The 144,179-nt window shown below is 43.9% G+C and overlaps 3 protein-coding genes across 5 annotated transcripts; 2 read left to right on the top strand and 1 right to left on the bottom strand.

Moving 5' to 3' along the window:
* Window positions 1–19,116: 19,116 nt before the first annotated feature.
* PROK2 (prokineticin 2) lies at window positions 19,117–37,912 on the top strand. Of its 2 annotated transcripts, XM_079934882.1 has the most exons (7): window positions 19,117–19,372; window positions 22,812–22,937; window positions 30,033–30,095; window positions 31,589–31,817; window positions 33,083–33,173; window positions 36,085–36,214; window positions 37,803–37,912. In XM_079934882.1, exons 1-4 carry the CDS (start codon window positions 19,277–19,279, stop codon window positions 31,691–31,693), a joined length of 390 nt encoding a protein of 129 aa, XP_079791008.1. In that variant the 5' UTR covers window positions 19,117–19,276; the 3' UTR covers window positions 31,694–31,817; window positions 33,083–33,173; window positions 36,085–36,214; window positions 37,803–37,912. The 2 variants fall into 2 exon arrangements, with proteins under 2 accessions (XP_079791008.1, XP_079791007.1); XM_079934881.1 differs by lacking the exon at window positions 30,033–30,095.
* Window positions 37,913–42,503: 4,591 nt separating this feature from the next.
* Window positions 42,504–45,274, bottom strand: GPR27 (G protein-coupled receptor 27). The gene has a single exon (XM_079933015.1). The coding sequence runs from the start codon at window positions 45,136–45,138 to the stop codon at window positions 44,005–44,007; it is 1,134 nt and encodes a 377-aa protein (XP_079789141.1). The 5' UTR covers window positions 45,139–45,274; the 3' UTR covers window positions 42,504–44,004.
* A 24,846-nt stretch (window positions 45,275–70,120) lies between these two features.
* EIF4E3 (eukaryotic translation initiation factor 4E family member 3) lies at window positions 70,121–109,385 on the top strand. 2 transcript variants are annotated; one of them, XM_079933016.1, is made up of 7 exons: window positions 70,121–70,308; window positions 85,420–85,492; window positions 94,675–94,769; window positions 96,383–96,443; window positions 99,053–99,119; window positions 102,844–102,999; window positions 107,389–109,385. In XM_079933016.1, exons 1-7 carry the CDS (start codon window positions 70,136–70,138, stop codon window positions 107,433–107,435), a joined length of 672 nt encoding a protein of 223 aa, XP_079789142.1. In that variant the 5' UTR covers window positions 70,121–70,135; the 3' UTR covers window positions 107,436–109,385. The 2 variants fall into 2 exon arrangements, with proteins under 2 accessions (XP_079789142.1, XP_079789143.1); XM_079933017.1 differs by lacking the exons at window positions 70,121–70,308; window positions 85,420–85,492 and adding an exon at window positions 89,128–89,477.
* Window positions 109,386–144,179: the final 34,794 nt, after the last annotated feature.

The raw sequence follows: 144,179 nt of genomic DNA, 5'->3' as shown, positions 1-144,179 counted from the left end.
GGACCCACCCCTGGTCCTTCCACTTTCTAGAGTACATAAAATCTTTCTCTTTGCTTAAGCCAGCATGAATGGGGTTTCATTAGTACTTGCAACTTAAAGCTTCCTGAGGAATTCAGAAGTCAAGTTCTGTAGAACCTGGAACAGAATAAGGACCCAGAGATGCTTGTGAAATGAAGCGGAAGAAGAGCCCGTGTTTGTTTAGGGATCTGTACATCACTGGCAGAACTACAAAACACAAGCTAGGAAGTGGTTAACAAAAAAATCAGGGTGTGTATTTGGGGAGGGACACACAGGCCCTTGGTTTATTAGTATTTTTTAATGTACATTATATATTTTATACTTTTATGTTTAGATTCTATGTTTCCATTTTTCTGAAGTTAAGAAACTTGCACAAAGCCACAGGGCTTACAAGTGGGGTTGTATTACTCCTTAGCTCACAGGGTTGGGAGGATTAAATGAGACAAAGCAAGTAAGGCTTTAGAATCACGCATGACACATGAGAAGCGCTCGAGATGTTAGATGTTGGTCTAATAATAACTGTTTGGGGATGTTGGGAGGATTATAGAAGGTAATACATACTAAACACTTAGCACAATTTCTGGCATCTAGTAAGTGCTTATTTTAATATTTGCTATTATCACTTTTATCAGAGCTGGTTCATATCTTTTCCTGACAGACATATCTTCCATAGAAGTGGGTCATCCATGGTATTTGTGGGCTGTGTATCTTCCTCCTACCATCAGGCTCTCGTAGCTTAAGACATTTTGCTCAAAAAGGATATGGGTAGAGATATTGGTACGTTTTTTTGAATTCTTATCCAGATTTATGTTTCAAACATCTTCACAGCAGTGTAGAAAAATTTTAATTTGTGTCTGTATCATACAATGCAGTAGTCACTAGCCACGTGTGGCTATTTAAGTTAAATTGAAATTTCATTCCTCAGTTGCACCAGCCACATTTCAAGTGCACTGTAAGCATATGTGACTGGTCGTCCTGTCCTGGACTGCATGGATATGGAATATTTCCATCACTGGGGAAAGCTCTATTGGACTGCACAGTGCTGTATCGGGAGTGATTAAAACCAGAACTGGAAAAGCCCCAAACCCTCCATTTGCAGAACTGGGAGGGGAGGCATTTTGGGGGGAAGGCTTCCTGGCTGTCTCCCAAAAGAGGTCACAAGTTGACCTCACCTTGATTCAGTGATGATCGTCCAAGGTCTCCCTGAACCTTGCAGACTCAGAGCCTGACCTATACGCACCTCCAGAGAGGGAGCAGGGCACTTGTGATAACCAGGTCTCCTTGGTGTGGGTCATGAAGTTAGAAGGCCAATCTGTTGATGTAGGATATAAACCCTCAGTGCCCAAGGACCAGCGCTCAGGCCCTCTGGCTCCCAGAGCCTCTCCTCCCCTGTTTAAGCAGAGGGCTGCAGGGATCCAGAGTGAGCAGGGCAGTGGCTTGTGTGGTCTGAATGTGCTCTTTGCCAAGCTTAAGGGAGACCTGCCTGTCACTGGAGACAGGCAGGCACATTCTGTGGCCAGGCGCCCTCAGGAGTGATGATGGTCAACATTGCTGAACTGAACTCTGGGCTGTTCCTTTTCTTTTTTCCTTCCTTCCTTCCTTCCTTCCTTCCTCCCTCCCTCCCTCCCTTTCTTTCTTTCTTTTTTCTTTTAACACCTTGTTTTGAAATAATTTTAGACTCAGAAGACATTGCAAAAATAATGCAAAGGGTTCCCTACTACCCTTCACCCACTTCCCCCAACAATAGCGTCTTAAATAATCAGAGTCCATTGTCAAGACCAGGACACTGAGGCTGGCATATTACCCTTTTCTTCTGATAATAGCAAATGTTTTATTGGATCCTTACAGTGCATCAGGCATATTGTTTATTTCTCGTAACCACGCTCTACTGCAAGTATTATTATTATTAGCTTCATTTTATTGATAAGAGGACTGAAGCTCTGAGAACTTCACTATCTTTCCCAAGGCTAGTCAGGTCGGAAATGGTAGAGCTGGGACTGGACTTCATCAAGTCTGACTGCAGAGCAAACACTCTTTAAATACAAATCAATGTTGAAAGACTTCAGCAAGCAGGCCTCAAAGGTCAGACCGGAAGCCTTTTTACCTTTCACAGCCTGCATCTCTGAGTCGATTCAGTATCTGTTAAATCTGCCCTGCCTCAGGAGGGGAAAAGGGGAGCTGTTGACTAGAGCCCCCAAATTTTGACAGCACATTACTAAACCCAAAGTTTTCCCCAACTTTTAATAAATGTATAATGATATTTAATAAAAGTAAATAGTAGCATTCAAAATATAAAGTGTACTGCAGGGAGTTGTACATGTCAGACTCTGACTTAACAAGGTCATCAGTTGATATACCATGACTCATTATAATTGGGACATACATTCAAAAGTTAAAAGAAAACAAAACAGTAGAGGCCTAACACTAGAGGAAAACAGAAAAATTACAAACACATTTAGTAAATAGGTAGATAAAAATACAGAAGGATATGCAGTGGTAATAGCTGACATTTGCAAAGACTCATATATGCCAGGCACTGTGCTAGGCACATAGATATTTAGATAAGTCACTTCCTGTTTTTCTTACTCTATGACATTAGCATCATTATCATTTTTGTAATATAATAGCTAACAAACAAAGATTGGGGACGTACTGTATGCCACGCAATCTGCTAAACACTTTACATGGTCTCACTTCATACTTTCAGTTCTTCTTATTATTACCTACCAGTCATTTCCTACCTATTAGGTAGGTATAAGGATGCTTATAGCTTACATTTATTGAACTCTTACAGTGATGCAGTTGATGGATCACATGTACTCCTTATTTCATTTAATTCTCATAGCAAGTCTCTGAGGAGGGAGCCATCATTATCCCCATTTTACAGATGAGGAAGCTGAGGCTCAGAGCCATGAAGTAAAAGAGAGCAGGTGAAGGAGCCCTACATTCAGATGTAGATGTGTCTCTCAAGTGGTCAGGGGCTACACGCCACATGCTTTCAGATTTTAGAAGAGACAGTTAAATGTTGACTGCCGTCCTTTGCAAGGGAGACCATGCACAGCTTTGACCCTGAAGAGTGAATAAGTAGCAAGACAGGAGAGGGACCACCCTGCGGGAGTGAAGGCGGAAGCAGGGATGCTGAGGGATGCTCCTGGCTTGTGTGACTCCAGGAAAGAAACCTGCTTGCTTAGAATTCAAAGGTGAGACTACTGAACAGGAAGGCTGGGTTCAAATCACAGGGAATCTTCCATGCTTTTCAGAGGAGTGTGGACTTAAAGAGATGAGCTCTTCGTTTCGGAAACAGTTTAGGGCTTTGAATGTGGTAGTGGTGAAACTGTGGCTCCACAAAGAACCATCTGGTAGCAACATGCAGTGGTTGCTGGTTCTCACTGCACTTTTCTCCCTGTAGGCATATAGCAGGGTCTCTGGTGAATAAAATTCCCTCTGCTTTCCCTTCACAGTTCCCACTGCCCTCTCTGCATATAAAAGAAAGGAAATCAGGAAGAATTTCATCTGACAGGATTCTGATCAAAACTTGACTATTCCACTAGAAAAAAAAAAATTGAAATCTACTCTTTTACACTAACAGTGTATCGGAGATCAATGTACAAATCAGACTGGCCATTAATTAATTTAAATAACAGCTGGAAGCACTTGGTGCTGGGATAAAATTTGGGGTTTTTCATCAGCTTTGAGGACTGTGAGCCCCTCAGACAAGGCGGGGTTCTGGAGCCCCACCCACTGTACAAGGAAAACACTTTGAAGCACCCATAACTCATCTGACCACACTCCCTGTCTGCTCCTCCCTCCATCTCCACCTGTTATGAGGGCGGTCTGTTAAACAGCCCAACCCAGGAGAAAATGGGGGGGAGATTGCTGTAATGAGATCATAAAGGCGCCATTACTATGGATCATTGGCTATGGCTTGGAAATACTTTCGTTATGGTGAATTGCATCTATCAACTCAAAAACATTTTAGAAGTAAACAAATGAGTTACCAATTTACCACCTAGGATTCTCCAGGTGAGAGTTTATCCCACCAAAACTAATTTTCCAACAAACACCCTCCCCCCACCAGCCTATGCTATCCTTTTTGCAAATTCATGGACCAAATGTTGATGATACTTATGTATACATTTAGCAAAACCAAACTCTGCCAAAGTGGGTGAAAGGCAAATGACACCAGTGGATAGAGAACCAGGGTGCTTTAACATGAATGCACAATTTGCTGGCCATCTCTCTTACTGTAGGAACGATAGTACCAACGACTGCCATGACTCAACATACAGGGCAGGAATATCTACAACATAGTCTCCTGTATTTGGAAAATATGTTTATAACTGGTTTGTAGATGGGTACCCATACCTCATGTGTAGTCAAAAACCAAAATAAAACAAAACAAAGCACCCTGAACTAGGAAGCAAGAGAAGCATGCCCTACTCCTAGCTCTGTCTCCTTTTTCCTCTGAGATGAAATCTTTTGGATTCTCAGTTTTCTCGTCTGTAAAGCAAGTTAGATGAATCAGAGTATCTGAACATTCCTTGTATTTGATTGATGAGCTCATCTAAGACTGTCTACATATTCAAAACACTTATTCTAAAGTTAGTGGATTTTTTGTTAAGGCTGGCATGTGGTCAAGATAGGGGACTTAGATTTGCCTAAAATTTTGTCTCTGATATGTGGAAAAAGGGCTCTATCCCCACATGTTTTAGAAATGCTCTGTTGCACCATGTTGGGCTGGTGTCTTCTTGCAAGACTTCTCAGGGCCTTTAATGTGTTGATATGAATTGTGGATCCTTAAGAAGTGTCCAAAATCATTTGATCATAAAGCTCTGTATTTTTCTAAGAAGGAACACTCACAGGCAAATGCTGTGTTAGAGCCCTGAGCCTCCAACCTTAAGCTCACTCTGCTGATCTTTCTGCCTAAAAATACAAGCAGGATGCCTTTGATAGGCTACCTGTGAGACCAGAGGTACCAGTCTTGTCTTAGAACTCTGACAAATGAAACTGCAGAGAAGAAATGTTGATTGCCTCTTTCCTTTATAAAAAAAAATAATAATAGCTCTTCTGAATCTGTTTTTTAGGGAACTCTCTGGAAAAATTCCCCCTAAACACAAAGTCCAGAATTGTACCTATTTTCTGCCATTTTGTTTTTAAGTCTTGATCTCTTAGTTGAGAAAGAAGAAGTCTTAAGACGAGTTTGAGGAAAATTCATAGCATAGTGATTGCTTCTTCTGGTTATTGGTACCTAAATTTTTTATGGCAATATTTAAGTAAAGCACATAAATGGGAAGGGAAGCTATAATATTGAAGTTTTGGGCATCAAACCAACTTGGGTTGAAACCCAGCTCTACTACTTAGAAGTTACTGTGATTCTGTGTAACATAATTATTGTCTCCTAATCTCACTTCCCTTGTCTGTAAAATGGGGATTGTGATAGCTGCCCCATAGGGTAACTGCGGCTATTATAGAAGATGTATTGAGAATTACTGAGTGCCATCCATATGCAAAGCATAGAGAGAGCTGGCTTTACGTTTAGGAATGAAGACTCTGTTAAACTGGTTTTTGCCTAACATTCCTCTACCTAAGATTGGTTCAGGATGGCAGAGTAGAAGGACGTGTGCTCCCTCTTGCAAGAGCACCGGAATCACAACTAACTGCTGAACAATCATCGACAGGAAGACACTGGAACTCACCAGAAAAGAAACTCCACATCCAAAGACAAAGGAGAAGCCACAATGAGATTGTAGGAGGGGCGCAATCACAATAAAATCAAATCCTGTAACTGCTAGGTGGGTGACTCACAAACTGGAGAACACCTATACCACAGAAGTCCACCCACTGGAGTGAAGGTTCTGAGCTCCACGTCAGGCTTCCCAACCTGGGGGTCCGGCAACGGGAGGAGGAATTCCCAGAGAATCAGGCTTTGAAGGCTAGTGGGATTTGACTGCAGGACTTCGACAGGACTGGGGGAAACAGAGACTCCACTCTTGGGGGGCACACACAAAGTAGTGTGTGCATCAGGACCTGGGGGGAGGAGCAGTGACCCCATAGGAGACTGAACCAGACCTACCTGCTGGTGTTGGAGGGTCTCCTGCAGAGGCAGGGAGTGGCTGTGGCTCACCGCGGGGATAGGGACACTGGCAGCAGAAGTTCTGGGAAGTACTCCTTGGCGTGAGCCCCCCTGGAGTCCACCATTAGCCCCACCAAGATCCTCTAGGGCCCAGTGCTGGGTCACCTCAGGCCAAATAACCAACAGGGAGAGAACCCAGCCCCACCCATCAGCAGAAAACTGGATTAAAGTTTTACTGCGCTCTGCCCACCAGAGCAACACCCAGCTCTACCCACCACCAGTCCCTCCCATCAGGGAGCTTGCACAAGCCTCTTAGATAGCCTCATCTAGCAGAGGACAGACAGCAGAAATAAGAAGAACTACAGTCCTTCACCCTGTGGAATGAAAACCACATTCACAGAAAGATAGACAAAATGAAAAGGCAGAGGACTATGTACCAGATGAAGGAACAAGATAAAACCCCAGGAAAGCAATGAAATGAAGTGGAGATAGGCAACCTTCCAGAAAAAGAATTCAGAATAAGGGTAGTGAAGATGATCCAGGACCCTGGAAAAAAGAATGGAGGCAAAGATCAAGAATATGCAAGAAATGTTTCACAAAGACCTAGAAAAATTAAAGAACAAACACCTAGAAGAATTAAAGAACAAACTAACAGAGATGAACAATCCCATAACTGAAATGAAAAATACACTAGATGGAATCAATAGCAGAATAACTGAGGCAGAAGAACGGATAAATAACCTGGAAGACAGAATGGTAGAAATCACTGCCACAGAACAGAGTAAAGAAAAAAGAATGAAAAGAAATGAAGGCAGCCTAAGAGACTTCTGGGACAACATTAAATGCAACAACATTCACATTATCGAAGTCCCAGAAGGAGAAGAGAGAGAGAAAGGACCCCAAAAAATATTTGAAGAGATTATAGTTGAAAACTTCCCTAATATGGGAAAGGAAATAGCCACCCAAGTCCAGGAAGCACAGAGAGTCCGAGGCAGGATAAACCCAAGGAGAAACATTCCGAAACACATAGTAATCAAATTGACAAAAATTAAAGACAAAGAAAAATTATTAAAAGCAACAAGGGAAAAATAACAAAAAACACACAAGGGAACTCCCATAAGGTTAACAGCTGATTTCTCAGCAGAAACTCTACAAGCCAGAAGGGAGTGGCATGATATATTTAAAGCAATGAAAGGGCAGAATCTACAACAAAGATTACTCTACACAGCAAGGATCTCATTCAGATTTGATGGAAAAATCAAAAGCTTTGAAGACAAGCAAAAGCTAAGAGAATCCAGCACCACCAAACCAGCTCTACAACAAATGCTAAAGGAACTTCTCTAAGTGGGAAACACAAGAGAAGAAAAGGACCTACAAATAAAACCCCAAAACAGTTAAGAAAATGGTAATAGGAACATACGTATCGATAATTACCTTACATGTGAATGGATTAAATGTCCAACCAAAAGACACAGGCTTGCTGAATGGATACAAAAATAAGACCCATATATATGCTGTCTACAAGAGGCCCACTTCAGACCTAGGGGCACATACAGACTGAAAGTGAGGAGATGGAAAAAGATATTCCATGCAAATGGAAATCAAAAGAAAGCTGGAGTAGCAATATTCATATCAGATAAAATAGACTTTAAAATAAAGAATACTACAAGAGACAAGGAAGGACACTACATAATGATCAAGAGATCAGTTCAAGAATAAGATGTAACAATTATAAATATATATGCAGCCAACATAGGTGTACCTCAATACATAATGCAAAAGCTAACAGCTATAAAAGAGGAAATCAGCAGTAACACAATAATAGTGGGGGACATCTCACTTACACCAGTGGACAGATCATCCAGACAGAAAATTAATAAGGAAATACAAGCTTTAAATGACACAATAAATAGATAGATTTAATTGATATTTATAGGACATTCCATCCAAACCCAGCAGATTACACTTTCTTTTCAAGTGCACACAGAACATTCTCCAGGATAGATCACATCTTGGGTCACAAATCAATTTTGTGACCCTCGGTAAATTTAAGAAAATTGGAATCATATCAAGGATCTTTTCTGACCACAATGTTATGAGATTAGAAATAAATTACAGGGGAAAAAATGTAAAAAACACAAACACATGGAGGCTAAACAATATGTCACTAAATAACCAAGAGATCACTGAAGAAATCAAAGAGGAAATCAAAAAATATCTAGAGACAAATGACAACAAAAACACAATGATCCAAAACCTATGGGATGCAGCAAAAGCAGTTCTAAGAGGGAAGTTTATAGCTATACAAGCCTACCTCAAGAAACAAGAAAAATCTCAAATAAACAATGTAACCTTACACCTAAAGGAACTAGAGAACGAAGAACAAACAAAATGCAAAGTTAGTAGAAGGAAAGAAATCATAAAGCTCAGAGCAGAAATAAATGAAACAGAAACAAAGAAAACAATAGCAAAGATCAATAAAACTAAAAGCTGGTTCTTTGAGAAGATAAATGAAATTGATAAACCTTTAGCCAGACTCATCAAGAAAAAGAGGGAGAGGACTCAAATCAATAAAATTAGAAATGAAAAAGGAGAAGTTACAATGGACACCGCAGAAATACAAAGCATCCTAAGAGACTACTACCAGCAACTCTATGCCAATAAAATGGACAACCTGGAAGAAATGGACAAATTCTTAGAAAGGTATAACCTTCCAAGACTGAACCAGGAAGAAAGAGAAAATATGAACAGACCAATGACAGGCACTGAAACTGAAACTGTGATTAAAAATCTTCCAACAAACAAAAGTCCAGGACCAGATGGCTTCACAGGTGAATTCTGTCAAACATTTAGAGAGGAGCTAACACCCATCCTTCTCAAAACTGTCAAAAAATTGCAGAGGAAGGAACACTCCCAAACTCATTCTATGAGGTCACCATCACCCTGATACCAAAACCAGACAAAGATACTACAAAAAAAGAAAATTACAGACCAATATCACTGATGAATATAGATGCAAAAATCCTCAATAAAATACTAGGAAACAGAATCCAACAGCACATTAAAAGGATCATACACCATGATCAAGTGGAATTTATCCCAGGGATGCAAGCGTTCTTCAATATACACAAATCAATTGATGTGAAACACCATATTAACAAACTGAAGAATAAATACCATATGATCATCTCAATAGATACAGAAAAATCTTTTGACAACATTCAACGCCCATTTATGATAAAAACTCTCTAGAAAGTGGGCCTAGAGGGAACCTACCTCAACATAATAAAGGCCATATATGACAAACCCCCAGCAAACATCATTCTCAATGGTGAAAAAATGAAAGCATTTCCTCTAAGATCAGGAACAAGACAAGGGTGTCCGCTCTCGCCACTATTATTCGACATAGTTTTGGAAGTCCTGGCCACGGCAATAAGAGAAGAAAAAGAAATAAAAGGAATACAAATTGGAAAAGAAGAAGTAAAACTGTCACTGTTTGCAGATGACATGATACTATACATAGATAATCCTAAAGATGCTACCAGAAAACTACTAGAGCTAATCAATGAATTTGGCAAAGTTGCAGGATATAAAATTAATGCACAGAAATCTCTGGCATTCTTATACACTAACAATGAAAGATCAGAAAGAGAAATTAAGGAAACAATTGCATTCACCACTGCAAGAAAAGAATAAAATACCCAGGAAGAAACCTACCTAAGGAGGTAAAAGACCTGTACTCAGAAAACTATAAGACACTGATGAAAGAAATCAAAGATGACACAAACAGATGGAGAGATATACCATGTTCTTGGATTGGAAGAATCAGTATTGTGAAAATGACTACACTACCCAAAGAAATCTACAAATTCAGTGCAATCCCTATCAAATTACCAATGCCATTTTTTACAGAATGAGAACAAAAAATCTTAAAATTTGTATGCAGACATAAAAGACCCTGAATAGCCAAACACTCTTGAGGGAAAGTGGAGCTGGAGGAATCAGACTCCCCGACTTCAGACTATTCTACAAAACTACAGTAATCAAGACAATATGGTACTCACAGAAAAACAGAAATATAGATCAATGGAACAGGTTAGAAAGCCCAGAGATAAACCCACACACCTGTCAGCAACTAATCTATGACAAAGGAGAAAAGGATATACAATGGAGAAAAGACAGTCTCTTTAATAAGTGGTGCTGGGAGAACTGGACAGTTACATGTAAAAGAATGAAATTAGAATACTCCCTAACACCATACACAAAAATAAACTCAAAATGGATTAAAGACCTAAATGTAAGACGAGACACTATAAAACTCTTAGAGGAAAGCATAGGAAGAACACTCTTTGATATAAGTCACAGCAAGATCTTTTTTGACCCACCTTCTAGTGAAATGGAAATAAAAACAAAAATAAATAAATGGGACCTAATGAAAGTTAAAAGGTTCTGCCTAGCAAAGGAAACTATAAACAAGACAAAAAGACAACCCTCAGAATGGGAGAAAATATTTGCAAACGAATCAACAGACAAAGGATTAATCTCCAAAATATATAGACAGCTCATGCAGCTCAATATTAAAAAAACAAACAACCTAATCAAATAATGGCCAGAAGACCTAAATAGACATTTCTCCAAAGAAGACATACAGGTGGCCAAGAAGCACATGAAAAGCTGCTCAACATCACTAATTATTAGAGAAATGCAAATCAAAACTACAATGAGGTATCACCTCACGCCAGCTAGAATGGACATCATCAGAAAATCTACAAACAGCAAATGCTGGAGAGGGTGTGGAGAAAAGGGAACCCTCTTGCACTGTTGGTGGGAATGTACATTGATACAGCCACTATGGAGGACAGTATGGAGGTTCCTTAAAAAACTCAAAATATAATTACCATATGATCCAGCAATCCCACTACTGGGCATATACCCAGAGAAAACCATAATTCAAAAAGACATAGGCACCCCAATGTTCATTGCAGCACTATTTACAATAGCCAGGTTATGGAAGCAGCTTAAGTGACCATCAACAGACGAATAGATAAAGAAGATGTGGTACATGTATACAGTGGAATATTACTAAGCCATAAAAAGGATTGAAACTGAGTCATTCAGTTTGGATGGACCTAGAGACTGTCCTACAGAGTGAAGTAAGTCAGAAAGAGAAAGACAAATATTGTACATTAATGCATATATGTGGAATCTACGAAAATGGTACAGATGAACCAGTTTTCAAGGCAGAAATAGAGACACAGATGTAGAGAACAAACCTATGGACACCAAGGAGGGAAGGGGGGTTATAAATTAGGAGATTGGGATTGACATGTATACACCAATATGTATAAAATAGATAAGTAATAAGAAACTGCTGTATAAAAACTAAAATTCAAAAAAAATTCCTCTACCCAGATGCCTTATTATTTCACATCCTTTCTGTCAGAAGAAAAATAAATATGATTCACATTTAGGGCAGAAAAAATAAATTGCTAAATGAAATTTAGTGTGGGATAATGAATAAATGTTGATCTAGAATAATAAAGAAGTAATGACCTAGCCCTGTCTTTTATCTTTAAAAAAACTCTTTACTATATGAGACTTTCTCTTTCACTCTGGAAAGTTACCAAATACGCTACAGATGTGCGTAACGATCCCTCCCTTTTGATGAAATACATGATATATAAGCTTTAGCCTTAGACCCCTCTTCAAGCTAAAAACGAATTTTAAAGACATTCAGCATTATAATGAATAAAACCTCAATCTTTTAGAAGCAAATGATCATCCTGACCCCTCATATTATTTCAAATGTATTTTATACTAATTGTTTTAAGAAAACTCTTTCTCCTGGATTAATATTTCAACTATTTAAAAATAGGTAAACTTTATTGTCCATTATCACTTGAATAGACCAAATAATTTTAGTGCCTCCGTAGACAACTGGCTTTCAAATTGAAGCATAGTGATTTAAAAATAAAGAGAAATCATCAGCATTGAAATAGATTAAAATAGATGTCTACTTAGAATTGTAAAAGCAATTCCATTTTTCTTATGTCACATTTAAAGCATGGTTATTATTTTTAAAAGATATTTCAGACGGATATTATGGGTTTATTAACAAGAAAAGCCACCGTGTAATAGAACAATGATAAAGGATGAAGGGTGAAAAAACAAGCAGAATACCTATTTTACTTTTTTTGAATGCATCTCAATGAAAATCATTTACACAAAGAAAAATGGGGCCGAGCTATTAAATTATCAGGCCCACCTATTATGCTGTGATAATTAGAAGTCATACGAAGATGATACACAAAAAAAGTAAGTTGTCAAGCAAGTTGGAATCACTTTTAAAAGTAGAACTTCACGTACAAGAGTAATGAAAGTGCTCTTCGTTTATATACGTGAGAAAAGGTTTCAGGCTCCCAGTTCAAGATGGCAGACCAAACACACATTTATTGCCCTTCTACCTCAAATTCTACCGACAAATATATATTGAGCACCTACTTCGTAACAGGCAACTAAGATGAAATTACATCTAACAAGGTGAACATGGTAGGTGTCCATCAGGAAGGTAGCACTTGGGGAAAATTCCCAAACTCAGGAAGCAGATGAATTAAACTGAAAAAGCAGAGAGATCATCAAAAGTACAGCCCATAACAAGCCCAGGAAAATATGGTGGTAATGAATTTGCCCTAAAATAAAAGAAAAAGAAATAAATTTGCCCTGAGGATCAGTAGAGAAACTCCAGACTCCTCTTCTTTATCACCTAAAGCAGGAGTCAGCAGAATCTATAAAGGACCAGATAATAAATGTTTTTAGCTTTGTGGGCCATACAATCTTCCTCTCAAAAGCACTCCACTCTTCCCTTGTAGTCTAAAAGCAGTCACAGACAACACAAAATTGTGGTGTAGCTGTGTTCCAATAAAACGTTATTTACAAAAACAGGTAGTAGATCACAGTTTGCCAACCCCTGGCTATATTGTATGAAGTGGACAAATAAAAAATAATTTCAAGGGAATATATCTGGCCAGAATTTTATCTCCAGCCCAGCCTCTTCTCTGCACCCCAGGCCTGTCTGGCTGCCCTTCCCCACATCCAGGTAATTTCCTGCACCCCAGCGTACCTGTTGTTGATCAGGTATTCAAGATGAATCCTGGTGATGAATCTTGACCTTTCCTTTTCCACTGTTTATCTCGATCAATAGTAGGCTCTGCCTGTTCACTGCTTGAGTGAATCAGTTCACTTCTCTCCCTCTTTACTGCCAGTAACAGTAGCAGAAGCCCCTTGGACCACTGCAGTAGCCTCCCATCAGACGCATCTTCATCCACCCATCCATCCATCTGTCCATCCATCTACCCGCCCACCCACCCATCCATCCATCCAATCTCTTCTCCACATTTTCAGTAATTTGTTCACCAAATGTTTATCGAGTGCCTGCCATGTGCCAGCCACTCTTCCAGGCACTGGACTTAAATTGGTGAACAAAAGATATTTTTTTTAAATCCCCAATTTTGTGGAGCTTCTATTCCGGTAATGTGTGAGGCGGGTGGAGCAAGACAGTAAATATAATATCTAAGTAAATAACAGCACCAGAAGGTGCTAAGTGCTAGAGGAGAAAGCAAAATGTGAAAAGGAGTAGAGTGGGGACATCTGGAGAGCTGGGGCAGTTGCACGTTTATCAGGGTGGTTGGGAGAAGCCTCTGAGGTCAGGGTGCAAGGAGGGAGGGATTCAGTCATGTTCCTATCCGTGCGGGGAAGAGCAGTCCTGACAAAGAGAGGTTTCAGAGCAAAGTTCGCAGTGTGGGGGCCTGCCTGTGTGTTTTGGAGCCTCCAGGAGGCTGGTATGGCTGGAGTGGAAGAGCTGAGGCAGCTGGAGGGATGATAGGGTGTAGAGGGCAAGGGTGAAAGGGTGAGGCCAGGGGGCCAGTAAGGAGACGATGCTAGTCATCCAGGCTGGAGATGATGATGGCTCCAAACAAGAAGGGTGGCCCTGGGCTTCCCTGGTGGCGCAGTGGTTGAGAGTCCGCCTGCCGATGCAGGGGACACGGGTTCGTGCCCCGGTCCGGGAAGATCCCACATGTCGCAGAGCGGCTGGGCCTGTGAGCCATGGCCGCTGAGCCTGCGTGTCAGGAGAGGCCACAACAGTGAGAGGCCCGCGTACCGCCAAAAAGAAAAAAGGAAGAAGGGTGGCCCTGACAAAAGGAAAAGTGGTCGGATTCCAGATGGATTGGACAGGGGTTGTGGGAGAAAGAGAAGGTCAACGGTGGCCCCAAGGTCATCCTCAGAAGGTTGGAGTTGCCTTCACCCAAAGAGCTTCGGGGTAGGGGCACGAGGAGTTTGGTACTGGAAAAGAGTCTCCTTTCCAAAAGCTACTTGCGTCATGCCTGGTCCATCCTTAGGTTTTCTCTCTTCCCCAGCCATATTCAGACTAAGATCCTCAGTGTGGCCTACAAAAGGCTGTGTATTGGGTCCCTACCACTGCTCTGGCTTCACATTTGTACCAGACTTCCCTTTAGACTCGTTCTTTGGGCAACACTGGCCTCTCTTCAGCTCCTTGAACACGGATGCTCTTTCCAGTCTCCAGTAAGCAATTCCCCAGCCTGGAATGATGCCAGCCACCGCGCATTCCCGCTGCCCGTGTTTATCTCAGTTAAATCCTGTTCAAGCTTCAGATCTCAGCTTTGACACCATTAGCTTAAGGAAACCTCCAGGTCTCCCCATATGCTCTCTCCTAGTGCTCTACATGTTTCCTGTAATTACATAATTGTATGATTATTTGATTCATGTCCTTCTTCCCACTAGACTATAAAATCCCAGGGCGCTGGATTCACATGCTTTGCTCACCACCGTACCTCCAGTGCCTTACACAATATCTGCGTATCGTAAGTACTCAGTAGATGCCTGTTGAATAAATGAATTTCAGTTTACCACCCGCCTAAAAGAAAATAGTTTTTACGTTTACTTTTTTTCAGAGTCTTTGTATAATTCTAGCATAGGGAATACTGAACTGGAAAAAACACAAAGGAAATAATACATTATCATTTATAATAATTACTAGTATCCTTCAAAGTTCATTATGCTTATTACCAAGTCCAAAGTTGTACTGCTCGCCGCACAACAGGTCAGTAAATCAAGAGATGCGTTGTTAGGGCAAGGAATAGTGACTTTATTCAGAAAGCCAGCACACCGGGAACATGGTGGACTTGTATCCCGAAGAACCCTCTTGCCTGAGTTAGAATTCAGGCTTCTTTTATACTAAAAGGGGAGGGAGTAAAGTCAAACATTTCCTGGTCCCGGTCAGCCTCTGGGAGGGGATGTGTTAATTTCTTCCTCCCTGCAGTCATTCCTGGGTGGGCCTGGTCAGGATGTTCCCTGAGAGCTAAACAAAGGTATTTCAGCTTACTGCTTATTACCTGGAAGGCAGGGTTCCCAGATATGGGCCGTCATGGATAATTGAAGCTTATAGGCAACATCCCTTTAGTGATTAACTTGTCATAGAATTCAAAGGTTCTTCCCTATTACGTGCTCATTAAGGAGTCCAAGCCATGAAGGATTCCTTTCCTGTAAAATATGGTGCTGCCCACCAGACTTCTGGTTCTCCTCAGAAACCAGAGTGTATTACAGACTTGCATTGTCTGTCACCTTGAAGACAGACTAAGTCCTTGGACTTCTCCTTGTCCATTAAAACGTGAGCAGAAGTGATAGGTGTCAATTCCAGGCAGAGGCATTTGAGAGCTGGTGTGCAACCCTCCAGCTCCATGCACCTGGATTAGTTTCCTGTGGCTGCCATGAGAACTTACCACCACTGGGGGGCTTAAAACAACAAAAACTTAATCTCTCATGGTTTGGGAGGCTAAAAGTCCAAAATCAAGGTGTCGACAAGGCCGTGCTTCTTCTGCTTCTTCAGAAGGCTCTAGGGAAGAAGCTTTCCTTGCCTCTTCCACGTTCTGGTGGCTGTTGGCAATCCCTGGGGCTCCTTGCCTTGTAGATGCATCGCTCCAGTCTCTGCCTCCATCTTCACTTGGCCTTCTGTTTGTGTATCTTTGTGTCCAAGTATTCCTCTTGTTTCTCTTATAAAGACACCAGTCATTGGATTTAGGCCCACCCTAATTCGGTAGGACCTCGTCTTAAATTGATTACATCTGCAAAGACCCTACTTCCAAATAGGGTCATATTTACAGGTACCGTGGAGTAAGAACTTGAAAACAGCTTTCGGTGGGGACATAATTTAACCCATGACACCACCCTACGCTGGCAATCATGAAGCACATCTTGAGATGGAGGCTTGGTCAGCCTGAGTCCCAGAGTGACTGTAACCAGAGGTTTGTATCTCCTAGTTTGCCTCATTTCAGTCACATGTCCCCCGAGTAGAGTGGCAGGCTGAATCAACTGCCCCAGGTAAAGCATGTATCCTTCTAGCTTTTTGATGAGTAAATTTAATTGACTCATGTAAATTAAATGTGTCCACACTGTATATCTCTTTCTTGTAACCCGTCTCCAGACTGTCGTCCATAGGATATACTCTCAGTGGTCACCAGTTCCCGAGGGCCTGCCAAATGCCTGTGTGCCAAGAGGAGTGTGTGCTAAATTAGACGCAAGGATCCTTAGCCCAGCGAGTGTATCATCTAGTCTGGGGCGAGATAGAAAAGACTATCAGTGTTGGCTGACATTATCAGAGGACACCCAAGGAAGAGACTTAGTAAGAGGCAGTGCTTAACAGGGCTCCCGGTATGTTTTAAGTACTGTGCTAAGCACTTTAAGGTATTATCATCTTTAAACCCCATGGAGGTTGTATACCTTGAGGTTGGTATTTTTTTATCCATTTTATAACTAAGAAAACAGAGGCTTTAAAAGAGTTAAGCAACTTGTCCACTCGTCACTGAGAATTCCAGTCCAGGTCAGTCTGATTCACAGACCTGGCATCTGTGGACTTTCCTGTACTGCCCCTTCAATTCAGCTGAGCCTTGATGGTCTGCTAGAACACGGGAGGCTACACTCCGAACTACACACAGTTGGCTTCTCCTTCTATAGTTATCCCACGGCTGCATTGACATGTGGTACAATTAACAGTAAGGAAGAGAACAGAATAGTTAAACTACTCATCAATTTCTAGTTCGGTAATGGCCTTCCTAGCTGATATTTATGAACTAATTAAACTCAGCCTTTCATCTTTCTAAGATGGAACTACCTTTCAGACTTCGATTTTCTAACTTGGCCATGGATGCAAAGATCTGTCCTATCAGAGGCCTTCATTTCTCCTCTAAAGCATTAAAACAATTAAAAGAAACAGCAGGATCAAAAGAATCAATATGAAACCAAACCAACCCTATTGTTAAGTGTTTCCAACCTTGTTTCAAAACAGCCTTATGAGGATTGTTTTCCACACAGCAGTGTATGAAGACATCTACTTTTGAAAACTGATTTTCCCATGAATACGTATCTGGTTTTCTATGCTTGGAGAAGCAGGGAATACCCAAGCTGGCGTTCAGTAGTAACAAATATGAAATAGACCATTAAAAAAAAGTTGTAGGAATGTTAAAATCCTTGTTGACTGGTTTTTACGTTTACCCGGCAGCATTCCAATGCTAGCGTTGGCATGGAGACTGGAAAAGGAAACTTTCCACCAATCTGTCACTTGCTACTGTTCCCACTTATTTTACCGTGGATCCAATTTTAACAATTTTTTAAAACATAAAAAAAAAGTTTGATGCTTTTTTGCTTTCTCTTTCAAGACGTTTCTCAAGCATAAAAACACGCATGAAAAACCTTTCTAAAATCAGTCAAAGATCTAGTTTTCCAAATACTCAGCTGTTTTCATTAGGATAATTGCCTGGTTTTTTTTGTTTTGTTTTTCCACGTTTAGTCTGAATGCTTTGCCATGGGGGAGCCCCACAGTCTGAAAGTAACTTTGTCCCCACTCTCCTCACTGCATTTATTACAGAGGCTGGAAGACGCATCTGCTTTTCAACAGTTTGTGGTCCTTTTGAGACCAGGGAAAGCTGAGGTTTCAGGAAGAAAGTTGGGCTTCCCAAAACTTCGGTGGCAGCAAGTTTGGTATGGTCACACCTAGGATTTCTTGAAATCAATTTCGTTGAGGAAGAACAGTCTGAGATTCTTGGAGCTAGGCTCGAGGTCACAGGTGGAAGGCAAATCTGTCACTGGTCCTCTCGTAGGTGGCCTAGAACCCAGTAGGCACTCAAGTCATGTTGACACAAATGAACGAATCCCAGTACCGCCGTATCGCATCTTACAAAGACTGAAGGGTGATTATCTTGAGCTAGGAAGTAAAAGAGAGAGCTGCCTACCCAGAGCTTAAGGGGCCTCAGGCTGGCATCCGAAGCCTGGCGATCTCATTCCGCTTTGGCATCATTCTGAATTGCTCTGCCTGAAGCTGGCGCGATGTTAAAGAGAGAAAATGCATGCGAGGAAAATCAGAGAGCAGAGGGTCGGGAACAGATGTGAGCAGAAAGGAACAGCATTTGAAATGAAAGAAAGAAATTGGACTCCCACAGCTGGAAGCACAGACGCCCTCAGTGTCGTCAGGGATGTGGGATAATTTTGCCCTCCCTTTGTTCTCCCCCCCCCCCCCCACCCCCGTCTTCCAAGTTCCCAGGGCGTTTGTTTGATGTCTTTTTCTGTTCGATTATTGGACCCTAAGGACGGACCCAGGGTCAGTAGGTGACATACAAAAATGAACGAATTGAGCGGTTCTTATCACCTCCCTTGCTCCCCCCCCTGTGTCCACAGCGCCTAGCACGTAGTAGGCGCTCCTTAAACATCTGGAGAGCAAATGAGCTGCAAGTTTGCGGCGCTGAGCACGTGGGACTGGGGAAACCAGGACAGCAGAGGAGGGTGTCCCCGACCACAAAAGCCATGCGGGCGCGTGCGGAAGGCTGCGGCGGGCGCTGCCTGCGTGGCGCCCGGGGCGGGGGCGCGGGGGCCCGCGGCAGCACGTGCGCGGTGAGGACGCGGGCCGGGCCGGGCCGGGCCGGGTGGGCGCGGGAGGTGTGCCCGCGCCGTGGCCCCCGCGCGTGCGGCTGCCCGGGTGGCGGTGTGAGTCACTGCGGAGCTTGTGTTTATAGCCGCCGGCAGGCTCGCGTGAGACGCCGGCCCGCCAGCCAGCCGCTCCGCGATCCAACCCGCGCGCCCCCAACGGCCCCCCAACCGCCGCCCAGGCCCGAGGGCGCCATGAGTAGCCCGCGCTGCGCCCCGCTGCTGCTCCTGCTGCTGCTGCCGCCGCTGCTGCTCAAGCCCCCCGCGGGGGACGCCGCCGTCATCACCGGGGTAAGCGGCCCCCGGTGCACCTGTCCGCCCGGGTCGCGCGCGCCCTAGAGGCACCGGGTGGGGGGCGGGGTGGCGACCGCAACGGGGAGGCGGGGGCCACCGGGAGGGTCATCCCGGGTGGGGACTCCTGCTCCAGTCGCCCTTTGGCGCACTTGGAAAAGTGCCCTGCTCCCAAAGCCGCGGACGGCCGGGACATCGGGCGCTCCCTGTAAGAAAAAGTGACCACAGTCTCACCTCATCACCTTCATCACCACCTTCTCCCGCTTGCTTCCCCCTCTCTCCTCGTGTTTGGTCTGTTTTTCTCTTAAGCTGAAAGAAGTTTCCTTTCGCGGTTTTCTCAAGCACTTTCCCCAGACGTTCCAGCCTCTATCCTTAAAATTTTAGTGTCCTGAAATGCAGAGGGGCAAGACCAGTACCCCCAAATCCCGGGAGCCTGAATTCTGTAGTCAAGGAGTTTGCTCCCCGAGGCATCCTCCGCAAAAACCCTTGGAAATAACTTGGTCTGAGGACATACGTGCACTTTGAAAAGCAATGTGGACGCTGCCTTCTGGGTTCCAGGTTTTTTGGTTTGTTTGTTTTTGTTTTTCCAGCGTCCCGAGGTTCTCCCTGTAGAAGTTTTCCACTTCCAGTTATTGGTAAAGCACCTCCAGCGCTCTGGCTTAATTCTGGAGTAGGTTGCCATGTAGATGTTGCAGTTTAGAGAGATGTCTTCATCATTTGTACAAGCAGGAACTAGTTCAGGTCTCTTCTGCGTCCACCAACAGTTTTCTTTGTGTGGATCCGAAGGATGAGTTTACAGCACAAGATAAAAATGTCTAGTCTACGTCAACAATGCAAAATCGCTACGATTTCCTGATTGTTAAATGCTTTACTCTTCTAAGTCTTAACTTATTTTACACCTCCATTAAATTATTTCAGATAGCTAAGTGCACACAATAGGGTTTAAATAAAACTTCTGTGTTTGAAATGATGATACGTAGATAATGAAATAACATTTAAATTTAAGGGAAATGTCATCGTCTTGAGAAAATTAAGCTCTATTGTCTCCATGTTGGTTAATAGGCTTATAGCACATTGAAAGTCCTCATACTAGAACAGTATGTGGTTACAGCCAATAGATATTTGGGTGACAGCCAAGAGATGCTTAATTATAAGCATTGTGATATTTGTTAGAATAGTTTGTAGAGATTTTTACAAATGTATTTGAATAGCTTTGTCAGTCCCTGTGGTTGAAAAAGAGTTTTTACAGGTCTTTCGAATACATGAGAATTGAAACCTGATGAGTTTTTTTCCCCCCTCTTCCCCTGCTGGCTCATTTTAAATTTCTCCTAATCCTCTGAGTCCCAGATTCCTTTGTGATATAAGTATCTTTTTGTTCCATTCACAAGACAACACTATTTGAACAGATCAGCAGTGGGTTAAATATGAAGGGCATTAGGAAACAGCTGTCTAATTAAAAATATATAAACCTATGCAATTCTTTGTATGTCTGAGAACTGAAGCTTTTTGTGTTACAAAATGAAATTTTATCACATTGAATGTTTATCTGTTAAGGTTTAGACTGGGCTTATTATATAATTATGTGTGCTGTTTTTCTTGTTGTTTTAAATCAGTGCTACCAAAAAAAAAAAGAATTTAAAAAATTTCTCTAAAACAACATGGCAATAAAGAAATGTAGTTATGTTTCCATGACAGGAACCATCTGGAGTCAAATAAAAAACTCAATAACTTATCTAGATATGTCATCTCTAGGCTGTTAAACGTCCAAGTGATTGGTTGAATTTTAAGAGATTTTGGCTGAATTTTGATTGTCTTATTAAAAGAGCTAGTGGGGCTTCAGAATTCCTGCTCTTGAGCATCTGTTGAAGTAAAATATTGCCTGAAACCTCCACCTTAAATATTTACTTTTTGGGGGGGGTAGTATATGTAGTTATTTTTAGATTGATTTATATGGCCACATAAATTTGTTAAGGCAGTATTGGGAAAGATCGAGTATTGAACGTCTCATTTATGGAATGTAAAATGGCTACATATGTGTGATTTCTGGCATTCAAATAAAAATTGGAAAAGTGGGAATGTTTATATATTTTCCTATAAATGTTCAAATACCCCAAGATGAAAATTGTAGTTTAAATCCAGATATTTGTTTTAAATAGCTCGAGAAAAAATTCTTATGGAGGAAAGAAAACCAACTCTAAAGCAAGATAGCTGATCACTTTTAACGAAAAAATAGTGAATAAGAGTGTGCCCATATATTTCCATTTTGAGAAGTTATAGCTGTCCCCAAAACCAAGAACTCTGAAGAAGTGTTTTAGTTGTTTCCATGAAATCTACATTTAAAATTTGTGTCTAAATTATACACTTTTTAGCTTCTTACGTATATAGTACAGGTTGCTTTTACCTTATCACTAGCAAAACATTACTGCACACCATTCAGACAAAGCATCCTATTTATGGTTGGTTTAGGAGAGAAGAATAGTTCTTCAGATCTATTTTCATGCAAATAAGTTTAGACTTCATTATTTACTTCTACTTAGTCAAGTATGGAAATTCTTCCATAGTTAATTCTTTGATTTTATGTATTTACAAGTTTTTATATCAGGAACAACAGTCTTGAGTAATCACTGTTGATAATTGCATCTGTCGCTTGCATTTCTAAATCTGATGGATCTTACAGGATAGTTCAGGTAATTTTGTAATGTACACATATGTATATCCGAAGCCAATAATTTCCTTTTTGCAGGTTACTCACCCAGAAAAGAGTAATATAAGGCAAAAAGTCTTGGTCTGTCCATTCTCAACCTGTGAGATTTCTTTCTTTCAAAAGGAAGTGGTGAAAATCAAGTCAGTGGTGTGAGAAACATCAAATCTCGTGAACCAAAATGCAAATATTTGAAAGAGAAAATGAGTAGTATTTCAAAAATCGACATCAGTGCCTTTATGGGTCTGGAGTATTTCATGCCAGATTTAGAGACCATTTAAATCCCTTTTTAAAATTGGGCCCAATGTATTCTGCAGTTAATAGTTATAAAATCTTGTGATTCGATTTATGGAGTTCCTAATGGCCATGTATGGTAAAAGACTAATATAGACACGTTCTTCAAATTCAGAGCCGGTTCATCCATAAAGCGCAAGAAAAAAAGAGCTCATTTTGTTTTTTAAAAATCTTGTGGTTTAAGATTTTCATAATGTGTGGGCCATTATTTAGGTGATTTTTTTTTTTTTTTTTAACCCAAGTGGGAAAATCACTTCTGGTCAGATTTTGTTGTAAATATGTTCAAGCAAATGAAGATAACACTTCTTTTTTTATATGTAAGATTCTTAAAATCATAGCGGTTGGATATTAAAAGGGCATTTTTTTTTTGCTGCTAATTTTAGATCCCCTTAGCCTGAGTCATTCCTGTTATCTGTATTTATGTGTTTGCTTATTACATTTCAGGCCTGCGACAAGGACCCCCAGTGTGGTGGAGGCATGTGCTGTGCTGTTAGTATCTGGGTTAAGAGCATACGGATTTGCACACCGATGGGCAAAGTGGGAGACAGCTGCCATCCGCTGACTCGTAAAGTTAGTATATATATTTGTGTTCTTGGTGCTTCTCTTACATTGCAGTCACTCAACTCTGAGCAAGGCCTGTGTGACATGAAACCCAGGGTAACGTGCTAGAAGTTGGGAATCAGAAGCTGAAGTGGAAAACCACTTCCTCACTCCTTTCCCTTTCCATTTGAGAGAATTGTATCCTTTACCATCCTTATTCTATTAATCATTTACATATCATGCTTCTCGTGGCATTAGAAGCATTTCATGAAAATAATTTCAAACACTTAAATTTGCTTAAAAAACTTTAGGAGATATATATATATATATATATATATATATAGATATATAGATATATATGTAGTTTATGCTTCTTTGCAGAAATCAGAGCATGCACGCTCTTGAAAAGATGTTTAACATCAGACCTGCCGAAAAGGCAGAAGTAAATAAGTTTGTGTTTTGGTTTTTGCAGAAAATCATCCATGATGCAGTCACTCTTGTATCTTCACTTGAAAGTCCTCTATTTTGACTCTCTCCACAGGATGCCTTGTTCACAACCGTGGAGGTTCATGATATTTAACGTGCCAGTTTATTATCTAACAGCTCAATATCACAATGCCCTGAACACCACTTTTGAAAAGTGATTGCCAAGAAGTGGCAGGACCAATGGCAGGACTGGACAGGGCTTTAGAGGTTGTGTCCCCAGGGGTTGCAGGCTCTCTTGACTGCAGGGGTCGGGCAGCTGTACGAGACATCTGGAAGGGGGTGGGTGGCAGGCAGGAGAGAGCAGAGAAGTTTGTGGAGCCTGGAGAATCATTGCCCTTCAGATTCAAAACGTTTGAAATACAGTATGAGTACAGCCAGATACCCCAGGGATGCCAGGTTGCAGGTGCCTTGCTCTTCTAGTGGTACGTCTTCATTTACCCAACAGTTACGTGGGGTGCAGGGGCAGGGGTGTGTGCTGAAGGACAAGTCCCAGGCCTGGTGGCTCGTTGGCGGCGAGTTCAGTCGCCTGCAGTGTTCTCTCTACACGTGGTATCCTCTCGTCTTAAAATAGGTTGAATGTTTTCAAAGCAAGCTAGATTCCACCTTCTGCTTCTTTTTTTTTTTTTTTTTTTTTCCCACATGCGGCTTAGGGTTTAAAACTGTAGTAGTGCCAAACATCTTTCCCGTCCTCCAGAGTTACAGATAACAGCTAATATTTTGACTCTCTTGGAATGAAATAAGGAAGGATGTATATTGGCTTGGGTTTCGCTCTGTGCGCTGTAGTGGGGCCCCTGGTTGATTGGACCCATCTGAAGACGGCATTGGGCTCTCCTGTGGTTTCCTTGAGAAATACTTCCTGTTGTGTTTAGACCTTTCCTCCCTGTGAGCCGGTCTTGTCGTTTGTAAGCATGATATGCACCTTTTATTCTTGGCCATTTTGAGACAGGAAATGTTTTAAACCATTAGTTGTTTGGCTCTGTGCCAGACTCCACCCCTCCACACTCCAGGTGGGGAGGGATGGTGAAGCCCCAGCCGCCTTTGACCTTGATCTCAGTTTTTATCATCTGCCTTATCCAACGAGAGTCATCTTTTGTCCATTGGAGTCGCTGTTGCTGAAAAGTTGACTCTTAACTCACCCTCCTTTAAGACTTACGTTGTCTTCGTACAGTGTTAGTATAACCTCACGTGTGCCCCAGGTACGAGAATCTTGGGGCCAGTTTGCTAAAGCGAGTGAAGAGTGACACATTCTGGGCGACTATTTTTGTATGAATCACAGTACTAGTTGCTGCTCGTTGGATGCAGTGGTGTACCAGACACTGGATACTAAGTGTTGTGGATGTGTTTCTCACGGTAATATTCACAGGAAGCCTGCGAAGAAAGATTTACTTTTGTCCTATTTTCCATGCAACAACGTTCGGCCGCAGAGGGGCTCAGTGAGTGGCTGAGGTCCCAAGGTGATAGGTCAGAGGGCAGGCTGTGGATTTCACTTCTGTCTGATGCTCCATTGTCTGTGTGGTCTTAACCACTATATTCTTCTACTTCCGTGAAAGCTGCCGTCGTGTTTAATTTGAACATGTTTTTCAGTGCAGTTAACCCGAACTGGTTTGTGTGGGGAAGATGCTCACTGAGATGAGGGACAGTGGTCCAGAGTTGGCCCCTGTCTCATCCTGTAGTTCCGATGAGTTTTCCAAACCTGAGATATTTTGACAAGAGAAGCAGATTCTGCCTCCCCGGGTTCGTCTAGTTTCTAGTTGAGGTTTAGTGCAAGGTCAGTTCTGAAAGGAAACAAAGTCGTTCTCCTGCCGTAAACCCAGGGACATCTCTGTGCTGTGTTTTTATCACACTTAATAACGAAGTCTGTAATAACCGAGTAGGGTTTTCCTAATAGAATTAAGTGATAAAAGAACTGAAGTACTGAAAAAATAAGATTTTAATGTCAGATCTGAACTTACCCCCTTCTCAGATGCCCACTTGAAATGTGTTTCTAGACCTCGATGTTACAGCTTTTCATATTGGTTATTTTTCTGTCTTGAAAACACATTTTCATAGGTCATTTCAATGACCGAGTTCTAGTCCCAGAGTTGTTACTTGTCTTGGGCGAAATTTATCCCGGTGAAAATCTAGTTCTTCCAGAGTATCTTTCAATTATATTCTATTCAAAACAACTCAAGAACAAACATTTTTTAATAAACATATCCTGGTGAAACTCCACTCTGAAGTTTTAGAGCTCATTAGTAGATGGTAAAAACGTAGATAGAAAATTCTTTTTAATGCGATGTGTTTATTACTTTTACCTCCCTGTTTTCTTTTTCTTTGGTTAAAAAATAAAGTGGATTAACTCTGACTGTGGTCCCAGGTATTGGTGCTTTAAAAACACGGGCTGTGAATAGGTGAGGACTACACCTACTCAAATTTTAAACTTTCCATTCTGGTTTGGTCTTGACATTAGCCACAGATGTTTGTTTATTTTGATAAAGTGAACAGTATTTGATGAATGAAACTGAGACCTTTAAGTAGAAACTGGTGGCCCCTGAGTTCATTTTACTGTTTTGTTTCTCAGATGTATCAATTAACTTGTAGAGTCTACAGTCACTGCTAGGCTAGGGTTTTGTAATTGTAAAGTTTTTAACTTCACATTTGATAATTCAAAAATAGAATAAAATATGTCTACTTAAAAAGAATAGGATGCCTGTTTTCTAAACACATTTTTAGGCAAATAATAGTTTTAACATGTATTGATTTTTAACAATTAAGAATGCATTACTAAATCGTATGTCTACTGGGAATACTTTGCTGTTTAAGAAACATTCGTTTCTTTTAATACCCACACTTCTAGAGTTTATAAAGATTAGCCATGTCCATCCCATTCTGATTACCCATTGGCTTTGGAAGTTTAGAATTATGTGACTAGTACTTTTATTCTTATTGCTTATTATTTTATCAAAAAAGTTTAACAACTATGTTTCCTTCAAACAATTAATCTTGTTTTTAAATTTCATTCCATTTTTTATGTTAACATTTTTAGCCCTCATTTTGATTTTCTATTTTTATTTTTGAGCTGCACTTTAAAGCTTGACTAATACATTTTCCTTTCCTGAAGCAAAAAATTTCTGATTAAAACCTGGGTCTTGTTCATGTTAAAAAAAAAAAAAAAAGGAAGAATTAAAAAGTTATTAGCTGTTTCTATTTCAGAACCAACTTATGGTGAAACATTATAATTTCTGAACAGAGTATAAATTTTTTTTTAATACTGACTAAAATATAACTAATATAAGTGCAAACTTTAGCGAAAGATGGGTGGAAGAAACAAAGTATGCTCATTTGCTGTCACAGATGTCAAGAGCCACTGTCTGCATTTGCTCTCTCGGGACAGCTTCATGCCCGTGATTACAGGTTCAGATTGGCAGAGAGACTCACAGGACATGAATATGCTTTGGGTTAATACGGGGTTTCTCAACCTGGGCTCTTTTGCCATTTTAGACTGGATGGCTCTTTGTTGTAGGAGCCGCCCTGTGCATTGTAGGATGTTTATTAGCAGCAGCTCTGGCCTCTACCCCCCTAGAGGACAGTAGCACCCCGTCCCAGTTGTGCCCACCAAAAGTGCTTCCAGACATTGCCACGTGTTCCCTGGGCAGGGAGGACGGGGGTGTTGGAGGAGGCTGGAATCACCCCGGTTGAGCACACCTGTCTAATACTTCATTTACTTAGCCTTACAGGACGCAACGTAGGAAGTACAGCACCTTCGCCTCCTTGGGAACTCGTCAGCTCCCTGAGCACACAGCTCCTTTTGCTCTCTCGTCCACACAGGCGCTGTGGCTGCCATACGTGATTGCCAGGGTGTGTGTGTGTCGGGGGTGTCCTCTTGACTCATAGAAACTACCACTCATTTCTTGCAAATCTTTTATGATCCCCCTAGTTCCAGAGGCTCAAGGCTCCCCCAACTCAAGTGCAGTTTCACCCAACCAGTGAGGCTGACCCACCATCCCCTGCTTTTCTTTACTTTCTCTGGGGACACACTGCAGTGGGAGGCCCAGGTCCATGTCAGGTCGGCCTCCATCAACCCAGGCCCCAGGTTAACCCTCTACTCACAGGATGGGAGCAGATAACGTACTGCATGATTTAGGGTTATGTGAGTATATACCTACTCCAAAAAAATTAGAAGAAACAATTTAGAACTTTACCAAATTAAGATACGGTGGCACTCTGCATAGCTATTAAAACCAGAAGCTGTGGGACTTGTCATTTTTATTTTATGCACTGTTATACCATTTGAATTTTTTTGAGCTGTGTACTTCTATTGAAAAAGTTGTAGCAAGCCTGATTTTATTAAGATTAAAATTATAATAGGGCCAGTACTCTTTATGTCACGTGACTAGGCTTTTCTGCACGTGTCCCATTATGTTTCCTTCTTTTACACAATTGACTCTGTTTCGAGAGACAGCACGAATAATACTTCTGTTTCGTATCAGGACTGCTTTCTCTTTAAAAGTGCTGCGAATGTATTGGGAATCATGCCTTCTCAAGAGTGCTGAAGGTTCTGCCTCGGTAACTTCTAGAATTTGCTGGTTGGAAACCTAGACTAATAGAAACATTGGCTTGAGTGTATAGTTGATTGTAAAGTAAACCATCAAGTTGGTACTGAGTGACGAGCTCCTTGGCTCTCTTTGTACATCTGAAGATGCATCTTCCATGAACACTTTCTCATGCATGTGTGACTGTCAGACACCTATTAGGTTTGTCATACAGTGAATGTAGAAGTAGCTGTGAATGGACCAGTCAAGAAACGGGCAAGTTATCTGTGGGGTGTATCGTGTCAGAAGTCGTGGTCTGTGTGGTTAAGAGCTCATAGATGGAGGAGGAAACTGCTACAGGCTGGTCCAGTGAAGAAGGGCTCAGAGGAAGGAGGGAGAAACACAGACTGGATCTTGAAAAAGCATAAAAATAAGAAAAGGGCATTCAGGTATAAAGGGACCTGCAGGACAATCTAATCATTATGTTAAGTTCAGTTGGAGCAGATCTAGGTTGACGCTTCCACAATCTTGGTGCTCTCAGTAAGAAAAAGAATAACACAAAGATATTTTTGAAGGTTTCACAAAAGCACACGACCTAGTGAGCACGTTGCCAGGGCCCCTCCTAGACCCTGGAGGGACCCTACGTAAGCGAGAGCCTTTGGCTTCCGAGTTTGGTGGCATTGATCAGTGCCAGGCAGGGGGTCTCGGGGTGAAGGGGGAGCTCCAGGACCTGAGAAGGTCACCCCTTTACCTTCAGGGAGGTCACAGCTTGTGGTGGGCACAGGAGTTAGGACACACTCGAGAAAATATTTGTTAAATGCCTGTGTACCAAGCAGAGTGCTGTGTCCTCAGAGACAAGAGTCCCTTTCTTCCCAGAGCCTGGAGTCTGGGCCTGGTGGTATCTGGAAGAAGGTGGAGCTGGGTTTGACTGTGACACGTTCCTTTTCTAGCTGGCTGACCTCAGTCAGGTGCGTTAATTCACCTCAAGAGGAGGCCACTTGGCTTGTGTCAAAGCGAGGCAGAAATCTGGCTCCCGCTTTGGTGTGACATTCATACATGATGCCCTGATGTGGCCCGGCCCATGGCAGGCCGCCAGCGTTAATTTCTTTTTTCTGCTACTTTTGCTGAGGACGACCTACGTGACAAGCCAAAGAGTGACCATGGTGTCGAGATGCACAGAGCACCACACTGAAACCAAGAGGACACTTCTTCTGAGTACCTGAAACTATCTTACTGGGTATCTGTCATTAAAATTTAAGTTCCATGAAGGGCAGAGGCCTTTCCTGTTTGGTTCGTCACTGTATCTGCAGCACCTAAAGTAGGGTCTGATATGTTGGTGACACTCAGTAAATGCCTGTTGAATGAATGAATAAAAGACACATGCTTGGCGTTCTCCACGGATACAGTTTGACACCCTTATTACAATTAGAGCTCACTCGTTCCAGGCTCCTTGGATATCGCTGTCTGTGTTCATTTTTCTCAACCTCAGCACCGTTGACATTTTTTTGGCATTTTTTTATACCAGATAATTCTTTGCTGCGGATACTGTCCCCTGAGTTATGGGATGTTTAGCAACATCCTTGGCCTGTAGCCACTGGGGGCCGGTAGTGCTGCCCCCTCCCCTCATTTGTGACACACAAAAATGTCTCTGGACGTTACCAGATGTCCCCTGGGGGGCTGGGGGCAGAATCACCCCAAATTGAGAACCATTGGTTCGTGTAGTCGTTTGGGGCTCGGTGAAAGGAATCTCTCAGATCTCAGGGTCACGAAAGGATCATAAAGGTCATGAGTTATGGCATCTCATACCATCCACTTGTAATTGTCCAGGCCATTCCTGCTGCCTCCACCTCCTCTGACATAGTCTCGGGGGCAACACATGAGCCAGCTATCCGTGGGCCTTTCGACACACACAGTGACAGAACCATTCTAGCACGCGTCTGCATGGAGCCGATGGCCAAGGTGCCCCCGAGTAGACGCTGTCGTTAGAGCCTTGAAAATAATGCTCTTGCAAAAAGACAGCGGAACTGGAATGGCTCTGCCTGTCCACCTCATACCTCCCCTGCCGTCCTACTGCTTCCCTTTCTTCCCTGTGTATTTATGATCTCAACCATCTCCCTGGCCCTTCCAGAACCATTTTGGAAATGGAAGGCAGGAAAGAAGAAAGAGGAAGAGAAGAAAAAGGAAAAAGGAGGTAAGAAGAACACGAGCATGGGAGCACCCAAAGATAACGCCCAGAGTAATCAGCCTTGACTGTTGTTGGACACCCATAGAATTGGGTCCATCCAATCAGTGCACCCTAACAATAAGGTTAGAATGGTTCTGCCACTGTCTGCAGACAGCCTTCTGTTTGATGTATAAAGAAATGATTCAGAGGGCATCTGGAAGATGCATCTCAGTTTTCTCCTAAGGACAGATTACTGGTGTGGGGCGGCCTCTTTTGGTGGAAAGAATAGGAAATACGCTAGAATGATACCGAAGAGTTGGGAGGCGGGAAGGATGAATTTCCGTGCCTTGCGGAAACTGTAGAAGGATCCCGGAGGCGTGAGTGTGTAAGAGCTGGCCTCTCTCGTATTACCCTGGATCGGGTAATTTGTCATCCCATTTCATTGAATATCCATTGCCTCCAGGCCTGGGGTTAAACTTTCTCCCTATCACTTGCAAAGCACGCAGGTTCTCAAGAGAGCACCACCCCTACAGGGGGAAGAATGGTTTTTGCTCTTTGCCTCTAGAAAGCATACGTGTTTTGAGGGTCCTCCACTTGCCGTGGCACAGAGAACCACCACCCCAGTTGCTGGTTGACCCTCCTCAACCCGGCTTCACCCAAGACATGATGAGCAGGGCTCTTAGGAATAGCAATTGAACAGCTCTTGGAATGAAGCTGACCTTTCACTGCTGGTTCTCCCTAAGCCCAGGTTTGCTTTATTGCATTTCTGCAAATCGAGCTTGCCTCCTTCCCTAATTTTACTCTTATTATCCCCTTGCCCCACCCAGAATTTTGACTTCGTCTCACATCTTTTTTTTTTTGGTGGTGGGGGGGAGGAATGGTTTCTGGGGGGGGGTTTATAGATTTTTTTTTTTTGGGGGGCCGCGCTGTGCGGCTTGCGGAATCTCAGTTCCCTGAGCGGGGATTGAACCCAGGCCACAGCAGTGAAAGCACCAAATCCTAACCACTAGACCACCAGGGAGCTCCCTCATATATTTGCACAAATGTATGAAGTTATATATTTCTCATTATCAGTGAATTTTTATTTGCTCACTGTATACATGTGGTTGTGCCCATAATGTTATGTTCTTCTCAAGGAGCTGCAGTCACAGGACGCTCTAAAAAGAATTAAAATGAGAACAAGTAGAAGGCAGTGTAGCTTGCTGGTTAAAAGCTTGGTCCCTCAGCTCCCCCTGCCAGCCAAGCTTCAAGTTCTGGATATGTGACCTTGGGCAAGCTCCTAATCTCTCTGTGCCTCAGTCTCTTGTCTGTAAAATGGGTAAATTAAAGTATTTGCCATCTTCACAGAGTGGTCGTAAGGATGGAAAAGGATAATACATAAAAAAAAATGCTGAGCCTGTTGTTTGATGAATAGTTAATACTCAGTAAACACTAGCTATTATTATTCAACGAGATTTCTCAACAAAGTTTTTGTTTTTTTAACATTTCCTGCTCTGACTCAGTTTTGTTTTTTATTTTAGGTTCCATTTTTTGGACGGAGAATGCATCACACGTGTCCATGCCTGCCCGGCTTAGCCTGTTCACGGACTTCGTTTAACCGATATACTTGTTTAGCCCGAAAGTAACCACTTTAGAGGAGAAACTTTAAATGTGAACAGCCACACGATGTCCGTAAAGTCTGTTTACCTGTGATTGTGCCAAACAATTAATATGCCAGAAAGAAATGCTATTGCTTCCTCAACTTTCCAAGTAACGTTTTCCTCTTTGATTTTTTTTTTTTTTTTTTTTTTTTTTTTTTTGCGGTACGCGGGCCTCTCACTGTTGTGGCCTCTCCCTTTGTGGAGCACAGGCTCCGGATGCGCAGGCTCAGCGGCCATGGCTCACGGGCCCAGCTGCTCCGCGGCATGTGGGATCCTCCCGGACCGGGGCACGAACCCGTGTCCCCTGCATCGGCAGGCGGACTCTCAACCACTGCGCCACCAGGGAAGCCCTTCTCTTTGATTTTTAAGTGATGTGTTACTTTTCTTTTTTTTTTAATCGAAAGCGGATTTATGTTTTGAATAGAAATGTAAAGTGCAAGGCATTATGGAGCCAGTTTTCATTCATTTCCCTGTTTGTGTTTTGGTTTGGCTTTTTTTTAATGCCAATAACTTGTCCATTTTCACAGAAGTGTGGAGAATAGGAATTAGATATTTTGGTACAGAAACTTCCTTTTTCTTAAAACACCCCCTGCCCCACTGTGTGCGCACACATGCACGCATACGCACGCGCGCGCACGCGCGCACACACACACACACACACACACACACACACACCCCTTGGTCTCTTTCCCTCACTCCTCAGTGAGTTTTAAGACTCTCATTTTATTGTTTGGCATTTCCCTCTGAGCCTCTAGCATTTCAAAGTGGGGATCCACATCCTTGAGCTTCCTGGCAGAATCACTGATGAGAATCAAGCTTTTTGCCTGATACTTAAACAGTGAAAAGAATGTGTAGTTGAACTAGACCCCCCAAACTTCTCTTATATGGGGTGGAGGCAGGGGTGCTTCTGAACTTTAACTGAACCTGCTTATGCAAGTGGGTTTCAGGTCTGCAGTTTGACTAGTATGAGGACAAAAAGAATGGAAGTCAAATTAATTTAGTCCAGATTCCTAGATTTGGGATTTTTTTAAAAGACTTTTCCAGTATAATATTACATTTATTTCTTTTCCTTTTTATAAAGTTGCTTTTTTTTTTTTAACGAAAGTCTCCTAGTTAGAGATGTTCTAGAAAATGTCACTTGAAGAGGAAGTATTGATTTTAATCTGGTATAACACTAGTTATCATTTTTAAATCGGTATTAAGTTGTCATTTAAACTTTATTTGTAACCCAAAGGTCTGTTGTAATGGATTGCCTGACATCCCGTCATTTGTACCTGTATCAATATTGCTGTGTAAAAATTCTGTATCAGAATAATGATGGTACTATATATCATTTGATTTATTTTTAATATCATATGCTTATTTTTGTCACAGCTGTCAGTTCGTATTACAAGCGGATTTCTATATAGCCTACGTTCTAAAATGGGTAAAGACTCCGAAGTCGGTAATATAGCACTAACAGTGTGTAAGTTTTCATTTTATGTACTGGAAGGTTCTGTTTGCATGAGTTTTAAGGTAGTATAAAAATAATGTGTTAAATCAGTGAGGTTTTGGAGCATGAAGGAAAATTATGACATGCAAAACTGACTGTGATCAGGAATGGACTCACAGGACTTCACTGTCTTGATTCAGCAAATAGTAACAGGGTGTCGATCATGGGTGGTTAGGCAGGGTGCTAGGTGCTGGCCGTACAGCGATGCTAGTGTAGCCTGGCCTTGAAAAACCCACCAAGTGTAAATGGATTCAACGTTGCAAATAAACAACTTCTGGAATGTGTATAACTGACTAAAGTGGCTGTGCTAACCCACTAACAGTTGCAAAAAAAAATTGTCCATTTTGTAATTATTTATTCATCCAGGGCTTACAAATGCACATTATGTGTAACTTTACCTCTGGAGTAACGTGTCCCATAAGTGTATGGGATTTTGCTGTACTAAGTACCATACTTGGTCCTAGAAGGATTAATTTTGGTTCAGTTTAGTTTGGGTTCAAGAAACATTCCTTAGTCAGTTTGTTGGATAAGAAAAATAGACTTCAAGTGGAATTATGGGTAATTTTGCTCAATGCTCTTTTTCTATAACGTTCAACATGTCCTTTTTCATAAGTGGTGAAAATTTGATTGGGTCCATCGTCCGTTTCCCCCCAGGTTAAAAGACTTATAACTTTTATAAAATTTTGCTTTTATATATATCAACTTAATATTTTAAATCGCTACCTAAAAACTTAGACTGCATGTACACAGCCAAGAGAACAAATGTGAAGCTTGTGTAGAAAACTTAGAACTGTACCTACTGACTCACTACGATCCAAAGAAACACAGAACTTTGTCATTTGTTACCTCTCTCCATCGTTGTTATTTTTACTGAGGAGTGTACCCTTCTATTTGGTTATTATTTTTTAACTTGTTACCAAAGTTAGCACCTATCAAACCATTGTTTCAAAAACCTTGTGATCATGCTTCATGGAGAGCCTTTAAAATAATTCTGTGCAAAGCACACAAAGTCTTGGGCTATAAAGATGGTGGTGCTGTTTCTTCCAGTCCCTGGGACAGTCTCTCACTGAAGCTGGAACTTCGTAGGCCAGAATTTCTAAAAGTAAGGTAAAGTGAGAATTTATGCAAGAAAACTTAAGTCAACTATCTAGTCTGATATAAATATTGTGAATGGATTCCATCCTGTCTAAGGTAGAAATAGACCTTATGCCAGCAGCTACTGACCAAACTCAAATGGACCTTTGGATTTCTTGGCAAACATTGATTTTGATAAAAACTGTCATGTCTGACTTGAGCCTTTTTTTAAGAGCAGCATTTTTTTTAACTGTAGAAAAGTGTGTGCCAAAACTGTGCCCTTACAAACCCGGTTATCTAACTGAAAACCTTCATCCTTCCCAGCATATCCCTGTGTCTTTTGTTTTACCAAACCAGACCAGTGATAGGTGAAACACATAAACAGACTTTACTCAGCATTGGTTCTGTTATCAGAAATCTCACCCGACTCTTTTCTCACTTCATTTTTCACAAGATTATAAAGTCAGGCACCATTTTAATGGTTTTCACAGGTGGTGTTTTCTCACATGACTGGGAACAGGCCTGTTCCCTAGAGACAGTACTGAGGCTGGCATGAGTGTGTGTGGTTCATTCTTCAAAGCAAACAAGCAAAACAATAACTTCTTATGGAAATTTTTAAACATCAACAAAACTAAACCAGATCGTATGAGGAAGCCTCTGTCTCCATCATGCAGCTTTTTATCAATAATTATCTCCATGCCAGTCTTGTTTCACCTCTACCCACCTCCCGCCCCACCCTCAAACCTTCACCTCTCCTGTCTTGTCTCGAATCAAATCAGTTTCATCCCTTCTCCATAGGGTCCACTGTGAGATGGACAGGCACAGCCTTGTGTGTTGGTAGTAACATCAATCCTTCTTTTATGATGGCTCTCTGCTTAGATGTTGCCAAGGCCCTTTCACTGATCAGCCTGTCCTCCTAAACATTTCCTCTTAAGATATATTTTTGAAATCTCAAGTTGGAGTTCAAAATGGAGGAGCAAAATATTTTCAGACCCAGGATGTGCATATATGAATGAATATTTACTCTTGTATAAAATTTTAAAAGAAAATATTTGCTGCTCAAAGTAAGAAATTTTCACAGTAATATTGCTAACTATGTATTGTGATTGGGTTCTGGGAGTTAAATGTTGTCTGCTATCGTTAGTCCGTTGGACAACTGATGTTAAATATTCCCTGTTAATTCTCCTGGATTCGGTTAGGGAGGGCGAAAATCCCTGAATGGAAGGTATGGCTGGTAGACTCCAATTGTCTTCCACAATTCATTCATCCATTCTCAAATTCTCTCTCTCCCCCGGCCCCTCCCCCGTCCCTCTCTCTTTTCTCTCTTTCCTCCCTCCCCCCTCCTCCCTCCTTTCTCCCTTCTTTCTCTCCCTCCCCTTGCCCCTCCCCCAAGAGGTTTTACCTGGGTACCGGGTCACTCATCTGGACATCTAGAGACTGCGTTTACCAGCAACCCTTAGCCAGATGTGACTTAGCAATGGAGCGTGGGCAGAAGTGATATGCCTCACTGCCTTAAAAGTAAATTGCACTCCCCTTCCTCTCCAGCAGGGAGATGCAGCAATGAATCTGGCTCCTTTGGACCCAGAGAGTGAAGGTAGGGCTAACCCACCAGTGGGTCACTGAACGACTTCCTGAAGCAGTCACCCAGCAGCCCAGAGAAGCAGTTCAGCCACTCCGATTCGAGGGCTCTGTTCAAACACTTCCGCTTCTCCCCTAATCAATATGAACGGAATCATTTTTTCAAAAGTGCATCATTTGGTTAATACCATTTCTGTGATCTTAAAAAGTTTGTTCTGGTGTTCTTGCACAGTGAGTGGTTGCCCTGCAGAAGGTGGACTCAACCCCCAACCCCCCAAATTGGTTTGGATGTTGGGACAGATGCTGCCACACACACTGGAAAGACGTGACAACATTGATGACTCACGTCGTGGGATTTTCTGGTGAGAACAGAGCAGGTGCACGTCAGCCCAAAGTGGCAACAGCGAGGCAGTTCGGTTCGTTTTAGCTTTTATTATGGTCAGGAGGCAGGGCTGGGTGAGAATTCCTACCTGCTGGGGTGGGGAAGAACGGAGAGGAGAGTGTGAGGCTGGAGTGTGGTCAGTGCTTAAACATCCAGAATGGAGTTTTCATGTTTATTGCAATCCTGAAAAAATATCATAATGAGAAACTGATAGCCAAATGGAAGAAGAATCTTCAAATCAGAAATGGTTAAATTCACATTCTTTGGTCACAAGAGCATTCCTGTTCCATACACTAGGAAAATGTGTAAATGTATTTTTTTTTAATTTATTTTGGCTGCGTTGGGTCTTTGTTGCTGCGCATGGGCTTTCTCTAGTTGTGGAGATCGGCGGCTACTCTTCTTGCGGTGCGCGGTGCGGTGGCTTCTCTTGTTGCGGAGCACGGGCTCCAGGCACGTGGGCTTCAGTAGTTGTGGCGCACGGGCTCAGTAGGTGTGGCATGAGGGCTCAGTAACTGTGGCTCGCGGGCTCTAGAGCGCAGGCTCAGTAGCTGTGGCGCACGGGCTTAATTGCTCCGCGGCATGCGGGATCTTCCCGGACCAGGGATCAAACCTGTGTCCCCTGCCTTGGCAGGCGGATTCCCAACCACTGCACTACCAGGGAAGCCCCTAAATGTATTTCTTGATGCTACTGTTTCAAACTCAAATATGTCATCTACCCACGGATTAAGAAATTTGGGAGACAGAGTCACTGAGGCTCATTACAACCGCACATTTTCTTATGACGTTTAAATGAATTTTAATCTCACCAAGAGGTGCTAGAAAAAAAAGAATAAACTTCAAAAGACAGACTTTCAGTGAACGAAGCTGTTTTTCCAACTAGCAAAAAGTAAAGTAACATGCCGTTAGCAGAAGACTAATCACGACTTTGTATAATTGTGTTCCTTTTAATAGAAGCAGGTATTAAATATATATCTAAAGGTGTTGAATTCTAATATCTTTATAAAACTTATAAAGTAACTTACAAATTAAAAAAAAAAATCTTTTGTCAGACCACATGTCACCCTACTCATAAAGGATTAGAACAATTATGCAAATCAAATTCTAGAAATAGCTTTGGTATCCCATAATTCCTCAAGATAGATATGCAAATGAACTGGATCGTGACTGTGGGTTAAAAGAATTACACACTATACGGTTAAACTCTTTAGTATGTCACTCTCCAGAATGAATACCTGTGACAGGGGTTCTTTCCTATCTGTTCTTCCTTTTTTTTTTTTTTTAACATGTTCTTTTTTTCTTCTGCTAAGCACATTGCAATGCAAATTGGTCAGGACTCAGGGACTATGGGGGAAAATATAACGGGGGGGGGGGAATAAATATGTTAAATGAAAAAGGCGAGGACAAGTTTCATCCCCTCATGCATTTTAAATTTTATGATCCCTAGAGAATATTTTAATAAGGCATGTATTAAGTCAGCGTTGCAACTTTAATAATTTTTCAAAGCCTTTCAAACTTACAGCACATCTACGTATCTTCAAGAAAGTGAAACCATTTATTGCACCCTCCAGGTTCCAACACAGGTTCTAACCGAAAAACAGTGTGTGCTTCTCAGATATCACGTCCTGGCAGAAAGCAAGATTTTCATCCCAGAAAGCTACGCAGACTGGCATAACTCAGGTAATAAAAATATCTCGAGTGATGTTTTTAAATATACACTTTCCTACCAGTTTACATCTTCTCTACCCAGAATAGGCTGGCCACTTAAAACTTAATTTGTAAATGACTAAATTATTCCTCCTAGAAGCTAAGTGGTAAAATAGCTTTAATTTACTTGTCTCCTTAATGTTACTGAGAAATAAGACAGTTGCATTTATGCCTTGACGTTGCAGCTTAAAACATTTGTGCATGTTTTCTCTGTGTAATTTGAAGTGACTTTGAGTCTTCAGGCTTTCAGATATAAATTTCAAGCTGTTTATTTATCTTAAATGCCTGCAACCAGTATATAGGGTGAATCGAATACTTACTAAGACTTTTCTTCTCCTTTTCCCTTGAGCAAAAGCTCGAAATACCTTTTTCTCTAGGGTGAGCCTACTACTCCTTCTTCCTTTGGAAAGAGAGGAGAGTGGTCTCCTGGAGAGCTACCTGTTTGATTTCTGTTCAGTTCTGACATTTCTAATCTGACTTGCTGGCTCTCCCTGCAAAAAGATTTTAGGTAACAAACTTTCTCCATTCAAACGACCACATCCCTTACTGGCACTTGAGCATTCGCATAGAGTTGGAACAGAAAACTTTGAAGAGAGAATTATGTGGTTTTATTTCCCTTAGAAACACTTATTTTGAAAATGGACCCCAGAGTGAGGAGAATGTGGGAATCAGAAAGATGGGGAAGGTGGAAACTGGACAATTTTTTGTTCCGTCTTCTGGTTTTTCCTGCTTTCCTCAGTAGGGCAACCAGAGAGAGTCTGCCTAAGGGCCCTTTCCGGGCAATCAGCTGTGAGGTCTGTTCTCCTCATTATCCCGAGCTCTTTTTCTCGATCCCTCTTCTGGCGTATCTCATGTTCTGCCTTGATTTATGGTTTGGGGCACATTGGCCAGGTTTCTCCAATTACCTTGCTAACTCATCAGCAAGAGAACTGGACCTTTCTTATCCTCTGTGTTCCCCTGCACTTCCCAACACAGAAACTGGCTTCTTATTCACTTAAATACCTTTGTGACCACCTAGAGGGGTGGGATAGGGAGGGTGGGAGGGAGGGAGACGCAAGAGGGAAGAGATATGGGAACATATGTATATGTATAACTGATTCACTTTGTTATAAAGCAGAAACTAACACACCACTGTAAAGCAATTATACTCCAATAAAGATGTTAAAAAAAAAAAAGAAAAGAAAAACAAAAAGAATCCTGGCTGCTTCAGTCATTCTTGTAAAACAATAAAATTAAACTTATTAAAAAAAAATACCTGTGGATTAGATGGATTCATTCAGGTGGTTTTCCAGATATCTATAACTAAATTTGTCATACTAAAAGCTTAAAAATACACTGATCATGGTAACAGTTTTTATAAAGTGCAATTAAATAGAACCAGCCTTGTAATAGTTATTTTTAAAAATCTTCTCGATTTATTTCAATCTAAGAAATCAAGTCAAATCTATTTTATTATTTTTTTCCAGAGCCGGGTTAATCTGACAGTTAACAGCCGGCTGAATGATCTGATAACTGGAAATGTGAATTGAATTAAATAAGCCTAATTTAAAAAAATTTGTGACTACAGTTCCAGCATATCAGGCATATCTGTCAAGGGAGTGGAGAGGATGGAATTGTTTTAACTATTGTTGCAGTTAATTGTTGCTTCAAATAACAGGCTTTCTGAATATCAGTGCCTGAAGCAATAGCAGTTTTTATTTCAAGACCAGGAATCTAAAATCTAGAGATATGAGGTTGCATGTTTGGGTAAGTAGATCAACAATGTTAAAACAGATGTCTGCTCTTTTTATCTTTCTGGTCTGCTATTTTCACCATGTTGACAGTATCTCTTCTCATGGTTGCAAGATGGCTGCTGTGGCTCCAAGCATTACAGCCTCATCAAAAATATCCCAAAAGGAAGGAAAAGGGAGGGGAAGAGGGCTCTGTTCTTAGGCTGAGGTAGATCCCAAAAGTCTTGTCCAAGTTGGAGAAAAAGCCTAAAGAACCCCGTGGACTCAGATCAAGTTTGCTTTTAATTTTGTTTACTCGAGAAACAGCTAATAAACAATGCAAAGGATAATGATATGGGTCTAGAATATGGATGGGTGGAGACAGTTTCCCATTACCTCCTTTGCCCCTCACAGAGGGGGTCTTGAAGTCCAGTGGTCTTGGAGGGTCACACAGAGTGGCCCGTCTACCAGGTGAATGGAGAACAGTGTTTTGAGTCCACTGCATTTTACAACCTCAGCCATCTCAGTTCACGGACAACTTGAAATGCCAGTAAGCCTGCTACTCAGCCCACCGTGGCACTCAGATCTAATGACCGTGTTTGGAGACTTGGAAATTTTTCAGGACCTGCATGGGGACAATCTCCCCTTCTCTGTAGAGGTTAGTTCACCCTTTATGTCTAAGAGTTCAGCCTGTATGTTTGAAAGCTTAACAGTGGTTGAGTTGGGAAAAGAGGAAGTAAGGACTTTGGACGCAAGAAACAACGCAGAAAAGGCATGTTGGTGTGACCCAGTATGGTCTGTTCAGGGCACTGCCAGTGACTTGCGGTGGCTGGAGCACAGAGCCTGAGTAGGGAGTGGGAGGATGTGAGACCAGCGCGGGAGCCAGGAGCCCAGGTGTGCACCGTGCGAGCCCAGCAGAGGGGTGACTGGGCCAAGAAGGCCTTCCAGAAGTCTTGGATCTGAGTCCAGCACAAACCTGATATTCAGCTAAGACCCAGGGGTACAGCTGTACAGGTTAGTTATGCCCGTGTCATCCCAGTTATTACATATTGTGAATGTTGCCTCTGCTCTAGAGGAGGTGGTGAGGGAGTCCCCAGGCAGAGGAGGGGGACGGGCTTTCCAGGGAGAGCTTATACAAAGGTAACCAGAGGAGGGAGAGGTGGAAATATAAGGGGAAGATGAGGCCAGGGTGGTGGAGGGGCCGGACCATAAAAGGCCTTCTGTGGCAAACCAGAATTTTGCACTCGTATGGGTCATGGAAAGACAGTGAAGGGTAGAACCAATCTTGCCAACCCAATGATCCATCCTGACTCAGCCCCAGGACCTGGGACCCTGGTACCTCTTAGGGGCAGGGCGTTTGAAACTGTAGATGGCTGATGGCGAGCCCAAAGCCTTGGCAGAAATGATTGTGTTGTATTTTCTTTCTTTCAAAAAGAGGGAGAAAGAAAGGAAGAAAGAGAGAGGGAAGGAAGAAAATAGAGGAGGAAAGGAGGGAGAGAAGGAATAAGAGAGGGAGGAAGGGAAGAAAGAAGAGGAAAAAGGGAAGAAAGGAAAAGGAAAGAAAAAAGGAAAGGTAGAAACCAATATGGCAGGACTGACAAGGTCTGGCAAGGCTGAATGGTGCGTATGGAGGTTATTCTTCATCATCATGGTTATTGACTTGTGATTCGCCTCCCCACTTTGAGATATTTCAATTTGTAAAAAATGAACATGGTCAGGTGGAAATCTAAAAGTAGATATAAGTCTTTCTGCAAAGCGATTTGACATATGGTGTCAAAAGACCTAAAGATGCTCATTTTTGACCCAATAATTCCATGCCAGGACATGCACAGATTTATAGACAAGCAATCTATTTTCTTTTGCTTCAAGTATAGACATAACCCATTAATTTCACCTGGGGAGGAGTGGCGGAGGAGTTATGCTAAATTAACTTGTCAATGACAGAAAATGAGCTATTTTAATGGAAGTTTTCCCCAAATACATTGTTCCTGTCCTGGTACAAGAAGTAGAGTATTCTGAAATACAAGTAACCTTCTCGTGATGATTCTTTATTAATATAATTAACAATCAAAGTACAGGCTAATAAATTCAGTGATGAAAGTAGCTGTTGAGGTGCAAGGGGAGTTTTGCTCCTGCACAGTATTCCTCTGGACAGCTAGTTCCTCTGCATCTCTTGGTTCTTCTTTTTCCTTTACAGCTGGCCGTCATTTCTCATTACTTGTCACTTGAATTCTCATTAGAAATCTCCCATCCAGTCAGAACAAAGCAAAACAAAAAACAGGAGTTAGCCCTGACAGCCTAGTTCCTATGCCATGGCAGGTGCTACAAATTCTGACCATCACATAGGCTTAGTGACTTCTGTTTTTTGAACCTGGATCACTTGTGGCTGGTGGGGGGATGTTGGATGAGGAGAGATTTACTTCCTTGGCCTGTCTTTAGATAAGCTAAGATTTCTGATGAGTGGCCCTTGGATAATTAATGTCTACCCGGTCGTATGATCTGGGGAGAAACAGGCTGATAGTTACTCATACTTTCCAAATAGGAGACTGTCTGCATAGACTGATTGACATTTACGGACAAAATAAAATAATGCTGACCATTCTCCTGCAATAAATTGGCCACACCCTCTTATTATGACTTATCCATCTTGGACTGAATATTTAATAGTTTATATTATGCGCAACTCAAATTTCAATATATGTACTGTACCCACTTTAATTATTATTTTATCAAAATGGTTACTTTGCTTACATTCATGTTTTCTATGTTCATAAAAAAGTTTTGAAGCAGTGTATATATATATATATATATATATATATATATATATATATATATATATATATATATATATATACTGCTTCTTCCCTTGAAGAGAAGATCTGCAGATTTTTTATCTTGCATTTTAAGTTAACAAGCCTCCAAATGTCTTAGAAATTATGGTCAGCCAAACAGCATGCACTAAAAGGATAATAAAAACATGAGTACCTTACTTAGACGCATATTACCACCTGTCACAGTCTCAAACAACAACAGGAACAAAAACCCACTCCAGAATGAAAATACTGGTATATTTATATAATGCAAAGAGAAATACAGATATAAATCCTCAAAACGGAAGATACGTTAATAAAAATGTAGCATTATAAGCGAAAAAATACAGTACTTGCAGAATTTAGTCTTTCAACTTAAGGTTACAACATGTCTAACAAAGAAATAGTACTTAAAATTATAGTTCTCATTATTAATTTAAAATAACCATCAGGAGAACAGCACAGCTTAACCTAGCAAACATTTTAAGGAAATGCTTTGTCTCATAGAAGAGTATCATTATATTCCATCCATTTATACCATGAACAAGAGAATAACAATTTTCAAAGTGGCAATTAGTTTCATAAGACAGAATAAAACTGGGCTCTTCAAAGCACAAACTGTTCCCCTAAAATTATTTTAATTTTTATTGGCAAAAAATACCTAAACAGTTTTGATTTAGCACTCTGCTTGTCTCTGAGCCCTCCCAATCCGTGAACCACAATCAGTACATACAAAAACATGCAATACTGTATTTTCTCCACACCATTACTAACCAAAACACTTTTTACTCTTTTGAAAGGTACAGTTTTACAGAAATGTTTCCACTCAAGATTGGTATGATACAAAGAGCAGTTGTCGCTGACGGGCATTTCCTAGTAGTATAAAGCAAGGTAGGAAACAAATCTTGTGTTGTTACTGATTAAAAATGACTGCCTTGCTACTCGTTCCCATTTCTGCTCTTTAACTTCAATATCAATACTGAACAAAATTCTCAACGCCTTCAAAGAACCACAGCAGTCCAACTGACCCCACCGATGGCAATTCAGAGGGAACTTGAGACAACTTTCCCTCTTTCTCCTGCTGCCAACAGAAGACCCTCAAGAAATCAAACTTGTGAAGTCCCCCTGGGTTCCTCTACCTCAATGCAAAATGTAATGCCACTTGAGGTTGTCAAAAATAGCTTCTGTAGAAAACTGGCCATGGTCTTTAGGAAAGGTTGCATGAAAAAAATTAGTTTAGCCTTTATTGAAAAAAAAAAAAAAGTAACTCATGGAATAAAAGACATCAGTGCCAGTACAAAGACTCCAGGGCCTGCTGTCAGGATGAAAATATATTTAGGAGAACAATCGCAAGGAGCTGGGGTGGGGCTGGGACTTCGAAACCCTCCCCCCAAAAGGAGTCTGTACAATCCTAGTGATGATGCACTTCGAGAGCCGTTTGGAAGGCAGCTCAGAAAATTAAAAAGGGGTCAGAAGGGGGAGAAAAGACGTCACTGTCCAAGCCAAAGGGAGAAGCTGGGTTGCGGTGCAGGTGAAGGGAGAGCCACTTATAAACCGATGCCTTTCAAGTCGCAGGGGAGGGTGGCCTGGGTGGCCTGGGGGCTCTGGCAACAGGGGAACTGGGCTCGGAAGCAGTCCCTGAGCTCTCTGTTGAAGAGGAAGCACACGACGGGGTTGATGCCGGCCTGCGCGAAGGTCAGCCACACGGAGGCCGTCAGGTAGGCCTGGGGGACAGCGCCGGGCCGCACCAGGACCCGCATATAACTGGCCACGACGTAGGGCCCCCAGAGGAACAGGAAGAGCAGCGTGATGGCATAGAACATCTTGCACAGCCTCTTCTCTGTCTTGAACTCCTCGAGCACGAGGAGGCGGCGCGCGCCACGGCCGGGCCCGGCCGGCCGGATGCCCACGAGCGCGGGCGGCGTGGGCCCGCGGCCGAAGCCCGCCGTCCAGTTGGCGGCCGCCTGGCCGGTGGCACCGGGGCCGTGGAAGGTCCAGTCGTGGCTGACGGCGGGCACGAGGCGCGCGGGCCGCATCTTGCGGCGATCGTGGATGAAGAAGAGCAGGCGGAGGTAGACGAGGTGCGTGGCGCCCACCACCACGGCCAGCAGCAGCAGGAAGCCCAGCGCGCCGGGGGCGCCGTCGGGCCGCTGCTCCAGGGCGCACGGCGCGTCCTCCTCGTCGCCGCCGCCGCCGTCCAGCACGGGCGGGAAGGCCGCGGCCAGCGCCAGCGCCCAGGCGGCGCACACCAGCATGGCGGCGCACGGCCAGCCGGCCAGGCGCTCGGCGTAGAAGCGGTGGTGCGCTATGGCCAGGTAGCGGGTGACGCCCACGCCGAGCAGCAGGAAGGCGGCGTGGAAGCAGAAGAGCGCGGCCAGGAAGGCGAGCAGCTTGCAGCCCAGCGCGCCCGGCGGCGCCCCCGCGGCGGCCGCTGCCCGCCGCGCCGCCAGCATGACGGCCGGGAGGCAGGCGAGCGCGCGCAGCCCGTCGGCCAGGCACAGGTCGAGCAGCAGGTAGTACGGGGCGCGGTGCAGGCTGCGCTCCCGCACGATCAGCAGCGCGAACAGCACGTTGCCCGCGAGGCTAACGCACAGCAGTAGGCTGAGCGTGGCCAGCTTGAGGCCCAGGGCGGCCGCCTCGCCGCCGCCGCCGCCGCCGCCCGGCTCGCTCGCGTTCGCCATCGCGGCCTCCCCGGGCCGGGCGCCGCGCTCCGCTCCGGGGCCGACCCCGGCCTCGCCGCTCCGCAGGCCTGCCGGCCGGCCCGAACTCAACCAAGCGCGCGGGTCTCCGGCGAGCTCCCGGGCCGGCGGGGCTTAGCCCGCGCCCGGGTGACCCCTCCTCGGCTCCCCGAGCTGCCGCCGCGTCGCCGCCATCTCAGGAATGGTGCGCGCAGGAGGCGACGGCCACTCCCTGCGCCTCGGGCGCCGCGGGCTTCACTGCGGACCGGGCCGCGCCACCGCCCGCAGCTCCTGCATCCTCCTCCTCCTCCTCTTCCTTCGCCGCTGCCGCCGCCGCTGCGCCTCTGGGCTCTGCCCCCCGCCGGGCCAGCCGCCGCCGCCGCCGCCGCCGCTGCCGCCGCCGCCGCCGCCGCGGAGCCCCCTCCCCTCCGCCGGAGCGCGCCGCGTGGCCGCCGCCGCCAGCCCCGCCGAGGCTTCCCGCGCCGCCCGGGCCGGGCTGGGCTGGGGGCGCCGCCGCAGCAGCTGCGGGGCCGGGAGGCGGCCGGGAGGGAGGCAGGGCCCAGGACGCGAGGTGGCGGCAGGTCGCGTTTGGCCCCAGGTAACGGGGGTCCGGCGGCGGTGCCCGGCGCCCGCCCTGGGGTCACTGAGGTGGCCGTGCGCGGGGGGGAGGTTGCCTGGGATGGCAGAGTCGGGAGGCCTCGGGGCGTGGGGGCGGGGTGTGGGACCGGAGGATCTGGGATGAGCCCTCTGCCCGCAAGCTCATAGTAATTCACAGTCATCGTCGTGATCACAGCCTTGTAACCTCTAGTATTCAGGTCAGCACTGATGTGGGCGGCAGTGTTCTGGGGAGCTTTACGCCCTCAGCGTTCACAGAAATGACAAAGTTGGTTCTATGCTTAAACCCGCTTTATATCTGAGGAAGCAGAGGCTTGGAGGTCAAGGGAGTTGAGAGCCGGTAAGTGGTAGAGCTGAGATTCAAATTTCACTCGGTGTGATTTCCATGGCCGGACTCACCAGCGACCCTGAAGCATACCCTGCTCTCTGCCCCATTCGTGGTCCCAGTGAAGGCATATGTCAGGGAAAAGAAATTCAGCATTTTCCCTTGATTTGGAAGGTGAATCCCATGCCACCTTCCTCCCAGGGTGTCAGTCCTCTGGGAAGCCCGAAAGGGCAGCCCCTGTTCTGATCCTCAGCTGCACCAGATTCTCTCCAGGCTTTGCGTAGGCCGTTCCCTCTGCCTGGACCAGCCCCTCAACGGGCTCCCCATCCTCTGGGCCACTCTTCTGACCAGTCTAGCTTACTCTGTACCATTGCCCATTCATTTCCTTCTTAGCACTTAATATTTGGTATTATGTATTTTTATTGCTTTTGAAGATCCTGTCGGTTCAGCTGATCTCTAAGCTCCAGGAAGGCAAGCGAGTGTGTCTGGTTTTTCCTAACCCTGTATCCCCATGCCTAGGATGGAGAAGCCAGAGTTAAGAAATATGTTCCTTCTCAGGTACACTCATGTTTTGTTTGTTTTATGCAGAATATTATTTATTGGCATGGCAGGCACTGTGATGGGCATTTTTAGGATGACACAAGATCATAGAAAGCCTTGTCAGACTGAGGAGTCTAAACTTTAGTCTATAGGCAGTCAGGAGCCCTTGGAGGTTTTTGAGGAAAGTGCTGTGATTAGAAAACGACTGATGTGCGTCAGGAAGATTATTTTGACGGTAGTGTTTAAGAGGAATGACAGAGCAGAGTCTGGAAGTCTAGTCCAGAGCCTTAGCCTTTAACGTGCCCAGAAATCACTGGGGATCCTGATTCACTAGGTCTGGATGGGGCTGGAGATGATGCCTTTCTAGTAATTTCTTAGCTGACACTAATGCCTCTGGTCTACAGACCACACTTGGAATAGCAAGGACCTTGAGGGCATTTGGACATTTTGTAAAAATCTAAGTGATGGCCAATGAGGGCCTGACTTAGGGCCCCTAAGTGGCCAGGGACAAGTGGCTGACCAGGCAAGTCTACAGATATTTGTTGACAGAAAAGAGAAGTAGATTTTGGAGAGTGTTTTGGTCAGGAATTGCATTTTGATAATGGTAGCTCAAAAATGTACATGAGTTTCTTTTCTTCATAAAACAAGAAGTCTGGAGGTTAATGGCATGGAATTATTGGCTGTAAATCTGAGTCTCTGAAAATCTTTTAGCCCTTTCCTCGTGATCAGCAGACTGCTGACACCCCAGCCATTCCCTCGGCATTCCAGGCAGAAAGAAGGAAAAGAAAAGAGCAAAAGCGTCCTTGCCATCTAAGTGGGCCTCCTCTGAAGAGTTTTCTAGAAGGCCTACATGATAACAGACACATATTCATTGGGTACCACTATCAGCAAAGGATATTGGAGAGTGATTTCTTACTTTGATATTTTAGAGCCAGGCACATAGCCACAGACAGTGAGTTCCAGCCTTGATGTGGACCTTAGCACTTGGGCTGCTTCTGCCCAGAGGAAGGGATGCCTTCTTTTAACTCACACAGAGATACCAACTCTGGTTCCTTTATGACACTGTTAAGGGCAGCCTGTGTTCGCTGAGCACTTGCTATGTGCCAGGCGGTGTGCTGAATACTTGACATGTGTTATCTCGTTTCATCATTCTAAGGGCCTTATGGGGTGGGTACTGTTATAATTTCCATTTTGCAGATGAGGCAGAGAGGTTAATTTGTTCAGGCTTTCACCAAAAGTAAGTGTGAGAGCTGGGATTGCAAGGCAGAAAGTCTGACTCTAGAGCCCACGCTCACAACCACCGTATGTATTGCGCCTTCACCATAACTGCAAAAAAAGGTGCTACCTTTGTAAAAACAAAGAACCAAACACTACTGATGTTCACAGAATTAAAGCCACTTCAAAGAGGGGAGAGATTTCCAAAAGCATCTCATCCAGTGCTTTCATTCTGTGAACTCATACATGGCTGAGTGGGCAGTAGAATCCAGGTCTTCTCACTCCTAGGTCAGTACCCTTACCACTTAGATGAAATCTTCATATTATTTGTTCTAATGATCACTTGACATTTCGCTTAACCTCTTGGAATCTCAAATATTCCCATTTACAAAAGGAGAAATTGGACCAAATGATTTCAGAGGGTCCTCACCTCTGAGGTTCACTTTGTATATGAGAAAATGAAAGATAAATGGTTATACAATCCCGAATGGGGAGAGATTTATTCTGCATAAAAAGACCCATAAGGAGAGACATTAGTTCCTTATGATTTAGGTTTCTCTAAGGTTTCTACTTCTCTCCATGACTCAGTACGCTTCTCTTTGGGATTTGGTTTAGTCATCTTCTCAGGATCAAATAGCAGAAGCAGCAATAGAAAATATATAAATCACGGCTCTCACAGCAGTTATATGCCTGCTTCTTTCATTGTCACCATTTGTTCAGAAGATTAATACTTAAGGAAAAACTATTAACATTTCATTGCCAGAATCAACTTATTTTCCCTTTATTGTTTCTAGGGAGCTTCACTGAAGAATTTAAAAGAGTTTCTTAGGCACCAATTTGAGTGCTAGCGTCTCAAAGCATAACAGCTCGGTGGGATTCTTCCCTCTAAGAAAAATTGCTTCCTTTTGCACATAGATAGAAAAGTTGGGGTTTCCACCCCAAATTAGTTCTGTTACTTCTTTGCTGCACATGTAGGTGATGTGAATGGTAATAGAAGTCTGCTGTTTGGAAGACTGGTTGACAGACCTTGACAGATTCAATCAAGGCCATGGTCCCCATCATCACGGGAGCCAGTTTGGCTGATGTCTCCTGTCCAGCCTCAGGCTTCTGGCTAGTCATCTGCCAATGGGCATGTTGAGCATCAAGTTAGAGGAAGTTGGTTTGACTTAGTCTCATCCCAACTCTTAGAAAACAAAATCTATGTCCAATGGATGCTGAGTTATCAAAGGATATTACTTAGATTGGCCTCTCCATGGGAGGGAGTCGTAACTTCAGGACTGCAGATGGACTTGGAGTTAAATATATCTCAGTTCATATCCGAGTCCCATCAATTACTAACATGTATCCTTAGCCAAGTCCTTTACCTCCTCTGAACCTCTGAGCCTCAAAGGCCTTTTGCGAGGAAGATTCCATTAAATTCGATCCATTTACAAAAAAAGAGTGTAACGCAAGGTGTGCGCCCAGGTGGTGTGTAATAAATGGCAAATACATTTTTTGCTCTTACTAGACTATAAATGCCTTGGCTAACCATGGCTTGATTGACTTTTATATTCTCAGCCTAGCCTAGGAGGATGCCATACACACACACAGACACACACACGGACACACACACACACACACACATATATGTGTATATGTCTCAATATTTGTGTGGCAGGTGTGAATGTCAGTCTATAAAATCAAGGGTGCCAGAAATATAACTGCTTCGTAGAAACTTAATTTCTGACTGAGTTGCCATTTTGCATTGATGGTGAAGAAAAACATGTAAACTTGGTGCTTCTGGGGTTTCATCATGGACCTTTGCTTCTTTGGGATGTGCCGTAATTCCAGGCTAGTGCCCAGATGGCCCGGCACACAGTCATTCAGGGTAGTGTGTGCGTGTGTATGGGAGGTCAGTAATGTTTGGTCAGTTGTAGCCATGTTTTTTCTGTCCTTATAAGCCATTGTGGTTTGGTGATTCTTAGCTGTCTCATGCCAGACTTGGGGTGTGAGAATAGGGGCTGAGAATATATATCGTATTAGGTGTCTCTCAGCTGTATGTCTGGGAAACCCAGTGCAGATCCCCTCTCTCAGTACCCTCTCGCTCCTCCCTTCTGCCTTCGTCTCTGGGGACTCCCTGTCTACTCCAGCATTGGGGAATACTGTTCTTTCTGTTCTTCTGGATAGTGTAATTGGTCAGTTCTCCTGGGAATCGGTGGTCCCAGAATTTAGGTGTTTGGGAGAACAAAAGTCAGGAAGCTACCTTCCGTAAACCTCTCCTTGGCGAGGAAGCCTGGACCCTGCTATCTGCTTCAGTGTGGGGAAGGAAAGGGAAAAACAGGAAGAAAAATGATCAGGTCATATCTCAAAATATTGTCCTTGCTGTATATGTTTGTTGAATGAATGACTGAATATGTCATTCATGTGTACACGCATGGCATACTGTCATACTTCTAATAAGCAAAATATGGTTTAGTGAAAACTCTTTTAACAGTTTTCTCCATGTGCAAAAAAATGAAGTTGGACCCTTACCTCACAAATATAATGTACAAAAATTAACTCAAAATGTATCCTAGACATAAATGTAAGGGCTAAAACTGTAAAACTTAGAAGAAAACATAGGAGTGAATTTTCATAACTTTAGATTAGGCAATAGTTTCTTAGATATGACACCAAAAGGATGAGCAAAAAATGGAAAAGATAGATAAATTGGATTTTATTAAATTTTTAAAGTTTGCACTTCAAAGAACACCTTCAAGAAAGTGAAAAGACAACCTACAGAATGCGAGAAGGTATTTTCAAGTTATATGTCTGATGAGGGAATTGTGTCTAGAATATATAAAGAATGCCTATGAATCAACAGTAAAAAGCCAAACAGTCCAGTTTAAAATTGGGCAAAGGATTTGAATAGACATTTCTTCAAAAAGATATACAAATGGCCAATAAATACATGGGAAGATGCTTACCATCGTTAATCATTAGAAAGATGCAAATCAAAGCCATAGTGAGATACCACTTCACACCTAGTGGGATGGCTGTTATCAAAAAAATAGACAATAGCAAGTGTTGACGATGATGTGGAGAAATCAGAACCTCATACAATGCTGGTGTATAAATATAAAACGATGCAGCTGTTTTGGAAAATAGTTAGGAAATTTGTCATAAGTTAAACATAGAGTTACCTATGACCCAGCAGTGTATACCACTCCTAAGTATATACCCAAGAGAAATAAAAACTTGTCCACATAAAATTTAGACACAGATGTTTATAGCGGCATTTCTCATACTAGCCAAGGGGGGAGTAATCCAATTGTCAGTGGATGAGTGGATAAACAAAATGTGAATTCTCCATGTAGTGGAATATTACACACTCATAAAAGGGAATGAAGTACTGACATATGCTGCCACATGGACGAACCTTGAAAACATTATGCTAAGTGGAAGAAGTCAAATGCAAAAGACCATGTATTGTACACTTGCATTTCTATAAAATGGCGAGAGTTGGCACATCTGTGGAGACAGAAAGCACATTGGTAGTTGCCAGGGACTTGAGGCAGAGGGGATTGAAGAGTGACTGCAAATGAGTATTGGAGCATTTGTTTTGGGGGTGATGAAGTTGTTCTAAAATTAGGTAGTGATAGTTGCACAACTCTGGATGTCCTAAGCAAGTAACATAATTGTGAAAAAAACCCCATATTTCATATTAAAGTCAGGTCACCTCTGTAACCTTAGGAAGTATCCTTATCAAAAGAGTGCTGCCGGCCTAGAATGTGACAGGGACTCCTCATTGCTTCCTGAGTGAATGTAAGCCTTTAAGGTGTGAACTCTCGGGCCCTTCCCTGGGGTTGGTCACAGAAATCAGTATGTCTTGCCATAAGGTTATGTGTACAAGGGTTGTGTCTTTGGTTTGCTTCCGTATTTACATGCTTTGATGCCGAAATGAACTTGGGAGGCGGGATTAAGAAATTCTTATTCAGTCACTAGCTTTACAGTACAGTGTCTACCCATTGGGAAAGATGTTTTGTTTTTTTTTAGATCCATTAGTGCGCCAAGGTGTTTTGCATACACTGTCTAGTTTACTTCTACAAAACCCTGTACCCCCATTTTACAGATGAGGAACCTTGAGTCTTATGTTAATTACAGCAGTTAATTACATAGTCTATAGTGGTAAAGCAAGGTTAAAGTCTGGTCTACCTGGCCTGAAAGCCTGAATTCTTAATAAGTACACATACAGGGCTGCGTTGACTAATACATAATTGAGGGGGAAAAAAACCTATCAACATCTTATAAATAAATACTAAACTGAAGGTTGTATTACTTGGTACAGAATTGAGAAAAACCATTATGCTATAGGCGGTATTTTAATCGTTTGAAAATGAACACTTCTAACATTTAGAAGAAACAAAAATATACACTTGTCACCACTTAAAATCTCATTTTTGATATTTTGGTAGTATATTTTTTTCAAAGAGTTATAGCCATGGCTGCAAGTGAGAAAAAAGCCTTTTATGTGGCCCCTCTCTTTTCTATTATATGATGTTTAATAGCCGCTTCAACTCCCTCTAGGGTTAAATCATGTTGTGATCCTAAATTTTGCTTTCGAAAGATGGAATGCAACTATCAGGACAAGGGTGCTACTGTGAGTGCCAAAGATGATAGGATCAAACCTGTTGCTTAAACGTCCTCTTCCTGTGTGTGGAATCATGATATAATTAGTAGATATGAGAGCTACTACTTCTATAATCCTCTCCTCCCCCTCCTCTCTTATTTACTCAAAAATCAAATCGTGCATTGATTGTTGTTATTTTCTATTCTAGAGAATTATAGAGACTATAATTTTTAAGATGCAGATTTTTGGAGTACATCCTTATCTAATGATCTAAGCTATGGTACTGAGGCCCATAAGACACACCTTTAGGGATGTACCTACTCTTCCTTGATTTTCTGTTTTACCAGTTATCCAATAACTTTCTTGTAATGAAAAATGAACGTTTAACTCTTTAAAATACCCACCCTCTATACACATTCGCATCCACACACATAAATTCTTCCTCCGCCCGCCCCAAGCTTTGCACTGGGTTTTTATTTAGATGAAGTATAGAATCTTTCACTGGCCAGAATTCTTACCACTGTTAGGGAGAGTATCTGCAAAAATAAAAGGGGCTTACCTCGGAGACAAGGCAGACCGATTTTGATGGTGAAACAAGCCACATAAAAGGCATGACTTTGGCACATTTCTCCTTAGACTTCCGTGTGATTTTAGGAAGGTCTGATTTCAGTGTCACAGACATTATGAGTTAACAGCTGCATTTCTCAGAGCCACCCCACCCCCTGCTGCCACCCTTCTGCCACTCTCCTAACAGGCATAGAACTCTAATGAATACAAGTTAGTTAGAGTCAACTTGGCATCAGTGAGCTGTGGAATTGTAAAATTCCATCCCGTGTAGTGTAGTTCACAGCTGAATCATACATGATAACTACATTTTGTGAATTGTACACCTTTTTTGTTTTCCTTAGAGCTAATGATTGTGGTTTTTCCTCCCTGTAAAGTGATGTGTGCCTGTAACCCACTCAATTTTTTTTTTTTTTTTGCGGTAGGCGGGCCTCTCATTGTTGTGGCCTCTCCTGTTGCAGAGCAACAGGCTCCGGATGCGCAGGCTGAGCGGCCATGGCTCACGGGCGCAGCCGCTCCGCGGCATGTGGGATCTTACCGGACCGGGGCACGAACCCGTGTCCCCTGCATCGGCAGGCGGACTCTCAACCACTGCGCCACCAGGGAAACCCCCACTCAAACTTTTTGACAGAACCATATAGTTTCACTCACTACAGCCAAACTCATCATCCAATCAGGTGGTTGTATTTTTGTCCTTGGAGACATCTCTCCTGGAACCTTCATTCTCTTCAATCTGATCTGAACAGCCGTCTGCACGACTGTTGCCCTGGCACTTCCCTTCAACGTTATGTTTGTCTCTTCACTACCTTCCTATGTCAGAGCTCCTGTTTCCTGTAGCCCACATCTTTTTCTTCTTCTTTCCTTCTCTTTCTTTCTTTTTTCATTTCTTTATTTATAAATTTATTTATTTTTTGGCTGTGTTGCGTCTTTGTTGCTGTGCGAGGGCTTTCTCCAGTTGCGGCGAGCGGGGGCCACTCTTCATCGCGGCGCGCGGGCCTCTCACTGTCGTGGCCTCTCTTGTTGCGGAGCACAGGCTCCAGACGCGCAGGCTCAGTAGCTGTGGCTCACGGGCCCAGCTGCTCTGTGGCATGTGGGATCCTCCCAGACCAGGGCTTGAACCCGTGTCCCCCGCATTGGCAGGCAGATTCTCAACCACTGCACCACCAGGGAAGCCCTTTTTTCATTTATTTTTATGTGGTGTATATATCTCAGTAAGATTTTACATATCTGAAACCGCACTTTTTTTAACCTTCATACTTGATTGATAGTTTGGCTGGGAATAGAATTCTCCTAGGTTGGAAATAATGGCTAATGATGTTGAGCATTGCGGCGAGCCGTTTCCGACCAGCAGAATAACGAGCCGCCACACGCAAGATTCTTCTCGTATCACACTTTATTGGAGCACAGCTTGGTTGAAGAAAGATGGAAGGAAGACACCGCAATCCTATAGCAGTCTGCTTATATAGGGATTAAGAACATGTGTCGCTCTGTGATTGGCTTTCGCCGATGGTGCGACTTGTGAGCCAGCATCGGATAGGTCGCTACTTTAAAACCTCATTAGTATACTTAGCGCAAGCGCAGTGGCCACAGGAAGGATGACTCAGCTTATTTCAGCTTCCTGCCGCGTAGCAGTTAGCTGACCGCGCCCTACAGAGCATCTTCTCATGTGCTTATCTGCCATCTCTGTATCTTCTTTGCCGATAAATCTGTTCAACTTTTTGCCCTTTTTTCATGATACCATTTGTATATATTTTTATTATTGATTTTTGAAAGTTTTAAGAATATATTCTGGAGTCAAGTTCTTTTTAAGATATATGATTCACAAATATTTTCTCTTGGTCTGTGGCTTCTCTTTTTATTCTTTTAATAGTGTCTTTTGACAAGCACAAGATTTTGATTTTCACCAAGTCCAGTTTATCATTTTGAATTATTTTATGCATCTGATTTTGCTGTCATATCTAAGACATCTTTGCCTAAGTCAGGGTCACAAAGATTTTCTTCTGCGTTTTCTTCTAGAGGTTTTATTTTCTTAAAATTTTATGTTTCATATTAAGCTCAGTCTTATAAATGGTATGAGGTATGGGAGGTATGGATTGAAGTTCTTTTTTTTTGCATATGGATAGCCAATTGTTCCATCCCTCTCTTGAAAAACTACTATTGTTCACACAATTGCCTTTGCATTTTTGTCAAAAATCAATTGTTCATATATATATGTGTGTTTGTTTCTGGACTCGCTATTCTGTTCAGTTTATCTACATCTATCTTGAGGGCGATACTACAGTGTATCGATTAATGTGGCTTTTCAATAAGCTTTTAAAATCAGGGAGTGTTATTTCTCCAAATTTGTTCTTCTTTTTCAGAATGTTTTGGCTATTCTGAGTTATTAGCATTTATATATAGATCTTAGAATCAGTTTGTCAAATTCTACAAAAAAGCCTGTTAGGATTTTAATTGGGATTGTGTATAGATCAATTTGGGGAGAATTGAAATCTTAACAATACTGCATCTTCCTATACATGATCAAGGTATATTTCTCCATTTTTTTAGGTCTTTAATTTCTTTCAGCAATATTTTGTAGTTATCAGTGTACAGTTTTTACACATCTTTCATCACATTTATCCATAAGTATTTCATATTTTTGATACTATTATAAATGGTATTTTTAAAAACTTCCATTTCTCATTCTTCAATCCTAGTATATAAACATATTATTGAGTTTCGTATTGATCTTGTATCCTGAGATTTTATTAAACTCACTTATTAATTCTAGTAGCTTTTTGGGGTAAATTCCATGAGGTTTTGTACATAGATGATTGTGTTGTCTGTGAATAAGGACAGTTTTACTTTTTCTTTTCCAATGCTTTTTATTTCTTTTTCTTGCCTTATTGCACTGGCAATAAGTACAATGTTAAATAGAAGTGATGAGAATGGACCTCATTAGTCTCTTCCCCCATATTAGAGGAAAAGCATTCAGTTTTTCACCATTAAGCATGATATTAGCTGTGGGTTTTTGTAGATACCTGTAGATGAGGAAGTTCCCTTCTATCTGTACTTCCCTGAGAGTTTTTTTTTTTTTTAATCAGGAATGAATGTTGGATTGGCAAATGCTTTTTCTGCATCTTTTGAGATGATTTACTATTTCAGTTTGTTAAATGACGAATTCTATTAATTGACTCCCAAGTGTTAAACCAATGTGCATTCCTGTGAGAACCTCTAGTTAGTCATGATGTATTATCCTTTTTATGTTTTCTTATATTCTACTTGCTAAGATTTTGTTTGAGAGTTTTGCATCTATATTCATGAAGGTTATTGGTTTCTAATTTTCTCCTCTTGTACTGGTTTGTCTATTTTTTGCTTCAGAGTGGGGCTGGCCTAATAGAATGAGTTGGAAAGTATTCTCTCCTTTCCAGGTTTTTTTTTTGTGTGTGTGTGTAGTTTGTGTAGAAGAAGAATTTATGTAGTTGGTATTATTTTTTCCTTAAATATTTGGTAGAATTCACGAGTGAAGCCATTTGAGCCTTGAATTTCCTCTGTGGGAAGGTATTTAACTACGTATTACATTTCTTTTATAGATACATGGCTATTCAAGTTAGTATCTATTTCTTGAGTAAACTTTGGTAGTTTGTGTCTTTCAAGGAATTTTTCCATCTCCAATGTTAATTCATTTTCAGAGACTTATCAATCAGCCCTTTGTTTTCTTTAGAATTCCCTTGCTATCTGTAGAGTCTGCTTGATATCATCTATCTCATTCCTGATTTTGGTAGTTTGTTTCTTCTCAATTTTTTCCTGAACAGTCTGACTAGAGGTTTGTCAGTTTTTTTTAATCTCAAAGAACTATATTTTGGTTTCATTCATTTTCTCTGTTGTTTTTCTGTTTTCCACTTTATTGGTTTCTACTCTGATCTTTATTATTTCCTTTCTTTTACTTAATTTGAGTCCAGTTTTCTCTTTCCAGTTTCTTAACATGAAGCTGAGTTCATTGATTTGAGACCACTATTCTAAGTATTCTTATTATAAAATTTTCCCTCAGTACTATTTTAGCAGCCTCCCACAAATTTGATGTATGTGTTTTCATACTTATTCATTTGAAAATACTTTCTAATTTCCCTTTTGATTGCTTTTTTGAACCATGGGTTATATAGAAGTGTGTTATTAACTTATATATATTTGGAGATTCCCAGGGATATTGCTGTTATTGATTTTTAATTTAATTCCATTGTATCAGAGAACATACGCATGTGACTTGAATTCTATTAAATTTATTGTGGTTTGTTTTATGGCCCAGAATATGGTCTGTCTTACTTAAATGCTCCTTGTGTACTTGAAAAGAATGTGTATTGTGTGGTTGTTAAATAGAATGTTCTATAAATGTCCGACCAAGTCAGTCGATAATGTTGTTGAAATATTTTATACTCTTAGTGATTTTCCGTCTACTTGTTCTATCAGTTATTGAGAGAGGGGTGTTGAAATCTCAGACTATAATTATGGATTTTCATATTTCTCTTAGCACTTCTAACGGTTTTTTCTTCATGTATTTTGGAGTTCTGTTATCGTCAGGAGCAACATGTTTAGAATTGCTGTGTCCTCTTGATGAAGTAACTCCTTTATATTATTAATTGACCTGGTAATATTCTTTGCTCTGAAATTTAATTAGTGTGATAATAATATAAACACTCCAGTTTTCTTTTGATTAGAAGTGGCACAGTATATCTTTTATCTACTCTTATTTTTTTATTTAAAAAATTATTTCATGGTAGGATATGCTCATAAAATCAAGCTAAGGATCAATGTAATGTCTAATTTTGCTTAACAGGCTATGCCTGGGACTTCAGGATGTCTGCTTGTATGTGTGTGTTTACGTGTGTACATGGGTGTGTGGTTTCGAATGAATTCTTGAAGTTCTTTTATTTTCTTAACAGTTTTTCTCATATAGTCTTGGTTCATGGGAGGTGCTCAGTAAATATTTGTTAAATTGAAAGTTTTTGTGTATTACCTGCAGAAAGAAAAATAGACTTTCTATCCTTTTTACTTTTAACCTGCTTCTGTCCTGTTGCCTTTCTGCTCTTTTATTTGTTGTTGTTAAGTTTTGTTTTATGTCCAGGATGTAATCTATATTAGTGAACATTCTAGAGCATTTGAAAAAAATGTGTATTCTGCTAAAGTGCGGTCTATCTCAGTGAGGTATTGTTGACTGATTTTGTTGTTCATTTCTTCTTTACCTGTGCTGATGTTCTGTCTCATAGTTCTATCAATTGCTGAGAGTGGAGTGTTTAAGTCTTCAACTATAATTGTGGATTGCCTTTCTCCTGTCTGCTCTTTCAGGGTCTGCTTTGTGTATTTTGAGGCTCTTTTTTTGGTGCACACGTATTTGGAGTCATTATGTCTTCCTGGTGGGTTGATCCTTTCATCCTTAGGTAACGTCGTTTGTCTCTAGTAAACTTTGCTCTGAAATCTATTTTATCTGATATTAGGAGAGCCGCTCTTACTTCTTTGTTTTAGATTCATATTTACATGGTATATCTTTTTCCATCCTTTTCCTTTCCATTTAACCATGTTGTATTTGAAGTGAGTTTTTTGTATATAGGATATTGTAGGATCACGGGGGTTTTGCTCGTGTCATTGTTTGTTTGTTGGATCCACTCTGCCTGGTGAAGGTAGAAGCCTAAGCTCCCCTCCTGGCCTTGTTGGGGCTTTTCTTGTCTGTACCCATCGTCATTTCCAGGTTGTCAGCTTTTCCAGCTCCAAATCTGGGATATATGTGGCCAAAAAAAAAAAAAAGAAGAAGAAGAAAAAAAATCCCAAGGAACTCACCATCATGTCATTCCTTGGGTCCCAAGGTCCCTAGCTGGTGTGCCACCTTCTTTAAACCTTCTGTTTGTTTCGTATATAATGTTTAGGAGTTTTCACTGTACTCTGTGAGAAAAACTGAGGAAAGCATTTCTACTCCATCTCGCTGGGAGCATATTTCTTCTCCATTGTCTCTGAAAAGATGTGTTACTGGACACAGAATTCTAAGATGACATTTTTTAAATTTCAGCACTTTGAAGAGATTGCTCCGCTATCCTCTTGCTTGTATTATTTCCCATGAAAACTCTTCTCTAATCCTTATTTTTGTTTCTCTGTTCATAGCGTATCTTTTTCCTGGTATCGAACAATTGGATTATGCTCTGCTTTGGTGTGATTTTCTTCATGTTTTTGGTGTTTGGAGTTCATTGAGATTCTTGGATCTGTTGGTTTATATCTCTTAAACAGTCCCTCTCTGGAAGCAGATGGTTCGACCAAATTTACAGCCAGTGCTAAAACAGCTGTTAGTTTGTAGTTGAACTCTGATGTTTACTAGTCCTGTATTGTTTATTTAATAAGCATCTATAGTCTTTGTACACTTTTTCCACAGTGTTCTGTTTTTAGCATTTGGGAGCATAATTCGAATCCTTCCCTAAGTCAGAGGCCGAGCTCATTTTTCATATGACGGAGAGACGTCTTCAGGGAGGTGAAACTTGTCCTCAAGAGAAGAGTTTGTACATGTTAGGAGCACAGGCGTGGAACCAGACTGACTTGGGTTTCAACTCTGTACGTCTTGCTGTGTAATTGTGGGAATGTTCTTTAACCATTTTGAGCCTCCAGTGTGTAAAACGGGGATGATAATTGTATCTACCTCATAGGGTTGATATGTGGAATAGCTGAGATAAGTAAATGTGGAACATAGTTAAGCAGTCGTGAAATTGTAGCTATTATTGCTGTTGGTATTTTTTTTTAAAGTAGTCTGTATTTTTTAGTGCAGCTTTAGGTTGACAGTAAAATTGAGCAGAAGGTACAGAGACTTCCGTTACTCCTATTACCCCTACATATGCACTTCCTCCCCTACTGTCAAAATCCCACCCAGAGAGGTCCATTTGTTACAATCCATGAACCTACATTGACACATCATTGTCATCCAAAGTCTGTCGTTTACATTAGGATTCAGTCTTGGTGCTGTACATTCACTGGGTTTGGGCAAATGTATAAGGACATGTATCTGCTATTAGAGTACCGTACAGAGTAGTTTCACTGCCCTAAAATTCCTCTTTTCTTTGTCTATTCCTCCCTCCCTCCCCGCTAACTCCTGGCAAATACTGATCCTTTTACCGTCTCCATGTTTTTCCGTTTTCCAGAGTGTCATATAGTCGGAATCATATAGTACGTAGCCTTTTCCGATTGACTTCTGTCACTTAGTAATATGCACTTAAGCTTCCTCATGTCTTTTCATGGCTTGATAGTTCATTTCTTTTTATCCTTGAATAATATTCCAGTTAGTCGTTGTACCATAGTTTATTTATCCATTCACCTGCTGAAGGACATCTTGGGTGCTTCCAGGTTTTGGCAATTATGAATCAAGTTGCTATAAACATTTATCTGCAGATTTTTGTGTGAACATATTTTCAACTACAGTACTTTGGCTAAATATCAAATAATACGATGGCTGGATCGTATGGTAAGAGTATGTTTAGGTTTGTAAGAAATCGCCACTGTCTTCCACAATGGCTGTACCATTTGCATTACCACCAGCCATGAAAGAGAGTTCCTGTTGCTCCAAGTCTTCATCAGCATTTGGTGTTGTCAGTGTTTTGGATTTTGGCCATTCTAATCAGTGTGTACTCACATCTTGTTGTTTTGATTCGTAATTCCCTAATGACACGTGTTGTTGAGCATATTTTCATATGCTTATTTGCCATCTGTATATCTTCTTTGGTAAGTTGTCTGTTCAGGTCTTTGCCCATTTTTAAATCAGGTTGTTCATTTTCTTATTGTTGAGTTTTAAGAGTTCTTTGTATATTTTGGAACTGTTGGCATTTTAATTTGAATGATCATTGTCTTAAGTGCTTGGACAAAGGCTTTGTTGAGACCTCAGCATTCCAGGCTGCAAAACATGAAAAATGTTTTTTTTCATCTTTTGGAAGGAGGTAGAGAAATTATCTTCACCTGAAAAATATTACAGGATGTTCCCAAAGGAACATCTTGATCAAAAAGAATTTCCAGCTACCTCTTAGATATATTGTGACTTCATGGGCCTTCCATGCTGTGAACTTTCCCCACAAAATTAGCTTGTACCATGTGTTTCTTGATGATTGCCTTAGTAAGTAGTGGGAAATGACTGCTCATCACAGCCTTGCCTTTCTTCTGTGTCTTTCTTACATGCATGTCAGTTAACAAGGGCCTGTGCTGCAATCAGCAGCAGTGACAGTACACCTGTTAACAAATCACCCCAACTTCCAGAGAACTGGCCTAGATCATTCTGTAAAACATAGTCACTAATGCTATAGAAGAAAAATATGCCCTATTGTTAATGAAGGTGGTATTATATTGTCTGATTTCCATCCTTCACCCCTTCGCTGTGCGTCAGTAGATTTATATCATGGGATTCATTTTCATTTTATGCCTTTTATTTACGCCCCAGTTCTTTTGCAAGTAGTTTTAATTCTCCCTTTTATGAGAGTGAGGCTCTGTGTCTTTGTAGTTCTATATAAAATAAAGGGAGTGATTGTTTTTAAGGCAGATTTGAAAGAAATATAATGGATTTCAGCTACAACAATTTCTCCCCATTTAGAGGAGATGAACACCTAGTTAGATGAAGAACGTCATTCCTAGTATAATTTGAATACATCCTGTTTCCATGACAACTTGTACTTACCAGCTTGCCTGCAAGAGAAGTGTTTACACTGGGGTTCCATTTCTTTTAATTTCAATAATTTCATTCCAGTTTGGGGCTATTTTTTTTTTTTTTTTGACATGGGCTGCTTCTGAGGGAAAGAAACCTAAAGACCATTTTGGAGGTAACTTCACCTTCAGAATAAAAGGAGGGGATGCACAGGGCAAATGTTAATGAGCACGGGAAATGAAGATATTTTTGCAGGTCATACTCATTTTCTCCTATCTTCCAGTTAAATTAAATCAACAGAGATGATGCAACAACTTATTAAGATGCTATTTGATTGGACAGAGAATGATTCAGTTATTCATTTCCATCTGGACATTATACTCATTAGGCTTGTTTTCTTACTGCTAATATATGTCTTGCCTTTATGGACGGTTTGTGCCCTCTTACTGCTAAATTTCGATTCTTGCAAAGAGTATGGTCTTATTAATGGTTTTCCCTCAGAATGAAAGATAGGAGATTATTTGCATCATTGACTATGCTTTTGCAACATATGAAAGAAATGATACTGTATTTTCTTGACAAGATTATGTTTCATACAATATAAAAGATGACCCTTGGGTATTTAGGAATGATAGAGAATCAACGCAAAGTTAGGATAATTCAGAGTTTAGTTCTGAGGGATCTAGAAGGTTTTGAAAGGACAAAAATGATTCTTAATTATCTCCAAGATCATTGTCAACATAGTAAATATTTATGACACATGCAAGGTGATCTGTGGGCTACCATGTTGCTCATAACTCCCACTAGGGACCACATTTTGTAACACACTTTGTGTAAGTAATATGTGCCTATCCTTCACTTCCCAGAAAAAGACACCATCTTACCATAAAAACCAAGAAACTGTTAAAGAAATACCATAAGGTGCAAATTAACATTATCTACAGAATATGTAACAAATGAAAATCAACAGGAAAGAAGTAAAAAACTGACAATATCTTTCTTCATTGGGAGCATGCAGTTCCTGCTGATGGTAAGAGATTGACTGTGTAAGCTTTCATTGGCCTAAAATGCTGTTTGAAAGCATCTTCGAGATTCCTAATGTAGCACTTTGCACACGGTAGTTATTGTTCTAAGAATTTTATGCGATTACAGGTTTTTGGGGTTTTTTTAGAAAACAAGTAATGTGGTTTCATTTCAAAAATTGCTTATTTTCCTTTTCTGATCGCCCATCAGTTGATAATAGCTTCTCAAATTTTAGATTACTCAGCTCTTAAGAAGTACATGACTTATAAAACATTTCATGAATGTTTTAATCACACAGGGATTCATCACCCCAATATTTATTGAGTATACGCTACACGAGCCATCTGTTCTGTGGAGACCACAAAGGTAGGCTTCCCACCCTCAAGGAACTTAGGCTAATATGGAAAATAAGGTACAGGTGGTCATTGCGTAACATGGCTCATCACTTCCTAATAGTTTGCTGAGGAAGTTGATATTTTCTATATCAGGATTTCTTAAGCCATAGAATGATGTAGTTATTTAAGTTTAAACATAAAGCTATAGAAAGCACGATGCCCTTCCTCAGAATACTGGCTTGCAGAATGCTCCCCTTAGCGATATCTGAGCCATAATTGACAGCTCAAAACGAAATCTTATCCGTAAAGCAGTGAGCTTCTTAGCCGTGAAGAAGTGACCAGCTGGTTGCTGGTCACTCTACCAGCAATACACTCCCACTATGCCAGCAATTTTCAGCCGCTCTGGGGACTGGAGGCCTCCATGATGGACGTGGCAAGCCACGTGCAACAGCCCGTGCTCCGTGGACGTGCCCCTAGCAAGACCAACCGCCCCGGTTTGCCGAGGACCAAGGAGGGGTTTTCCAGGACTTCCCGTGCCCCAGTCCCAGGCAAACCAGGACAGTCGGTTGCTCTGCACACTCTTCTCTAACTCTCCAGAGTGCAAAGGAGAACACCTGTGTTCAAACAAGCACAGGAGGCGTGCGGCGCTCCCCGCCAGGAACGGGCATCAGGAAACAGTGCCCAGCACTCGCGGGGCACTTTAAGGGCTCACGCAGAGCCTCGCCTCCAGGCAGCACGGCGAGGCAGGGACTAGCGGGGCACTCACTGTTCAAGTGAGAAAAAAGGAGATGCAGAGAGCTTGACTCAGTTTTCCGAAATCACCCAGCTGTTAAGTGTGGGCAGCTCACCTTGCCTCTCTACTGTGCATCTTTTCCTCTCCTTTAAAAACTTCCAAAGACCATGTGGAAGCCTGCTGGCCTTCCTCTTCAGGTCCCGTTTCTCATCTGAGTCATCCTCACCTCTCTGGCTGATTGATGGGCCTGGGGGAGCATTAATAACTAGTCTTCGATAAGGAGTCAGTGGTTTGCAGAGTATATTTATTGCAGGGAGGGGAGGGCACATAGTGGACACAAACCTTGGTAACAAATTAAATGCCCAACAGTAGGAGTTGCTTTTTAGGAAAACTAATGTGCTATCCCCAGAGAGGATACACTGACCGGGGAGAAAGTCTAGAAACTGGGAGATGAATGCACAGACTGTTCCTTTCAAGCAGTAGCTGTTGTATACCCAGTTCATTTACTGAACAGCTCCTGGCGATGTGTCATATATATGGCCGGCCGTGGGCACACAGCAGAGCAGAACAGGGGCCTGGCCCTCTGGGACCGGATGTTCTGGTGTGGGATGCGCTAGGTCAGTGCGGCTGGGACACATGCTGGGAAGGAAAGGATCAGGGGTGGAGGCGACTTGCTGTAGAGGGGGAGGCTGGGGAAGAGGCTGCCCGGGAGGCCTGCATGGGAGAAGGGACAGCTGTGCAGAACGGAGGGGCTGGAGGTTCAGGAGAGGAACCAACAGGGGCCGATGCCTCAACGCTGCCACGGACTTGGAAAGGCAGGAAGGATCCAGAAGGTGCTGAGCCCTGGTACCCACCGGAAGGAGTCTGAGCTTTCTCCCAAGAGCTGTAAGAAGCCAGTGGAAAACTTCAGACATGCTCAAACGGGCGTTTGGGGACAATTGCTCAGGCTGCTGTCCCACAGCGGGTGGGAGGGAGGCTGGTGCCGGAAGCAGGGAGACTAATGTGCTTGGCTGGACCTCAGCAGGTGAGGCCCAGGGGCGGGTGCCACCCCTGGGAATAAAGAGGAAGAGCAGTGCAAGGGCAGGAAGACAGGACAAGGACTCTGGGGCTGATGGGTGGGCAGGGAGGTGGAAGGTGGGACAACCGAACCTCAGTGCCACAATTTCCAAGCCCAGTGACTGGGAGGACCGCCGTCTCCTCATCACAAGGGCTTTAATAAGTGCTCTTTCCCTTAGCCCTCTTCCACTTGCAACCCTGAACCAGACCTTCAGGGGTCTTTTAGATTCTGTAACATTGCTTGAGCTTTTTCGATGTACAGCTTGCAGGGTGCCTTAGATATGTTTTCTCATGCATGCCTCAAAGCAGCAACAAGAGGGAGCTCTTGTTATTACCTCTTTGTTCCACAGGAGAAATCTGGAGCTCAGCAAGGTGAATAAAACTTCCCCGGGTCACACAGCTTACCTGGGGCAAGGTCTTGGTGAAGGCAGGATTCAGTCTCACTAAAGCAATCACTCTCACACCACACTACAGTCTCCCCTTACACCCCCAGTGTCCCAGAGGCGTTTCTAGTCTCCCCCACTCCTCCTAGCCTTGCCCTGGGACGGACCAACCGCAGCCCTTGCCTTTGCTGGAAGTGTCTGTCACGGTCTGTGCCCCTGGCCTGTGCCTCCAGGCCCAGTATCTGGGGAGACAGGTCTGCCATCTAGTGGTCACTGCCTTCCTTTTTCCTCCGAGCTTTTAAAAGAAAGGAAAACGTCGGGAGTTTCCACATACAAGACAGGCCTGCATATTTATAGCATCACACCCTGTAAACAGGAAACTTTTCAGTCTTAGAGAAGGAGCCCAGTAACATAAACATAGCATATTGCCAATGAGTTTCTCCACCCATTCAACAAACAAATAGATATATGTATTGTGTGTGTGTGTGTGTATATCAAATATTCATTCCACTGCGAAGTGTGCTTCCTGAAATAGGGATTTCTTTTGTCTGTATTGCTCGCTAATGAATCTCAAGACCCTAGAACAGTGGCATTTACATAGCAGACATGCCACAAATATTTACTGAAAGTGGAATAAATGACTGCTTAATATTTACTGCATCTTTACTGTATACCAGGCGCTTGATGTGTACGTTTTCTCATTTAATCCTAATGACATCTCGAGAGGTAGGGACTATCAGGATACCCATTTCTTAGATGTGGAGACAGAGGTGCAGAGGGATAAGAAGCTTTCCAGGTTTGGGGAGAACTGGCTTTTGACTCAGATGTTCTGACTTTAGAGACCCTGTGTTTCATACTGTGCGGAGTGCCCCTTGTGTGCCAGGCCTCGTGTGTAGAATTGCCACCGTTTAGACGAGCGGTAGAAATACCTCCTGGGGACCACTTGCCATTCCCCTGCCACGTTTTGTCTTTACTGAGTGAAGCTTCCCTTTCCACAGTGCTGTGACAGCAGTAAACAGAGTGAATTCAGGAAAGGCTGGCTATCCAACGAGTCCCTGTCACTAGCTAGCTCTGTGGCTGTGTCACCTTGTACAGTGGCCCTGAACCTCAGTCAAAGGAGGAGACTGAGTTCGGATCCCTGCCTTCCCTTCCAGCTCCAACATTCAACTGTTCCTGTGACTCCCAGGGAGCCGGATGTGAGTGGAAGACAGAGGACCACTTGTTACTAGGCAACCAGTACCCACCTCACCCATGTTGCCATGGTGATGATGAAAGTCTGGCCGATGGGATTACCAGCTCCTGTTAATTGCATATGAAAGCTGAAGGTCTCCGTCTCTTTCTTGCTTGCTCTCTCCATCTTACTTTCTTGTTCTAGGAACTGTGGAGAGATCTCCTCTCCTCCATCTGCAATGTCCCTGAGGCAGCCATAGTGCAATGGAAAGCAACTAGAAATGGAGACTGGCTGTGCCTCTGAGTAGCTGTGTGACATTGGGCAGGTTACTCGGCTTCTCTGGGCCTCTATTTACCCATTTGGAAAATGAAGGTGTTGGAGTAGTGGTCCCTGTCTAAGGCTCTTTCCGGCTCTCAAATCCTTTTTGATGCCTAGGGAGCATGTCAGGGGAGCAGACCACACTGTTACTAGGCAACCAGCAGGCACCCTGCCCAAGTTGCCTTGGTGACTGGATGCTGGAAGGGAGGGGAGTAGCTGCTGCAGCTCACTGCTTAATTATTTATGAGTGCCTCAAGTCTTTTTTGTTGCTTTCATTGCTAGGGGCTGTGGGGTCACCTTCTCTTCCTCCCTCCTGCCGCCCCAAGCTGTCTGAGTTGCGTGTTACGCAGTGGGAGAGCACATTGGCCTGGATCTCAAGCTACCCACGTTCTAGTCCTGCCTGTGTTATTTCCTAGAGCTGTGGCCTCGGGTAAGTCACCTCACCTCTCTGGGCCTCAGTTTCTCCATTTGTAATATGATGGGTGTGCGTAGGTAATCTCCAAGTTCCCTTTCTACCCTGAAATTATTGGAATTCCTGCTGCCCAGTTGCAAAGTGGGAAAGATGAGGGGAATTTTCCTCATTTATTATCTTCTAAGGGTGATTCTGAAGAGTGATAACAAGAGTTAAGTCTCTTACACATTTCAGACAGGAAGGGAACGAAAGTAATGCCCATTGTTCCCTCCTTGCTTCTCACTTTAGTCATGTTGCCTGACTTCTTTTATTAATCTTAAGGTGATTTAAATTTTATATTTTTTGTATATCACCTGCTTCCAAAATAGATTTGAGGGGTTCACGGTATAAGATGCACACGTGCAACTGGATCATTAACATAAAATAGGAATATATTAACATAAAAATAGGAATGCTTTTTCATTGGTTAATATTGATGTTGTGATGGAACAGCAGATGTCATTTCGAGCATCCTGGAAGCCAAAGCAAAAAGAGAGGGAGGTACATAATTGATATTCAATGAAGACAAATTGCGTGACTGTTCCTAGTTCTAAATTCTGAAAGTAATTTATCAGGTGGTGCATACTGTCTTTTAGAAACTGCAGATAAAACTTTTAAAATATTCCTTTCTTGCTGAGAGTATTGTCACAGAACATAAGGGAGAAGCTAAACTTGACAGTTTGACTAGTTCTAATCAATAGAAAGCAAAAACTCCCTTTCTACCAATGCCTTAGAATTTTATATAAAGATTAAAGATGTCACTAAGTAAATATAAAATTTCAGAATCAGCCATTATTTATAAATCAATTATATATAAATGCATGTAACCATTTGCATGGTAATTTAGCAATGTAATTTAGCAATTTTAGACACAGGCAAAAATTCTTCTTCTCCAAACTTATTCTGAAATAAACTTGTGCAGTTGAGGAAAGACATTAAATATAAAAATGCTTATGGTAGCATTATTTATCAAAGAAAATGACTGCAAACCAAATAAATCTTGAGGGCTAGTGAATTAAATTACATTACTTCTTTAGAATGGATTACTTTGCAGTCCTTAAAAAGAAGTAGATTTATATGTTTTGATATGAAAGTCTTCAAATGTATAATGTCAGTTAAGATAAGGAGGTGCGGCAGTGGTATAAAATGCTTCTATTTCTTTATAAAAGATATAGGTAGTAGGTATACAATTTATATTTGTAGATATATGCCTTTACAGGCATACTTGCATTTTTCCGGAAGGAAACTGTTAACAGTGGTTTCCTCTGGGCAAGAAGACTGATAGCCTTGGGAGGGAAGGAGACTTACTATTCATTTTCTTATTTTTACTATGTGGACCTGTTAGTTTTCCAGCTAGAGAGGCAGTAGAGACTGGCAGTTAGAAGCCTAGACTCTGGAGCCTGAATACGTATGTTCCAATCCTGGCTGTCTCACTAACTGGGTGACCTTGGGGTTAATTTAACTTCTCCACTTCTCATCTATTAAATGTGCTAATAATAGTATCTTCCTCATTGGATTTTGTGAGGATTAAATGAGTTAATAAGGATAAAGTGCTCAGAATAGCTTAAACACTGCCATATATGCATTTTCTGGAAAAAAATAAAAGGAGAAATTAACCAACCCCAAAAATGCATCTAACCGAAAGCGCCCCTTGTATCTCAGAGGTGGAAGGGCTTTTAAATATGTCACTGCTTGCAGCATCATACGTCGTATACAAATTATGTTCGAAGCAGGGATAGCAAAGCAGCGGTTTTGTTTTCATTGTGGTCATTTTAGCAGAACTTGAATACCTTTTAGGGAAGGCACCTACCCTGGGACTCATAACAGGTGTTTACAATGCCTGTGAAACCCCCGAACCCATCTAGTTTTGTAGCTCCTCTTCTAGTCCATCCCAGAGTTGCTCAGGTTAAGAGCGGAATGTATGCTAGGCCACGGAGAAAATCTTTGAGGAGACAGAACTCTACATCCACAGCTGGTAAAGGCCAGAGAGGCACTATCCAGAAATTCAAGCTTAAGGAGGGTGTCCATGTCCACGCCAGTTATGACATGTGTGTTCACATGCCCTCATGCGTCTCCTTTTCTTTTGAAAGAGAGAATGATAGACACTTGCCAAGGGGCGGTGCTAGGAGGCTCAGGAATCTTAATGGCCATAGGGGCTTCCTCCGTATTCAAAGGTGCAGAAAGCGGAGGGCTGGGTTCCTGATGCTCAGTTTCCTCCTCCTTCCTTGTGGGTGCTTTGGGGCAAGTGTGGAGACCTTGGGCTGATTTTGGGCACCCTCATTTAAAGTTGGTCACACTCTGGGCACCTGGTGGCCCCTTCAAATCAGCTGAGTTAGGAAACATGCAAAACTGACCTGTGACAACTTCATCCCCCGGTCAGTGGTCCTGGTTCTGTCTGTCTGACCCTTTCTTTCTGCACTCTTGGGCACTCCAGTCTCTATTCATTTGGCCAGCGGTTCCCCGGGCATCTGTCTCTCACATCCAACTGTGCTTCCATCTGCCCTTCCATCCCTCCACCCCTCCTCCTACCATCTGCCAGCTTTCCCACCCATCCTTCAGACTGCTGGTATGTCTGTCCACCCCTCCTCCCCTCCCACCATGTGGGTCTGAGACTCCATCCACTGGACCATCCATCCCTCCATCCCTCCATCTTTCTGTAGCCCACCCATACGTCTTGCTCACCGCCTGTGTGGCTGCAGAACCCACCGCTTGACCCTTCCTCTGTTCCTCCCACCCCTGTAGCCTGGAATCCGTCCCCGCCGCTGCTCTGCCCTCCCCCAGACCCGCGAGTCCGTCAGTCCCCGCACGCTGGGTCGGTGCCTGCGCCGAATCGGCCCCCCACTCGCGTGGGCAGTGCTTTTGTTCGGCGGCCCCGGGCGGCCCGGCGGCGCGGCTCCAAGGCCGGGCGGGCGAAGGGCCGGGCCAGGGCGGGGCGCGCGCGGGGCGGGGCGGGGCGGCCGTGGCGGGGCGGGCGGGGGCCTGGGTGACTCAGCCGCTGCTCGCCCCGCGGTCCGTGCGTCCGCCGGTCTCGCAGGCGGGGCGGAGAAAATGGCGTTGCCCCCGGCCGCCGCGCCCCCCGCCGGGGCCCGGGCACCGCCGGGGCCCCGCGCCGCCGCCGCCGCCGCCACCGCGCCGCCGCTGGGCCTGCAGCAGCTCTCGGAGCTGCGGCCCGAGCCGGGTGGGATCCCGCTGCACTCGCCCTGGACCTTCTGGCTCGACAGGTGAGTGGGTCGCGGGGCTCGCCACCGCCGCCGTGCGCCCGCCGGGCCTGCGCCGCCGCTTTGTCTCGGGGCCCACCTCCCCCGCCCCGGGCCGGGTGAGCTCGGGCGGCCCGGCCCCCAGCCCCGGGCCCCGGGCGCCGGCCCCGCCGCGCGAGCTCGCGCAGAGCCGGCTCGGAAGCCGAGGGTTTTGGGCCGACGCGAGCGGCTGTCGGGCGGCCTCGCCTCACGGCCGGGAGAGAAAACACGCAGTCGCCAAAGTTTCGGCAGCACTTTTCCTCTTTCTTTCCTTCCGTAGAAGAAACGCCGGCGGGCGGGTATCCTGGCTGGGCAGTGGGAGATGCTGGGCCTGGCGGGGGTGATCGGTCCTCGCTGTAAAGTGAGGCGAGTGATGCTGTCCTGGTCACCCCCCACGGGGCTCTTGGGGAACTCGGGACGCGACCCTCGCCGTGACAGCGCTCGGGAAAGTCGACCAGTCCCCTGGGAAGTGTGCGGAGGTGGTATTACTGTGGCACAACGGGCGCCTACCCCCGTCCACCGATGCAGCCTTTGAATTCTTTCTCATCCACTGGGCGGCTGTTTCTTGAGCACTTACTGTGGACCCACACGCCTGCTAGGCACTGGGGATTCAGTGGTGAGCCGTGCCTCACCTTGTTGGTAAAGTGGGGACAATTATAGCTTTCTCAGGGGACAGCTCAGGTACCTTCTCAGAAATGCTTACATGACTGCCGCATCTAAGTTAGCAGCCCTCCTCCCTCCCTTCACTCATATCCTCCCTGTTTTTCTTCATAAAGTTCATAATGCTACTGAGTTGTGCTGTGTAGGAAACTGTTTATTTTTCCATCTGTCTCAACCCCTCAACATTTCCCCCTCTGTTACGGGCCAGTGAGCAGGAACTTGTGTCTGGCACCTAGTAGGAGCGCAAGAAATTTTTGACAGATGAATAAATGGATGAATTGCAAAGTCCCTTCGTAGTATCTGTCACCCCGCGGGTGCCCAAGGATGACCCTTCAGGGTTGTCCCAAGAGCTTATGGAACTTTTGATGACACTGTAACTCAATGGTTAATTGTTAGGGAGGCATGGGTGTGTCCGTTTGCTGTGAAGTTTACTCAGTAGACGCAAATCTGTTTTTTGTTTGTTTGTTTTGGGGTTTTTTTTTGTTTTTGTTTTTTTTTTGCCTTACACGGGCTTCTCACTGTTGTGGCCTCTGCCGTTGCGGAGCACAGGCTCCGGACGCACAGGCTCAGCGGCCCTAGCGCACAGGCTCAGCGGCCATGGCGCACGGGCCCAGCCGCTCCGCGGCATGTGGGATCCTCCTGGACCGGGGCACGAACCTGTGTTCCCTGCATCGGCAGGCGGACTCTCAACCACTGCACCACCAGGGAAGCCCACAAATCTGGTTTTTAAAAGCGTTGCGTAAAATACCTGCAAGAATTTTAAAAAGTGAGATTCATCTTTTCTTAGGGAGACAAGCTCATTCCTTTCTTCCTGTTGGAATTAGCACCGATACAAGAACTGGCACTTGGAGTCGTTGTCTTTTCTGGGGACACAGAGAAGTTGGGGGTGGGTAAGATACAGTGAGTCTGTTGGGTTTTTTTTATTTTTAATATTTTCACTTTCGTTATGAGATGCTAGGAGCGTTTTACTGTCAAAACAAGAATGGTTTTGGCAAATTGTAGCAGAATGAAATCATGTGTGTCTTTGTTTTCAAAGGTGTGTTGTAATTGCTATTACCTGGTATCTGTTTTCAAGGTGTTAAATCTGGACCTCTGGACCATTGGATACTGGTGGGCTGCTGGAAACAGTATCAACAGAATGTGTTTATAAACAGGTTAAAAATTAGTCTCCTTACAGGCACAACATTTTTAAGAATGGTCTAAGATACTAATACTATATAGCAACACAACTTTTAAAGAATATCTGGTATCTTTTTTTTTGGAAGCATAGTTGATGTATAATATTATGTAACTTACACAGTGTACAATATAGTGATTCATAATTTTTAAAGGTTATACTCCATTTATAGGTATTATAAAATCTTGACTCTATTCCCTGTGTTGTAAATATATCTTTGTAGCTTAACACAACTTTTAAAGAATATCTAATATCTTTTAAGTGAAAACCACGGTAACTCCAGTGAAGACAGACTATAGCCTTCCTACTGTGTGTTTGCACATTTTTGTTCTCTGAAAGCCAGTAATCAAATGAAACATGTTACTGCCACCATGTCCAAATCTTCAACAGAAGTGGCTGTATTAATTTAGAAATAATATTTAGCTCCAGCATTGCACATATGAGTTCATTTTGCCTGACCCGTCATCCCATAGCTACTATTGAACTTTCTCCACTTCTCTGGAGATGCAGGGTGCCCCTCTTTCCCTCGGAGTTGTGAACACACTGTGTTCTAGAAGTTCCCTTGTATCTTTTTTCCCCCCCAGAGAAACAAGATTGTAGAGAGGGTGGTAAGGCTCTCAGGAGAGCCCTCCAAGGGCAGCCTTCACCTCAGGTAGCTGCTGTCTGCCGCCGATGACGTCAGTCTTGAGAACCACACCATCCAAAGGTCTCCTGCTACTTGAAAGTCTTTGGCACCTGCCTCTTGGCCTGTCCTACCTTCCAGCCTACTCTGTGACGGTGAACAAATGTTCTAGCCTCACTAGGCCTCACTTGCATGGTTTGTGAAATGGGAATAAATAATCATAGGATATTCTGAGGGCTACATGAGCGCTATGAATGTAAAATACCAACAAGTGTCCTAGCATAGAATACGTGTAAATGCTAACTACTAAAATTATTATCCAGTGCTCCCTAATTACCACCCGCTCGCCCATCAGTGGTTCCCCAGAGCAACTTGTCTGAATTCAGTGTGAGGAAGCCAGCATCCTAATTTATTTCCGTCATGGATGAATTTGAGAGTCTCCCCAGTAGAGTTATTTGCAGTTTCAGTAGTAAACTCCAGTAAGTCTTTATTTGTTGTTTTGTTTTTTAATTAGACTTTATGGCTAAGGATTCAAACATCTGGGGGATAATTTTGGCGGGGGGTGTAGGAGGAAGAGTTTTCCTCCCTTTTCTGGCTCTGTAAAACTCGGACCTGTCTTTATTCTTGGAGGCCACTCTTGTTTGTGTGCCTCTGACTGCTTTGTTTTCATCTCATGATGACCCTCCCCTGTCCTCTTAAGTTTTATCCATGGGCTCAGTGCTCAGGCCTCTTCTCTTGTTCCCAGCCACACCAGTGATCTCATCCAGTCACAAGGCTTTCAGCTGCGTCTGTACACTGGTGATTCCCAAAACCTTGCACTCACGCATCCAGCTCCTCCTCTCCGTCTCCATGTGGATGTCTAATACACATCCTTACTCAACACGTGCCAAACCACTTCCTCGGCTGCCCTCCCCACCTTGTCTCCTTCGTCTGTGTCATCTCAGACCAGAGCAGTTTACAGCCACCCCATCCTTCCAGTTGTTCATCGCCCCCCCCCGCAAATCTTGGAGTCATCTGTGATTCTCTTCCTCTTCCTCCTTACCTCCCCCCCTTTTCTATCCCCTTCCCCATCCTTCTTCCTCCTGGTACATCCGTTAACAACAAATGCTATTGATTCTACGCTCAAAATGCATCTAGCATCCAATGTATTCTCACCACCTGCATCCCAGACCCTGGACCACACCACATCTGTCACCTGGATGAAGGCAAGAGCATCCTAACTGCTCTCCCTGCTTCTGCTCTTGCCCCATACAGTTCATTCCCATCACAGCAGCCAGAGCGGTCCCTTGAAATACCACAGTTCAAACATGTCACTTCTCTGCTCCCGGGTCCTCTGCGAGCAAAAGCCAGAGTGCTTATCGTGGCCCGTGAGACTCTGCAGCATGTCCTGCCCCCGCCTGGTACACCTTTCTCCTGCTGTCTCTCTGTCACTCTCCCTACTGCACATGCCCTTCTGGCTTGCTGGACCCCTTGCTCTTTCTCCATCATCCTAAGCATGGGCCTTTGCCACTGGGGGTCCTTCCTCCTGGGATGCTCTTCCCTCAGTCATCTGCTAGGTCTGCGCTTCCCTAACTTCCAGTCTCTGCTTGAATGTCATCGTCTCAGCGAGACCTTCCCTGACCATTGATAGAAAATGACCCGCATCTCCTGACACATTCCCCGAGGCCCTGCTCCTGCTTTGTTGTCTCTGTAGGGTTAGCACTGTTCGTCTGTCGTCTCTCACCAGAATGTACACTTCCCAGGGTTCTTTTCCCCGCCACTCTGTCCTCAGCTCCTAGATCAGAGCCTAGGACAGCTCAGCCCACACTAAATATTTAGGGGGCTCTTGAATTCTACCCACAGTGACTTTCCCTTCTGTGGCGGCTGATTTTACTCTAATTATCAGTTGCAAATCTGCATCCTAGCCCTGACCCCTCTCCTGAGTTCTGGACACACATCACCTACCCGGTTACGGTCAACACCACCACCATCCTACCTGGAGTCCCCTTCTGTCTCACGTACTCTTCCCTGTCCAGCTCTGTACTTGACGTTGCTCCAAGGCTAAGCCGTCCCGTCCTCTCCGTGTCCCTCCCTCTGCACATCCTGGGCCCCTCCAGCTCCTGTCACACTCTCTAGCGTCCTGCTCCCAAGCTTGTCTCTCCCCAGGCCTCCCCGACCTGGGCTCACAGCTTAGCTTTCTACACTACGCCTGGTCTCGTCGTTCCAAAACTCCCCTGCCCCTCTCCTCTGCCACGGCAGTGCATTTTTTTGACTCTGTCTCTCACCACCTAAGGGTGCCTCTGTTATGGGGTTGTGTGCTCCAGCCAGGTGGAATTGTGGGTCTGCACCCCTACCTTTACCAGCAGCTCTGACTGACTTTTGTGGTAGAAACTTCTGTATTGCTCTTTTTAATCTGAAACCTACCTCCTTTTCAGCTTCACCACCTATGTCTCCCCAACTCCATTATACCGCTCAGTTGGCCCATTCTCTCTGGTAACAACAGCAAATGCCTGGCCCTTCTGTTAGATAAACCATGGACTTGCCAGCCTCTGAGGTTTGTCTTGTGAAGTTCCTTCTGCTCGGGTTGCCCTCCTCCCCTTCGTCTACCTAAAAAGCTGCCACACATCCTTCGAGGCCTTCTTGAGTTGCCACGTCTATAATTGTCCTTCAAAGCGCTTGGCCCAGGCATGATTAAGCCCACCTCCTTTGTGGTCCTGCCGCATCTTTATAGCCTGTATTTGTATTAAGGATCGTTAATTCCTCCTCCCTCGCTCATGACCACGAGACACGTAACTGCCTCGTGTCTGCTCCCGGAGTGCGCCTTGGTGTGCAGAGGAGGTACCTAGTGAGTGTTTGTGCTCTTGTGTTTTGAATTGCAGAGGTGGGCCCTCACTACATTGCCCACCGACCCCACCCCATCAGGACTTAGCTCCGCCCAGTCAGCGTAAAAAAATACAGGCTCCTGTCCCTGCCCCAGACCTGCTCCATCAGACCTCCGGGGTAGAATGTGCATTTGTAACAAATGCCTCAGGTGCCAAAACTTCTCAGTTACTGCTCTGCTTGTTGGTGAGATTAACGGAACATATTAGTTGCCAGTCACTGTTGTAGGTGCTGAGAGTGCGAAGATGACAACATGGGCCTGGGCCTCCCAGGAGGTTACACGCCATCTGCTTCAGTGGCATCAGTGAAGAGTTCAGCCAGGTACTGCATTCTAGAGGGACCCGCCTTCCAGGGTGGAGTACGTTCAAGTGTGTTCCAATGGTGTCTCCATAAGAACGCGTCTCATGGAGGCGGGGTGGGACCAGGCTTGACAGAGAGGATCCGCAAATCATCCTTGTTCATCCCAGAGTGACCTGCTGGGTCTAGGTGAGGGCAGGGGGCTGCATGGAAGGCCGTAGGTGACAGGGAGAAAGTGGCTGGAGTTTCGACTTTCCTATCCTTTTTCCCCATTCTTGCCTTTCTGAACCCACGAGCTCTGTTAATGGCCAGGATTTTATTTTTTGTAAGAGGCAAAGGGGTTCTGGCTACTTCAGGCAGGGAAAGGCCCTGACCTAGGGGATCACAGCCTGTCCAACTGTGGGTCAGTAGCTGCTTCCTACAGACAGGCCTAAAGGTCCTAAACGTCCTCACTCAGAAAGCTTCCTAGTCCTTACCTGATACTAGCTTCTCGAAAATACATTTTCCTGCTTTCAGGATTACAGAGGCCATTTCCTTATTTCCAAACCTAAGACAGCTGGCAAGACTTCAGTGACCTGGCCCTTCTTAGTTCCATTGTCAGCTCTGGAACACTGTTAACACTTCTCTTTCACCCAGCCTCTGTGTACTAAAGGATTAATTAGATATCGAGATGAAAAGAGTCCCAGTTGCTACCGGCAAGGAGCTCACAGGCCAGGAGTGACAATAGACAAGAGAAGGGAAAAAATTCAAAATCTATTAAACCTGCAAAAATAAAGCATTTAGACAGTTTCAATAGATGCACTGTTAAATGTTATGAATAGGCCCTGGCCCGTTTTTGCAGGTGAGCCTTTCTCAGACAGGAAGCTGGTGTAGCCACAAGCCACAGATCTATTTAAAAGCGATTAAAATGAAATCATCTTTAATGGAGTGACTGATATACAAGGCACCCCCTTCATCAAGTATCTGGGCTTGTGCAGATTTTCTCTGTGGCAGCTGAGCCTGATGTTAGTAAATTCAAGAAGACGACGGGCTTTTAGGAGACGTATCCCTGGCTTTAAAATTTTCCCCGTTTAGGTTATTCTCTTGGCTGAAATGAACTGATCTCTCATATAAGGTGAAGCCATCATTCGTTTTTTCACCAAACGTTTATTGTGTGCATGTGCCCTGGGCATGTCTATCCATAACTTGGCTATCCTGTAACATACGTGAAGTTTTACACATTTTTTTTCACTTTAACCTATTAGTGTTCACAGCTGTTTACTTCAGTGCACCGGGCACTAGACTGGAGCTGTACGTAATTATCCACAGAGTCCTCACAGTGCTGAAGTAGGCCGCACCAGCAACATTTTACACATGGGACAGCTGAGGCGCGGACAGGTAACTGGCCTGCGGTCACACAGCTAACATAGAACAGAAACGGGATTTGGAGTAAGGACTGTGTGACCCCAGAAAGCACTGGCATCCCTCACCCCAGTGAACACTGCTTCCCCGTGCATATGAACAGTGAAATGGGACACGGTTCTCCCGTATTTCATATCCTCAAATATGGGAGCTGGGCAGGACTTGAGAGGTCATCTGGACCTGCCACTGAATTTCTCAAATAAGGAAACTAGGGGCCAGTGTCACAGGAGATAATTAAGCCAAATTGGCAGAGAAAAAGAGAGCCCCGCCTAAAACCCATGTTCAAGTGCCTTTATAGGATTGTCCTTCACATTTAATGATAACCTCGTCTTAATCATCTCTTTGGGTGATGAAAAAAATGCATCTGTGAAAATGATGATTTTTTTTACATTTTTCTGATGATGCTGTCTATATTCCATTAGCTCTTATTTCCCATTTCTTATGGTGATTTGCTTTACATGATATAAATCAACAAACCTCAAACTTTAATGTATAGACAAATCACCTGGGATTCAGCAGGTGTCAGGCGCGGCCTGGAGACTCTGCAGTTCTAACAAGCTCCCAGGTAATGCTGCTGCTTGGTGGAATATAAGTGGCAGGGATGTGGGCAGGGTTTGGGGAAACCTTTTCAGCTTCTTTCCTTTGTAGGAAGCATCTCCAGAAATCCAGGTCCCTCGTAAGTGTTGCTGTGGTTTGCTAAGGAATGGTTAAGATAATTTCTGAGGTACCGACAAAGGCATCTGTCCCCAGGAATTTTATTCCTGAGCTTAGCCTGCAGCACCCAGGTGAGGTTTAATGGAGAAGGCGCATTTGGACTGTTGGGAAGTCAGGGTTGAGGGTTGCAAGGTGCAGGCGAGCTGAGAATGTATTTGGGGCCGCGCTGTGTTCGCAGCACCAAGCAGGGTAGGGTGTCCTGCTGGAAGTGGTTAGTTCAGGCTCCTGACAAAGAGCCAGGCTGCCAGGGACCCTTGGTTCAAGTACCAGCTCTCCTGTTAGCCAACTGTGAGCCTTTGGGCAAGTCGCCACCCTGAGACTTAGTTTGCTTATCTGCAGAGTGGGGTTGCAGCCGTTATTTACCTCACAGTGTTTGATTAACGATGCATGCATGTAGCACACGCTGTGTGATCTTTTCACCTACTGGGAGCACAGTAAGTATCTCTTGAATAAGAGAGAGGAAAAAAATGCTTTGAAGCGTCTCAGACTCAAATTGAGCTAAATGAGTTCTGTCTTGGCAAGATTCTCAGGAACCTGCTTTAATGAATAGATAAAGATGATTTGTAAACAACACATTGAATTATTGCATGCAAATGGTGGTTACGTGCCTGGAAACCGTTTAAGTTGAATAGTTGGTCTAACTTATTGAACTTCCTGCGTTCTCCTAATTCCCCAAATGAAAAGGGATTTTAACCAGTTTTGCATAGAGAATCTTAAGATGCATTTGCTCTAATTCCGTGATTAAGTTGAAGACACACAGGGGGAACTATAAAGCTGGACTTGGGGATTTTGTAACATTAAGAGTTCCCCTGACATCTTACACTAATCATCTACTTGGCAGACCTCGGAGGATCCCTCCCCACTCCTGCCTTAACCATAACAGCTTCTGGATTCGCCAGGTCCAAGTGGAAGCAGCTCCTGGAAGCTGTGGCCTTAAGCCCCGAGAGACTGGCACTGGATGGGCTTTCTTTCCTGAGGATGGACCCAGGGGTTTCTCAGCGCTGTGTCACTCTCACAGACTTCTTGGGATTTTTGCCCTCGGTCCCACAGATTAGAAAATGTGCTCGGTGTCTCTTAGTTGTGATGGCTTCCCCCTCTGTTCCTCTTGTGCTCTTGCTGCTGCCGCTGGTGACGACAGCCACTGTTGCTTGTTAGATGCCAGTTGCTGTGTAAATACTTTATGCGCCTTAGCTCTTGCAGTCTAAGTAGGGATAGAGACCATTCTCAGAAAGGGGAAGCGAGGGTCAGGAGAGTCAGGCCTGTCACACAGCGGGTGGCTGGCAGAGCTGGAACTCAGTTCTGTCGATTTCAAAGACCATCCTCTCAAGCCCTCTGCTCTCCTGCCTTCCTGCCACAGCCCAGCTTGGCTTTTGTTTGGTAAATTATCTTCCTCTCATGTCCAGCCTCAGAAAATGATGACCTGTAAATGCGTTCTTCCCGAATTGTGTTCCTTGTATCACGTTTTGGGGTATCGTTATTGCCAAGGGTTCTGGTGGCGTCTAACCCTGTCCCGCGTCTCTGCTTCTCCCCCCCAGCCCCTGCCCCCCCCAGGCAGTGTGGCTAAATGGGTAGTGGTGGTGGAGGAGAGAGTGAGTGGCAAGGGCAGTGGATGGGCCCAAGGATGGAGTAGATAACCTAAGAAGGGCTGAGAGGGGGATTTGGCGGAAGATGTGCTACCTGTGACCACCCATGCTCACAGTGACTGCTTGGTGTTTTACTGAGAAGCGTCCTCATCCAAGAGGAAGATTGTGGGCATCAGAGCCAGAGAGACCAAGGAAAGAACCCAGATCTGCTCCTCAAAAACACGCTCACTGAGTTTGGTTCCTAGTCTGTAAATGGAGATAATGATACCAACCTCGCAAGCTTGCTGTAAGGATTAGAGATCTATATGCAAACCCCTCTCATATAGTACGTGCTCAGTAAAAGGAAGCCATTACTATATTACTATCATTAAATCAGAGGGGAAACTCCTAGTGGAACAATTCAAACTCCTTAACCTGATCCACCAGGAGGCGTTTCTTGTTCCACTGCTGTGTTCCCAGCTCCAGCTGTGTCCTGTGAGAGGGTGACATAGTATTCAAAGAATGTGAAAGTAGGTCCTGATTCCTTGGTTCTGTGATTGTCCACAGCTTTGGCCGTATAGCCTTCCAGGAGTGGACACATTCAATGTTATATTACTGGTATATTCCTCCCTCAACTTTCTCTCACACTTCCTGCCTCCCAGGCCAACAAAGAGGAACCTAAACATTGTTTCTTTGCCTTCAGGAATCTGGGAAATTCAGAGAGGCAGGGGTGCCAGTTCTAGAGCATACGCTTCATGAGGACGAGGGCTTCGTCTCGAATGAACACTGCTGTCTCCTCGTCAGCTAAAAGAGGTGTGCGATGGATCTTTGGTGGTTAAATAGACGATAGGTCTTCTTAGGCTGTTTGTTGCACGTATACGGCAGGGTGTCTCAGCATGGACTCTTGCCATTTTGGACCTGATCACCCTCTGTTGCGGGTGCTATCCTGTCCAGCCCTGGCTTCTGCCCACTCGATGCCAGCAGCACCCCTCAAGTGGTGATAACCAGAAATGTCTCTGGATATTGCCAGATGTCTTCTCCTCAGAGGCCCCATCACCTCTACCTAGATGAGCACCCTTGGTCTGCAGAGAGAGGTTTGGTTAGGGTTCCGTTGAGAGGTTTGGGTGTGTAACATGAAGGAAGTCAAAAGATTTTTTTAAAGATGTGAGAATGTACTGTATGTGTGATACCAGTAAAAAAAAAAAAAAAAAAAAAAAAGTCTCTTTCATTGAAATCCACTACACACACTTCCCTCCCAGTTGCTGCAAGTATCTGTTAGAGGAACAGGGAAGAGAGGGTTGCCGGCCGCCTGCTTCCCGGGGCTGCAGCTTTGCCAGCAGCTGCCCACACTGCTACTTTAAGAAACAGTAACTGTAGATGGTACAGTTCGCTGTTGAATCAGCAAGTCCAGTACAGACTGACCTGTTTACAAGGCAGATCACTTACGAATCTCGGCTTGTTTTCCCTTTTAAAATCGATTTTGTGGATATGGCCCAGTTCTGTTTGCTAAGGATGGCTGAGGTTCAGGCACGAGGTATAGGCTTTTTAGTGTTTTCTAGTGACTGTCTGGATCACATTTGGCTTGCAGGAGAATGGCTTTCCTTGCGCTGGCCAAGCCAGCCAACGATTCACTACTGTCAGAAGTTCCGACAGTATTTTTCTTACTTTGACACCTGGATATACATAAAACTGTCCAGCATCTGGAAGGAACCTTGAAAATTAGAGAATCCAACCTCCTTCATTAAGAAATGAGGCAACTCATGGCACAGGGAGATCACCTTGGTGCTTTGCGACCACCTAGAGGAGTGGGCTAAGGAGGGTGGGAGGGAGGGAGATGCAAGAGGGAGGAGATATGGGGATATATGTATATGTATAGCTGATTTACTTTGTTATGCAGCAGAAACTAACACAACACTGTAAAGCAATTATACTCCAATAAAGATGTTAAAAAAAAAAAGAAATTAGGCAAGTCATTTTCCATAGAAGCTGACACATTTCCTTTCAAACACCAATACATCAGCATCCTACGATGTTAAGCAGAATAGAACTATTGTTGAGCGTGATCCTGTTGGTTTTAGTGAGGACCTTCTCTGCCTTGATCTGATGGAAAGACTATTCGAAGAATATAACGTGGGCACAATCTTGTATTAAAAGTAGGATTCAGCAAAAACGGCCGCCTTGATGAGAACACACCAAGAGTCAATTATAAAACTCCATTAAAAAATGTAAGCGTGTAGGGGCTTCCCTGGTGGCGCAGTGGTTAAGAATCCGCCTGCCAACGCAAGGGACATGGGTTCGAGCCCTGGTCCGGGAAGATCCCACATGCCGCAGAGCAACTAAGCCCGTGCGTCACAACTACTGAGCCTGCGCTCTAGAGCCAGCAAGCCACAACTACTGAAGCCTGTGCGACTAGAGCCTGCGCTGTGCAACAAGAGAAGCCACCGCAATGAGAAGCCCACACACTGCAATGAAGAGTAACTCCCTGCTCGCCGCAACTAGAGAAAGCCTGCGTGCAGCAACAAAGACCCAACGCAGCCAAAAATAAATGAATAAATAAATAAATTTATTTTTTTTAAAAAGTGTGTATATGGCTTGACTGGACAGTTTAGCAGTGAGGGGTAAAGAGCAGGAAGTCTCAGGTCACCTGTCTGCAAATCAGGTTTTTGTGTCCTGAGGCCACACCTTATCAAACCTCTTTAGGCACTGGGCTGCTTGGCTGTAAAATGGTAAGAAGTAATAATGACATCTGAATACGCAGGCTTGCGAGGATTCAGTGCTGTGATGAAGGTGACTTGCTGAGCACACAAGCAAGAATTCAGTCGATGCACGTCAGCCCCTGGCAATGTTGTCCTACGAAGCGCTGCCTCCTTGTTTCATGCTAGAACCCTTCTTGGACTCTGGAGACTACAGAGGTTTCTTCAGAAACCTAGAGCAGTGAAACTGAACAGACCTAAATGACTTTGTATAATTGTCTGCTGCACTAGAATATGAGTAAAAGACCAGAACGTGGAGACAGAGGCATTTAAAAAGAGGCATATAAAGCAAAGGTTTATCAGTGATATTTTTTTCTGGGTGAAATGGTGGTATTCTCATGTTTTATTTGCTTAAATTGACATGTTGTATGAGGTGAACACAAATTATACTCATGCTAAACCGTCATAAATTGAATGGTAGCCTTAAAAATTAGTAAAAATTCGGGCTTCCATGGTGGCACAGTGGTTGAGAGTCCGCCTGCCGGTGCGGGGGACGTGGGTTTGTGCCCCGGTCTGGGGGGATCCCACATGCCGCGGACCGGCTGGGCCCATGAGCCATGGCCGCTGAGCCTATGCGTCCGGAGCCTGTGCTCCGCAACGGGAGAGGCCACAACAGTGAGAGGCCCGCGTACCGCAAAAAAAACAATTAGTAAAAATTCAAAATACACAGTTTTAAAAATGAAAAAGTGCAACGGACATTTCCTACCTTTGGATCCTTATACCACCCTGTCCCCCAACCCCATTAGGGAAAGAACCCTGTCTGTATTCTGCTATATGCTTTGGGCAGCCAGCGGTATATCTTCTGGGCATATTTGGTGGAGAGTCAGCTAACCTCTTCAAAGGAAGAAAAGTCGGTATTAGAATAAATGCCAGTAGATTTTCATATAAAGGCAATAGACTGTTCATGTGAAAACCTACTCAGAAAAGGTTAAGGTTTGGGGTTTTTTTGTTTAGTTTTTTCCCCCAATCCTTTTGTAATTTAAACCCCCCAGACAGCATAAAACCTGTATCAAATAGCAAATTAGTATTTATGTAAGTCAATACTGTAGTTCCCGGGGCAGTCCAGAGAGAGCGACGGATGCATCGTGGGTCAGACGCCACCGTCGCAGGTGCTGACCCAGCGCCTCGCTCTTCATCACGTTCTGCAACGTAGCTACTTGAGGCTTCGGGTCTGGCGGCAGAATGCGGTCCTGGTGGTTATTGTGGGTTTGCGTTTGTCAGACAACGTCCGGCACACTCATAATAACTAGAAAAGAGTTGTAAACCTGGTGCTTTGGGGAAGATTGATTTATCAGACTCCACCTGCTCGACAGGGTCCCTTGTTTGCCTCCACACTAGTCCGTAATTATGCCTCCTTGTGACCTCCAGGCTAGGGAGCGGTGTTCAGAAATGGGTTTTTTATATCAGGTTCAACACCCAGGTCCATAATTCCGGGACTGTAGTCTGCAGAGCTCCGCCCCTGGTGTCTGACGCTTGCCCCAAACCTGGGCCTAGCCCTCTGCGCTGCCATCCCCTGGGCCTGGGCCTAGCCCTGTGCACTGCCCTCCCCTGGGCCTGGGCCTAGCCCTCTGCGCTGCCCTCCCCGGGCCTGGGCCTAGCCCTCTGCGCTGCCCTCCCCTGGGCCTGGGCCTAGCCCTGTGCGCTGCCCTCCCCTGGGCCTGGGCCTAGCCCTCTGCGCTGCCCTCCCCTGGGCCTGGGCCTAGCCCTGTGCGCTGCCCTCCCCTGGGCCTGGGCCTAGCCCTGTGCGCTGCCCTCCCCTGGGCCTGGGCCTAGCCCTGTGCGCTGCCCTCCCCTGGGCCTGGGCCTAGCCCTCTGCGCTGCCCTCCCCTGGGCCTGGGCCTAGCCCTGTGCGCTGCCCTCCCCTGGGCCTGGGCCTAGCCCTCTGCGCTGCCCTCCCCTGGGCCTGGGCCTAGCCCTCTGCGCTGCCCTCCCCTGGGCCTGGGCCTAGCCCTCTGCGCTGCCCTCCCCTCCACCTCTGAGCTGGCTCAGTTTTGTGCACATCTCTCGCCAGGAAGCTCACCATCTTGAGGTCCCCTGGGGACTGTGTCTCGGAGGGTCAGTGGCTGGTGGAGAGCATTCCTTTTACAGATTCCAGGCCCTGGTGGGTCAGCTGTGAGCTGGTGCTTGCCGCTCACCGCCAGCCTCTTAGTCCTTACAGCCAGACGTGGGGCTGTCAAGCATTACTTGAGTTTTTCAACCTGAGGCCTGAGGTAGCTGGACCCCAACCTTCCTGAGCAAGACCTGCTAATTCAGTATAGGGAGAAAGGAAAGGTAGCAAGGATGGGGAGGCCTCACTTCTGCAGATTGAAGACACCACGTCCTGTTACCCCCAAACCCAGGACATGGTGCTGGGTGAAGCCATTCTCAGTGGATGGCGCTTCTGGTGAATGAGCTGGTAGTATGTTGCCATCTAGTGGAACATATGGCAAACTAAAGATTAATATACTCTGACCGCAGAGTTCAGCAGAGCTAATTAAATCAGCCCGAGAAAATAACTGAAAGTATTTTCTCAAGGCAGGTGATTTGGAAACACGTGCAAATTCAAGTGAGGCGGAGGGTGACTTTTAGTAATCATGTTTTCTTAAAGTTGGCAAAAGGTCACCCAAGAGTTCTTGAATATTTACCACCAAGGAAGTAACAAATTTTTCAGACATGTAACCAGGTCAAGACCCTGCATTGTCATTGTCATCTATACAACATGCCCAGTTTCCTAGCCAGGGTCCTAGGCCCAAAAGCCTTGGCTATCACATGGTTATTTTTATATTTTTTAAAATGTGATTTTAAGGTTTCCAGTGTCTTTCTTACATTTCCAGTTTTCCTGTTAAACTTCCACAGGATAAATATGCTTATTTTTAGGAGACGCGAGCACCTGACTTGACAAAGTAGGAGTTTCCCGTTTTAAATTCTAACTAGCATCCCAGCAGTGTCCGCTTCTGTGGTTTCAGACCTGACTTGTGTGAAGACCTGCAGACTTACATTACACTGTGAAATGTTTCACGAACACTGAAACATTTTCCTTGTTTCTTTGCTCTTTTGCTTCTGTTTGCTTAGATCCCTCCCTGGTGCCACAGCAGCTGAGTGCGCATCAAATCTGAAGAAAATCTACACAGTACAAACGGTACAGGTAAGATCAAGAAACCTGCTGTTCGTGGGACGGTTAATCATCCAACCTGAGACCTGTGCTGTGCTGGCAGCGCCCACCCGGGGCTGTGCCCTGACCTCAGCTCACATGCCCACTCTGGCAGAGCAGCCCTCGGCCACATCTACCCCAAAGGCCAGCTGAGCACATGCCCGAGTGGCCTGCTCTTCTCTTGGTGACGTGTGGAACCTTATCGTCTCCCAGACCCTCGTGACTCTGGTGTGGTTTTGACGATATCACTGTGTGTCCTCATTTAAGCACCAGCTTGGCCGCTCCCTCTCTGGGCTCTGTTTGCCATCGGTGAGAAGCCCTGGTACCACCTGCAAGCTTACTGAAAGTCACAGGGCAGGATAGTGTTGAGCCTGAAAGTGGAAGGTCTCGGACCCATGTCCTGCTCCACGTTCTCGGACCCATGTCCTGCTCCACGTTCAAATTCCATCATCCTAAGCTGGGCAGGGATCAGCCCTTTAATTTGTGTAAGACTGGTGTGATGGTAGCCCCTGCCTCCATGGGTGGGTCTGAGGACCGAACGAGATGATGTCTTTATCAGGCTTAGCAGGAGACCTGATACATGGTAGGTTGTCAGCAAATGTAAGCTCTTAGATCTCTTAGTTCTTTCTCTACCCAACTCTTAGGATGAACGTTAAAAAAACAAAACAAAACAAAACAAAACCTGGTTTATTTAGTTGATCACATTACTGTTTTCTTCCAAAGCAAATTCTATCAAGTTTCTCCCCCTCCATTTTTGTACACTCGATAAGCCTGTTAAGGCTGCTTCATACTTGCATTGACTATGTGTCCTGAATTTTCCAGAAGGGCCAGTTTTAAATTGTGTGTTCTACCCTTGAGTCTTTTAATGTGTTAGAAATTCCAACAGATCGGTGTCTCTTCGGCAGCCTCTCACTTGCACAGGAGTTGCGCAGAGATCTTCTTTCAGACACTTCTCCCAGTATCTGGTTCAGGAAATTTAGTACTCATGGTTATGCAGCCCCAGGAATCTGATTGTAAAGTGCCTCGTGTGGCCACAGAGGGCCCTAAGCCGGGTGTAAAGACGCGGTCCCTACCACAGGCTGTCTCTGAACTATTTGAGAAAATGACCTAAGCGTGTGGAGAGCAGAATAACAGTGCTGTTGTAAATAAGCAGTCAGTGCCAAGTACAAGCAGTGTCACAAGACAGCACGTGGGCCACCGTCCAGAGGGACAGATGCTCTCAGAGTCCAGGAATGGGTCCCCTTCACTTCTCCCCGTGGTGACATGATGGACCTTTTTACCTCTTCCCAGCATTGCTGTGTAAACCTCAGAGCACTTGATTCTAAAGCCTGTCCGCATGTAGAAGTTCTTAGAGCCCACTGATTTTTTTTTTTTTTGAGGTCCTCATTAGACTTTTCCCATGCTATTGTGACATTGGATCCACATCACAACTGTGCCTGGGTTTCCAGGAAGACGTTGGTAAAGTTACACCGAGGGATTAGTTTGTTTCCCTGCCCCTGTGTGATGACAACAGAGCATCGGTTGAGCCTTGGTATCTGGCAGCAAGTGACATAGGGTCTTCAGGGACCAATTTAAAGTACCCAGGCCGGCACATACTAGGAAATGCCTTCTTAAAAACTTCATTGGGATATAATTTTTTCAGTAAATGCAGGTCTCTTAAGTGTAGAAGTTTGATAAATTTTGACAAAGATACACAAACGTGTAACTATCACCCGATCAAGATTTTAAAATTCCATCCTGTCAGGAAGGTTTTCTTCATGCCCTTTTCCTACCAGTCCTTTACCGGAAGCAACCACTATTCACATTTCTGTCACCATGCATTGGCTTTGTCTTTTATTGAACCTCATATAAATGGAGTACTGTATTGTGCCTGGTTCCTTTCACTCCATAAATACTGAAGGATCAAATGCATGAATGAGAAATTAATAAATGAACCACTTTTCTGTCACAGCAGACTGCTCACATAATGATCTGTTAAGCTGTAACCACACATTCTCAATGGCGGCAAAAATGGATTCTTGGTGTGGCCCAAAAAAATCATGCTGTCTTCATGTAGAAAGCACAGCTAGGCATACGGTACGTAAATAGATATATAGTCTCTGGTGGTATTAAAGTTTCCCAAGAAAGTGAGTAGGAAAAGGGCTCCTTCAACATAGGGGGGTGATAATGAAACACTGCCCCAAGGGGTCAGGAAGTTCTGCCGTATCTCCGATGAGTCTGTCCTCCTCCGTTTCTTCATCTGTAAAACAGATAGTAGCAGTTCCTCCTCCCTAGGGTTGAGCGAGGGTTAAATGAGATTGCATAGTCCTTAGTAGTGCTTGGTACTTAGTAAGCCCTCAGCTGTTGGCAGCTTTTACAGAAGGTTGCATTCCACACTTCAGCTTCATCGGTTGACCGGGGAGGATGTGGGCCTGGGTGTAGGGTGGTCACACCGCCTGGGTTGGTATCTAACATCTGCTACTTAGTAGCTCAGGCAAGTTGCTTAACTTCTCTGTATCTGTTTGCTCATCTCTAAGATGGGAATAATTGTGATACCAACTGCATCGTGAGGTTGTGAGAATGAAATGGCACAAGGACGTAAAAAGCACCCAGTAAGTGCTGGAGAATAATAATGAATGCGTCTGCCGTTACTTGCCTACTTCTATTGGAACATCTTCTTGTACATTCCTCAATCATGGTTTAAATCACAAAACTGTGTACCACTACTTCTAGATGATTTATTTCAAGCAGTTATTCCCCAGATTATACCACGGTGAATACCTCTACTTAGGAAAATGTATTTAACTTGTCGATGAGTTTGGGGATTTCAGGCTGTGTCCTTAATATCTGTGAACAGTCCTTAGTATTTGAGAACTAGCCTGGCTGCTGATTTTAAAGTCATTTGAGGATATGCCTTTGCCCCACTGTCTTTTCATTTTGTGGCTATATGTGGATTCTTGAACTCTCGCTCCGTCAGCACTAAAAAATTACGTCCCTAATCGTGTCTGTTTTTCCCTCATCTGTGTTTAGATGCAGTGTAGTTATCATGTGGTATTAATGATTGTTTTCCATAAGAACATATTGAATAATATGTCTTTTTGTACTTTGAGGCCCTCAGCAAATCAGAGATGCTGATGGGGGTGGCAGAGGAATTGTTATCCCCATTTATTAGCTGGAGGGGCTGAGGCTGGGAGGCAAGTGGCCCGAAAAGTGGCAGAAACAGCCAATCACGCTGTGCTCTGGGACCGGAACTCCCTCCTTTTCTAGGTCCATCCTCTTGCTTTTGGTCTACCCTGACTGAGGAGTGAGGGAGGCCTGTGTCTCCAGCCGGCCCACTGACCCCTGCTGAGGACAGTCTCATCACAGCCACCAGTAATGCCCTCTGGTTGGAGTTAAATTTGTTCCCTACTTACCTGCCTTTCTTGGAAAATTCCATGTTTCATCTAGATGTGTTTTCCAGGCACTTACTGATTCCTTTTACTCTTTTGTAAACATTTCAAAGTTTTCCACATTTCTTCTGTGTTTTTATGTCCTAAATGCATGCAGCGCGGAATAGAACACAGCTTCTGACCAAGCCTGATTTTACCTGTGGCAGAAGGGAGTTACCGGCCAGGTAACGATTTGCAGGGGATCCTCCCTTGCTACCACAAGACCAAAATTCCAGCCCTGAAAACTCATTCCTGTGTAGCATTCTAACCCACCTCAGGTATCACGTTCAAGGTTTTGCCACACTGTGTCCTGTTGTTCTATGTCCTATGCAGTGGTCCCATAAATTGACCGACTTTTTACTTAAATTTACGGAAAGCAGCAGCTTCATATTTCTTCTGTAAATGGATATCCAGCATCATTTATCATAAACAGAAGGTCTTCAGAGAAATATAGATACAATCTCTTAAAATGAAGAGAATCTTCCTTCTATACTTGTGTATGGCCGGTGATATCAAGGCATCCTCCCTTATCAGAAGGTTGTGGAGCTCCTGTGCTCTTGCAGGTCATTAAGGTAGGGCAGCAGATTGCTTTGCAAATCATTGGGAAGGGAGGGCTGTCCCTTATGGGAGGAGAGGTTTTATAGGTCAGGACCGATAATGGAGAATGATAGAAAGATTGATTCAAAGTCGTCACTGCCCTGGAACACAGCAGGGCAGCCCACGGTGGGTGGCATCCTGCAATAGAATGACCTGCAGTGAACCATTTGGGTGAAGGGACAGGGTCGAGGGAAGAAAGAGAGAAACTCCCTCCTGAAAAAAGAGAGGGAAAGCCCTGCAGGCAGGTCTACTTCATAGTTCTGTTTAGTGAAGGTTAGTATCGAGAATAACAGGATTATGTAGCTGTCATTTAATTTATTCATGGGGTACGTGATGGGATCATCATTATAGTCACAGCCCAGTTGTGCAGAAACAGAACTGAAGTCCAAGTACCTGGATCCTGTCCGCTGGCATGTTGGCAGTGGAAGCCGCTGTGCACGTGGGGTGGGAGATTAAATCTTGTAAAGTGAAAGTGATTCAGTCACTTCAGATGTAAAACTTGGTCTCTCAAGGGGGATCAGAACATGCCACCCCAAAAACGTCACTTGAGCTTAAGAATTACTTTGAACTGAAGGCAGTTGAAAAACAGCAGGGCCAGGAGGAGCTCTCTGACCTCCTCTATCTGCCTGAAGTCAGGGCATAAATTACCCTTTTAAAAGTGACATAAATTTACATTTGTAAAGGTATCCCTTTTTCTTACCCCTTGAGTCTGCATAACAAACCTACTAAGCAAATACTAAGCTGTATTTCCTCAGCACAGTCACACCATATACCACCTCTAGGGGCCCCAGACCCCCTTTCCTTTGTCTGGTCACTCTCCACAATTTATCATCCTTTGTTAAAATGGTGTATAAGCTTCTGAGTCCAATCACGTCTTTGGGTTTTCACCAAAGTGAAAGCCCTGTGCACTGAAAAATATTAACATCAATAAACATACACCTATGGGCCTTACCCAGGAAGCCGAATACACACTGCTCTGCTGTTTCCCCCAGCTTTTCTCCTGTTCTCTCAATGTGTGAACCCCACTTAGCTCCCTGACTCAGACTTTGTTTTTCATTCATTGACTTAACTGCGTGGTGAGAAATTGCCCACTCCCCTATCAGTCCTCCAAACTTTGGTTCTCACTTTAAGACCTTTGGAATGCAAAGCAAAACCCATTTCTCTCTCCACTACCTGGCTCTCCCAGGTCAGAAACACTTTGCTTTCAGCCTGTTGTATCTGCTGTGAATTTAAAAACATCCATTAAGCTCTTCAGTTGCCTTTCTTCTGGGCTCTGCCCTTCCCATAAACCATTGATTTACTTGGTGGGATGCAAGCCCCAGCCAATTAGAAATACCTAAGGAATGAAAACGTTTGTTTAAAATTTCAGAAATACTTTCAAAGATTTATATGCTGTGACCTGCGGAAGAAATGCTGGATTTGTTGGGTTTTTTGGAGGTGTATTTGCTGCATGTTTTTCTTTTCTTTCTTTCTTTCTTTTTTCTTTTTTTTTTTAACACCATGTTGTCTGTCACCACATGGCATCTTTTCTTCTCAAGTATTTTCAAGTATATTCTCTTTTTTTTTTTCCTTCAAAGCATTTAGTAAAAAATGAGGAAATTTGCCAGTTTTCCTGGTAATGATTGATTATCTATTTGGCAAAGGACTGTTGGGAGGAGCATAATTGCTTCAGTCAGGACTAGTAGGTTGGGGATTTGTTAAGTGGACACCATTGTCTAGTGAATCTAAGCAACCTGGGACTCACCACAGCGCCCTGCCCTCCTTGGTGTCCACACATGTTGACTGAATAAGTGATGCCTGACTTCCCTCCCTCTCCTCGGGTTGTCGTTAAGGCTTTTGAAAAAAACACTTCATTATTATTAATAAACATTGTGCTTAGCTTTACTGCAATCTACTGTTTGCAGACCACTTAGAATTAATTATAAGTCTAAGGGCTTTTGAAATCTATTTGCAAGGTTCTATCTGTAGTAAAATTTAGATGGTTTAACAAACAAAAGTATGTTACAGAGAATATGACCAAGAATTATCAAGTTTCCAGTGAAACAGCACTTTCGCTTCCGCAGGGGAGGAAGAAGGTCTAAGGAGCTGTGTGATGCCGGGTTCCTTCCTTCAGCTCTTTTGCCATCATACATGCTTGACGAGTATTCTACACACTGCGTGAGGTTTGCAATATGGAAACAGACCGACTTAGTGCCACGGACTTTAATGGGGGTCTTTTCCATGCGGTCACCGCATATTTCACTCTCATTTTGTGTTCATGCAGAAACGTGCAGATATGCACTTGAATGAGTACATTAGGTCAGGGTGAAGTGTCTCACTGTATCTTCTTGGGCTGTAATCTCCTCCTCTCGCATTTGCCAAGACTAACAAAATCAGTTGTCTGTGTTTTCAAGAGAAGCTTCTAAAGCCACACACTGTAGCACGATCCTTAGTGTGATGTTCTCACCTTTGGAACGGGAGAAGCATTTTGTTGTGTTTTCCAAGGTGCTTCAAACACTGGGTGAAAAGTTAGGATTTGAGAACTTTGGCAAGGGTGTGAGGGCAGGTGCTCTGGCCTTTTAGGAGACTTGAAGTTTGCTGGCATCAAAGTCCTCTTGGTGGAAGCAGGGATGTATATTCTAGCATAAGTGTGTCCATAAATTCTGCACAGGTCATTGCCACATCATTGCAGAAGTCCTAGGCTAGAGCTAAGGCAGTGGCATAGTCAGTGTGATGAAGGGCACGTGCTGGTGGGAAAACATCTTCAACAGGTGCCCCTCACTCTGTGACCTCGTCCATGACCTCGTGACCTGGTCCATGGCTTCTAGGACTGGAGAAAGATGTGCCTAAAATATGTAGTAATATCTGCAGAGGAAATAGCTTAGTGGTTAAGGGTACAGGGTTTGGAATCCAACTGCCTGGCCTCAGATTCCAACTCTGCCTATTCACAACCATACCACAGGCTATAACTGAAATATTGGAGTAATCTTATTATTTGCACTGATAGCAAACCATTTATGAGGCGGGTATCTCCACAAAGACAGATGTCTGAGCATCTACTGTTACTACAGAGCTATTTTCAGTTACTTCCTACATTAGCACCGTTTTAGTATAAGGGACCCCAGGTATTCTTTTTGTTTGTTTATTTTTTTTTTTCCTAGCATTTAAAAAATTTTTTTCTCCTCATATCCTTTTTTTAAATAACTTTTATTGGAGTATAGTTGATTTACAAAGTGTTAGTTTCAGGTGTACAGCAAAGTGAATCAGTTATACATATATCCACTTTTGTTTTTTATATCCACTTTTTTTTTTTAAGATTCTTTTCCCGTGTAGGCCATTACAGAGTATTGAGTAGAGTATTGAGTACTATGTGGCAGGTTCTTATAAGGTATTCTTAATAAATCTATTGTCAGGTGGTTTTTGGTTTTTTTTCTGCCTTCAGTTTCATCTTATTGCTGTTGCTGGCCTTGCAGTTAATTTGGCTCCAGTTTTTATGCAACGTGGGCTCAAACAACCCATAAGGATTCTCATTCGACATCGATAAAATTTCATTCCACCTATGCCGCTCTGTTCATGATGCCCTTGGATTCATGTTTCTAATTGTCCTATTGCTTGTTCTGTTCTCCTCAGATCTACTAGGAGACCCAGACAACCACCCTTGACTTACTTCACCACACAGAGTGATATTTTTCATTTGTATGGTAATTCTGTGCATAGAGTTGGTAGCATAGAGATTCCTGGTACCGTTCCAAACAAGCTGGGAAGGGTTTTCTTCTTTGTAAAAACTCACTTCTTGTCCTAATCCTCGTGGTCATAGCACACAGTGATGCTTGGGAGGATTAGTCTGTGTGCCTCAGTTTCCTTATCTATAAAACAAGAATAATAATTGTACCTCTTAGTTAGGTTGTCATTAAGATAAATTACATAAACATGTAAAAGTCAGAGACCAGGGCTTCCCTGGTGGCGCGATGGTTGAGAGTCCGCCTGCCGATGCAGGGGACGCGGGTTCGTGCCCCGGTCTGGGAAGATCCCACATGCCGCGGAGCGGCTGGGCCCGTGAGCCACGGCTGCTGAGTCTGCGTGTCCGGAGCCTGTGCTCCGCAACGGGAGAGGTCACAACAGTGAGAGGCCCGCGTACCACAAAAAAAAAAAAAAAAAGTCAGAGACCAAATCCTGGCCCTATTACTGTTGCTGCTGTTACTCTCATTGTTACTATTACTCTACTATTTTTATGTAATCTGTTTCTGACTACCAGCCACCCTGTGTCTTAGTTCCAGCTGTTGTAACAGAATACCATAGACTGGGTGACTTCAGCAACAAACATTGATGTCTCACAGTTCTGCAGGCTGCAAGTTCAAGATCAGGGGTGCCAGAATGGTCAAGTCCTGGTGAAGGCAGTCTTCCTGGGCTTATAGGCAGATAGGCGTCTTCTCATTATATCCACACATGGTGGACAGAGAGGGCTAACTCTCTTCCTTTTCTTATTGGGACACTAATCCCATCACTGGGCGGGGGGGTTCCATCCTTATGGCCTAATTATGCCCGAAGACCCCACCTCCTAATTCCATCCTATTGGGGGCTTGGGTTTCACTATATGAGTTTGGAGAACACACAATCATGGAATTCCTAACACTGTGCATCTTGGGCAACTTGTGGCTTTGGCAGCTGAGCTATTTCCTTTTCCTCCTGGGAGAGGAAAGGAAGGGGGACAGAGCACATGAGGTGATTCCTCTTTGCCTCCTCTATACCCCATCCCCCAATCCAAAGTGTAACAGATTCTTTCTAGGCTTAGAAAGAAGACAGAGTCAGTGTCATGAGGAAATATGGTTCAGTACACGTATTCAGCACTACAGGCTTTTATTAGATGCCATATACCTGTCAGAAAAATCATTAGCAAGATCCTTACCCTGTTTTATGTGGAGACACATTGCATAGGAATGTTTGCTAAACCATAGCTTCCTGAAGCATACAACTTAGCCTGACTTCAGAAAAGAACATTCTTTAATGTTATGTTACATTTTCTAGCAGAAAATTAGGAAGAATACTAAGAAAAATCTAGTTTGAATGGGTAGGACTTAATGAGATCTGATTTTTTTTCTTTAATGCATGAATTTTATAAGCTTTAATGCATTAATTTTATAAGCACAGTAAGTCAATACTGGGTGTATTAAACAAAGTGTTTTTCTTTTAAAGATATTCTGGAGTGTGTACAATAATATTCCTCCTGTGACTAGCCTGCCTTTGAGATGTAGTTATCATTTAATGAGAGGAGAGAGGCGGCCACTTTGGTAAGTGTCTTCTGTATAGTTTGAGGTTAAGGTGGGAGGGAAATGGTTGTGAACTTAATAAAATAACTTCATGCCAAATTGGAATGCCGAAGTAATTTTCTCCTGGTGGTGTCGCAAAGTCATTTTAGCCATGATTTAATTTTGAAATAGACCCCTTCCCTCGACCCCTTTCCCCTTGTGCTCCAGAGTGATGAGCAGGTGTCTCAGCATCCGCCCACAGAGGACCCCATTGCAGTCTCACAATACCTAGGTCCTCATTAGCTCGCTGAAGGTGCCGTGCAGGTCTTTGTATCGGGGTGTGGCATCATTTGGGTTTGTTCTTTCACTTGTTCAATAATGACCTGGACAGTGGAGTGAAAAAGCTTACAGGCTGGAGGGGAGATGAGGGAACAGATGTGGTACCCACATCTATTATATGAACAAAGATCATATAACCTCAGACATACCTCATGTGGACCACATAGAAAGTGTATGATACTGATCACGGCCCAGGGTTGAGGGGAAGGTGTCTTTCTTCTTTAATAGCTGGAGTAGTGTTGAGGGTGGAGGACAGTAAGCCAGTTTGCCTAGGCTGGAGTCCCAACTAGTAGTAAATCCTTGCATCATGTCCCTCAACTGATCTAAGCCATTTACTCATTAATAAAATGGGAATATATCTTAGCTCTTTGGTAGCAAATGGCAGAAACGTAAACTGAGCCAAAAAAAAAAACAACCAAAAGGAATCTTTTGGCTTCTGTAACTAAACAGTCTACCGGTAGGGCTGATTTCAGGCAGATCTGGGTGCTCAGTTCTTCTTAGGAATCTGACACTCTCCGTCAGACTTGCTTTGCTTTTCTCTGCCTTGGCTTAATTTTCAGGCAGGTTTTCCCATTTGTGACAAAATGGCTTTTATAAGCTCCAGTCTTAAGCCCTACAAGTTTGTCAGTGTCAGCATTCACCAGCTCCAGTAACATGCCAGGGCAGGCTCTCATCGGCCCAGCGTGGGTTGCCTTTCCATCCCTGGCCAATCATAAAGACTACGAAGTCATAAGTGTCTGGGTCATAAGCCCACCTTTAAAGCTAGGATATGGAATCAGCCATATCAGAAAGGGTCTGGCATAAGAGTAGGGGACAAGTAGCTCCTTAAAGGGAAATTGGGGTGCTCTTGCCAGAAGAGGGAGCAGTTACTACACAGGGAGACAGCAGATGTCCTCTACCGGGGCTGAGTCCCCTATTAGGCTTATGACACAAGACTGAAATGCGAATCAGATGAGGCGATGTCAAGAGCATGACATTGAAATGTAAAGGCCTTCTCACATGTGAAGCACTTGTATTAGTTTGTCCACCCCAGGGGGTCTAGGGAACCTCTCCTCACCAGCTCCTTGAGGATGAGAACCTGGTATCCCATCACCTTCCCTACCCTTTTGGCCACTGAATCCCACCTTCTTCCCTCCCCATCTCCATCCCCTTCCTTTTTCTTTCATCTGCTTCTGTTTCTAGTAAAACGAACCGGGGAGAGTTTATTGCAGAATGCTCCGTTGTTTATTGTTTTTAATGTCATCCATTGTTGAACTAGATGTATGTAGAGCTCCTTAATCCACGAGTGTAACTGTGAACATTGGTCTTTGATCCAGGGAAGAGGAGAGTAATGCAAAGGGTGGCGTATGGAAGATGAAAGTTCCCAAGGACAGCACGGTAGGTTCGCTCTCATCCTTTTCTAGAAGCTAAGTTCGGGGTTGTTGACAGCTTATGATGAACCTCTTGTGCGTTCTAGACAGTCCGCCTGGTAGACTCAGAATGGGACTGGGGGTGAGAAGTTCTATTCTGACCTTGGGGGTTTTCTGCCTCACACTGTCACCTTGAAAATGCATTGTGAGTCTCTGTAGAAATGGTGTAAGAGTGTGACTGTATCATATAGTTCTGAACAGCTACATGCCTATAAACTTTACAGAAAAGCTGATTAGGGCTGTCATGTCCTCCACAGCCATGACCGACATGTGGAAGTGGGTCTACGTAGTGAGAAGCAGGATCCTTCCCAGCAAAGGCTCGTCGCTTCCCCACTGGGGCGACAAGCACTTCTGAGAATGACCCTGGCACAGAGAGTGGGGACGTGTGGGAGGCCTTGCATCTCACCGCCCTTTGGGGTTTCATGCGAGGCCGTGTCCAGTCTCCCTCTGGGGCTGATGAAACCCTGGTTAATGGCAGCAGAGCCTGCTCGGCCGTTGGTTGGCAGTGGTCAAGCCTCAGAAACCTGGGTTTCCCGGGAGTGGGCTCTAATTCATTGTACCGACTGAAAAGAGCATTCAAATCTATTCTTAAGCCGCCTTCGAAAATGGATGAAAGGACACATGCTCCCCAGTCTCACCTTTTCATGGTTTCTTTCACGTGGACGAGCTCAAAGGATTGAAACATCTCCAGGGACCCATAGGCTTGACCTTGCATTGTTTCCCGATGAGCACACACCGAAAGATATGACCCAATTTGTTTGTTAAAGGTGCAAACTATCATTAAGATGCATAGCTACGAGATTTGGCTAGTATTTGGCATACGTAATTTTTAAAACGTCAGGGGAGCAAACAAAAAAACAAGCAAGGCCTGTGAAGCTCTTCCTGCCCCCCTGAAAGGAGAGAAAGTTGTTTTGAATTTCCATAAGGACACCTTTTCCTTGCCATGTTCTTTATTTACTTGCAGTAGACATTGACTTCTGGTAGAAACAATCATGACGTCAGCATTGGATGAAAGGTAGCTGAAAGACAAGTTTGTCCTCCCTCCTTGTCAGCTCACTTGACCCCATTCAGTCGCAAATAATAACGCTTTCACATCTGCACAAGTGCCCTCATCCCAAGCAGCTCAGCCCTCTCTTTGTTGCTGACCGGTGGGAATCCGGTGGGTCAGCCTCCTCTGAATTCACAACAGGAGAGGGAACATCCCCTCCCCCTAACTTCCTCTCAACACCCTCATCTTTGTTCCTAATAGCGTAAGAGACTGCAGATGAGACAGATAAAAAACAGAAGCGATGGTTTCTAGGTGGGAGACAGGTAGACCAGACGGAGGGTCTAGGAAAGAGAAAAGAAAACCCTCCTTGCGAGTGAAAAGCCATGATGGTTGACTGCTGTGGTCTTGGTTAAAAATTCAGTGAGGCTGCTCTCAGCTCATTAGAACATGATAATACGTACTCTCATTATAGTTAATACATTAGTGGGCGCCTGGCCCAGAGCAAACACGCAGCTGTTTATGGAATGGATCTTAAATCTCCAGTGCTGTTGTTGCAATCACAGTACTGAGCCCGTCGAACGCAACATTTGTTGACTAATTTCATGGTCACAACAGCCCTGGGAGGTCGGTCCTATTACTATTCCCTGTTCACTGAAGGAAACTGATGCTCAGAGAGGCTAATAAGCCTGCCTAGGGTACAGCTCTAAGCCGGCTGTCAGGAATCAAACCCGGTTCTGGTGGAGTTCAGGGCCTGTGAACCAAGACAAGGAAGAGATACGGAACCAAGAACTTTTTGAGGAAGAGGAACTGGAAAGAACTTGGAGACCTCCAGTTACCTGTGCGTGGATGCTGACTGTTGATTGGATGGCATTAGGGGGTCTTCAGCAGACGAGGCTCCAGGTTTTCTCATAGGGAAGAGGTGGACTAGAGCGTGCACTGATTCTTCCAGGGAAATGCACATGTGCGCGCACACGCACACGCACACACACCACAGTTCAGTCACTTAGCAGAAACAAAATGCCTTCAAGTGAATGGAGATCTGCAAGTCTCTGGTAGTCAGTAAACCAGAAATTTCCTTAAGTGTTCTTCACTTGTGTAACCTTGGAAGTACCTTATAAACTGCTGGAAAAGCAGGAAAGGGTTTTGAAGAGAAGGATGGTCCTAATAGCATTCACTTATAACCAGCTGATACATTTTGAATCAGTGAGAGGCAAAGAAATTGGAAAAGCGTAGGTCGTTTGAGTGCATTTTCCCCACGTTGCTCTCAACTTCATCAGAGGTGGCACTAGAGATTAGCTCTGTAGCTTCGGACCCCACAGTTTTGTGGACACAGAGTTTGTGACTTGGGATCCCTTGTATCTCTCTGTGCAAAGCGATGTGTAAAACAGTACAAACATGTGCCACCACGTGGGTGTTTACGCCTGTGATTCAGCGATGCCTGCGGGCTCCAGATACGGGCGTGGAAAGGGCGTGAGAGATTAAAGAAACTGTGACTTGGGTAGCTCCTGAAGATAATTGTTTAAAAATGTATATGTGTTCCTTTTCTTTGGTTTTCTTTTGCTTTGCTTTTTGTTCTTTTCCCACACCAGTCCACAGTCTGGAAAGAGTTGTTGTTAGCGACTATCGGGGAACAGTTCACAGACTGTGCCGTCGCAGGTAATGAGACCCTCAGCTCTGGCGTCCCCGCTCGCGCGTGCTTGGCTTCTGCTTGTTCCTTGCTGAGCCTTGTTTCTGTGTGTTTGCCTTTTTTACATATTTTGGAGTTGCTTCTTTTGTAACTATGAAGTTACTTAGCTTTTTCCCATGTGCTCGTGGCGTTTTCATGTTACATGTGTATGTGCATATGTATACTTACATATGTGTATATTGCGTGGATATACATATGTGTATACGCCTATATATTTTTTTGCACTTAGAGCTCATCTTCATAGTGTCCGTGACCATCTGTCTAAAATAAATAGGCAGAAAAAAAGGAAAACTGTTTTTTTTTAATTGAAGGGTAATTGACATACAGCCTTATATATGTTCCAGAAGAAAATGAAATTTGACATTGGGCTCCTAACACCACTGGTGGTGGGCTTCCTTCACCAGTTCCAGTTCTTCCAGAAGAGCTCAGTGGCTTAGTTGTCACCTGAAGTTTGTAGTTAGGTCGGCACAGTCCTTTCTGCCCCTCTCAGTTACTCGCCCCTTCCTCCTGTCCCTCTCTTGGTCCCTTCTACTCAGAGTGAGAGATAAAGGGGAGGTGGGGATGAATCGCCATTAGCGTCTGTGACCTGACAACTGGGGCTGAAATGTAAAGTCTTCAGGACTTGACTTTGAAGACTTTACTTGAAGACTCACTCAGTTTTCAAATACTGAGTGCGTTTCTGAGAGCCCTGTGAATACATTTCTATTTTGCTTTTTTTGTTTGTTTGTTTAATTAAAGTATAGCTGATGTACAAAACCCATACGTTACAGGTACACAACATAAAGAGTCACAATCTTCAAAGATTACACTCCATCTGTAGTCATTACGAAATATTGACTCTGTTCCCCAGGCTGCGCGACACATCCCCGTAGCTTATTTTATACCTAATAGTTGGTACCTGTTAATCCCTTAGCCCATTTTTATTTTGCTTTGTTTTTGTCGTGAAACCACTGAGAGAGGAAAATTGAATTGCTCGTTTAAAGTTTTGTTTTTTCTTCTTGGGTAGTTCCTTCTGAATGCTTCTGAGGTAACATTTAGAATCACATTTTTCCTGTTCAGCTTTCATTTTTTTTTAACTCTTTGGTATTGACTGATTTGCCCTCAGGCGTCTTAACTGGTTCTGTCTTTGGGAACCCTTATAGGCCTAGCCGGTGCCAAGCAGGTTTCAGATTTACCTCACTAACAGTTTCAATCATTCTCCTTTTGTTTTCCTTAATTCTTACACGTCTTTTTATTCACTGAAGACAGAACCTGGGTTAAGATGAAATTATCTTAAAAGTACAGATCCCTTCCGTTTAAATAGGGGGCAGGTAGCAACTTTACAATATGTAGTCAAAAATGCATCTTCGGTATAATTATAAACAAGTAAATCCCCGGGAGAGGAAGTTTTCTGTATGAATTATTCCTGTTTCCAGAACCAGGGAAAATAGTCTAAGTAATAATAAATAGGCAGGATTGAGCAAAGAAGACCTATTGTTCCGTGCTTGACTTTGGAACGAGAGCACCATTAAGTATTAACTGTTCGCTCTTAATTAACCCAGCTCCACCACTACAGCAGGTCAGCTCATCTCTCTGGTCCTCACTTCCCCCATCTTCAAACAGTGGCTCCTCCTAGCTCTGACGTCTTGTGCTGCCAGTACCCTAAAATCATCAGCGTTTTTGCCGGTTGATTCTGCTTATGAATATTACATGTTTGCTGATGGATCTCCTTTGCATACGGGCTGCAGCCTTTTTACCATGCCCTTTCTGAAAGTGCTGTGCTAGGAGGTTACACGTAGGAACCAAAAGCCAGACGAGACTGAAATATTGACAGTTCAGCATTTTCAGCACCCGTAAAGCTACAGTACCCTCTGCCCAATAGTGTAGAAATGGGCAAAACAAAAAGACTGGAAAATGCTACTCTTTTCCTGAAAGGCTGAGCTAGTGTCTTCACGACTGTTCTTGAAAGTGGTGAATGCCAAAGCTTCCCTCTTCACTTGATGATTTTTGGTTCACATAGAATTTAACATTGAGCTCTAGCAAATATACTTTGAAGATAAATGAGAAAACAAGAAACACGTACATAAGACACATTTCTTGAGGGGATAATAAGTTTCTGTGGGTAGCCGTGATCAGGTACTGTTTACTCTTTTGGAAATTTTTGTTTAAATGTGACATGTATACAGAAAAGGACACAAACTGTTATGTGTGTACCTTAATATTCTCAAAGTAAACAGATCCCTGTAACTGGCACCCAGATCAAGGAACAGAATGTTACTGGCCTCCAGAATCTCTCCACACCCTCCCTTCCCTCAGAGGTGGCCACAAGCCCAACTTCTGACACCTTCGACTGATTTTGTCTGCTTCCAAACACTTCTATACGTGGAATTATTTAGTGTCACGTCATACACATTTAGCCAGAGTCAAGTTTATTTACAAAGGAAAGAAGGGAGAGAGGGAAAAAGGGAATGAAGGAGAGAAGGGAAGGATGGAGGAAAGAAAGGAATTACTTTACTGAAGATGAACTCCTTTAGTAATTGGACAGGTCCTCATTTAAATTGTATCTAAATGCTGGAACGTTGTAACCTCCAGAAGACACACGGGAAAACTGATAGCAGAAATATTGAGATGTACAGATTTATAGTAAATAAGGAAAATTAGGCAAAACATATTAACTAAAGCAAAATTTCCTAACTTTGATAATGCTCATCTTTCACATTTCACTCGTTGATGCTGAGTGTGCAAGGGCAGAGGGGTGACCCTACTTCAGTAATATGCTGCAAACATGTATACCAGGAGTCAAGTCTTTACTCCTGTCGTTTTGCTGCAAATGACTGTACACAAAGTGGCCCCAGAGGACAGTACACAATCCTACTTATCCAGCCACCATTCTCGAATGCCTACAGAGCAGCCCCCAATCCAGAATTTAGTCAAAAAAAAAAAAAAAAAAGACCTACATTAATCAAAGTAGATAAATGCTTTCCTGCCCATTTGCCGAAGTGCTCTAAGGACATGGCCACACTTAGAAGATACTTACTTTATACACAGAGCTAACAGATGGTCATTGATTCTCTAGCCTACAGTTAAAATGCCCAAACCAGAAGGGGGATGGCTAGGGAGAAACAGGCAAGAGCAGGGATGATTAATAAGAAAGGAGCAGACAAGCAAAACCACAGAAAGCAGAATGAGCAACTCGGAACACACAGTCTGGGTCCAGTTAATGTTGGGGACTGGAGCACTAACCACCCCGAGATCTCTGAATGGTTGGCGGGAAGTCGGGAGAAATACTTGCTGTTCTCACAAAGACAGCCAAGCATCGAGGAAAAAGTTCATGTGAGTTCAGTTGGCTTTCGGGGGGCCGATCATTATGCACCTTGAAAAAGTCTTATCAAAACAGAGTAAGAAATAGTCCAAAGCTTCGGTAACATGTTAAGAAGGGTAACTCACTTGTCTGGAAAATTTGTTTGGCCGGGACACTCTGTTTACCTAAGTCGCCGGATAAATGTGATGTGACTGCTGCAGCTTTTGCCCACTAACTTGCTTTTTGTCCAACGATCCCCCTTAGAAACAGTATTTATCACGGGTTCTCTCGTGCCACCTTGTCTTGATCATCTTCTCTACAACTTACAGATAAAATGATAAGTGCTAAAAAACCGGCTCCCAGCGGACTTGAAATTATCACTCATTTCTTTCTTCCCCCTTCCTTCCGCTCAGATGACGAAGTAATAGGAGTTAGTGTCAGTGTCCGGGACCGGGAAGACGTCGTCCAAGTCTGGAATGTAAATGCCGCCGTAGTGGGGGAAGCCACCGTTTTAGAAAAGATCTATGAACTCCTGCCCCACATATCTTTTAAAGCCGTATTTTATAAACGTAAGTGCTTCATTTCCAGTTACTACTTTCTAGCTTATTCTATCATACTTTTAAAGACAGAAACCGTGTTGCCAATGAGGTGCAGGGAGAATCGCTTGAAATTCTATAATCCAATAAGTAATTCAATAAAATACATTTTAAGGGTGTTTTAAAAAAACTAGCCTCAGAAATTGAAGTGAGATTTCAGTTGTCGCCTAAACACACGGATCAGAAAAGGAGATACTTACTGTTTTTATTTCAAAAATTCAAACCTGATCTCAAACTTGTCATTCTCAGAAAAAATTACCTTCTATTCGAAGCAACAGTAACAAAAAAAGTTATTATATGAGCTGGCAGGTAGATTTTCAATCATCCCTTCATAAACAGGGATTTATAATGTATAACATCTGTATCCGTGGAGGAACTCGTTCTGCGCACAGGCAAGATTGAATGTTCTACTGAAATGCTAATACGTCCTCATTACGGATGACTGTGACACAGAAGAGAATGCACGCATAGTGGTGAAATGTTAACGGTATGAATAGGTGTGTGGACCCATTGTTTCCATCATGATTCATGTTCATTGCTTTTGTGTGCTCTTTTGAAAAAGTCATCTTTTTCATAATGAAAACAGCTTAGTGCTATTAAACCAATGTTTGGTAGATCAAACTGCGGGTTACAGTTTTAACAGTGAGTTAGAGCAAAGCATTGACAGCCCTACACGTATATGGTGAATTTCCTATTCCCCAGACTGTTCCAAGAGTCAGTAACCCAATTTTTTTAAACCACGGTATTTCATTGACTCTAAGATGCTCTTGATGATAAGTATTATTTTAGTATTTTACTAAGAAAGAAACATACAAGGCTCCTAATTGACCCATGGCACGTTCTTGATTCCGGGGTCTTCATATGTGCAGTGGGGAGGCGGAGTGGGGAGTGCATCTTAGCATTGGTGAAATATACTCTGTTACCGTTTCACTTTTCCCAACCCCTCGTCAAAAAGGAGAAGAAAAAAAGTCAGATTTTGCTTTGTGATTGTCTTACTGTGATATGAAGACTAAGCCTCCCTCTAGGCACTCATATAGTCACAGGCCCAGTGCTTTAGATTTTAAGCAGTGGGACAGGTCTGCTGCTGCAGATACTCAGGAGATGCTTAGCGTCTGAATTTTAAATGAAAGTTTCAGTAAAAGAGACAGAGGATGGCACTGCAGAAGGCGCTTATTGATTGTGCCGTGCGGAAGTCGCACATTTGTAGATGCAGTTTTGCCTCCATAGGGAGCATTAATTGTATTTTCAGCCCAGATAGTCATTGAAAGTTCACCGAGGGTCTTTTTTTTTGGTACTCCACGAGACTCACTCCAGCAGAAACTCTCCAAAAGGAAGTATGTTTCGCCGCCATTTATGAACGGGGCGAACACGTTCTTTACCTCCTTAGGACCTTCTCCACATTTGACTCCAAAGAGTAGAGAAGCGATTTGGAATGGTCAAGTCAGGCAGTCTGGACTTTTGTCCCACTTCAACACTGTGACCTCGAGCAAGTCGCGGTGTCTCCTCCTTCCACTTCCCCATCTGACTGTTGAGAAGGTTGGTCTTAAATGATCTCCAAGGTCCCTTCTGCTTCAAAATTCTAACACGTAGGGTAGCAGCAGGCTCAACACATGATAGGAGTGTTTAGGCCACAGAGGTAATCGGGCCACTGAGCCGTTAGGCTAGTTTTTAGGCCAGTGGCAATAATGAGGTAAGACTAAGCAAGGATGAGTCATCACTTCGTTGTTGTGATGGCTGGGGTTGGGGGAGGGTGGGGGGAGAAAAAAGCCAGACAGAGGAGGGGACGTTGCAGCTCCCCAGATCAGGCGCCCTTTAGGGCGTCTACGTTTATGTGGAGGCCACGGTGACGTTCCGTGAGTCAGGCAGAACTGGCTGCGGGTCTTAGTAGAAATGCATATTTTAAGGGCATAAATTGACATTTAAAAATTCAAAGATTATTCAAATAAAAATTGGAATTGGAAAAAACAAGCAATTGTCTTTATTTTAAATAAAGCAGGCAGTCCTTTACTCAGTAGGGTTATACACCACGTGCTGCAGAATTGATTTGGAAAAATGAGGTTTTGGGCAGAAATGTTACTCACAGCTTGATAAAGAACAGGCAGGGTGTTAGGTAGGTAGGTGAAGAACAGGTAGGGTGTTAGATAGGTAGGTGAAGAACAGGTAGGGTGGTAGGGTGAACTAGGTCAGAAATGGCCAACTCCACGCTCTTCCTCAGTCTTGTTACAGGAACCACGTGACAGGGGAGATCTTCCCGCATAGAAAGAGCCCTGATGAATTTGGGCAGGGCCTCCAGGCGGGTGGCTGAGGGTCAGGCTGTTGATAAGTTATCTGTGGGTTAGATACAGTTTGGTTACTTGACTGAGAAACTTAAATGAATGGAGACCCCCCTCCCCCCGCCAAATTCTGTTGGGCTCTTCGGAGCAGCTGAATGACAAATGTCTTCTGATGTGAGAATTGTTTAGAGCAGAGTTTGGCAAACTACACTGTCCAGCCAAATCTGCCCCCTTCCCACCTGTTTTCGTATGGGCTGCAGCTAAGAATGGCTTTCACATTTTTCAATGGTTGGAAAAAAATCAAAAGAAGAACTACGTTTTGTAACATATGAACATTGTATGAAATCCAAATTCCAGTATTTATATATAAAGCGTATTGGTACCTAGCAATGCCTGTTTGGGTATATCTCATCTGTGGCTGCTTTAACGTAACAAGGGTAGGGTTAATAGTTGAGACAGAGACCCTGTGACCCACAGAGCCTAAGATGTTTATCCTCTGCCCCTTTCCAGAAAAAAGTTTGCTGACTCCTGGCTTTGACCTTTTCTATATTCCCTTTCAACCAAGGCTAACCCAAGGCCCACAGAACTTTTCCCTGTTCCCCAGAACTCTCCCGATTCTGAATGTTCTGTTCCCATCTCCATGACCCATCAGGATTGCACTGTCTTAACTATGACTGCCCCGAACTGTCCCTCCCACTGAGAAGTAATAAAAATCCATGGACAGTGCCTCTCTCTTGATTTATCTTTTGGGGTCCAGCATCGCTAAGAGGTCTGTGCCCCACCCCCCACTTGACCCAGTAGCAATGCTATACTTCATTGAAGAGCAGGCCATGTTTTGTTTGATGTCTGTCCTAAAAATCTTTCTTAAAAAGAAAAAAAAAAACATACAAAGTGAAATATTTATTAAGTTCTACATGTGAGAAATGTTCAATTAAGTCAGCTTGGAGTCCTGGCCACCCTTGGGAATTGGGCCAACCTGCGGTAACCCCGGGAGCTGCAAAGTGTGCTTCTCTCAATGTTTTATCCAAGTGAAGAGCAGGTTTGGGTGAATAACCATGATGATCCTAAAGGGCAAATGGTCCTGTTCCCCGCCTCACCCCTACCACACACTAGTCTGAAGAATTTAGTCCATCTTAAAAATACAGACTTAGGAGGGGCTTAGGAGGTGAGATGGGCCAGCCCATGTCTGCCCTCCTAGGACATCCTTCCTAGGGGGGAGGGAGGATGGACAAAGCATGGGGGATCCTGAGTGGCCTTTGGCTTTTTCAGCCCCAAGTCAGTAACTTTTCCATTTGAGAGAAGAGGATCTGCCCTTGCTTCATGATGATGGTTTAACCAAGTTCAGGAAGTGGATTTTCAAACTGGGCCTTTCGCCTTGGAGGAAATATTTTATATTTCACAGGTCTCCCAATTCCCACCTCCACTTTATAAAAATTTAAGTCTTTGGAAAATATTTTTCACAGCATCATTTTTTTATTCTGAAGTTCCTAATTTTAATTAGTCATTTTGCAAGCCAGACAGTAGGGCTGGAAAAAAAGAAGAAAGAAAAAAAAAAAAAAACGTGACTGGGAAAAATAAAAGACCCATCCATTTAATGAAACTTCATTTCCCACAGAGGGTGTTTAAAGGTAGGGGAGGACCTAAGAGAATTGCTGTCCTCCTGGTGGTGTTCTCAGTTCTGTTTTACTTTTGTTTTGTTTTATTTTTGAAGATAAGCTTGTGAATGGCCCTGTCTTGGTTCTGTGAGGCCCCTCCCCAGCACTGCATTCTGCGGGGCGCATTTCCCTACAGAATTTGCTGGCAGCCCAGTGTATCCTCTTCATCAGCTTGCTGGGATTACTCATCCTCTCCGGCACAGCAAGAAGGAACAGGCAGCATGCCCATTGCTTGTTTATTCCTTGTTTTAATTTTCATTATTACGTTTCTCAGGAAATGCACGCCTTAGCTAACAGTTACTGGCACACAAAGGTATTTGAGTTCTTGCCAACATTTGGGGAAACTGAATGAGATGCCTTAGAGGAGGGTTGCCCCATCCTTTGCTTAAAGTTTTCTTTCCTTTTTTTCTTTTTTGTTTTTTTCTGTCCTTTAGCCCATGAAGAGCATCATGCTTTTGAAGGTGGACGTGGAAAACACTAATTGCACTCTGTAAAGAATTCTTTGTCCTTTGCTGATTGGTTTTGGAAACGGTCTTAACAGGAGGGAGAGTGAAGAGAAGACTTGCCGAAGCCCGATGCTGGTCCATTTAGAGTGGGTTTCTGCCCTTGCAGATTGAGCAATTAGGATTCAAAGTGGCAGGTGGGGTGGAGGGAGATTGTGTGGGTTTTTACCGTCACATTACTTGCTTTTTTTTTTGCTTTCTGAATTCTCTGTTCTTTTCACTCCATTTTTTTTTTTTTTTGCCCTTTTAAACTCCTCATTCAGTCTAATTATTGTTTTCTATACTCCCCTTTCATTGAGGCACAAGAAATTGGTTTCCCTTTAAGTAGCTCTGCTGTACCTAGTTAATGAGAATATGCATAATCGTGACAATACTGCTTTTGAAAACCACACTGTCCTCGGAGGAATACTAGCTGGGTGAAACCTGTCTTTTGATTATTTGTTGTGACACATTCCTACATACTGTGCACTGGGCATTGTTTTTTCTGTCCCAGGGAAAAGAAAAACCTTACTTAATCTGATTTTTCACTGAGAGCACACACATCTTTTATTTTTCCTTTTTAAGAATTTTTTTTTTTCCGAGATGAAAGGAAAGGAATAGTTGGGTTGCCAAACATGAAAACTATAACCACAGTTGAGTATCAGGATATAAATCAAACTGTAGATCTTTGGACCCTCGGTGGAAATACTTTCCAACCAGAATTTCAATTTGGCCTTTTCAAAGGGAGGCGCTTGGAGTGGTAGCAAGGGGTTTGTCTCAATAGGAAACCTTATAATTTCTGATCTAAAGAGGAGGTGATATTTTAAGTGTTTGAATTAAGCTGCTTCTAAATTTTGGGTGTGTGTACCCACTTAGGGCTTTCCAAATGAATTCAGACACATTTTGTTAAATGATCCCCTTTTACCGTTCACATTGTGTGTCGTTTCCAATAATCAATCATTCTCCGGTGTGGGCAGCTTTCCCCTGCCTTTTTCATTTAGGAGCAGAAGTTAAATCTCATTTCCAGGATGAATGTGAACATTCACAAAGTTGAACTCTGAATGCATTCTGTTCACATTAATTTTTAGAATTGTTGAGATACATTGTATTACGTTACCAAATAAATACCGGTTTTAGTAGAAGGAAATGACCACCCTCTGGAACACTCAGAATGTTCTGATTTCCCTCCGTCGACTCTGCCAAGCCTCCTACTGCGTCTACCTGAAAAAGGCAGGGCCATTTGGAGACGCTTCCTCCTGCTGGCTTTTCTTTCTGGACTCAGGGGAGCTAAGGCATGCTTATACTTTTCACAAAAGGGCGGTGCATCCCAACTTCATTGCACCCAGGACTTTTAATTCCTCTTGCAGTACTGACCAGCAGAGAGAGGTGGGGCTCCTTGCAGCCCGCAACCTGTGTTTGTAAATAAAATCCTCCATTCAAACATTTTAAAGGATTTGAAACAATATCTTTTTACAAAAGTCGTGCCCTTTACTTGCATCACTAACCACATCAACCATAATAACAATGATCATGGCTTTTCTTTTTTTTTTTTAATGCTTTGTTTCTAAACTTGAGTTTCTCCAGTGATTTCAAAATGAGGTATAAGGATATCAGACCCATTTTTCAAAAGCCTGGAACTTTTATTTTTTTAAACATTGTACTAACATCCAACTTGTTTTTAAATTATTGATCAAGGATTTAAAAAAAATATTCTGGGCATGAATTTAAATTCTTTTTTATAATATAAGTACTTTTCTGATAGAGTAGAAAAAAGGATATAATTGACTTATCTTCATTATAATTGTCATATATATTTCCACAAGTAAATGGATGTTGAAGTATTTTTATTTTTGAACTTTATTTAAAGCATTGTGATGACGTGTTCAACTTTTGCATGTATGTAGCTTTTGAAGTAAAAAAATAAAAGGAATAGGCATGTTAGGCTCCCATTAATGTTTTCTAGTTTCTATTGTTTATGATCACGAAACATGGTTTAACACACAAAGTAGGTTTTTTTGTCCCAGAGAACTTGTGCCACTCTTTCTGACCCTGTGGAAAATACCAGCTGTGAGAAGGGTTTAATTTGCCCAAGTTAAAAACCTATCATCTAAATTACCCTAAGAGAGGATTTTGTCAGATTTTGCTTTGGAAATTGTTTTAATTGACTATTTAGTTCTTAAGAGACAGTGTATGAACTAAGCTGATGTAATCAGTTTAAAAACCTCTCATTACCTTTTTGGATTAAAGAAGCTAATACTCTGGAGATACAAGGAAATGTTTTGTGGGGCACGTGACTTCAGTGTTAGGGTGGCGTCCCCCCCTTGGCCACTGCTGGGTAAAGGGGGTACTTGCAGTAGAATCCGGGTGACTTTCAGTGAAGTCTTTGCAGGTGTAGCCTGGACTCTCTGCATAGAGCCATCCAGAAGCCAGAGAGCTTGCTCTCTGGTCTTTGTCATTCCTATTAAATAAGGACAGATGGTACTCATTGAAAGTAACTTGTCTGTATTTCGGTTCTCTTTTGTAAGCGCTTTCTGAATGCCAGCTCACTCCGTTTTAATATTCCTCCCACCCACAATGTTTCTGCATTTCTGAAGTGAGGGTGTAGTTTACAGAGGACACGTCCATTTAATATGACGTGCCTGTTAAATTGAGGGATACAGTTGATGGAGAAAAAACATGGAAAGGAAAACACAATTCTGGTAAACTTTGAGTTTAACTTGACTCTGACCTTCTCCACTTTCTTGAATTTAGCCGATGTCTAGATCATACATGTAGTCACAAGACTTTGTACTTGAAAGAAATTTTGAACATAATTGAGCCCACTAGACATAGTGTATAATCTACCCACAGAGAGATTGTCCTTTGTGAAAGGACAGGGGACTAGCCAGCGTGATAGAGCTGGGCATTGAAGTCTGCAGGCTACACCGCAGTCCAGGCTTCCTTAAACAGGGAACACTCCAAGTCTGTCCCCCTAACACCAAAACATGTCACCCCGATCACGCACTAAATATCTGATCCAACCTGGCCATCGATACACCGATACATAATCAGATACCCTTGTTATAAGCAGCTCTCGTTCTCTGCCTGTCACACTCAGTGACCGAAGCAGTGTCACAGTGTGGTGTTAGAAAGTAACCTTATTATCCCAGGAGGCGGGCATTTTGCTACACGATGCCCAACTCTGAGAGGATCCCAACTTTTGTATTTACACAAAGCTGACAACGTTTGGAGCGACCACATGGTGGCGCTGCTTTCCCGCCAGCGGTTCTGCCTCAGCAGCATCGTGTATCCAGCTCTGTTTGTATAATCATTTTAAGGTTCCACTGCCTGTTGCTCTTGTGGTTTTATAAAAATTTGATGAGGTACTACCAGTAGAAGTTTAGCTCTCCTACACCTAGTAAAAATGTGTCAAAGATAGAGCACTCCGGATGTGCTTTAAAAAAAAATCTCAAATCTTAGGCTCTCATTGAGCCTATAAGCGGTTAGGAAGAGAAGGAATGAAATAAACTAACATATAGGAAATACCAGAAATATTTCATCAAAGTGGGCAAATCTTGTGCCCAAAGGGAGAAGTAAAGTTAGAGTTTGATTCTTTTTTCTTTTTAAATATGAAACTCCCCCTTAAGAATGTAAGTCTGCTGTTCACCTTTCCTAGATTGATGTTTCTGTCACGTTTCGCTCGTTACAAATGAAAGTAGAGGACTGCCTGTAGACAGTTTATTTCTTAAAAGAGGATATTCAGACCGATGACAAGTTACTTAAGAGTTTGGTGAGTCACGATGGTCAATGCCTGGAGAACTAACTGCTGCAACAGCAGAGAGGGGTCAGAAGGTGAGGAGGAAAAGGATAGGAATGGAAGTGCAGTGAAAGCCCCCTTGGGGTCTCTTCTCCTATGCAGCAGTTAGAGTGGGCTCTTCCTCTCCATCTCCCATGAGGACAAAAGCCCAAATAGATGCCTCACACATCTGATGATACTGTTCTGTGTTTGTTTTCTGCTTTTACATATGCATCGGAATCTAACAGCACTTCTTATTTAGGTTAACCCATTCAGGCTCCGAGTCACTGTCTTATCGATCTGGCTGATACAACTCTACTCCTAAAACTCACAGACTCTTAGAATTTTAGAGTGGAAGGGACCTTTGAGATCATCTACCAGGGCTTCTCATCCCTTAGCACGCAGAGGAATTTACTGGGGTGCTTCCTTTCTCGACCCCGAACCTAGAGTTTCTGATTCAGATACCTGCCTTTTTAGCAAGCGCCCCAGGGGTTCTAATGTGGATGGTCTTCAGACCCTCACTTTGCAAACCCCTGATTATATCCAACCCCTTGATGTTTCAAATGGGGAGAGCCTCACAGCCACCGCCGCCCCCCCCACCCCCCCACCCCCCCCCGCAAGCTCTCTCAGGTGACCTGATTTGTGTGTATAATACCAACAACCTTCTGAAGGCTGGAGAAAGCCATTAGTACTTAGACTTGAGAAGGTGATGTTCGTAAATAAGAACTTTATGGCTAGGACCACAAGCAGTAATAGGTAGCCCACCTCCGGAAGTCCATAATATAAAACCTTTAATACAGAATGGTGGCTTTTCTCTTTTCTAGATACCATTTCAGCCTGTTAAGAGAGAAGAAATTAATGTTCAGAAAAAGTAGGTACCCCATATGTGCAGTAACTCCTTTTCCATAATGTCTTATGGCATCTGGGGTTCAGCATCATTGAACGAGATTAAATGAACGTTACAGAGCTATAAAATTGCATGTAAAATAACTCAAAAGTGTTCAAATGACTATCAAAGTAGTCTGGGAGTGAATTTCCACTCAAATTAATTGTCACTCCTAGATGTGGCTTAGCAAAGCTGTTACTAAATTGGAAGGATCCTTTGATACGTGGAAGTATCCAAAAAAATCAAAGTATTCCCTAAACCACGTGAATGATAAGCAAAAGTCATTGTGAAGTCAGTATTATTTTGTTCATCGTTGCTACTAAAATTGAGAGTCCCATTGTATATGTGTGTGTTGAATGTATCTTACTAGAATATCCAATACAACAGCCTTTTGGATATTCTATGCTCTTGTGTCCTTCGGAAATCGCAAGGTTGAAGAAACCTGTCTTAAATGGCTTTGTTTTGGTTGCTGCCTGAGAAAAGTGATCAACTCACTTAATGAAACGCACGATCTCTTTATGACAGTTTCAACTTAGGTTGAAGCCAGAGAATTTTTCTGAAACTTCTATCTGGGAACAAGTGTTTGAGATTTATTAACCTGGCAACTTTGCATGAGAGAAACAAACGAAGTAAATATTAGCATTTCTGAGTTCTCTATAGAACTTTTTTTTTTTTTTCAAACAAAGAAGCGACGTTTGATGAAGGTTTAGGAGGTGAAAATTTTAATTTTAGCAGTTTACATAAGTGATGAATGGGGAATATTAAAGGACTTCGAGCATTTTAATTAAGTTACAGTGTTTCTAGTTTCAATTAGAGCTGTTAGCTTCGTGAGTATACATTAAATCACCCCCCCCAAAGAAAAATTTCTCAGCCCGTAATCAGGTAATATGGCTGACAGCCACTGTATGGTTTTTCAAAAAGTCTTAACTATCTTCTCAGTAATTGGGTAATAACAAGTCACCATCCCTTTGCATGTCCCCCCACCGAGATTTCAGTTTCATTGAGATTGTTACACAAAAAGATTTCTGAGCTTAAACTAGTGGGCACACTTGACCTTGGCACCGCCAGTACCCTTTGTCCCAAATGTAAAATCTTATCACTGGCATTCACAGTTATTCATTCTTTTGAACCGTGTTACCTGTGTAACTTGAAGCCGGTTTATTTGCCTGATGTTTTGGATCTGCCTGTGCCCCCTCCTCCCCGTGGTATACCATCTGTGCCCTGTGCATTGGGGGCCCTTTCACATATGGCTACAAGCTGGTGTAATGCCCTTCCTTTTGATCTGGCTTCATCTCGTGATTTGCTCAGTATTTTTAAGGTCAGACTGAAAAGTTTTCTGTTCCAGTTATTTTTGATTTTATATTGTGTGTTGTGTTTGATGTTCAGATACATGTGAAAGTTGCTTCTCTAAGTCAGTAATTTTTATTCCAGCCTTTGGCAGCCATCAGGTAAGACTAGACTGTACTTTTCTTACTTGAAAAAACATAGTGATTTATGTGTTTAGTGCACATGTTTGGACTTTTCATGCAAAAGTTCTTGCCGTTTTCTGATTCGGGACTGTATTGCTGTGAATTGGTGCTCCTTCCTTTTCTTAAGTTAGAACTTCGTGGGGTTTGTTTAAGTGTTCATTAATCTGTAGAGCTTTATGTCGAGATCTTTCCTAATCTGTTGCCGTGGATTCTCACGCTGTAAATGGGTTCTATAGTATAGAAATGTCGTTCTACTCCCTCAGGTTTAGAATTTCATGCAATGTTAGAAACCACACTGCTTCATCTTAATAAGGTTCCAGGTATATATATGTGTGGTGATTGTCAAACCCTGTTTATTCCGGCACCTACTGAAACTTTCTGTCCACCTGTTTGGATGCCTGTGAAGCTCCTAGCATGGTGTCTGACACCTAATAGGTTGCCATGCGTCCTCCGGCAGGAAGCAGCTATTCCTGTTTCTTCTACTCCCTTCTTTTTTTTTTTGCGGTACGCGGGCCTCTCGCTGTTGTGGCCCCTCCCGTTGCGGAGCACAGGCTCCGGACGCGCAGGCTCAGTGGCCATGGCTCACGGGCCCAGCCGCTCCACGGCATGTGGGATCTTCCCGGACTGGGGCACGAACCCGTGTCCCCCGCATCGGCAGTCAGACTCTCAACGACTGCGCCACCAGGGAAGCCCTCTTTTGCTCCCTTCTTGAATGTATTTGGTGATAGGGCTCACGTTGGTGTCTTAGAAAACACATTTTATTTTCATTCTTTTTCTTTACCCTTTACTAAGAATGGTTTCATTTTAGAGTAAGCCAATCATGCTTGTTTCTCTTTTGTCCCCCAATTTGCCCGTAAGATTCAGTTGCCCCTTATGTAGCCACATAAAGTCAATTTACTCTTGCTTTCTAGCTAACATATGCCTTTAAAAACAAGCAAAATGCCAGCACTCTTATTTCTCCCATTCATCTGCAGACTCTTCCTAACTCTCCCTGTAAAAGCAAGCAGTTCAGGATTGTGTATATGATGCTCAATTAATTTTAACACAGTGAATTAAATGAAATTAATTAATTAAATGAGGAGCAGGGCATAACACTGTGAAGGCTCTAAGATTTCCTAATATCTCCTCCACCCATTTGAGTCTGATGACTGCAGCCGTGTATTCGGTGTGTACTTTATCACCTAGAGGTTATCCGTGCGCTTTTGGAATGTGTTCTTGGTGGTTTTATAAGCATAGGCTCTGCCTTCCCACCTCAAATTCAGTTTTTTCGAGGCCAACCGGTGACTCTTTTAGTGTAGTAACCGCTGTTAGAGAACTTTTCACTGCTTTCACTAATGAATGTATTTTTTAAAACTCTCTGGAATTCTACAGGAAGTTAGGTCTTTTGTTATAAAAAGAAAACAGTAGCACTTACAAGGCTCAGCAAGCCTTAAAATGTGTATCATTGAAATATGTATCTATTTCCCATCATCTGGCTCGGCCATGGTGCTGACTAGCGTATTTCTTGCCAGAGAAAATAAGTTTAAATCATAAGCATATTTAACTAGCGAGCATAAATCATAAGCCTTTCCAGTCATAAGCACGCTGAACTCTGGTACCGTTTGTACAGATGGTATGGTTAGTGCGTGTGCTCCACCCAGCCTCAAAGATGTGGACAAGTTTTTACTCCCCGATTTCCTCTTTCACTGGGGAAACTTAAATCATTTGTTTTCGGTGCACATAGAATTCTGGAGAGCACAGACCTAGAGGAGGTTTCAGGTCCTAGGAAAGTTTTGGGTTTTGTGACTTACTGGAGAATGAAGGAAGCGAAGGTTCCATACTAAAGCAATAATGCCCCCTTTTAAGGCAAACATAATTGGTGTTTTGTGAAGATAGTCAAGTTCTGAAGGGCAGGACTTTGATTTTCAGAGTGTATCTTTAAAAAAAAAAAATCACGGACTCAGAAATAAAATTTTAACAGAAGTCCCTTGGCTTTCAAAGAGTGTTCCCCAGGTGGCTGGTTCTACAGAAATACTTCGGGATACTGCAAACAAAGCTCCTATTGTAAAATATATTTTTAAAAGTCTAGTAAAACGATAGCACATCCATACTGACGTGCGCTGCGTGGCAAAACGTTAACATTTTGGAAGCCAGTAAGCGTAATTTACGTGCTCATTGATTTTGTTTTATGAAACAACACTTTTAAGACCTTTTTATTATAAAATAAAACCAAGATATAGAAAAACCACCCAAAACAAACGTGTAGCTTAGCGAATTGTTACACGGGGAAGATTCTTAGAACAGCACCCAGGTCGAGGACTGGTGCCCACTACCCCAGGAGCTGTGCCCACTACCCCAGGAGCCCCGTTCATGAGTCCCCTCCTGGTCACAGCCCCACGTTCCCCATTAAAATAACCTTTATCCTAACTTAACAGTAAGCACTTCCTTGCATTTCCTTTTGGTTTTATCACTCGAGTGATAAACCTCACTTTTATCTTTTTCTGTAGAAGCTCCTCTACTTATGAAAGTTGAGGTCAGAAAAATCATTTATGAGCCCTTTCAATGATAAGTGCAGAGTGACCGTCTATAAACAGTTGCTATCCCCCCAAGTCAACAACTGGACAGGCTCTGATGTGCTTCTGCTGGGGGTTGCTGCTCTGGTCACAGCTATATTATTAACAGTAATAGCTAATGTGTATGGAGTTCCATGCCCTCTAAGCACGTGGAATAATTAATGTACTTCTCTCCAAAGCTCTAGGAGGTAGATCCTCTCATTGTTGTCCCCACTTTCTGTGTGTGCAAACTGAGGTTCAGAGAGGTGGAATAACGTGTCCGAGGTCACACAGTCAGTCTGTCTCAGAGCCAAGTTATATCCAAGGTAATGGCTCCAGCCCGTTCTCCCAATGCTATGCTGCCTTGATGGAAGTTGAAGATTCCGAAGCACAAGGATTTTGAGATTCCATATAAGAGTTTACTTCTAAAGAAGAGGATCTACAGCTTTAAGAAACAGATGGAAAAATTGCTGTCCTAGATCACCTTTTTTCCTTTTACAGATGAAAAAATGACCGAGAGAATATAAAGAATCTGTCTAAAGTCACACAAACAGTTGGTGGCAAAGTTACAGACAGATCCCCAAACCTTCCAGCTGTTAAAATCAATGATCTTTCCTTCATTCCATACCTTATGTGGAAAAAAAGACATTTTCTATTCTGCTTTTTTGCATCATTTCCACAGGGCAGAGTTGACTTGAAACCAGTTTATAACTAGGCCGCACCACCCACTTGCTTATTTTCTCAAGGTTTTAACTGGGAATTAAAAAATTTGTATTTGAAGTTTGCTTCCCCGCGGCACTGACTGAGTGCCCAGTCTGGATGCACGTGCCTCACTTCTTCTCCAAAGAATGTACAAGAATAACACATTTGACTGTTGTGGATGGCAGGTGAAAAAGAATTACTGGTATAGTGTAGGCCCTTCAGCACATTCACGGCCAATTCTGGATTATCCCAGCACAGATGGATGGTGCAAAATCCCTCTTCTGCTTCTTACTGGTGACCTTTAACTATTTGTGTTTGCAAATGCTTCTACCAGAGATTGCAAAGGAGAAGAGCAGAGAAGATGGAATTTGATTCCATGACCAGAAGGTTAGGCATCCTGGTAAAAGGTTGGGAGGTTTTGGTGGCAGACTGTGGGATCCTGTCTGGGTTGAACCTCTCTGGGATGCCCGACTTGGCCTTGCGTGCAAACCTTCAGAAGGGAGGCAAACTGGGCATCATGCACGGAGCTTAGTTTGAAATTTGTGTTACTGCGTGGAAATCCTGTTAGCTTGTGCCTTGAGCAAATCACCCATCTTCTCTGAGCCCCGGTTTCCTCATCTTTAGAAGGGAAGAAGGTGGAGCTGCTTCAAGGCAAACAGCATACGTAGGCACCCAGCTCGGTACTTTGCTCATGCAAAGCGTTAGTAAATGGTACTTCCACTGGTTGACTGTATCCGTGAAGTAGGTCCGGTAAAGAGAATGAGCCGATCCAGTGAAACTCTGGCACTTTCCTCGTGAGGGATTGGCCCAGCTTCAGCTGTTTGAAGTCCTGCAAGTTGTTGGTGGCAACACTGGCCAAACCCGCTAGTCTCCTAACTGCTTGTTTACCGGTCTTTCCGCCTCATCACACCATATTGGGGAAAACAAAGCTACCTGCTTCACCTGTGCTCTATGTACCTGGCTACTGAGTCCATTTGCCACAAACCAGTTTAAAACCTGAATGAACCTTCCAGTTAATTATTTTTTAAGGACATGACTGCCATCATTACTCAGGAATATGTATTAAGAAGGAAGTTTGGGGGCTTCCCTGGTGGCGCAGTGGTTGAGAGTCCGCCTGCCGATGCAGCGGACACGGGTTCGTGCCCCGGTCCGGGAAGATCCCACATGCCGTGGAGCGGCTGGGCCCGTGAGCCATGGCCGCTGAGCCTGCGCGTCCGGAGCCTGTGCTCCACAACGGGAGAGGCCACAACAGTGAGAGGCCCGCGTACCGCAAAAAAAAAAAAAAAAAAAAAAAGGAAGTTTGGTAGATGAAAATATTTCCAGGCCGAGCAAATTAGTATTGAAGCATGAGTCCCGTGTTGTGCAACATGGATTGCAGGCATGTAAACATGACACTGGACGAAGACTGTAGCAGGCTCCCAAGAATTGCCTGAGTTATAGGCATATTCTTTGAATCCTGGGTACCTTAAAGGAACGTTGATAGGCATTAATATAGCTGAGATAAGGATTATATGGGATACTGACTCATTCAGCAAGTATGTATTGAATCTTAGTTAAAGTAAGTATTGCATCCTAGTTAAGATGTGCCGGGCACTGGCACATATAAACAAGACATCATCCCTTCTTCGTGTAGCTTACGATTCAGGGGATTGGTAAATACCATAGAACTTCTGAACTACTCCACGGTAAGAAAGACAGGAAGTAGATCTGAAACATCTCTGAGTTCCAAATGCCTACACATACTGCAGACTCAATGCAGGCTTGAATGAAGGAATGTTTGCATGTTACCCTAAGCAGAGGTGGTTTTTTTAATCAAAATATCCTTAGATTTCTAAAGCTGAGTGTTTTCACTAATCTCAGTATTGTTTTAGAATTGTCTGGTAATAGTTTTGACAATGAATTCAGTAACCACAAAGGCTGTTTATAATTTGTTGGTGCTTTTCAAACATCTTTCAAAGGCAAGCGAGCCCCTGACTTTTGCTCAGTAATTCACTCTCTTTCTGTCTCTACCTGAGGGGTAACCGTCATAAAACGGCCTGTGCACCAACATGTTAAGTATGGGCATTCTTACACTGTGGAATGTCTAAAGATTGCTTACTCTGTCATTTTTAAAAGCCCTGTAATTCCTTATAAAGCATATATAGCATCTGAACAAGAAATATGACACTAAGTCTAGGATTAAATAATATCTTGGGGCTGCTACCTTATGCATTTTCAGCAGTTTGGGAACTCCACTAAGTGCAGGTTAACAAGACCAGAGCATCATAAATGAGCATCTGTCCCATGACCCAGCTGGAGACCCCTCCGATTATTCATTCCAGAAGCACGTGCTGACACCGAGTTCAGCCCTCTCGGCTCTCCCACTCTTAGTGGTCTTTTAAGATTGGCAGGAGGTCAAATCCTTCCAGCCCCACGCTTTGTGGCATGGCTAAATGTTCTCTGGGTGTTGCATTGTAGCCCTGATGACTCAATTTTCAAAATTAAAGTAAACAAAAGGAGACCCTGGCCAGGGAGCAATCCAACCCTGAACGTTTACGTGGAAAAGGCTGTGTGTGTGTGTGTGTGTGTGTGTTTTAAGTGTTTTAAATGAGAACAGGCAGCTCTGCGGAGAAGAACGTGTTCGATTGGGCACCACTGCTGTTTTGCCCACTGACCCGGGCTTTCGCAAGCCCAAGTTCATCCTTCCACTTCAAAGGCCTGGCTCTGAGCGGATCACACATTTTCCTTAATGACAAATTAATCAAACTTGATTTCTTGTACGAGATGGATACAAAAGAACGACAACTCCCCAAGGCCCGAAAGTCAATAAAGCCCTTCTGGCTCTGATTAGAGTAACAAAAGGATATCTGAGAGGCATCTTCCTCCTGCTGGAGGCTGTGGGACGGGGCTGAAAGCAAGCCGGGCTTGTAAAGGAGAAAGGCCTTATTAAAACACGTTTCAGCTGCGACTGAGTGCATGGCGAGCCCTCCTGACAGAAAATTACTTCTTAGTAGATGCTCACCTTTACTCAAGAGCAAAGTTTCCGCTTAGAAGGACTGAGAGGAAGTAGTATATTATGAATCTGAAATGTTTATAGATCTCTCCTTTTATGTTTCTGCTGTGAAGATGAAGTTAGAAAAAAAGAAAAAGAAAAATCGCTCTGTGATATCTGGCAAGCGTTAGAGATAGCCCTGAGTTTGGATAAGGAAATTGACTTCTACCTGGCTAAAAAGGGAATTCCCCGAGTGCAGGGGCTTTACCTGTGAAGGCAGGCCTAGCCCAAGGTGAAGGAATGGGCTTCCAAATGCAATTGCTGTGGGTCTGCGCCGACAGCGCACTCAAAGGAGAGAGTGAGAGAAGCCTTCTGCTAAATCGGGGAGCACAGGATTGCAGCGCAGAACCCTCTTAGCAGCTCTGTCATCTGCCGGTTCTGTGGGGCATCCGAGGACAGTTTGCATCCTTGTGATGGCTCTGCCTTCTAAATTGAGAAGAATTGCTGGTGCATGAAATATGGTCCCCTAACTGTCCCGGGCGAGCTTTACGCTTTTCCCAAAACGCCTTCACAAAAGGAATGGTTCATACCTTGAGATCACAATTTTGGAAAGAAGTCCCGGAAGGTTTTTTTCTTCCCCTTTAATAATGTAGGCAAAACACGCACGACTACACACTGTGGGGTCCGCTTCCGTAATTTTGTAGGGTCCGCTTGCCCAGAGCCCCTCCCGCCACCCGACGACTGGTGGCTGGTAAACGTGGGTGGAGGGAAGTGGGGTCACAGGGGTCCATCTCTCACGGCTGACACTTGGTTTGAAGATCCCTCCTCCAAGTATCTTTCTGACCCTGACAGGTAGGTTTCAAAATGTCTGTGGCATTCCAGGACCCTTAATAATTTAAAGCTGTCGTTTAGATTCCAGCAACGGGCGAACTATACTGAGGGTTCTGCCGCCCCCCGTGAGCTGGAGCCGTCCTCAGCCCTGCTCTCTGACATGCAGGCTCCAAGCTGCCAAACCCTCCGCCCCCACCCCTCCCTGCTCACCCCTTTCTGGTGCTCTGGGGGTGAGCCCAGGCCCCCTCCCCCATCGAGCCTGCTCTGAGCTTTCCAGCTTGAGCGCAGCCCTCCTCTCTCGGAAGCTAGGAGACACCTGAGCCTCTTTAACTCCACACACACCGCCCCCCGCCGCCCCCCCCCCCCCCCTGCCGTGGCCCTCGGTTCATCCTGGTGTGCGTGTTCGTTTGTCAGGCGTCCCCGGGCCTTGCCACACTCCACCTCACCTGGGTCACAGGAAGGATGAACGCCCCCATCATTGGGTGGGAAGAGTAAATTATGCATGAAGGCCCACTACCAACTGTTAAGCGTTGTTCTTCTGTAGGTTTTGCTGTTAATGCCTCATGGTACTGCAGTGTTTTGGTCAAGGTAGGCCTGGGTTTTTTGTTTTGTTTGGGGGTTTTATTTTGTTTTGGTTTCTAGGTATTTGGCTCATTGTTTTAAAATCACATTCTAAAGTAGAGTCCAGAAACCCTTTATTTTTATGAAAATTCGTGTTTTTAGGATAGAAGTAGTACATGCTCATTTAAGCAAACGTGAACAATAATAATAGTAGCTGGCCGCCTCCCCATCACCTTTTTTATTCCTAAATGATTAGTAGGAAGTAACAGTGTTTATGAATATTTGAAGATATGCAAGAAAATTGGGCTGCTTCAGGCCAGGGTTGGGGCGAGGGGAGAATGCAGGTGTAAAGAAAGTAAGGGATACTGAGTAGGAAAAAGGAGGGACCAAAGGAATGCGGTGAGCCTGGTGAAGAGGCACCGCCTTACCTCAGGTGGTACAAGAAAGAAAGTTATTAGCAACACCTGTCTCTTCCCCGTGTTTAAGAACGTCATTAAAGGAAGCCTAGCTCCACCTCTTAACTCCGTTCCCGGAGGGGAGGTTTGAAGGCAGAGAGAACCTGCGAGAGTCCCCTTGTACTTTCAAGGGTTTGGAAGGCCCCCGAATTAGAAAGTAAGTCGTCACTCCCACTGATCGACAAATACGCATCATCTTGCCACCAAGAGGCAGAAATTTTGGGCCCTGCGGAAACTTCCGTGGAGGTTTGTGGTCTTTAATTCTTTTTCTTGTCAGTGTTGTATCTTGTCTTTAAGAATGGCGTGTGCCCCTTGCGTTTATGTTGCTGAATTCTAGTCCCCATGACATGAGTTGTGCGCTGTAAATGGTTTCTGCTGGACGGTTGGTTAGAGTTGGAGAGTGTGTCAGATTCTAAGAGGATGAAAATGGGAGTTACTTTGGTCTTCTTGTTTGGTTTGCCTCGGTGGGTTGTTACGTCTCTTTGCCCACATGGAGCCCCCAGACAGAGCAGCCCTGGAATGTCATTCAGATGAGGTGGCAGAGGCTGCAGTGGTGTGAGGACTTTGCCAGGACGGCGTGTTTGTGTGTGTCTTTGTGCCTTGGGAGCTGAGAAGATGCCTTCTGCCTGTGGAAAGGCATCAGTGACTCCTGGTTATAACATACCCTTGTTCTGACAAAGCTCAGTAGCCATTTCACATATCCGTTTCATTTTGTATATTTCATTTTTTTTACAAAATTTTAAATCTTGTCTTGGAGACAGAAACACCTAATGAGTTCCTAGATTGAGCTGTTGGAGGACAAAATGTGTTTACCTGGGACAGAACACAGGTTTTGAAAGCAATTTGCGTTCAGAGTCTGTTACAGTGACTGGCTTCTTTATCTCCAGTTCTTAGGGATACTTTCTTCATTGAATGAAGTTCAAAATAGATCAAAAGTATCTTTTCTTTTTTTTTTTTTTGCGGTGCGCGGGCCTCTCACTGTCGCGGCCTCTCCCGTTGCGGAGCACAGGCTCCGGACGCGCAGGCTCAGCGGCCATGGCTCACGGGCCCAGCCGCTCCGCGGCACGTGGGACCTTCCCGGACCGGGGCACGAACCCACGTACCCTGCATCGGCAGGCGGACTCTCAACCCCTGCACCACCAGGGAGGCCCAAAAGTATCTATTTTTAAAAGCTGCAGAAATTCTAAGGTTAATTTTTAGCCGAACAGGTAAACAAAGCACTCAGCTCATCAGATGGTTTCCAATTCACTACCCACGTGTAACCCGCCAGCGTCAACCTTGATAAACTAACCAGTGTGGTTTTCCTGAGATCCTTGCGAGATTCCTCCCAATAAGCTAGAGGGAGTCATCAAGAGACAACAAAGACCAGCTGTGCCTTGGAAACTCGTGGTGAGGGTTTGTTCTAGAGAGATTCCACTGTGGTGGAAGGTGAGCCCAGGACAGTCCTCTCTCTCCGTCGGTTAGGTGGTAAGGTGTGGTCTCCTGCGCCCAGTAGGACTCAGGCAGGTTGGAGACCCTCTCCCAGGGTTGCCATTGCAGATTTCCAAGAGCCAGTACGTTAGGTCCTCCAGGGTTGTCAGTTACATAATCCCACCTCTGTGAGCTCAAGCACAATGAGGAACCTTTCTCAGCTGCACCTGCCAGACACAGGTGTGGACCCTGTTGGAAGGAAGATAAGCTGCCATTTACCTTTGGATATGAACGGGCTTCCTGAATCCATGCTGGTCATCCTTTGATGATTCAAGAGCAGTCACTGACCTGAATCAGGGTCCCATCTAGTGACACTCCCTTCTTTCAGATGAGGGTGCTGAAACTTAGAGCAGAACGGTCCCTTGTTCAAGGTCACAGAGCTAGTGAGCCTCAGAGCAGGATCTGGACCTCACTCCCCATATTCCACATACAGTTTCCTTTTCTCTAGGTGACTATAGTTTTGTAGTTGTTTAAATCACACATCCCTGTTCTCTATTCTGCCTTTATTTTCTGAATTCTGTCCATTCCAAGCCTGAAGTTTTCACTGAGGAAAATACATGTTTTAAAAGTAAGAATTAGGGGGCTTCCCTGGTGGCACAGTGGTTGGGAGTCCACCTGCCGATGCAGGGCACGCGGGTTTGTGCCCCGGTCTGGGAAAATCCCACGTGCCACGGAGCGGCTGGGCCCGTGAGCCATGGCCGCTGAGCCTGCGCGTCCGGAGCCTGTGCTCCGCAACAGGAGAGGCCACAGCAGTGAGAGGCCCGCGTACCACCAAAAAAAAAAAAAAGTAAGAATTAAGCAAAACACCAAATTAACTTCAGTAGTTTAAAACATTAGGGTACAATGAGAGAGGGTCACCATAATCACCACTGCATTAGGGCTACTGGATTCCAAGTGACAGGAAAACCAACCGAGACTGTCTGAAAGAAAAAAAAAATTATGAATGACATAACTGAAAAGTTGTGGAGGAATGGCTTTAGGCAGAGTCTGATCCAGAGACCTGTTGTCTTGGTTCTTAGTTTTCTTTTGTCTTCATCTTCCAGGTCTAAACCTATATCCCCCCAGTTTTAAGTGCAAAAATACAGATTTTTTTTCTCTCCTTCTCTCTCCGGAGCCCTAGTAAGTTCCAAGGTTGTGTACTATTGACTCTAACTAGTTCTCATTCTTATTCCTGAGCCAGTTACTGTGGACAGGGCACAGCCATGCGGTGACAGGGCAGGCTTAAGTCACATACCCATCCCTAATGCAGGAGTGAAGTCACGGTGGTGGTCCGCGGACAAGGGGGTATTGATACTGGGTGACAGAACTGGCGCACAGCAGGTGTTCAAAGGATCTTTGGAATGTAAAACAACCAGGGGTGAGCCCTAGGCCAGCCGATGGGGCACCTCCCAGGTGAAGACCTGGTCGGTCCTGAGGCTTTGCTGCCCGGTGGATGAGGGGGTTTCGTGCTGACCTGTAGCTGTGGTCATCACCCCAGGTCTAGGCCGCTTGCCTTGCACGGGCTCCTATAGATGCCCAAGGAGAGTGAGCCGGATACGGAGTGAGTGCCCTCAGCCCCGTACCATCCCACCGTTGGAACAAACACTGGGGCCCTGCCTGCACAGACTCTTAACAGTCCATGTCTAGTTTTATAGGCCAGGTTATTTTGTAATAAATTCTTGTTTTCAAAGGATGAGCTGCTGCCTGATTCAAAAAGCAGATTTTAATCCACCAAAGAACTTTCCTGAAAGTCAAGATTTACTTTCTGTGCTAAAGCGTTAGAGCTGCTCAAAGTAAAAATGTCTCTGACTCTATGTTAAGGGAATTTGGCTTTGGTAGGAGAATCAAAAATGTCAAAGAAACAGAAATTTGGAAATAACACGATGGTTGATAGGACCCACCCTCTGCCGGCTGCCCCCTCCCCCTTCTCAAGTAGAAGAGCCTACTGTTCTTCCCATGGGGGTGGCAGTTTTCAGGGACGGTCTTGCCAAAGGTGAGGTAGGGAATATAATTCTTTCCAGTCAGGTTGGGTTTTGACTCTTCACAGGCTAGAAATACTTCCTTGCTGTAAATGCTGGAGGTGAGCGAAAGGATTAGACCCCAGCTGCAAACGCATGCCGTATGTCTTAGAAATGAATCTGGGCACTGTGCTCGTCAGCTCGGCTTGCACGCCTGCTTCCCTCTCTTTCTGCCGCCAAATTTCCTCTCGTGGAGTTGGTCTCTCTCTTACTGGAGTATTTCCCATGTGTTTGCTAAAGGGAAATCACCACCAAGACATCTGCAAAGTCTCCAGGCTTTGAAGTACCCACAGGAAACTCGGCAAAGAGAAACCCAGAGTTACTTTGAGTCTCCCGGGTGGGTGGACCTACTGTTTGTTTGGTTTTGGTTTGGTTTGAGAGCAGCTGGGGGTGAAGCCCAAATCCAGGGCGCTGGCACCAGCGGAAATTAAAGTGTCTTCATTCTCCTACCTGAGACAGGAGCTTTAAAGAAAACTTCTTTTGTTTTTATTCAAAGCAATGAAAAATAAAAGCACGCATAGAAAGTGTTTAGTTTCCCCTTGTTCAAATGACAATTCAGACCCGCATGTGCTTTGAAAGTCTGTGTTTTGAATTCATAACCGTTGCAATGTCTGTAGCATGTAAGAGTTGACAAAGGGCGTTTGTGTACATTAGCTCAGGTCACCTTTGTGAGAAATCAAGGTGGTTAGCGTATTACCATTATTTTGGTGATGAGTTGACTGAGAGGAAGATGGAAAGACTTGCCTGGCATCACTTTGCCAGTGAGTGGCAGCCCGCGGTCCCTCTGATTCCAGAGGGAGCGTGTCCAGCTGAGAGACTCTTACTCTAACTACTGGGGGAAAGTGGCCTGACACTGAGCTGTTCTCCCCTCCACATCGCCCTCAAATTGTGGAGTCATCTCTTCTTTCTTTGGGGGTGGAGGCCAGTCTTCATGGCTCCCCAGATAAAATTAAAGAAATTAAACAATAATCACAGTATGATTAATAACATTTCTCGAGCTCTGTGCCCAAATCTGTTGTCAATTACATCTGTGAATTGGTTGGGCCTCACGGGAACCTTCCGTATACGGTGAGGACAGATGACCTGCCTGCTTGAGGTCAGTTGGCTCGAGGTGGTAAGCCAGGATTCAAATGCAGGCGGTCCCCCAGCAGGCTCCTCCTCTTAACCCCGTCTCTGTATAACCCATGCTGAGCACCTACTAGTGCCAGGCCCTTTGTCTGCACTATCTCATCGACTCATCACCATCCCCATTTTATAGATGACGAAACAGAGCTTCAGTGCGATTAAGTGACCTGCCCAGGTCCTGAGACTTAGGAAGAATTGGAGTCAAGGGCTGAGCCAGGCTGTTAATCCCCAAAGCCGATCTCAGAGCTTCTGCTCCATTCCCTGCCCCAAAAGAATACCATTGACAGTGCAACGCGTAAAACATGAGAAGAGCCCACTGCGGGGGTAGACGCCAGAGGCTGTGCTACCCAGTACAGCAAGAGGGTCCCAGCTTAGAGCCCCGCCCCTAGCAGACGGTGTGTCAGCGAGGCAGCAGACAGACAGGGATGCTGAGGCCCAAGGAGGCTCATTCACTTGCACAGACACTTCCACGTGTCTTACGGGGGGCTGCCACCAGGATCTGAATACAAGCTGGGTGCCGAGGGCCCTGGTCTAGGCAGTGGTGACTTTGACAACGTTGAACTTGAGAGCACTGTCCCGGAGAATGGGGTTTGGGAGCCCGGCTTCCATTTCTGCCCCGTCCCCCTTACCCCCGCCCCTTCAGCCTCCCTCCATGTCGCCCCTCTCCTCCAGAAATGTAGAGAAACTACCACCCACCTTCTTCCCAGGAATTTTGCAAAGAGTAACTGGATCGTTTCAGAATAGTTCTTTGAGTGGCATGTAGGAAAGTTGCCATCCAGAAGAAGAAAGTAAAATAATAATTATTCTATTTAAATGTATTTAAGGAAATCTCCCTGGGGGCAGTGAAGAGGAGAGCGACTTATACTTGTGGAAAATTCACAAGTTGGTGAAATGCCCGCGTCCCTGAGAGGCCGCTGGGTCGCTGGTGGAGTGACAGGGTCGTGGCACCGGATCTGAAGTCCCGGCACGAAGGGGTGGAAGCTTCTGAGCCAGAACTACCCAGGCTTCTGTACAAAAATAACTTGCCTGCCCATCTCAAAGGCCCACAGGGACGGCGCTTTGCGTGACCCCAGACTGGTTAGTGCCAAGTGCTCACCCAGCTTTTTTCAAAAACTACATTCCCTTGTCATCCGCAAAAGGGGGCTTCAGCGTCTGCCCTGTAATTAATTCCTGCCCACTTACCACACGGATCGCTGGGGCTTCTCCCCACCTGCTTGTGGAACCTGTGTTTGTCTTTAGTGGTAAGCCTGGCAGATAATGAGGTTTTGATGCCACCAAGCTGTTGTGGCAAGTTTATTCTGGGCTCTGCAGAGCCCTTGGCTGCTGCCATCTGGTCTGTTCAGATGTTGCCCTCTCTCCATTCGGAGGGCCTGGGTTTGGTGGGCAAGCTGTTCTCTTTACAGTCGACGTGGCTTTGATCTTGGAGACTGGCTTTCCCACTCAAACACCTGGTCGTGCTTAGGCTCTGCACAAGTCCACGCTCCTGCACAGCGTTCCTCGTCTCTTGATACACAGATGGCCACCATGCTGTGTGCAGCCGCAGGGACGGCCTGCTCAGCCTCCCACAGCAGAGGTTTTTCCCCTCCAGTTGATGCAGACAAGATAACCTCGTAGGTAAACACTTGGGTACTTTCCCATCTCTTACAGCTCCATTCCCTGCTCCACGCCACTCCTGTACCCACTCCTCTCCACCCAGTGTGAGCAGAGACTGGACCCCCTAGAGCAGGGCTTCTCGAAGTGTCTGGGCATCTGATCAGAATAGTGATTCTGATCCGTGAACTGGGGGTGGGCCTCAGATTCTGACGAGCTCCCAGGTGATGTCCATGCTGTTGGTCCGTGAATCACATGTTGAGCCGCAGAGTCTTCCATTACTTCTGGAATAATCTCCACTCTGGCCTCCCCCCACCCCCCAGTAATGTTCCTATCTCTCCTCCTTTCTCTTAATAAAACTTCACTGCCTTAAGTGCTATTCCTGTAGAAGCACCCTCCTGTCCCCAGGTGACTATTTCATACTCAAGTGATAACAGCTGATAGATAAGCAGGATGGAGAATCAGAAGCCTGTATCTTGAGAGCAGGGTATAGATATAGGCTGTGATGACTCTATGCGAATCACATGTGCAGTTGGTGAGCCGTTAACTGTTTTTCATGTGTCCTGACAGTATTCTATCTCAATAAGAATTTTTAAAAAATCACTTCATTGACAGTATAAAATTAGGTATTTTCATCTTTTTAATGCATTTTCTCCCTCCATCCTCAAAAACTCAGAGAAGCACAGAAGAACAACTCAGCCAGTCACTCAGAGTACCCAAATATAAGAGTAGCATCGCATCACTTGTGGTTGAAAAGGCTAGCTGTGTGCTTGTTACACTCGGTTCCCCAGCTGAGATCAGTCTGTTCCATTCAGGCTGGAGAAAAGCAGTTTCCATGTAAGAAGTCTGATAATATAATTAAAACATTGTCATTACAACTGGATTCAGGCTTCCCTTTTATCAAATCCTCAAGGATGACATTCAAAATGAGCATGGACATTTGAAATCTAGCTGAAGCAATGGCTTTCTCTAGGAGGGAAGCTCTTTTATACCATCTTTAAAGGGGCTCTTAGGATTCTTCAGTTGATACATCGTGGTCAACAGATGTGGAGCTGAGAGTTCAAGTCACCTAGATGCGTATCCTGGTTCCTTGGTTTTCCCCATGTTACTGAACCTTGTTTAGCCTAGCTTTCCGCATCGGTATAATAGGCACAGCTATCGTTATCGTTGATGGGTGGCTTGTCATGTGATAGGTTCTCTAGACTCCACCCTTTTCCCTAGGACAGCCCTGGAAAGCTATCTAATGACTGATGGGCACGGATACCCACCAATGAGAGCAAACCAGCCTGTATCACTGGAGAGGCCCTAGTGGCTCTGCTGTGCCCGCGTGTCTCTTTAGTTCCTGGATTGCAGGGTGGCCCACAGTGGATGGGGAGGTTCCCTGTGGGGGGCTGGTGCAGCCAGGACAGTGGGAGGGTTTGGGCTCTGGGGTTTGAAGGCGCTGCTCTGGATGGTCTGGTATGAAAGGATGTCAGTATCCAACTGGTCCGTCCCCACTTTGCCAATGAGAATCCTGAGGATTAGATGAGGCAAGTTGCCCAAGACAACACAGCCAGTGAGTGGTGGGCCAGGGGAGTGTCACTCTGGCTCCCATGGCCTTACCCACTGAGCAGCCTTCCTCGATAGGACATGAAATAAGGCACGTGAAAGTGTCTGCTACAGTCTCCGGCATGTGGTTGGTGGGTACTCAGTAAATCTTAGTGTCCCGTGCCCTTTGTCTGCACTGAATTCCTGCCCGGTTCTCCGTGGAATCCAGTGCTGTCCTCCTGTTTGGGGCTGGCTGGGGTCGGTAGATGTGGCTTCCACCTTTGACCTCTCCGTTACCCAGCAGGGCCTGGTCGGTGCTTGACGCACGGTTTCTAGCTCTGCCAGGTGCACCACTGTGCACGGGAGTTTGCTCGCTACAGGTTGGTGAAGTATTCCAGGGCAGGATGTTTACATCCCCTGGAGGAATGGGCACAGAACCAAGTCAGCCCTTGCTTGGCAACCCCTGGCTGTTCTTTGCAGCCTAAGGCGCCCTGCCAAACCAGCTCAGGAGAGGCAAACATAACAAGTGCTGATGCGCTTGTATTTTATAGAGAACATAATAAAAGTTTTCAGGATGATTTATTGTCCTAAACAAGAAAATACAATGGACGCCATCCATTATTCAACATGCTAATGATAACCTTTACTCTCTTGTCGAGGATGATCTAAGGTAGCGTTTGGTGGAAGTACAAAGAATACGCAGGGAACGCACACACACACACACACACACACAATCCCACGACATTCCATGCTGTGACAGTTGGAAAATTAATTGTGGAACGAAGGGATTTAAAACCAAGTGGAAAGGTAGGTTTCCACGTTTGCAACTTTGCGAGTGTCATTAAAATAAAATTAAAGGGGTTTCTTTAATTTTATGTGATTGACTTGGAAATGTCCCCCACGCAAAGTGAGTTTTGAGACCTCATTGAAAGCTTTCTTGTGATGTTGTTTTTTGCTTTCTTGTAATTTTTATGAAGTATATTTCTTGCAACTGACATTATTCCAGCCACATGGTGAAGAGGGCCCAGAAGTAGATCATTGCTCAAGATCGTCATTCATGGACCAGTTAACACTTAGGCGTCGGGGGTCGGGGAGATGACTTGGCGTACCATTGTTCCCTTTTAAGGGGAGAAACTGACTTCTTTTTCCCCTGAGAATGACAGTTGACTGGAAAATAGAAAAGTTTGTTTTGGTTCCATGCGAGTTTGATAGAGTTGGCAGAATCTTGCGTTGCTGACGCAGGAGGACTTTTTCCCAAGTCAAGAGGAAATGGTAATCAAAGTTATTTCCCCCGTGTTTAGTGATGCTCTGTATGTTTCAGTGGATATCAATAAAAGGTAAATCAGTACAGACAGGTGCTTTAGAATCACACCATAACTCAAGTATTGATACCACCAGAGAGAAGGACATTTCTCAATTTCTCTCCTTGAAGCTTTTTCACTAGTTTGTGGACCAAAATAGTCTTCTAATGGAGAGGAGAGCCTGGAGAGATTTGAGAGCTGAGCCTAGGCTGCCTGTTCCTGTCCTTCAGGAGACTATTAAAGACATTTAAAAAAATAAACAAAAGCAAAAGCTTTTGCTGATTCCCTTAAATGGTTTTTTGGCTATGAAAATGGAAGCATCCCTAAAAACTCTTAATGTTCTCAGCAATTCTCCAAAAATTTCCTCCATCATGATTTTCAGATTTATGAGTAATAATAGAAGGCAGCATTTCTCAATTCTGAATCAGAGCAGAACAGGCTGTGTTGGGAGCAGTCAGGACTTGGGCTCCAGAGTAGGTTGGATGGGTGACCTAGACAAGGTGGCTAACCTCAGCCAGGTTATAATTCCACTGTTGTAACGTCCGAAAGATTGTTGGTCATTATAAGGTTGAAATAAAGCAATGTAGGTAAAGTATTTAGTATGGTACCTAACACAAAAGAATCCTTCAAGAAATATTGCCCTTCCACTTCCCTCCCTCAAAAGGAAAAAAGATTGCTTAAATATATGTCAAAGTCAAAAAATAAAATTGAGAATTTAAGGAAACTTCCCCAAATAAGACATAGTCATATACTTAGTATTAACAAAAGAGAGTCTGTTTTTATTCTTTCATCCCTTTAGTAAATGTTGATTGAATGCCTGTCATGTGTAGGTGCTAGGAACAATTTCCTTCTACTCAGAAGCTGGTGAAACCCAGCTACGCAAGCAGTCAAGTCCAATTTTAAAGGTTTTTCCAGGAGGTAAAAGTGACTAGGGGCGATGCTACTAAAACCAACTGGATATAAAGTTGAACCACCGGGTCTCATTCTAGAGTTTTCCAAAAGATAGCTCTTAAACTATGTTCTTCTTCATTGAGGGGCTTCTAAAAGTCTTTAGGCTTCTCTCCACCACTGCCTACTTGCAATATCATGTTTAGGATTATTCTGAAGGATTCTGAGACTTTCCACAACTATGTCTATTTCAAGTCTTTTCTCAGAAGATGGAACTCCACAGAAGGCAGTTCACGTGATTTTTAGTCCGAATCTATAAATAATTGGTGTATCCATTTTAGCCCCCCAAACTCCCATCTGGTTCTCTGTTCACATGAGACACTAGGCCAACAACTTGGAAGGGTAATAATATCTCGCGATGCGTGGACGTCGTAGGATAATTGCAATGATAGTAGATGTTCCTCGCTTCTGATTTTTTGAGGACTGGAACCTGGGCTAATTAGGTAATTAGCACAAGATCAGCAGGCTGGATGGGGGAGATAAATCACTTGGAGGAAGGCATTTATTACATCTTCCCTGTTCACTTGTCCTGCGCGCTTGCAGTCATCGAGACTCCTGGTTCAGGATCAGAAGGCCTGACCTGGTCCCTGCTCCTATGCAGACTTTTTCTAATTCCTGCATGTGAGAGAGGCAGAAGACCGCAGCTTGTTTGGGGGATCCCAGATGGAGTTTGCAGGATGGAGATAAGAAAATGCATCTCTTTTGACTGGTAAACTGAGAAATTTAAATTGGAACAGCAATGAAAAAACCATACATGTTGGGGGGTGGGGTCGGGGTGAGGCAACCCATGATGTTGCTTTTGCATCTGTAAAGAGTCATTTTGTAGCGTCATCTGCACTTCAAGAATTCCTAATGGGTACAGGCAGTTTAGACTCTGAGCTCAGTGTGTTGGAGTCTCTGATCATGTTCTTCTGATTGGGGGGCGGGGGGAGGGCGGGAAGGGGAAACAATAAGAGACACACAAACACACACTCAACAAAAGATGGGGAAAATGTGAGCACCAGGCGTGTCCCTGCTGATTTGGGGATGACAGTTGAAGAGAGAAGAACATTTCAAGTGCAGGGAGTGAAGCAAGAATAGCCCCCCCTGCCAGGAGAGGGCAGAAGGGTCAGCAAAGGTAAGTTTATGAGCCAAAGAGAGTTGGGGGAGGGGAGGGGGTGGAAGGGGGGATGGGGTTAGAGAATCAGGGGAGCGGAAACCCAGCACACGAAACCCGCCATGATGTGTTGGAGATGTTTAATTTGAAATTGTGATCCCTACAATTACTGAAAATGGAGAAGTTAAAAAGGAAAGCAGTTCCACTGTGACAGGGCAGGAAGAACCCGAGACACATTGGACATTTGAATGCCTTTAATAAAAAAAAAAAATGCCTTTTTGACAAAGTTCTCCTTTTAGATCTGGTGAAATGCGTATTAATTTTGCCTCCTTCCTCATGAATCACTGTGTGCTCTGTATCTTCTTCATGGAGAGTAAAGAAGCATCCAGAGATGGAAAACTGCCTGGCACCAGCAGCTCAGACTTTTCCTCTGGATCCTATAGGAATGATGAGCAAATAAGTGAGGCGGTCTGGGAGGGAGATGGGATGTGAACAAAGGATTCTGGAGTGTGAGACTTGGAGGTGGATCACTGTGTTAGGTCTTAGACTTCTTGTCATTAAAGAGGATAGGACATGACTTTAGTAAAACCCTCACTACCACGGCAGATCTCCCCCATCCCCATCCCCATCCCATTCCATGAACCCACCTGGAATGGGAGAGCCCCCTCTCCTCCCACCAAACCAACCTGGAACTGAAACCGTCTTTTCCCTTGTGCCCTCCTGAGAGTGACTGGCCGTGGAAGCCACAGAACTGCCAAGTTCTGGTGAAGGCGTTCAGTTCAGGTCCATTCACGATGTACATTCACTTTGTGGGTGGAAAGAAACCTGGAGAAGACAGAGGAAACACAGCTTAAAGCCTCCAGAAACTGGCAGGCAGACTTCCAGAAGGAGGCTCCTCCCAGGAATCTTCTCCTCGAATTAAACCTGGGTCTGAAACACATTTGCAAATGATCAGGCTTAAAAGTGGGATTGGGTTTCCTTGTGTCTTGCTGATAGGGGCCCAGAGACTTTTGTGGGTTGTTTTTTTTTTTTTTCTTTTTTTGAAGATGAGAGGGAAGAAATAAGGCACCATGAGAATGCAGAGCTGAAAATTCTGGGCAGCAAATCACTAACTTAGACCAGCCTCTTCCTCTGATAAATGCTTCCCAAATACATCATGGCCTTCATGGAAAATACTGCTTCCTAATGTCAGATTATGCAGTAATAGTCGCTGAATGAGAACATAAATACGTTTAAAGGAAATTCATCGGTGGGCTCTAAGGCTCGTGTGGTTGCTCGCTTATTCTCTGCAGCGTTCAGCATTAGCAGACCGCAGTGAAAGAGCTTTTTGTTTACAGACCTCCGTTTATGATACATTTACCTGGTGTGATTAATTAAAGGTGATTTTTCACCCCATATCTTTCCTTAAAACGCTGAAGAGGCAGTCCAGAGTTTTTCCATCCATAAATGGTGGTCACAAACTACCATAAGATGGCACTGTAACATAAATTATGGGAAGAGTCAGCTATATGGTGTAAGGACTGAAAGAATGAAAAGTCGAGCGCCAGATTTGCAGGTGAGCAGACGGGAATTATTCCCAAAGAGCTGCATTCACTAGGAAACGTGCTAAAAGCATGTTATACTCACACTGGATTTTAATCAGGGAGACGCTGTCCAGGAATTCAATGCAGACAAGCCCTTTTACATTTTCAGAGAAAATGAATTCCAATACAACGTGAAAGAAAAGATTTCAAAAATACTAAGAGAAATCAGGCTGCAATTGCGGGTACAAAAAAAAATGGGAAGGTGTTTTCCACTCTGGGTTCTGTCTCAGGAATATAATAACTGAGGTCAGAATGAAAAGATTGTTGGACCATTTTCCCATTCTTCTGACTTCCCTGTCATCCCGGGAGGGGGAGAGAGGCAATCTTAGAAAAATGGCCAACCCCGCAGGGCCTGGCTGTGGTGTCTGAGCGTCGGTCCCAGCACATTTATCCCCTCGGTTTTGTTGTTGTTTTGTGTTTTTTGGTTCTGTTTTTTTTAACAAAGCAAGCATTGCCTTTTACAGATGAGCACTGGGGAGTAAAAGTATTTTGGGATATTGATGCAGTAGGCATCGTTGGTTGCTTTTTTTTTTTTTTTTTTTGCCATGCTCTGTTCGAGAGGGGCTCAGTCAGTGCTGCCTTTGCCAAAGTGGCCCTGGTCTAGTGGCCCTGGTCTAGTGGCCCTGGTCTAGTGGCAATCCCTTAGAGATTATAGACGAAAGGGGCAGAAACGTCATCCAGATTCCTTTGTAGGGGCTCCATAGCTTCAGGTGCAGTGGAAAACAGCAGTCTCACCAGTGTGTTCTCTGGCTTCATAGAAAAGCTCTTTAAAAAAAAAAAAAATCAGTTTCTTGGAGATCTTAAGCTATTGTGATACCAAGTGGGTACTCTCTTTGGCTTGGCATAAAAGCAGGTACGTGCTCTTCTCTGCTTAGCAAGCAGGTATCCAGGCCCTGTTCAATACCGTACACTCGGGAGAGGTGCTGGATGCTGCTGGAGCCATGAGATGGCTTTTGGAAGCACTTAGCCTCCCTGCAAACAGCGGACTACGCTTGGCTAAGAAGAGGTCACTGGGGAGCCTGGCTTTATGTAGAACATCAGGCTCCTTTTCTTAATGATATTTAACCCCCATCACTCCAGTAGAGAAAATAGGGGGAATGTCAGGCAACTGACAATACTGGTCAAAGACCAGTCAGAAATGCATCACAGGGGATGTTGTAGCCTAGAAAGCCCACGCCTGGTAACGTGGCCTCGGAAGCCCACAGAGCCCAACTTCTAGCTGATGCAAAAACCGATGGGTTTTCTCTCTGGTGGGTTAAGCCTCCATTTGGGGGAAGACAGTCTTGGCTGGTCTCTGGCGAGTAAGCCCCATGCCGGAGAGTCTATGGCTCACACGTGGAGTCATCACGCATCTCACTCTGTTGAGTAGACTTGACCATTGCAACCTCTCAGCTCCCGTTGTAAAATCACTGTGGCATTAAGATGTCTGTTTCTCAGAGAACATTAAGTGGAGGTCTGTCTGGGGGTGGAGCAAAGGGAAAAGACTTGCTTCTTAATACACCGGTGTCCTCTGCTTCTGTTGGCAGAAATCTGTTCTGAAACCTCATACCTGCTTTGTTCCTCTGATTACCTGCTTGCTTAAGAATACTGAATTACCCCTCCCAACTCTTGCTAATTGTCTTCATAAATGTTATTTTGAAAATACTGTTTTAGACACCCCCCGAGACATTTTTTTCTCAAATGGACAAAGTTGTATCTTTGTTCATAGGTGTGTGAAAGTTGATACTGAAGGATCCCAGTCCCTTTCCTGAGACTCTTAGTGCCAGAATATAGAATCGGGGGGATTTTATATAGGCATGATGGTGCATGGACCATGCATCATGTACCCTGTAACTGGTACTTTAATATTTCTGCAGTGAAATGTGTGAATGTTCAGGTTAATGGTCCAAGTAACGTCTATAGAGATCCAGTATCAGGTCAGGTCTTGCCAACATTGAGTTAATTAGAAAAATAAACAAAACTCTGAATTTCTGAATTATGAATAAGGGAATGTTTTTATATTGTATAAGTGTTTATATTTTAGAAGAAATATGGTGTTGAAGTTACATTCAAAATCTGTGGATTATGTAGAAAGGCAGACTTGGAGGTCTGGCTCTGAAGTTGCCTCTAATCATAATTTCTTATATATCCATCACTTTCTACTTTTTATTTCTTACTGACTAATTAGAACCTCCAGCCACGAGGTTGCAAACTCGTGTGTTTAAGGAGATCAGGAAGATACTGTGAACTGGGTGGTGGACAACAGGGAATGCTGAGGATCAGGGCAAAGGAGAAACCTGCAGTGTCCAGAGGAGGCGCCCACAACCAGGCAGTTCCTGATGTCTGCTGCCACATGGGAGAATATCCCAGGTCATGTCCTCATCAAGATAAATCAGAAAAAAAATTATTTGAAATACTCTCAACTTTGAAATCTTAGTAAATAATTCAATTTTTTAAACATTCCGTGCAAAGCATATCACCTGTGATGTTTTCATTAGCACTCAAAACCATTTATATACCAAAAGAAGAAAAAAACACCAAAGCCCCCCATACACACACACACACACACACACACACACACACACACACACACACACACACACACACACACACACACACACACACACACACACACACACACACACACACACACACACACACACACACACACACACACACACACACACACACCTTATCATCCTCACCTTCCCCCAAGCAGATTCTCCCTGCTTTCTTGTGGTCGCTGTCATTTCCACTCTGGCTTTGATGGCCTCCCTAGTCAACCTTGACACCCATGGCCGTGTATTTAAACTGTGCGTTGGATATAATAGAAAGACCCCCTTTAGCCTAGACCTTGCATTATTCCTGTTATCCCACTAATGAGATGTGGAGGGCCTCAGTCCTAGGATGCCCGTATGCACCCCTGTTTTCTCCTTTCCTACACTTGCCTGTCTCTCCAAAGAGCCACACAGATTATGCCTCTGTGTATTGGCCCGTCTCCTCATTCACGTTTTTTAAATTGAAGTATAATTGACAAGTAATATTATATTAGTTTTAGGTGTACAACACGATTCGATGTTTGGGCATATTGCAAAATGATCACTACAGTAAGTCTAGTTACCATCTGTCGCCATACATAGTTATAAAATATTTTTTTCTTATGATCACTTTTAAGATACACTCTCTTAACATTTCAAATATGCAATACGGTATTATTAACTATAGTCACTATGCTGTACATTACACCCCCATGATTTATTTATTTTGTAACTGGAAATTTATACCTTTTGACTCCCTTTCCCCGTTTGGCTCAGTCCTGATCCCCTGCTACTGGCAACCACGAGTCGGTTCTCTGTATCTATAAGCTTGTTTTTCTTTTTCTCCTTTTTCTAATTCGAGATATGAGTGAGATCATATGGTATTTGTCTTTCTCTGTCTCACTTATTTCACTTAGCATAATGCCCTCAAAGTCCATCCATGTTGCTGAAAATGGCAAGATTTCTTCCTTTTTTATGGCTGAGTAACATTGCACTGTATATATGTACCACATCTATATCTATATCTACATTGTATATGTACCACATCTCCTTTATTCACCTGTTGATGGAGACTTGCGCTGTTTCCATCTCTTGGCTATCATAAGTAACGCTGCAGTAAACACTGAGGTGCATGTATCTTTTCAAATTAAAGTTTTTATTTTCTTCAGCTGAGAATCCAGAAGTGGAATTGCTGGATCCTTTGGTAGTCTATTTTTAATTTTTGGAGGAAACTCCCTACTATTTTCCATAGTGGCTGCACCAATTTACATTTCCACCAACACGGCACAAGGGTGCCTTTTCTCCACATCCTTGACAACGCTTGTTATCTCTTGTCTTTTTGAGAGTAGGCATTCTAACAGGTGTGAGATGGTATCTCCTTGCAGTTTTAATTTGTTTTTCCCTGATGATTAGTGATGTTGAGATCGTTTCATGAAGCTGTTGGCCATCTGTACGTCCTCTTTGGGAAAATGTCTGCTTATATCTTCCTGTTTTTTAAGCGAGTTTTTTTTTTGCTATTGAGTTGTATTAGTTCTTTATATGTGTTGGATATTAGCCCCTTAACAGGTAAATGATTTGCATATGTTGTCTCCATTCAGTAGGTTGTCTTTTCCTTTCGTTGGTGGTTTCCTTTGCTGTGCAGAATCCTCATCCACTTTCAATCTGACCCAACAGAGATAAACCAGTTCCCTAATTAACAAATCCTATGGGCTTTTCCTCTGTTTTCTTTGTTTGTTTGTTGGTTGAGTTAAAGAGAAAACTGTATGATACAGTTTAAAATTGTATAGTTGATATACAATGTTGTGTGAGTTTCAGGTGTACAGCAAAGTGAATCAATTATGCATTTCCATATACCCACTCTTTTTGAGATTCTTTTCCTACATAGGCCATTACAGAGTCTTGAGTAGAGTTCCCTGTGCTCTACAGTAGGTCCTTATCAGTTATCTATTTTATATATACGAGTGTGTATATGTCAATCCCAATCTCCCAATTTATCCCCTGCCCCCCCCCCCCCCCGCACTTAGCTTTTCCTGTGTTTTCTTGAACTAACTTGAATCGTTTACACCTTTTGAAAGTCCCTCTTCCCTGTTGTCTATGTCATTACATGCCTTGGGTTTCCTCCTTTTTTCCCCGTCTTTTCACTCACCATACTCCGGCTTCGTCCTACCAGGTTCTGCCTTCAGCTTCCTTCCTCCCTGTACTCACAGCCACTTTATTCTTTGGACATAACGACCATCTCGGCCATTACACAATCTAGACTTGTAGGTGTGCCTTCTCTCTTCAGAGACAAGACCTCAGCTTCCAGTTGGATATTCCACAGGCTACTCACACTCATCCTCTCCAGAATGGAGCCTCGCACATTCCTGTCTAATCCTGATCCGCTTCCTCGTCTCCATTCTCCTGTTCGTGAATTAAAATCAGTCATCTGTGACCTAACACACTTCCCATCCCAACAGTCAGTGAAACCAGTAGGGTCCATCTCCCTTGTGGTTCTTTTTCATCCTCACTGTCAGAGCCTTTCTTACTCTTATTACTACTGTCCCTGTTCTCGGGGTCTTAACCCACCAGCCTGTCCTGTGAAATTGGAGAGTATAGTTCCTAAATCCCAACAACCACCATGTTTTCACCCGATTGTCCAATGGCTCCTCCACATTAAGTCGATTCTCATTTCTAAGCTGTTAAGACTATCAGTAACCCTAATCTACCTGATTTTCAGTCTGATTGACCATGAGTCCCATTTATACCCTGTATAAATTTGATAAACCTGACTACATTTTGAAACGTTCTCTTTCCTCTGGAAGGAAATGTGCGCTTCCTTATCTAAATTGAAGGCTTGCTCGCTGCCCAGAGACTCAGGTGCAGTTGCTGTAGTTTGACCAGTTCATACATTGTGCCACATAATGAAAATTGTTTGACCATCTTCACTTAGACTTCCTTCAACATCTTGTGGCTTATATGTACTCCCAGTGGTAAAATAGAAGAAGAGGAGTTCGCGGCCTCTGAATATATTTAAAGCCCTTTTTATTGCACTGACTATTTCCTGAGCAAGTGCTAAATGGCTGTGCAACTTGGCCAAATAAAAATAACCTGTATGGCTGAGAGTCAACAGATTAGTAATAGAGTATGACATACACCGAGGCATGGCAGCAGGAAAAGTCAAGTTTAAATTTCCTGCTAATAATGGTCATCATCAGCATCTAATAGGGCCATGATAACTAACTTAAAAATAGTTTAAAATAGGACACATTATTATTATTATTATTTGCGGCTCGCGGGCGTCTCACTGTTGCGGCCTCTCCCGTTGCGGAGCACAGGCTCCAGACGTGGCTCACGGGCCCAGCCGCTCTGCGGCATGTGGGATCCTCCCGGACTGGGGCACGCACCCGTGTCCCCTGCATCGGCAGGCAGACTTTCAACCACTGCGCCACCAGGGAAGCCCTAGTATGGTCATTTTTTTTCCCCCATCTTGAATCCAAATTCAGGTGCCGTTGCGGAGCGCAGGCTCAGCGGCCATGGCTCACGGGCCCAGCCGCTCCGCGGCATGTGGGATCTTCCCGGACCGGGGCACGAACCTGCGTCCCCTGCATCGTCAGGCGGACTCTCAACCACTGCGCCACCAGGGAAGCCCGAGGACACATTATTGAAATAGGGTTTTACATTAAATATACGGTTCATTCAAAAACCCCAAGGCGAGTGAACTTTTATTTCTTTCGGGAAAGATTTCTGGCTCTAGGTTTTGCAATGGAATTTGTTAGAAAATGCTCTTGGTGCATTGCGAGAGACATGCTAGCTTTTTTCATTGGCTCTCACTAGAAATGCAAGTCCTTTATTTTGTCAACGCTCAGGCACAGGAATTTAAGCATTTCTTTGGTTCTTAAATCTCTTCATGATACAATAACAATGAAAATGCTTTGTTTCTGTCATCCCTGAGGACAGATGAAGGCTCATGTACCCCAAGGAAGTTTTATGTCTGGCGGAGCGTAGTGACACCACGTAGCACTAGGTTAAGAAAGCTTTTGTGGAATCCATCCTGAGTATCTTGTTCTACTCCAAAGAGAGGTTGTGGAGAAATACTTCTTCCTTTCTCCTCTGAGCTCATCAGGAAGGTCCAAACCCAATGATAAAATTGGGCGGAGGAGGTAAATTCATCTTTGCCCATACAACTGGAGTTGGATAACCAGCCTTCTAAACTGGATAGGTTCTCTTTTTTTTTCAAAGTGGGCAAACGTATCCTAGCTTTCAAAGTTCAGATTCCAACTCAAGGAATTGGAAATTCTCATATGCCCTCCAGAAGCTAATTGGTTTCTTCACATATTTCTAATGCCATATTCAGATACTTTAGCATCCACCAAAACAACCACTGTAAATTGAGAAGGTATGATGATTGAGAGAAAACACCAATGTGTTTTCACTTCCCAGTGAAACACTGACACTGGGGTCTGTGAACGCTTGCCTGTCTTGTACTGCTCTGCGTTGAGTTTCGCAGCCTGGATTACGCTAACATTTCAATTTAACTTCAGGGCTGTAGCCATGGCACCAGTGGATGACTAAGCGATGGTTAATTATACAGGTGATGGAAGTAAGTGTCAAGAGAATGTAATCAACAGCTGAGGCTTTTGAAATCTTCCCATACCAAGTTTATATCCTCAAATTTCTGCACTTACGGCAGTGTGGCTGGAGAAGATGATTCCAACATTATTATGTAACGATAAATCCCAGGACCGCCACACCCCGAGGATGTATGACACGCCTTGACATGCCCAAGGGTTGCTGCACCCTAAGGAACAGCAGCTCTTAAATGCCTGCACATGACTGAGATTATCAAGATCCAGCGCTTGAAGATTATTCTATGTAGAAGACATTTGTTGGCTGAAGATAAATTGCTCTCTGAATCCCATCTTGGTAGCCAACATTTTACCTTTTTCCACGATCACGTTTTTCTTCAAACATCACCAGGGTAATGTGAATAGAGGTTGGAGGTTTTGAAACACACTTCAAATGCCTGGTTTTAGACAGGACCTCTTCTGCTTTTCAAGCTCATTGATCCTTGCTGTGACACACCACATCTGGTCGTGTCTCTCCCAGTCTGTTTATGTAACATAGCGTGGTGTCAAGTGGTACTGGGTTCTGGCACGGTCATCAGCCAAAGAGATCAGAAAATCAAATGTTATTTCTGAAAACTGCAGTAGCAGTGCCAATGTATTTTTAAATTTGTTCAGACTCTTTTTTTTCCCCAAGAAATAGAGGTGTTGATTTTAAAGGCTTGTACTTTTAAAATTTCTTGTTCAAAGAATCGTTGTGCCCACAAACTGGAGGGCAAAGCGTTTAGTTGCTCAAGTGAGCAAATATTTATTGAATGGTTACTTTATGCCAGGCACTCTGTCTGGCACCATATTCATTTTCTGAGCTGCACAGGAGTGAGAGAAACTAAGTCAGACATTTAGCTCAATAAATGGCAATTGTGCGCTGACTACTCCCTATGCTGATGGCTCCCCAATTTATGACTCGAGCTCTCCTTTCTCCCTTCTACCCCAGAATCAGTGTGTCTGACTACCTTCCAGTATCTTCAGCGGCATGTCCAGTAGGCATCTTACACTTACGTGTCCACTAAAGACAGGAGGTAGAACAGAGATGACCAGGGCCTGGGGGGAGGAGAAATGGGGAGTTAGTGTTGAATGGGTACAGAGTTTGTGTTTGGAATGATGGGAAAGTTTGGGAACTGGACAGTGGTGATGGCCACAGCATTGTGAATGTACTTCATACGACTAAATTGAACGCTTAAAGATGAGTGCAGTGGCAAATGTTATGTTTGTATATTTTGCTGCAATAAGAACAGTACACATCCAACGCTAACCTCAGTTTCCACTCCCCACACCTGTTCTTCCTGCCATCATCTTTGTCGCGGAAAATGACACCTCTACTCATTTTTAGGATCATGTTAAAAACTTGGTGTCATCACCATTGATTTTCTTTTTCTCACATCCAACATTGGCTCCATTCTTTTCTTGTTGTTGTTGATTTATTATTTGTATTGACAAGGTTTATAGGAACAAATTAAATATTTAAAATCAAATGCCAGTTATTAAGTCTCATTTAGTTGTTTATTCCATTAATTTGTATTAAGTATACCTTTCTCTAATGTCTTAATAACTTTATCAAGAAACAAGTCAGGGCTTCCCTGGTGGCACAGTGGTTCAGAATCTGCCTACCAATGCAAGGAACACAGGTTCGATCCCTGGTCCAGGAAGATCCCACAGGCCGCGGAGCAGCTAAGCCCGTGAGCCACAACTACTGAGCCTGAGCTCTAGAGCCTGTGAGCCACAACTACTGAGCCCACGTGCCACAACTACTGAAGCCTGCGCCCCTAGAGCCCGTGTTCCACAACAAGAGAAAGCCACGACAATGAGAAGCCCGCGCACCGCAACGAAGGGTAGTCCCCGCTCACCACAACCAGAGAAAGCCCGCACGCAGCAACGAAGACCCAACACAGCCAAAAATAAATAAATAAATAAAAAAGAAAAGAAACAAGTCAAACCTGTGAAAACACCTGTTTACAGTCAACCTATATCATTTTTATATATTTCTGTTCTATGATGCAAAGATATTTTAAACACTCAACGGTTTATCAAAGGCCTTATTCTTGGCTAAGCAGCATGTTTTATTTTAAAATTAAGAGATTATCTAATAAACTCATTAAGACAGTTAATTTAAAAGACATAGTCTCGTTCGGTAGCGGTCCACATGTTGATCACCTAGAATCCTGCATTGGCTCCATTCTTAAAACCAGGTCGGCGGCTCTACCTTCAAAACACATCTAGCATCCACTTCTCATGATCCCCACCTCAATTGCTTGATCCACATCATCCTTTGCCTGGACCTCAGTGGCCTCTTAACTAGTCTCTTTCATTCTTGCCCTTCTTTAGTTCATTCTCCACACATAACTAGAGTGATTCTTTTCACATATATGTTCAATCATGCTGTTCTTCTGCCCACTCGCACCATTGCTTTCCCATCACAGCACAGTCAAACTCAGAGTCTTTCTGGCCCCAAAAGGACCCACATGGTCTAGACTCTGGCTACCTTGCTGAACTCATCTCCTGTCACTGTGCCCCTCACTTTGTTCCAGCCACGCTGGCCTCCTTGGTGTTCCTGGAACATGTGAAGCACATCCCTGCCTCAGGGTCCCTAACTAGATGTTCCCTCTGCCTACAGTATGCTTCTCCAGCTAGCGCCAGTATCAGCTCAAATGTCACCTCCTCGGCGATCTTCCGGGCCATCGTCTAAAATAGCATCACTTCCTACACCATTTTCTCTCACTTTGCCCTGCTTTGTTTATCTATGTGTCCTGTTGATTTTCTTTTCCTCTTCCACCAGGATATAAGTTCCATGAGGGCAGGAATTTTTTTTCT

The sequence above is a fragment of the Stenella coeruleoalba genome (assembly GCF_951394435.1).
Source record: "Stenella coeruleoalba genome assembly, chromosome: 10".
NCBI lineage: Eukaryota > Metazoa > Chordata > Mammalia > Artiodactyla > Delphinidae > Stenella > Stenella coeruleoalba.
The sequence above is the reverse complement of the archived record's forward strand: the minus strand, read 5'-3'. Positions and strand labels throughout refer to the sequence as shown.

Bases quoted from the DNA above. Each gene is read 5' to 3' on its own strand.
- GPR27 (XM_079933015.1), bottom strand. From the start codon at position 45,138: ATGGCGAACGCGAGCGAGCCGGGCGGCGGCGGCGGCGGCGGCGAGGCG.
- EIF4E3 (XM_079933016.1), top strand. From the start codon at position 70,136: ATGGCGTTGCCCCCGGCCGCCGCGCCCCCCGCCGGGGCCCGGGCACCG. The intron at 70,309-85,419 runs GTGAGTGGGTCG...CTGTTTGCTTAG, and splicing joins TGGACCTTCTGGCTCGACAG to ATCCCTCCCTGGTGCCACAG. The intron at 99,120-102,843 runs GTAATGAGACCC...CCTTCCGCTCAG, and splicing joins CACAGACTGTGCCGTCGCAG to ATGACGAAGTAATAGGAGTT.
- PROK2 (XM_079934882.1), top strand. From the start codon at position 19,277: ATGAGTAGCCCGCGCTGCGCCCCGCTGCTGCTCCTGCTGCTGCTGCCG. The intron at 19,373-22,811 runs GTAAGCGGCCCC...ATTACATTTCAG, and splicing joins ACGCCGCCGTCATCACCGGG to GCCTGCGACAAGGACCCCCA. The intron at 30,096-31,588 runs GTAAGAAGAACA...TTTTTATTTTAG, and splicing joins GAAGAAAAAGGAAAAAGGAG to GTTCCATTTTTTGGACGGAG.